Genomic DNA, 121,896 nt, shown 5'->3' with positions numbered 1-121,896 from the left:
GCATGTGGCCCAAGGGCCGTAGTTTGAGGACCCCTGGTCTATAGGGTCCAGTTCCTTTTTTATTATTAAACTAGAGGCCTGGCGTCGGCCTGTGGACTGAAGGGTCCCAGGTTCGATTCCGGTCAAGGGCATGTACCTGGGTTGCGGGCACATCCCCAGTAGGAGATGTGCAGGAGGCAGCTGATCGATGTTTCTCTCTCATCGATGTTTCTAACTCTCTATCTCTCTCCCTTCCTCTCTGTAAAAAATCAATAAAATATATTTAAAAAAAAAAAAAAAAAAAAAAAAAAAAAAAAAAAAAAAACCTAGAGGCCCAGTGCACAAAAATTTGTGCACTGGGGGGGTGTCCCTCAGCCCGCCTGTTCCCTCTTTCAGTCTGGGACCCCTCAGGGGATGACCACCTGCTGGCTTAGGCCCACTCCCTGGGGGATTGGGCCTAAGCTGGCAGTCAGACATCCCTCTGGCAGCCCAGGAGCCCTCGGGGGATCTCCACTTGCCAGCGGGGAGCAGGCCTAAGCTGTAGTTGGACATCCTTAGCGCTGCTGAGGAGGCGGGAGAGGCTCCCACCACCACCGCTGTATTGGCAGCAGTCAGCTTGGCTTGTGGCTGAGCAGAGCTCCCCCCCCTGTGGGAGTGCACTGACCACCAGGGGGGCAGCTCCTGCATTGCGCGTCTGCCCCCTGGTGGTCAGTGTGTGTCATAGTGACCAGTCATTCTGTCGTTCTGCTGTTAGGGTCAATTTGCATATTACCCTTTTATTATATGCCTGGTTCATGGGTGGGGGCTGGCTGGTTTGCCCTGAAGGGTGTCCCGGATCAGGGTGGGGGTCCCGCTGAGATGCCTGGCCAGCCTGGGTGAGGGGCTGAGGGCCGTTTTCAGACTGGTCACACCCCCTTCAGGGTGGGGGTCCCTGCTGGAGTGCCTGGCCAGCCTGGGTGAGGGACTGATGGCTGTTTGCAGTCTGGCCACAGCCCCTTCATGGTGGGGGTCCCTGCTGGGGTGCCTGGCCAGCCTGGGTGAGGTGCTGAGGGCTGTTTGCAGGCTGGTCAAGCCCCCCTTGCAGGGACCCTCACCCCTTGAGGGTGTGGCCAGCCTGGGTGAGGGGCTGATGGCTGTTTGCAGGCTGGCCACAGCCCCTTCAGGGTGGGGGTCCTGCTGGGGTGCCTGGACAGCCTGGGTGAGGGGCTAATGGCTGTTTGCAGGCTGGCCACGGCCCCCAGCCACCCAAGCTCCCAGTGGAGGCTGGCTGGAAACAGGTATTTGGGTTTTATTTATCTTCTATAATTTAAACTTTGTTGCCTGTAGTGGAGGCCACAGCCGGCCAGGGCAGGCGGGAAGCTTGGCGTCCTCCATCGCCTGGGCAACCAAGCCTCCTGCTTGCTCCAGCTCTGTGGCTACCGGCCGCCATCTTGGTTGGGTTAATTTGCATATAGTCGCTCTGATTAGCTGGTGGGCGTGGCTTGGGGCATAGCAAAGGTACAGTCAATTTGCATGTTTCTCTTTTATTATATTAGATATGTTTTTATTTATTTCAGAGAGGAAGGGAGAAGGAGAGAGAGATAGAAACATCAATGTTGAGAGAGAATAATTGATCGGCTGCCTCCTGCATGCCCCACACTGATGATCGAGTCTGCAACCTGGGCATGTGCCCTAACCAGAAATTGAACCACTATGACTTCCTGATTCATAGATCAATGCTCAACACTGAGCCATGCAGGTGGGACTATAGTTTCTATTGGATTAAAAATGGGCAACATCCATAGCTTATTTGATGTTTTAGGGGGAAAGGAGGAGATGGAGAGTGCTCCCTCACACATCCTCCTCCTGGACATTTGAATGAGGAGGCCCCTTGATTGGCTCGCCTTGGACTTCCCTTTATTTATGGCTGCTCCTGATCCTGAGCTGAACTTTAGCTCACAAGTCTAAGCCCAATTTCCAGAACCCTTTGCTTTACCTGGTGCTACTTATGGGAATGAGAGCTAGCCACTGTTAATTCTTTGATTCCTGAATTTCACATTTAAAAAATGAGCTCATCCTGCTAGTGTCTAAATTTCCCATGAACTATGTAGCATTTGTTGACTATTCCCAGAGCAGAAATTTGATTAAATCGATACCTCTTCTATTAAAATTACATTAGGATTATTTTGATTGCAATTAAAAAAAATCAAACTAATATTAGCTGAGCCAAAAAAAAAAGGAGAGGGTTTATTAATTTAAATAACAAGGATGCCAAATGATAGATCTGGATTTGCACACTGAATCTTGTTAATGGAGCATGAATGCCTCCAACAGCCCTGGATCACCTTGCCCTCAGGTGGTGATCTAAGCAGGAAGAGCATATTTTGCAGTAGGTCCAATAATATACCAGGGAGACCTTGGACTGACCAGCTTGAGCCATAAGCCCATTTCTGAACCAATCATTATAGCTAGGTAGTAGAAGTATTCTATGTAGACAGATTATATATTTATATCCAGAGTATTAAAGAATCTCCTATAAATTAATAATAAAAAGAAAAATGACCTAAGAGGAAACTAGATAAAGCCATAGAAGAGAAAAATTAATAACAATAAATATATAAAAAATTCTCATTACCAACAATATTCACTATAATAAACATAAATTAAAACAATGAAATACCAATTTTATTTTATTTAAAAGTAAAAATTCAAAAGTAAGTGTTGATGAAAGTGTGGGGAAATTGGGTCTCTCACTGCTGGGAAGTAGTTAAATATAGCATCATACATCCATGATTTAGAAGACAGCATAGCTAATAGAAATAATGAGGTAGTGCTGTATATATTAACATAGGAAAGTCTCCAAGACTTATTGTTCAATAGGAAAAGGTAATTCTCAAGTGGCAATTTGAAAAGCTATTGGAGATGCACCTTCGGAGAACCTGCAGCAAAGAGTGCAATTTGCTGACAGCCCACAGCTGCCAACTCAGTGGACTCATGAGGCCAAAGAATGAGGATGCCACTAGGGCAAGAGGAAACTCATCTTAAAGCAACGTAGTAAGTGCAATGATAGAGATGTGTACAATATATTATGGAGGCCCAGAGGAGGTAAACCTAACCCAACTTTGGGAAGATACATAATTCGGGGTCTGGGATGGCTCCCAGGAGGAGATGAAGATCAAGCTGAGCTAGGTGTTAACTGGGTGGAGAGGAGGGAAAAAGCATTCCAGAGACTGAAACTGCATGAGAAATTTATAGAGGCAAGAAAACTGTATATACAGGGATCCACCAGTGGGTTACTAAGTATTAAAATAAGAGGTAGGGATGGATTATAAAAGATGAGGAGGCTAACAAGGTAGGCAGTCTAGCAAAGCCTCCTACATAATATCAGGGAGATTTGAATATGTTTTTATGTGATGAGGAGCTACTAAAGGCTTTGAACAGGAGAGGCTATCTGAAAAGATTTTAGAGGATGGTAAGACACAAGGCAGAGGTAATAGGCAGGAGGCTATCACTGTCATTCAGAGAAGATGCATGTCTAAAAAAAGAGGCTGGAATAGCATGACACTAGTTGGAACCCTAGAAGGGGAAGAAATCAAGGAATACTGAGTTGGTACAATCTGTAGGTATTGGTAATGGGTTGGTGTGGGAGGTGGCGTGAGAGAGGGGGAGGAGTCACGATTAGATATACCCAGGGCTCTGGTGTGAGTTCAGGAGAGGTGGAGAGATGAATCAGAAGATCAGGCAAACTATACCTCAGAGAATACAGTGATGGTTGCAAATGGCATCTGGTATTGTCCTTCTGCCACTGTCTTAAAAGGGATTCTAAAGGGATTTTCTTTCCCTTGTTCCTCCAGCCCTACACTGGCATTGCTGGCCTAAGTGGATACTCACCAGCTGGCCGTGTCCATCATTACAGCCAAGTCTGAGAATTCCTGATTATACTTAGAGCCTGTGGAGCTGCTGACACAAACGGTCATTAGCAGATGACCCTTTTGTAACAAACTATGCTTTAAAATGTAAACTGTGGGGCATTCTCCTTGCATTGTCCAGAAGAAACTTTCTCCTGCCTGAGCCTGGATTAATCATGAGAGAGCTCGTCAACATTCCACTGGTACATATTCTTACCCTGGTTGCCTTCAGCGGGACTGAGAAACTTCCAAAAGGTTGGTGTGAAAACTCTTATCTTCTTGTTGCCTTGTCATAGTTCTAAACTGTCTGTCTGTGTGTGTGTGTGTGTGTGTGTGTGTGTGTACGCACACGCGCACGTGTGCTCTGATCACGACCGATTCATATTATGGTGGCTTAGGTTTTAGTTGGTAAAGTAGGAGTGGAGTGTGTGGAGAGCAGAAAGCTATTAAATAAGCAATTGATTGATGATCTCCTTTCCACCCCGTATCCTTCCCTGTCTTAAGGTCTGCAGTAAAAACGTTAGCCTGCAGAGCCCTCACTCGTAGAGGAAACATTAGCAGGTAGAAAGCTTAGACTGCACGTTATCAAGATCCGTTTTGTTTATGTTTATGTCAAACTTCAGGGTGGTCTAAATGGATGATGAAAACCTTTTAACTCTGGAATATAATCAACCCTACTCCCAGACATCCAGGGTGTTCACTTCTGAATGAAAAAAAATCATTTCCATTTTCACTTTTAATTTTACAAAACACTTCCTAAATATTTTAGTTACATAAAAAATCAGAATTAGAGAAAGATACACACAATTTGCCTACTTAATAAAAGCCTAAAGACAATGGATTCTCAATAACTTTGAGGCCAAGTCATGATTTGGCTTGGCAAGAGACTGTGAACGTTTTTTTCAGAGCCTTTGGAATGTACCGGAAATAACACCACCTCAGGGGAAAGGAAAGCAACTTAAGAAACTGACAAACACCTGTTGCAGTAGCAAGAATGTCCACAGTGATATGGGTTCTGGCCAGTGTATTATGAAACTGAGACTAGTGAATTTCAAATCAGGAAGAAAGACTGGAAAAATCTGTGATTTGCAAAGGGACTGAGGGCTGCACTGAAATCTTTTTATAAACACATGAGAAAACGGATTGAATGGTATCAATTAAAGATTTTTCAAATTACATGTATTACAGTGGCATAAAAAGACTTCTGTGTTTAATGACACTCTCAAATTAATTATTTTCCCTTTATATATCACTTTATCAAAGAATTGGATACGCTTGCATTGTGTAGATAAGTGAAGGTAGTATCTGTATGTAGATGGGAAATGTAGCTTTAGATTTTGTGGTTCACTAAAATTTCTGGAGCCACAATGTTAAGATCCACATGCTAATAAGATACAGCTTTTTTCATAGCCTGATTTCATATACTTGTTTTGTTTTCTATTTTACATAAGCAGAATGATACTTTCAAATGCATTTTAAATATTTACTTGCCAACTAATACGCTGAGGTATCTCCAGATAAAAGAGAACCTCGATCTTTTCAAATAGCTAATAATAGCCAGAAAGATTTAACATCGGCTGCAGATTATTTTAATACTTCCTGATCATACAACGGATGTTTGGTAAGACAGCACCTGGATGTTAGGACTTATGGATTATGTCTTATCTGTGCTATTCTAAACTCCAAAGTTATATAGAATGACATGGTGAAATGCTAAAATTTAGTAAAATTCATTATTATAAGAAGCAGGACAATTGATTTTGATGGTTCATATTAGAATTTGGTGCACACAAAAAAATCCCCAATCTCCTTATATGAGCAACTCCTAATTTATATTTTAGAAAGAAATGATTTTCAGTTTCCAAATTTTACAGGTAAAGCCCTTAGTTCACACTATCTCTATTTTGAAAACTTCAAAATATCAACCTTAGTCAAAAACACCAAGTCTAGCAGAGCAAAGATACATTAACTACATACCCTAGTTCTAAGAATAAACATTATCATGAAAACACAGCCCCTAAAATTATAAAAGTTGAAATGCATAGAATACGTTGGTACAAACAAAATACAATAATGTGCTATTATTTTAATATTATTTAACATAATAAAAATATTCTACATAAACTATTTCATAGTTGATACTTTTATTCTTGGCAGAAAGCAACTTTTAAGGAAGGGTTTTAGATTGAATCCATTTTTTCCTAAGCCCTTATCATGAATGAATCAGGGACTCTGCCCAATAGTATTTTACAAAATAGACTGACAGATTTAAAATAGTGCAAGGGCATTCAGTGGATTCTTTTCTGTCAGCATGCCATTTTCTCAATAAAATTAATAACCAGCTTTGTAGAATTAATAGCTTATTGTTTGGTTTCAGTTTAAGCAAGATTCCTAACATTCAAAGACAAGAAAAAAAGTCACTACCTTTCTGAATCATGTTGACTAGTGATACTTTCAATGATGAACTCAATATCATAACCCACAAGTAGGAGAACTTTACAAACCATCATGTATGAAAGTAGCCAATGTTTCACTGAATTGCTCACCTTACCCACATACTTCAAAAATATTTAATGCTTTCTCATGAAGTATTAAGTGCACAGCAGAATTTAAATGGTGGGAGTACAGGAATTCACGTAAGCAGCACTGAATTTGGGTAACATGCACAAAGAGCTCCTGTTTACACTCCGTTTTTAATATTACCCCATTGACTAGCATACCTAGAAATTTTTGAGTCTGGGTAGTTTGCTTTGCAGTGGTTCTCAACCTTCCTAATGCCGCGACCCTTTAATACAGTTCCTCAGGTTGTGGTGACCCCCAATTTCATTGTTACATATTGAACATAATTAAAGCATAGTGATTAATCACAAAAACAATATGTAATTATATATGTGTTTTCTGATGGTCTTAGGCGACCCCTGTGAAAGGGTCGTTTGACCCCCAGGTTGAGAACCACTGCTTTAGAGATATTTGAGTAACCTCCTCTTCTAAATCGAATGTATACAGGGATAGGATTCACAGATCCAACATATGACTAATTCAGAGTGGGCACAGCTGTCATTGAAATCCAGGACACTAAGTCCTGGATGAATGTTTAATAGTGACGTGCATTGTTCGAGTAACTCATTGCATGTTTGGGGAAACACAAGTTGCTTTACATATTACTGACCTCAAAGAACAGAAAGAAAAGCAGAAATGTCAAGATTTCTACCCTATTTCCAAAGGTGAAATAGGCAACTTCGCAATGAAACAGGACTTGGTGGTCATTGGGGGAAAGTGACAAGGGAGTAGAGGACCCAAAGGAAGTGGTTCCACTCAGGAAGATGATGGAGTGGACCAGAGAATGTAGGACTACCAGTACCATGCTGAGAATCCAGGTGAAGCTGGAGACAGCACCTTTATGTGGCTCTGATCTGCACCATGGTTTCACTTTATCTGACAATCAGATATGAACATAGGAGCTGCAAGGACAGCTGGCTGGATTAGCACACGGTTGGTGCTCCAAGATCAGTGCAACTAAACGACTATAAAGTAAGAGAGTTGCGATTCTATGGCAACACACCATGGAGTATAGGTTGAATAAGGACATGTAAGGCCTGGAGAAGTGCTCAACATATAATGTTAGGTACTATGCTAAGGATTGCCAGTGACTGTTAAAAGGGTCACTCCTGAGTACATGCACATTCTATATGGATCCCTATGAGATCAAGTCTTCACCCAAACGAAAGGCCTCAGGAGAAGCAACTTGAGAAATTCTAACGGGCTGAGCCAGAACTCTTACCTGCCTGTGTCCAATGTCATTCCTGAAGGACCAAGAGTGTATTCTGAGACAAAGAATTAATGATACAGCATTAATAAGTGATTGAGATTATCAATAAACTTTAGAAGTTCCAAAGCATCATAATAAAAAATAACTTATGGCCCTAACTGGTTTGGCTCAGTGGATAGAGCATCGGCCTGCAGACTGAAGGGTCCCAGGTTAGATTCCAGTCAAGGGCATGTACCTTGGTTGCGGGCACATCCTCAGTAGGGGGTGTGCAGGAGGCAGCTGATCGATATTTCTCTCTCATCGATGTTTCTAAACTCTCTATGCCTCTCCCTCCTCTCTGTAAAAAATCAATAAAATAAATTTTAAAAAAACTTATTACATCACCAGTAGAATAAGTGTTAGTTTCCAAGATATGCCAAATGATGAGCAATACTGCATACTCTCTTTCTTTGGGGGCTTTGGAAAATTTCCAATCCCAAAGCGTTTCCTCATACTGATAAAACAATACTGTATTCATGATGTTAGAAAAACCTGAATATTTTCCAAGTCTGAGCCCAAATTTTACTAAAACAGAAGGGAGCAAATACACCTGACTTCTTTGTTTTCTCAATCACTTGGTCACATTAATCAGCAACTATTCGGGCAGAAGTTTGTATGTCAGTGACTAATATGCTAGAGCCCATGAAAGGTTAACATTATGTCCTTCTCATCTAGCAGCTAGTATTCAAGTTAAGTTACTCTTTGGGTCCCGGAAAGGGTTGTATTCATTGTCATGTATTTGTTATTCATGTGGTCCTTGTATTGAGGGAAGAAATAGTGCTCTATTTTGAACAGGCTCTGGCTGAGATGAAAGCTGAATAGTAGAATGAAAGTAAACAAGAGTGTCTGCTGAGTCAACAAGTACCATTAAATACAACTATGTGATAGTGTCAGTAAAATTTTAAAAGCAGATTTGTTTAGATAATTTTGGAATATGGACAAAATGGACTTAACCAACTATATTCTGCTGAAAGAAATTGATACCGATGTAAATATTACAATCCCTTCCCAATCTCTAACTAGTACTATGCTGAAGACATGAAGACATAGTATGGTTTAGAACATCACACCAATTTTAACCTTGAAATTCACCTCTATCAATTTGCACTTTTGTTATGTTTAGACAATTAGACAAGTTATTTAACCATTCATAGCGTCCATTATTTCTCACCTGCAAATGAGAATGATAATTTTATATTTATATTATGATATATTTTATTCCATTTTTCTACATATCCTTTAAAATATGTATCATAATAAAATTGTTTATACACTTCTGCTTCCTGCCACTTTTACTAAACACTAGATCATGCACACATTCTATATTATCAATACTCCTCAAGATGCCATTTGCAGTGACTATAAGTAGCATTCTGGTTAGATAAGAGTTGCTGGTATATGTTAGATATCTGCTTCTCTAAAATAAAGGCCCTGATTTGCTGCATTTGTTGATTTCTGTAGTGTAAATATTCCAACCACAGTTAATTTCAAGCTACCAACACTGAATTGGTAAGAGATGTGCAAAAGCATGCCTTTACATACTACTTCTACCATACAGAAAGTTAGATGTAAATAACCTCAAGAACATAGATAATAGTAAAATAGTTAGGAAGTGATACATTTTGAGTATTATTACTTTGTTTTTAACATAATTCAATTATAAATTTATATGACATAGTGTTTAATAATGTCTGTATTTAACAATTATCTCATAATATTCAAGCCAGCTCCATCAGACCACAGTTAGAAGACAAAACCGTGTGTTTAACTCTTCTCCCACTTTTGTAAGGTTAGTAAGATTTAGTACAATTAATCTGTTTTGTGCAGTGAAAGTCATCTACGTACCTTTCTGTTTTGAGATTATTTTCTTGGGATAGTTTCCCAGAAATAAATATTAATGGTAAATCTGCATGTAATCCAGAGACCAGGAGAACAATTGAACAGTTCAGGTTGCTCTTTAAAAATTACAGAGTCAAATAATGCACAGGGTTTCATGTGGGCCAAGGACGATTTTAAGTGCTATACGTATATTCATTTATTTAATCCTCATGACAAGCCCATGTGGTGGTTTTATTATCATCTCCATCTGCAGCTGAAGAGGCACTAGTTAGGTGACTTGGTGGGGCAGGGAAGGATGCAGTGGGGATTTGAACTCAAACCCTGTGCTAGCCTGGTTGCTCAGTAGCCTTTCTCTTTAAATAATGAAAGCAGTCAATATTATCAATTAACCTTTGGGCCCATCATTACTTGCATTCCACAAACTTAATATAATATTTTTTGTTTTTCTCTCTTAATATCATGTGATCATACAAGCAATTAATTATTTCATTTATTGTCTGTTTAGAAATATATACTTTTTTTCTTAAGAGATTGACTTTTTCAAAATTTATCAATCACAAGTTTGCTTCCATTGCATTGGAAAATGAACACTTCTGTAGCATTCGGATTTATTATAACTTTTTGCTACAAAGATAATATGTATTCATTTGTAACACTGTAAGATACAGCAAACCAAAAATATAAAATTATACATAATGCTCACACCTAGAAGAAAATGCTTTTAACATTTTGGTATTCATTCTTCCATTCTCTCTCATATATACGTGTGTGTGTGTGTGTGTGTGTGTGTGTGTGTGTAATTTTCTTTAAAAATTTAGGAGCCTGTAAATTCATTTTGATGTTTGGCTTTGGCTTTATTTTAAGTCTTTATTTTTAAATAATTAAGCTTCATGATTGTTGTATCTTCCTGGCGAATTGTTCCTTTTTATGAGTAAGTAGTATTTCTCTTCATTTGGTAAATGTTTATCACTTTATATTCTATTTTTTCTTATATTAGTACTGTTTTATCACTTTGTTTTAAGTAGTATTTACTTTGCATATTTTCCTTCTTTGTTTTCAACATTTCTGTTTTAATTTATTTGAGTGTGCTTTTTGTGTTTTTAAATCCTGTATGACAATATCTACCTTTTCATAGGTCATTGTACCATTGGCATTTACTGTGGTTTCTGATATATTCAGGCATGTCTCTTCTACTTTATGTTGTGTCTTCTGTTAACTATGCCTTTCTTGGCTTACTTATCCTGGTTCATTCGTTGCCTCCCTCCCTCCCTCCCTCCCTCCCTCCCTCCCTCCCTCCCTCCCTCCCTACCTCCCTCTCTTCCTTCCTTCCCTCCTCCTCCTTTTTCTTTTGATTAAAACACTTTAGTCTTTCCTCTTCCCTTGCTGCTTTGGAAGTTTGGTTTTGCATCTATTTTTTTAGTGGTAACCATTAATTTTTGTACTATGTTCCCTGTGCTGTACTCACACCCCTGTGCTATTTTTATAACTGTACTTCTGTGCAATCTGTACTTCTTCATCCCTTTCACCATCTTGCCCATCCCCCCAACCCCTGTCATGTGGCTTCCATATGTACCTTATCTGGATCTAGGAGTTTGTTTCTTCAGTTATTTATTTATTTATTTATTTATTTTTTAGATATGGGTACCATATGATTACACTTACAAGTGAAATCAAAGAAACAAAATAAACAAACAAAACAGTGATAAAATTTTAACACATTTAACTATACAGTTTTCTCCCCATGTCTGTAGTTACTCAGTATTGCTGCCATCTTCCTCTTTATGGTAATGAGTTTAACATATTTTAACTATCCACTGAACTTCTTCCCTGATCTTTCATCTTATAATTGTTTATACATAATTTTAGTTTCATTCTTTTTTAAACATAAAAATTAGTGGTTTACTTTTCAAATATTCCATAGTGAATTAAAATTGGAATCATATTTTACTACCATCCTTGCTTACTATTGTCATCTCTCATCCCTTTTTTTTGGGGTACAAGTTATTTTTTACTGAGTTTATATACGTCACCAACTGTTTCACAGAAGGTCTGTGAGTGGTAAACAATTTTAGTATTTTCCTGTCTTTGTTTTGTCTTCATTTTACAATTATTATCTAAGTTGACTGTAGAATTCCAAGCTAATAGTTATTTTATCTCATCCCTTTAAAGGTATTAACCCATTGCATTTTTGGTATCAATTGTTGCTGAATAACCTCATGTCAGCCTAATTGGCATTTCTATTAAGGTGATTGATCTTTTCTTTCTAGGAGGGTTTAAGATTTTCTATCTTTAACTTTTTATAGATTGAATCCAACATATCTAGGGATGAATTTATTATTCTTTATCTGGCTTGACACTTGGTATAACTTTCCATCTGAATATTCATGCTTTCTTTTCAATTTTGAAAAATGATCAGGTATGTATCCCTTTACAAATTGCTTCTCGGCCATTCCCTCTGTTTTATTTTCCTGGAACTTCCATTAGAAGTGCCTGCCAATCTATATTTTATGTTTCTTAACTACTCTTTAATACATTTTATTTCTTTGTACTGTATTCTGTATATTTTAATGGTATTTCAATGAAAAATTGGAAAATAGTGGCCATAATACCTTTATATGTCATTTTTCCTAAAAATTCTGCTCTCTCGTTAGAGCTACTCTTTCAACCTTATAAAAATATATGCCTTTTATAAGGCCTCAGAAATATAGTCTGGTTCATTTAAATAATACATCAGTAAATGTGATAACCTTGGGAAGAGAAATCTCTAAGACATGGTCCCTGACCTAAAGCTCAAGGTTTTTATAATTGAGTGGAACAAAGACATAAACATATTATTTTAATAGTGTCCATGTGACAAGCCCTATAAGAGTGACATATACAGGATGAACTAAGGTTAAAGAAAAGGGCATTTGGCTCTAACAAATCAGGGAAATTGGGAGGACATGATGCTCAAACAGGATTTTAAGAAAAGAGTAATATTAACAAGAAAGATATGAGCTAAGTGAGACACTCCCAACTAACATTTTCCATTTTCCTTCACTCTCAGCCCATGAGTTTGCCTTTGAGTTTGAAAAAATAAGGTTATTTAGATAGAGTAGGTGTGTCGTTTATGGCCAATGTACCAGTTCTTGGTGTTTCCTGAAGCTGTCACCAACTACCCCACATGTTCACCCTGCTTACTGGGTTTTCATAGGCACCTTGTGTTTCAACTAAAATGACCATATAATTTATTGTCCTAACTCAGGTAATTTGGGAGTAAAGGGGGCATTATCGATAACTACATCAGGAGACCAGGTTTAACTGATTATTATAGCTGATCACCTTATGTATCTATCCTACCTTGTCATCTAGATTGTGGGTCCTTACAAGACACATCTTTTTGCTTCTAGTCATAATCCCTAGTCACTCCACCCTCTCCCTCAGTCCTAAGCAACCACAAATGTATTTTCTGGCTCTATAGATTTGTCTACTCTGGACATTTCATAGAAATGGAATTGTATAATATGTTGTCCTTGTGACTGGCTTTTTTCCCCACTTAGCTTATTGTTTCCAAGGTCTGTCTATGCTATAACATGTATCATACCTCATTTATTTTTATTGTTAAATGGTATTGAATAAATTACATCTTGTTTACCTGTTAATTTGCTGGCAGATACTTGGGTTGCTTCCACCTTTTGGTTATTGTGTGTAATGCTATTATTAAAATGAGTGTACAAAAATCTATTTGAGTCCCTGCTTTCAATTTTCTTTGGTGTGAAATTGCTGGGTCATAGAATAATTACATGTTTAATGTTTTGAGGAACCACCATACTGTTTTTCAGTGGTTGTACCATTTTATATTCCAACCAACAATATACAAATATTCTAATTTCTCCATGTCCTCACCAACATTTGTTGTTTATTTCTTTTTGAGTACAGCCATTCTATAGGGTGTGAAGTGATATCTTATTGTGGTTTGATTTGCATTTCCTTAATAGCTAATGATGATGAGCATCTTTTCATGCTATTATTGTCCATTTGTACACATTCTTTGGGAAAATGTCTATTAAGATCCTTTGCCCATTTTTAAAAATTTGTGTTATATATCTTGTATTATGGAGTTTTTCTAATCTAGTCATATGCAGATGTGAATTCCCTATAAATCAGATGAAGCTTAAACTTCAGAGTCTCTTATTCTCATGAGCCCCTTCTAAGATCCTCAGTGGACTCTAGGAATGTGTTCAGATAAAGATATTTTTTATAAAATGTGGAGAAAATTATTTTTAAACAATTGTTAACATTGCCATCTTTCCACTCTGACTTCCCTTTAGTCATACTTCCGTTCTAGTTGACTGATGTTGAAGTGGCCACAGACATTTTATATCCATAATTTGATATATTCTTCCTTAAAGAGGGCATCCAAATTATATACCTTTGAGCTTTATAAAACCTGGACATGTCCCTGTTCTCTTAAGAGCCTTCTTTTTTTGATTCTCAAATACCTAGTTTGGAAGTAGAAACAAAATTCTCTACATAAAATTTTCCTTCCTTTTGGCAAATTTCTGCTATGCAAAAATATAATTCTTATTTGGGTATGTGATGGTCTCTGACTGCTTACAGAGGTTAGTATACAGCTCTCACATTATTTCTCCTCTCCTGTTAGCTCCTGTCATCACCACTCCTCTTGAAACAGTGGATGCCTTAGTTGAAGAAGTGGCTACTTTCATGTGTGCAGTGGAATCTTATCCCCAGCCTGAAATTTCCTGGACTAGGAATAAAATTCTCATCAAGTAAGTATTCTGCCTTTTCTGGCAAGAATGCCAATACCGCCTTGCAATATATCTTGACATGAATGCAACCACAGCTCTTGGCAGTATTAAAGTTCACCTTCTATGATATGTAAAATGCAAATGTCCTCCTTTTATAAATGTAAGATCTGAACTTCAGTGAGGTTAAGGGAATTGCTCAAAGCAAAATAGTGATTTAATTGACATGGGGAAGTTGGGACTATTAGCTTCCTTGTATCCCAAAGAACTAGAACTATGCCTGGCACATGCTGAGCAGTCACCAAATATTCGCTTAATGAATGCATAAATACTCAGTTAATTTACTTATGTAAATATTTAACCCTTTCTGCTAGTTACATTTGTGTATTTGTGTGTGTGTGTGTATGTGAGTGTGTCTGTGTGTGTGTGTTTTCATCATCCAGCTGCTATTTCCCAGTAATTGTGGGAATGTGACTCTATATCTTTTTTTTGAAAATATATTTTATTAATTTTTCCACAGAGAGGGATAGAGAGTTAGAAACATCGATGAGAAAGAGACATCGATCAGCTGCCTCCTGCACACCCCCCACTGGGGATGTGCCCGCAACCACGGTACATGCCCTTGACCGGAATCGAACCTAGGACCCTTCAGTCCGCAGGCCAACGCTCTATCCACTGAGCCAAACCGGTCAGGGCATGACTCTATATCTTGGTAATAATATACTTTCCTGAATAAAATAAATTTTACCTTTCATCTTATCAGTAGACATCCCCATTTTTGAAGGACTCAATAGTGCTTTGATTATTGGAGCCCAGCAAAGATTAGAATATAATGTTAGCTTTATATTACTAAATAAGATTATTTTATTATTCAGAAGACACTCAAGTTTCCTCTGACCTTCAATCTACTTTCTCATTGACAAGTTATCTTTCTGATCAGTTCACCATAGCCCAAAAATCACAGGTGAGGCTCTAACCTGGCATTTTCCTCTGTGACCTGCAGGCTCTTCGACACCCGGTACAGCATTCGGGAGAACGGGCAGCTCCTCACCATCCTGAGTGTGGAAGATAGTGACGACGGCATTTACTGCTGCATCGCTGACAATGGCGTGGGAGGAGCTGCGGAGAGCTGCGGGGCTCTGCAAGTGAAGATGAGTGCGTGAGAAAGATAATCATCTATTGATTTAATTTTTAAAAATCTTTAATGTTTAAAGTATTACAGATGTCCCCTTTTTCTCCCATTGACCCCTCATAGCCTGCCCACACCCTCTGCCCCAGGCCTTCAGGATCCTATTGTCTGTGTCCATGGGTTATGCATATATGCATACAAGTTCTTTGGTTTCATCTACTGATTTTAACATTTGGAACAGGTGGTAAATAGAGCTTCCCATTCCTAGAGGTTCAGAAGTTAGACAAGTTCAAGTTCAAAACACAACCTTGAGACAGTTAATTCCACACCTCTTATTCCTGCCATCAAACACCACCCTAAAGCCAAGTCTCTTAGTCCCCGTACTCTCCATTTTCTTGCCTTGTTAATTTTGAATGTTTGTTTCCCTTTAGAGCCGAAAATAACTCGTCCTCCCATAAATGTAAAAATAATAGAAGGATTAAAGGCAGTTCTACCATGTACTACAATGGGCAATCCCAAACCATCGGTGTCATGGATTAAAGGAGATAGTGCTCTCAGGGTAAGTGATTATTATGTTAAAGCATGTATATAAACATATTTTCAAACACAACAATCCATAGCAAACTCCATTACAAACTTACAAACTTTGATAAGATTTTTTTCCACATACAACATTTTAACCAAACTTAAACATATCTGTTCCTTTATATGCAAATTTTAAGGCAATCCAGCTGGGGCTGGCTAGGGAAAAATGAGATGGGTACCTATAGTGTCAGGGAGGAAAAAGGAGGCAAAGCAGAAGCAAAGCTAAGGCTTTTTTGTTGGTTGGTTGAACATTTATTTTTCAACACTGGATCACAGAGACTTACAAAATAAAAAAAGTGGAACTAAAATCCAAGCTTTAGACCTGACAAACAGTTTCTGGGAGGAGAGAGAGAAATGAGGTTTGGAAGAAAAGGAATGAGAACACTCTGGAGTGGAGTTAGAGCATGAAGACTCAAGTCTGGTGAACAAGCAAACATCTTGACAAATACCCCAATCACAAAGAGTAGTCAAAAGTTATTAGTCAAAAGTTATTATTCGCATGCTTACTTGGTACTGCTTTTGTATCATATCTTATACCAACATAATAGAATATCCCATAGGGGATTCATATATATGTCAAATAATTCAATATCAAATTAATTAGCTTTTTTAGAATTTAAAATAAAACACAAAATGTTAAATATTTTATGGTAATCTATATATGCTCCTCTGGCTTTCCTTTTGCTATAAATACTGGTGCATTTCCAACAATAAAAGCAAGGTGTGGCTCTATATATGTTATTGAATTTAGAGTCCTAGAAGAGAAGATAAAGTAATATTTTAACTTCAAAAACCAATTTTTGCATTATTTGTAGAACTTACCATTTTTTTTCAAAGGACCTATATTCCCTTATGGATACTACATAGAATGTTCAGTAAATAAGGTAGTAAAAAGCAATGCTTTTAATCAAAAAGACTTGGATATGGTTTTTAGGAAATCAAATAAGCCTTGGTATAATTGTATGGTGAAAGAAAATAAAAATAAACTAATCTTATGGGATGGTTATAAGATTAATTTAGGTAATCTTATACTATCTCATTTACTATCAAATATTATACATTGTAAGTGCCAAATACAAATGTTCAAAATGATATTCATGATGATAACAATGATGAAAATAACTTGATGAAATGTGGCAAATGTGTCCTTGATAGAGCCATGGGCCTTTTAAAATTCATGTCCTTATCCCTGGCAGGAAAATTCCCGCATTGCAGTTCTTGAATCTGGGAGTTTAAGGATTCATAATGTGCAAAAGGAAGATGCAGGACATTATCGATGTGTGGCAAAAAACAGCCTCGGGACAGCATATTCCAAATTGGTGAAGCTGGAAGTTGAGGGTAAGGAGCTGCATTCCTTCCCCTGAGTGTTATCAAGAGGCCTCAAGTTCTGCTGTGAAGGCTCTATTGGATGTAGCTGGCAAAAGTAGAGGTGTAGGTAGTTCAGTTCCCTCAACTGTTCCAGATATTAGACTCTAAGATCAAGACTGTGAAAGGAATAACTAAAAAAAGAAAGAAAATTTCATTGGAATAATAGGTCATATTCCATCTATTGCCTACAATCACAGGTAATTTTGACCAAAACAAATTAAATTCACTATGATACTAAAACTAAAGGACACTGCTTTAGAATGTCTGACTGGCATGGACAAGTCTTCCTAGTTAATAAATTTGAAGACATTTGATCTTTTGCAGTATGTAGACATGACTTTGAAAATGTTACCAAAAGAAAATAATGTTTTTTTTCAAACTGTATTGTTACAAAGCATTGAAAAAAATACTCAGAATGTATAAGCAAAAATGTCCTACTTCTAGGAGATACACTGTTAAAGTATTTTTCCATATTTAAAATGTTCTATAATCAACTAATTCAACAACTCTCTGTGAAAGTTCTTCACTGAGAAATCAGAATTCACATAGGGCTAGATGTTTTACCCATTTGGTCGTTGGATCCTTCTTGACCTAAAATTACAGCACATGTTGCTTAAAAATAGAAGCCACCAGCACATCTGTGCTAGGTGAGCGAAGTGAATACAAAATCCGTCCCAGCTCTTCCTGTTACAAGCTATTGAATTGACCTCTCTGGTTCCCAGTTCTCTCATTTGTACAGTGGAGTTTGTTGTATTCAGTGAGGCGTTGATAGTATTTATCATGTGTGGCCTTTTGTAAACAGTAAATATTGACTAAGAATCATCACCTATTTTTCTGCTTTTTTCTTATCTGATTGATAGAGTAATTGAACTATCACATACTTGGTACAATTATATACCAGTTCAATTAGGGATGACGTTTAGGATTCCCCACAGCTTACTTTGATTTCATCCTACCCTTAATCCAAAATTTAATCATTCCTACATCTCCTCCTTCTCAATCATATAGTTTGCTATTATTAGCTCCTTTAAGATTTTTATTTCCCAGCTAGATCTTCCTCTCACAGCTCTAGTGATCTCACTTCCCACATTTACTTCTACTTGAGATAACATGTTTATTACGTTATCGCATCAACTGCTCATAAAATTTTTATGAATTCCTCATGAAAATAAATGCAGTTGTTGAGAATAGTGACTGTCAGATGTAAAAAAGGATGTATTTTCAGCCTAGTTGCTATAATTTAATATATTCTAAATCATCAATGCTAATAACTCAGTATGCAACAATCAGTTGATGTTAATTATACAGTGAAAAATAAGCATACAAACACATTCAGTTGCACACTTTGACACATTGAATATCTGCCTGGATTCAGTGTTTGCTTGAACTATATGTGTAATGATGCAGATTAATGTTACCAATTTGTATACACTATCATAAAGATTTTCCTCACCAATATATGAGCTTCTACATTATAATATACTAGAGGCCCAGTGCACGAATTCATGCACGGGTGGGGTCCGGCCAGCCTTCCCTGATAGGGGCCCATCAGGGCCAGGCCAGCTTAGGGGAGGGGCCTCAGGAGGTTGGCCGGAGGGTCCCACCCCCTATTGGGCCAGTTGGCTGGCTGCAGCGTGTGTCATAGCGACCATTCTGGTCATTCTGGTCGCTTGGCTTTTATATATATACATGATACTATTTTTTAGGTCACTGTCTTCATAGATATTGAAATGATTTACTTTGACTTTGGCTAGAGAAAATTATTAAAAATCTCAGTTATTGGAGTTCAATTACACCATTTAGTCCTACCTTGCCATTTAATTTTGTATCATGCTTATCAGTAAAACTAAATACTCTTTTCTTTCTTCCTAACATTTAAATGGTCATGCTCATTTCTTTAACAGTCAATATATGCTGGAGGTTTTCTTAAACTTGCTAGTATTGAGAGTTGATCACATTATTTAAAGTTACTCTAACAGTAGGCAAAATGATCATTTTATCACACATGTCTAATTTCTACTCCATCCTAGTCCCTATCCAAATAGCCGATATACATGAAAATTTGTGACATGCTTAGCAAAGTTGCTGGTACATAAGAAGCATTTATTAATGGCATTGACTATAATTAGAACATAAAAATTACAGCAAATCAGTTTTGGTTCTTGAAGATCTGAAAAGTTGGCTTCCACTTAAAGAAATAGTTGAGGCATTTCCACAAGATATAATGCAACATGACCTATTTAAAGGAAGGGCCAATTCAGCCAACTACTCAGAACAGGTGAAAATGCAACTGAGAAGAATCTCGAAAGTGCCTGCAAATACCTCCTAGGTTGGCAATGGTGAGGGCCGAAGATGAATCTGGGCCATGGTCAGTCAGGGCAGATAAGCATTTGCTACATGTTGTGTCATTAACTCTGAAAGTTAGTTCGAGCAAATTAGAAGAACTCCACAGTGCCATTGGATTCTGAGCTACACTTATTCCAAGTGAGTAGGAAAAGATAGGGCTTTGTTCACCATTGCTAGCTTCGAGGATATCCAGGCCAGGCCGTGGATTTGGTACAGTGTGTTCACTAGATCCTAGGTGCCGTAACAAAAAAAGTAACACCCTTCAACATAGAAGCAAAGCTCCCTTTCTGGACTGCCATCTTCAGTCGGTGTGTCTCTGGAATGGCAAGACCAAGATATTCTACCCTCCCGTCTTATCTTACAAGGTTCAGACGTGACATGCAAAATTACTGATGGAACTCTACCTCAAGCATGGTCAAACATGGATGTTTTTCTAAAAGGAGGGGCAATGGGATGTCTAGCACTTAAAAATACTAAATGCCTTATGTGGATTATTTTATTTAATCCACACTAATGGTCTGTGACAAAGGTTTATCGTTGTGCTATTTTAGGAAACTGAGGAACAGAGAGGATAACGAACTCAAGGCTGCACAGATAGAAGTGTCTAAGAAACTAAGTAATGCTGAATGCTGTCTGTTCCATTAAAGAACATCATAATCATGTGTGAGACTGTCCAGAATAGTGTCAGAAGGGGGATTACGGAAGAAGCTAGAATTCTGTAAATAATGGAGACTAGAAATTCTTTAAAAAGAGAGACAGTGGGTATAGATAACGTTTTCAATAAATTTAGCAGCAAAAAGGGCTGAGTCAAAAAATGAGCAGTAGCTGGAGGCATATAGTGTTGGTTTGCAAAATTTCTCTTTTTAAAAGATAAAAAATGTTAAACTATTAATGAGAAGGAGTCTAGAGAGAAGGAAATTTTGAACATACAAGAGAGAGGGAAGATTGAAAGGAATATTGGTGGTGCTTGAGAAGGCAAAAGGTATGGGGGACAAGTGATGTGATGAACTTTATACAGAGGGTGACCACATGTCCCAGTTTTCCCAGGACATTCTGGCTTACACCTGTTGTCCTGGAATAATTATTAATAGAGTCTCTCTATTACTTTCAAAAGTACCCAGGCTTCAACGATAAATTATATGATCACTGTGCTTAGACAGGAAGAGAAAGTTCCTTCCTTGTAATAGGAAGAAAGGAAAAAGCGGTGTATTCCAGCATAAATGAGTCAATGTGTTTGGTGGATAGAATTTGAGAACACTCTGTTCTGATGGTCTCTATTTCCTGTAGGAAGTAGAAAGTAAGTTTATCTTCTGAAAATACTTCTATAAAGGGGGGCAGAGGGATGAGGAGAGTAGAAGGATTTAAAATAGCTGTGGAGAATGGGAGAGATGACTCACAAGGGAAACTGGGATTCCTGGGCGACATTAAGTGGAGAATGGGACGTGAATATAGAGTGGGGGTTTTTATTGTTGGTTGGGGGTGTTTTGCCTAGTTGCAGGTTATTTCCTCAGCTTTGCTCAGCATTACAGGTATAAGTTCAGAAAAAGTAGAAAGCCAAATCCAGGGCAAGAATCAAGCATTGGAGTTTTGCCGGGAAGGAAATAAAATAGGGCAAAGGATTTGAGAATATTACAAGAGAATAATCAAAGCGATGAATCATGTAGTCTTTATGTACCAAATAACACAAACTTCGGATTAAACACTTACAGCTCCAGCAATTTGACAGACAAAATAATATGAAAATCTTATGACTATAAACACCCAGAAATTCTGAGTTAGTTGTACAACTCACAAGAATAAAATGTAAATCTTCAAAGGTCAGGAATGAGTAGAAATTTTTAAAACAGAGCCATACGCTCATGAGCTGGTTCTGCATTGTCCTGGAGGTAATGAGAGATGACGTGCCCATCTCTGCAACCTGCATTCAGACAAATCCTGTTTTGGGTACAAAAACTGGTGAAGTGTAGAGTACGTGTAATCCAAATTAAAATAGATGGATGTTGGAATGTCTTGGGTTCCTGTGGATTGCATTTTCTATTACAACCTTGTTTACCCTTGGAGCTTTAAGCCATTAAGACAAAAGAATTGGGCAAAGTTGAAGCTGGAACCAAGGGAGGGTTCTCAGTCAGCAATATTAGTGGGAAGAGGTGGCTTAAGATCAGTACAAAGCTGAGAGCCCCAGAAGCAGAACAAGAACAAGAACAGAGCCCTTCTAGGCAGAGGGTTATTGTAGGCTTTCCTGCCGCATAAACAACTTCTCAAAGCAGAACCCTGTGTCAACACTTGGGGGAGGCATTAATGGGGAGTGAGGATGGAAGGACAGCCATTTGGCAAATTTAAGTGCCTCAAAGCATGAGTGCCCATCACTTATCTGGGCACTTGAGTCTGTCCGTCTACTGCTGTGAAAGGCTTCACCACATACTCTTAGGGCTGACCAGTTCTATTGAAGGCATTTTTAAAAAGAATTTTTGCAAACATATGCAATGCATAAAACAATAAGTAGAGTTCCAAAAGACCAAAATAAATCATATATATATATATATATATCACACATATGTGAAAATGTCCATAAATATAACTATAAGAGATCAGGACTAATTTCAGAAATATTAGACTTTGGCTATCTTCTTTCCTAGAGATGGGATTTCCTTATTGCATCTAGAGAAGTGGAAGCAATCATGAAATGTTTACACATTTGATTTGCTTTTTCTTTGTTTATGCTGCAGCTCTTAATATGACAAATGCCACAGAGAGAGGTATTTAAAACCCCAGTGTGTGCTGTGCTCTCGGTGATTGCAATTTTAATAAAATTTGCAGTGGTCCTGTTCCCGGCATCGATTCTACTTTTTGATGCCACTAACAGGTTTGATTTGTTGTCATGAGTACCTTGTGTATTTAAAATCCAAACAAAGAAAAAAAGAAGCACAAACCTTTGATATCCCTGGGGGTTATCAAGGGGAAAATTAAATCTGCATGATTAATAGGGTGCATGCTCTAAAAGAAGAGTTTGACCCATGCATTCTGATTTCAGGGGGTATTATGTTGCATTCTCATCTAAGCAGTTCTCTAGTGCTTTTAAGAAACAGTGGTAAAGTGGTCCTTTGGTTGAAGAGTTGTTAGTAAAGGCCTCTAAGGAAAAAAAAGTTATATCATTATTTTAGGACTGAAAAGACAATAGTTCAAATTAAGGAAGAGTTAGGCCCTCTTTAATGCAGGTTTAAAGAAAAATGTGTTTCAAAAATTTGTCTTAAATTGTTTAAGGTAATTGAAATGTTTAATATAATGTTCACATGATATTATTTGAAATGAGAAACTATCTGAAATATGCATATTCTAATTAGGCAAGCTTTTATTTCCACTTTTTAGGTATTAAAATAAGATGCACAAGTGTAAACAGGCACCAAAGAGAAAGTGTTCTTTGTCTTTTTATGCATTAACTCATCCAACAAAGATTCATGGAGTGATTTTGCAGGAAGTGTGCAAGACAAAGAGGGCCAGGCCTTCGCCAGGCTTCATTTCAAAATGTAAACTATTTCAATCATGCAAAGATATCCCAGAAAGCTATTAGAACTCTATGGGAAAATGGAATTTGAGTAATATTGCATTCAGTTATTTACTTCAGAAATGACATGAATACAAGTTTTCCTGAATATATAAGGCATAATTTTTGGAGGAAGTATAATGTACTGGATAACATGGACTCTAAACTCTTAAGAACATTACCTGGGTTCCAGAGTCTAGAGTAAACTGTCTAAGTTCAAATCCTGGCTCCACTACTTACAACCTGTGTAACTTCAGGTAGTTTACTCAGTCTCTGTGCCTCAGTTTCCCCACATGTAAAAACGAGGTTAATAATTCTCTAACTCAAAGTTATGGAAGGATAAACTTATATATTTGAAGCTCTCATAAGAATTCTTGGCAGAGAATTATGATTCAAATAATAGTTATTCTCAATGTTAGTTCTATGGCTAATATAACTTCTGTGCAACAAAAGGAATATTTAAACACTTGTGAAGACAATTACAGTTCTTTAGTCTGTGTGTCAACTTTATCTTTGAGACAGAAGTATTATAAAGTTCAATGGCAAAGATAAAAATTTCATTTAAAGTAGAGTTAAGTCCAGCTGGAGTGGCTCAGTGGTTGAGCATTGACCTATGAGCCAGGAGGTCATGGTTTGATTTCCAGTCAGGGCACATGCCGGGGTTGCGAGCTCCATCCCCAGTGGGGAATGTGCAGGAGGCAGCCAATCAATGATTCTCTTTCATCATTGATGTTTTTCTCTCTCTCCCTTTCTTCCTCTCTGAAATCAATAAAAATGTACTAAAAAACATAAAGTAGCGTTGGTTTTTATTAACGTTGGTCCTGTCAGAAGAATAGCAGTAGACTTCAAATCTGGAATGGGCCCTAGACATCACATAATTCAATCCTTTACTTTGCAGATAGGAGACTTAAGACCAGAAATATCATTACTTTGCTCAAGTTACAAGGGGCTTGGATGTCCTGATTCCAATGCCAAGATATCTTCCATTAACCCATCCCCATCTTTCCTTTCTCTCTGTTTATGCTGTGCAGATCAGTATTCTGGAGCGTTCACATGCTTTAGCATCGGATAAACCTGGGTGTTAATCCTGTTTCTGCCACTTACTAGTTATTCGAGTTGGATAATTTACTTAACCTCTGCAAGTCTATTTCCTCATTTGTAAAATGGAGGCATATCACTTAGAGCATAGAGTTCTTAAACTATCCAGTGCCTACCTGGTAGCTCTTTGATACACATTGGCTGTTGTCAGTACTGTCATCTGTTGTGTACATTGTTTAAGAGCTGGAGGACTTCTACCCAGAGAATTTTGCTGGTTAGGCTTCTCAAATTTCATAAATAGAATGTGAACATTACCAACTGCACCTCTTGCTTCCAAAGAACATAAATCTACCCTCAAGCAGCAATGCTTTGTACCTGCATACTCGGTACTTGTTAGAGATTATAACTTTGCCTTGGCCCCACTGTGACAAGTGATCTAAGAAGCTGTGTGAAGATGTGCCTTTGCTGGAAAACTGCAAAGGGGCTGTTTAGAGCTAACCTGTCCAATAAACAAACAAACACACAAATAGTATAACAAAAAAGTGAAGGTGACCTTAGTGCACATCCTGAATTACATCATGTTACTTACCACATAAATAGCTATTTGGCAAAAATCTTGTTGAAAATATTGATCATTCCATCACTCATTGCTTTGAAGTAAATCTCTAGTGAGAATTTGCTTTTAAAAATTTAGTGCCTTGGGGCAGGGGGGAGCGGGGAAATGGTCTCTTTTGAGAAACCGGCATTTTACTTTACTTCCTGTAATGAGAACAGTTTATTTTCTTTTGCATCATTTTTTGCCTTAGCTGGCATGTACCTCAGAATCCAATTTGAAGCTTAGTCATAGTATGTTACAGTAAACCAACCAGAAGTCTCCTTTTCCCTGATGCTCATGTGTTCATTTCTTTTTGGTATACTCACTTCAAAACTTCTATGGAAAGAAGTGGAATTAACAAAGTTGATGGATTAATGGAACTTTTCCTTCAAGATAGTAGTTCTGAAACATCAGTGCAGATCTTCTTAGAAGGCATAGCTCCAGGATGCATTCCCCAGAGCTTCGGATCTGATAGGTCTATGTTAAATCCTTTTAACAATTTCCTAATATCCTTATGCAGGTAGCCTATGAACCACATTTTGAGAAACACTAATTTAAGGATTTCTACCTGAATGTCTTTATTCAGTTGGAGCTTAAAAATTTAAGGAGAAAATTAGCTTATCCATAATTAGTAAGATAAATGTTAGGATAGCTTCAAATTTATTCATTTGTTGAGTACCTACTATATTCCATGTAATGAGTTAATTCCTAAGGATATAGAGATAAATAATGGGTTATTTAGTAAGGAAGATAGACATGCAAGAAAGTAATTACAATAATTAAAGTTTAATATATTTGCAATGATATAAGTTTGTATAGGATACACACACAGGACAAGGGAGATAGTGATAGGTCAGGGGAAGCTTCAGAGATGTGAGGTGCAACAGGGCTTTGATTGATGAATCGCAACTAGCTCACGGTACAGAACCTATCACAATGAGGAGGGAAAATGCAGGTTTATCATGCAAGCACAGGCTAACACTGACTCATAACCAGGGAGTAAAAGGACTACAGAGTTTGGGAGAGGATCTATTAGTGGTGTTATAAAAACCAGAGTGAGTTGCAATTTGACTCACAGACTGACACTGAGATTATACTCTACTAGAGGCCCGATGTATGAAAATTCGTGCAAGAGTAAGCTTTCCTTCCCCCGACTGCCTGCACTGGCTTCCCTCTGGCACCTGGGACCCAGGCTGCTTCCCTCCTCCAGCTGCTCGCAGGCACCCGGGACCCACACTGGCTTCCCTCTGGCCCCGGTTTCGTCAGGTCCAGAAGATGTCGGGTCTAATTAGCATATTATCCTTTTATTATTATAGATGGTATCCTCTTTTGGATATAGTTTTTAAATGGGTATATAACTACTATCTCGTCAGCATGGGAGCCTTCAGTTTAGGTATCTAGAATCCCATCTCAAAGGTCACAGAAATGTTCCCAATTCAAGACACTTTGATAACCAGGATGCTATGGTGTCACTTAAGATTATGGCTCCTGCTTCTTCCCCCAGCTGAAATTTCTGGTTAGCTATAGTAATAGTAATAATAATTATTTATATATATAATAAATTTTGGTTTTTTAATAAATGTTAGCTTCTTTGACTGCTGTCACAGCTCAAGTATCTTCCATTTCATGAGAGCAAGAACAAAATGTTATTTGAAAATAAACTATGGCCCTGGCCGGTTTGGCTCAGTGGATAGAGCGTCAGCCTGGGGACTGAAGGGTCCCGGGTTCGATTCCAGTCAGGGGCATGTACCTTGGTTGCGGGCACATCCCCAGTGGGGGGTATGCGGGAGGCAGCTGGTCGATGTTTCTCTCTCATCGATGTTTCTAACTCTCTATCCCTCTCCCTTTCTCTCTGTAAAAAATCAATAAAATATATTAAAAAAATAAAATAAAATAAACTATGATTTTTTTGTTTGTCAATCCTCACCTGAGGACACTTTGTCCATTGGTTTTTAGAAAGAGTGAAAGGGAAGGAAGGAGGGGAAGAGAGAGAGAGAGAGAAAAAAAAAAACCACAACATTGATGTAAGAGAGACACATCGATTGGTTGCCTCCCACAAACACCCCAGCCAGGGTCAGGGATAGAACCTGTAACCCAGATATATGTATGGGATTCGAACCCAAGACCCATAGGTGTGCAGGAAGCTGCTCTAACCACTGAGAAACACCAGCCAGGGCAGAAAATAAACTATGACTTTGATAAATGTACCACGATTATATAAGATGTTAATATTTGAGGGAATTGAATGAAGGATACCTAGAAACTCTCTATAGTATCTTTGCTACTCTTCTGTAAATCTAAAGTTATTTCTAAATAAAAACCTTTCAAAAGGGTAAAATAAGAAAGGTTTCTGTCCTGGTAATTACACAAGTTAGCTTCTCCCATTAAAACCAGAAAAAAAAAATGATTCTTTTTAAAAAAATAAAAATAGTGAATCGGAACTGAAGTCCAACTTTTTATCAGCTTATGGTTAAACCACTAATATATTTTCAGAATTATTTTAACAAAAATACCCTTAATAGTTGGCCTATCTACGTCTGAGACTGAAGTAAAAAAAAAAAAAACACAAAAAAACACAAGTTAACTTCATGTGGCTCGTCTCTGAATTAGCTGGTAAACACTTGGTGCCTGTAGTCATTATTCATCACCGTATTTACAAGCTCGGAAAATGTTATTATGTCAAAGGCCACAGAGATGTTTCCAACCCAAGCCACTTTAGAGGATCGTGATGTCACAGAGACAGGCAAGCCTTCCTTTGAGAAGAGAGTCTCTGTCTGTGCGGTGCTGTGTATGTCTTCTAAGGGCCTTGCACTGGGACTCCTTCAGAGATGGAGCCACGTGAATAAACCTCCCCAAGCATAGCTCTGCTTCAAAGGGCACAGAAATGTAAACAGCGGGGCACACCAAGATCGGCTTTGTTTGCTTTAGCATCCAAGAAGTCAGGAAAAAAAGACCAGGTATTGACTTAGGTTTATTGTTATGTATATCAGATTTTCTTTTAATCGGAAAACAAAACAAGATTCAGTTCAGAAACCATGTACCACAGAGCCTCAATGTGATCACTTTTCAACCACCCCTGGGTCGATTTTTTTTTTTTTAGGTAAAAAAAAATAAAAACAATTCAAATGACCCTTTTTGTTCTTTGTGATCCTTGTCTTTTAACAGTAATCTCCAATGTTTAAAAGAGGATGCTAGATGAGACAAATGTAGCCTTTTATGAACTGATTCAAATAATACAGTATTGATTAGCATCCATGTTTTAATAACAGGGCCTGAGGAATGGATTTCTTTCTCTACAGCACATAGATTTGGTATAGAGAGAACAAGAAAACAATGAGGAATTCTGTGGTCTCGTGCTCTGGTGGTCTTGTATTCAGTGCCTGCAGTGGTGCCTTTAAGAGGCTTAGAAAAAGAGAATTACTCTGACATTGCAAAGGTATGTTATCCTAGATGCTTAAGAACAGTGGACAGGCTCACTTACGGTGAAGACTGACCTTTGCTAAGGAAGCTACAGGCCTGGGACGTGACTCCCCACCATGGCCTGCCAGTTGGGAATTTCTGATCAGACCATCCTACCTGGTTACTCCTGGTCACTGAGCTTGTCAGGGCTGCCATGTGAACCCCCCTGAGCATGTCAGGTTTATTACAGAAGTTTTTTTGTTCACAGAAATTTTAGGTAGTCTTTGCCCTTGCTACTAAAAAAATAAATAAGAACATGCCACTGATTTGGTTGGTGGAGGCAGGAAAAGTGCAGACAGAAAAAACTATAAATGGGACATTATGAGTTCACTTACATTTAAGAGGATTGGGTGTTAAGTGTAGAAATGAGGCCTTCTCACTATGATGCTACATACAATGCTAACAAATTTTGGCTCAGCACCTGCCGAAAATCTGTCTCAGATTCCTTGTCTGGAAAATGGGCTGAGTAACATCCATTATGTACGATCAGATGGATATGGTCAGGGTTAAGTGAGATAATATATAATGTGAACAAATATCCATAAACTGTGAAGAACTATGCAATGTATTTGCAGCATTAAAAGTAGTTAACAATAGTATTCTATTTTATAATTATAAACATATGTTGCAGTTAGCTGATCACTAATTTGAAGAAAGGTCTAAATTGACATGAGTAAACCTTCCCAGAAAGAAAAAATAGAGTTTCGTGCGGAATCTGTATCTGAAACGGTATATTAAACCTTTTAGAACAATTCATTGTCTCTTTTCTATAATTTTTAATGTAATAAATTCTCAATTCTGTATACCCAAGTTAGACATTTTTTACATTTTCTTTGTAGCTTGCTTCACCCGCAGTTTCCTAGCAGACAGTGAATTCATCCTCTGTGCTCTCTGCAGCCTCTGAGAGCTGAAACAGAGGGAATCTCTGCTGGTGACAGGCTCTGTTTTGCAGAAACCCCTAATCCTCTGTTTACCACAACATGAGTCTATTGCCATAGAAATGATAGCTGAGATCCCAGCTTCAACATCACTGACTTCACAGCAGGGCCTTGTAAGAGGAGAAGCCACGCTCACAGGAAGAAAAGCATTTTGTAAGAGCAGAGTAGGGAGTCTGTTACCTTGAAAGAGAAGGTAATTGTCAACATAAATAAAAATGCATGAGTGAGCTATGTTGTTGGTATGCTGTGGTTTACTTCCTGTGTAGTGCTGCCTGGCTAACAGCAGTCATTTGAAATTTTACATCATGTAGTAGTTAGCTCTGAAAAGGTCAGCCTTTCCCTGGATTGCATTTGTTTTTTATTGAAATAAGAAACAAGCAGATTCTAATTGCTCTTGTTGCACAACTGATATTCCCTTTTCATGATGTGTTGTTTTTGTTTGTTTTGTCTTATTTCTATTAATAGAAGAAACTGAACCTGAGCAAGATAATAAAGGTATTTTTTTTATTTCTGTACTGCTTCTTTTAAAATGTATGGTTCCATTCAATTGTTTATTTCTGCTGACCTCAGAAACAACTCTAAGTGCCTTATTTTGTAAGGAAATAACCAATGGTGTATGAGGAATATTAAGTCAGCATTTAACAGAGTGTTATTAGATGGGCTAATCTATTATATAATGTACTTAGTGACTATTTTATTAAGAAAAGATGGAGTCAACAGAAATTTTAAACTTGGTATTCCAAACTCTGAAAATGCAGACAAAGTGAAATGAGATAAATCAGCAGGAGACTATCAGTCTCACACAGGCTGGAATGAAAAGTAACCTTTTGACTGGGGAGGGGGAGGGTGTTAAAATTTTTGAAGCAATGTAGAAGTGTCAAGGTGCCCGCTGGAGTTTTTATTGTTATTATCATAAGAAGACAAGTATTATGCAATTGCTCCAAACCAATTAAACAAATTAATTTTCAATTTTATATAGTGCAAAATAGCTGAAAATCAAGTTTGTTTAGGAAAAAAAAACACCTATCCTAGAACAAGTTTTCCTATGACCAACATTAGGCTGGTATTATTTGAAATGGCACCTCCGTATCATAGTAACTCAAATATGGTATTTGAGCTGTGTCCCTATTTCTAAACATCAGGATGCTTACACCTAAATTTAGATAAAATCATTTCACCTGCTCCTGTGTAATTTTTTTCAGTTTAGTTTTATTTGTGTTTGCTTGCAATTTACTCCTATCAGCCACTTTTAATTTAAATCAAGTAACCTTAAAAACTTCTATAAGGGAAACTAGAAAATTATAAAGAACAAGAGGAAATAAAATCCATGAGAGCTCATTGTGTCCTCTGAAATAATTGCTCAAACAACATTTATATGGGACCACATCCCAGTAGTCTTATTCCCTTACCAGAAAAAGTGAGGTAATTCATCTCAAGCCAAACCGCTCATTAATTTCAGACTTTATTTGGATCCCCTTCCCATTGGGCTTTCCACCGCACCACAGTGCAGTTTCGAAGTGAATAATGGCTGAATCTCCTGATTACAAGTTCAGATTGTAACAGTGATAATCAATAATAAAACTCATGTATTTGAAAGTGCTTTGAAAAATGGAGAGACAGACAGACAAAGCGAGAGTAAAATGATACAGTTCTATTATAAAGGACTTTAATCACTGGCTACTTAAGCCCAATTTTGAATATGAGATTCTCAACTTGCAGTCAGCACCGTAAACTTAGCCAAGAGAAATTAAAGGCCCAAACTCATGACTACATATCATGAGAGAAAATGCAGGGATAAATATTGCCCATGTCTATTTCCCATATTGCCAATGAACAATAGGAAGGGAAGTGGGCAAGAGCTCACAGTGAATTGAAGAATGATGGACAACTCTATTGAAAGAAGACTGAATCATTTTCTTTCTTTAAAAATCCATATCAAAACAGTTGTAGACATGTTCCAAATTACTAAGTATTGTCATACCCCTTCTATTAAGCAGCTTCTATATGTAACAACACATTTTTATATTGTCTTTCATGCAAATAAAATACAAGTAGGAATAGTCAATGAATATTTTACTTGATATGAAACATATCACATTACTTTGAAAATAAATGACCTCAAATGTAATTTCAATTTGTGGCTACCACTAAAATAATGGGAGTTTATTATTACAGGTGTAATATTATCCAAGGAGGTTAGGCTGGCATTTATTTTTAATTGCAACTGGCTTTACTCTTTTCAGTGTTTGATAAATGTGGTGCAATTCCTTTTACCCAACTTTCACCTTTTGTGCTTAGGACAGATGGGTAATAAAAATATCGGTGTTATTGCTGATAAAACTGGATTGAAAAATAAAGCTTTCTATTCCTTCACCCAAGAATTAGACTAACATAACTTCTGTTTCTTCATCTTCCTCAGCTCTGCTCCACTCTCCCACCCTTCACCCTAAGTTGTAGGATGGAGAACCTCTGACCTGGGGAACTTACCTGCTGCACGTTAACCCCATACCTTCTTGTTTGCAGGGTAGCTGGTAGAATGATGGCCCAGAGAGGGCTGAGATACTCATAGAATGCACAATCCCTTTCCCCAGTCTCACCAATCTGAGGAGTAACTCATTCATTCAGTCATTCATTCATTTAACAAATATTTATGAGTGCCTACCATATACCATGCAGGATTCTGGATCATCTATCTATCTATCTATCTATCTATCTATCTATCTATCTATCTATCATATGTCTATCAATCAGCCTGTATAAATGAACAAAGCATGCTTTGCCCTTTGTGATGCCTACATTCCAGGGAAAGAGACAGCCAAAAAACAAACAAATCAATAGTTAAGGTATGATGATAAATGCTATGACAAACATAAACAAGGGTAAGGCAAATGATCCAGAAAGCATTATGATAAGGAGACATTTGAGTTGAAACCCAATAGACATTTGTAACCTTCTTTGAGGGAGGGAAACTGGTAGGAAGGATGGAAACTATCTTTCAATCCTGAAAAAAGGGAGCAAGTTTCTATTTTATCTTTGGCAAGAATGTGGGAGTGCAGAAGCAACCACCTTCCCTTTAATTCCTGATTTTTTTTCTCTTAACTCACTTGACTTAACAACCAAGTTCATGGTTCGCCAAGGGTATATCTACCCCCTTGGACAAGGAGACTCGCAGGTTGTCAGCACAGTCTCATATTCATGAAGCCACATGCAATGCCAGTAGCGATCCTTTGTGATCTTCTTGTGTCCCACTGGACCTCCCAGAAGGTTCTGATATGAGACAGAGCAGTATATTAATTAAGTTAACTCTAAGGCCACATTGAACTCCAGAATGATAATTGACTATTTTATTTACAATCTCACACTATGCTGAGCTGTGTTGTGTAATATGGATCATCAGAGGTTTTGCAATGAACCCCAATGATATTCCAAATAATGTAATACCAATCAAAAGAGAAAAAAGGAGCTGTAAATTACAACAAAATAAACACTCCCTTATTACTAAATTTCTAAGAAGAATTTAAAGTCCTCAAGTGAAAACTCTTGCCTTTATAAATTAAATAGAAAGTAATCTATATTTCATCCTACCCTAATTTCTTATCCTTCTCATTTTCAGCCCAAAGGCTCTGATTCAGGTTCAAGGGGACAGTCAGTAGTATTTGCTGCTGCTGTCACACTTTTATAGCACCTATGGGATTGAAGTAATCCCATTACAAGCTATTCAAAGAGCCTTCTTTTTTCAGATTCTCAGAGGCAATGGGACCCACAAAATGATCATTTCAGTAGTCTCGCACTCAAAAAATGTATGACACACAAGGATAGCCCCAACACCTACAAGAGTTACTTCAGCCAACTGATGAATGTGGACTCAAGTATGTTATATAGTCTAGGTCTCCATTATTGTTGCCAGAAAACAGAAAAAACAAGATTACCTGGGCTCACCCTTGCTAGGATGCCAGCCAGCCTATGGTAGTTGTCAAGGGCTCACAACTTGAGCTAAATTGGGAGAAATCTCCTATTAGGTGCTCAGATGAGGTATCATGTTAGTCACTCTGGAGGAAATACACCCTGCCTCCTGGCTGGCTTGTGTTCTTGAGAAACTTACAATGTCCAAGGGGGACAGCCTCTGTCATATAGTCCTGATTGATACTTCTTTGGACCCATGCAGCATAATTACAACCTTTTATTTACCATTTCACCTTTGAGCCTTGTTGTTCTGAAACTTCAATGGAGTTGCCACCTTCACGCCCTCTTTTTTTAATGTGTTTTATTGATTTCAGAGATAGGAAGGGAGGGGGGGGGCAGAAGCATCAATGATGAGAAAGAATCATTGATTGGCTGCCTCCTGCATTCTAAAGACCACTCCAGCTTGACCACTTCATATGGAAGAGGCACTCACCACTTCCTGTTTTCCTAACAGTTTTTGCCAGAATCCTGCGGACTCCTGAATCCCACAATGTCACCTTTGGCTCCTTTGTGACCCTGCGTTGTACGGCAACAGGCATCCCTGTCCCCACCATCACCTGGATTGAGAACGGAAATGCTGTGAGTGCCATCTGTGTGGGGACTTGTCTGGGGAAGTCTCACTGGTGGTGAATTTCAGTATATACTACATATAGGGGTTGGCAAAAGTAGGTTTCCAGTTGAGTACCTGAAACATGGTTTATTCTTGTATTATTATTAATTATCATATTATTTTCTATACACCAAAGTGTAGAGCTACTTTTATCTGTCCCTGTATTTGTAGTACCCTGATCTCTGTCATTGGTCTCACCTGCACCTCTCTTTTCAAAGCCTTCCAATATTTTCATGCTAGAAGTCACTGCCATAGAAATTGAACACCATGGGTTTACTTCTTTCCTTGTATCATGGGGTATAGTAGATAATCATATTCTTTCTTTATGCCTTTGTGTAAAAGGGAAGTATTAGCAATTCCTTCCCATACAACTAAAATAATTTTCACAAAACTCATCATTTAAGCCTGGCTGGTATGGCTCGGATGGTTGAGCATCAGCCTAGAGACCTGGAGGTCGCAGTTCGATTCCTGGTCAGGGCACATGCCCGGGTTGTGGGCTCCATCCCCAGGAGGGGGCATGCAGGAAGCAGTTGATCAATGATTCCCTCGCATCTTTGATGTTTCAATCTATTACTCCCTCTTCCTTCCTCTTTGAAATCAATAAAAATATATTTTTAAAAATTCATCACTTAGAATCACTTCACTGCTAGAATCTACCCATTCATTATTCCCCCATTTCCTAACTGCTATTTATGACTTGAACACATTTGGGGTAGGAAGAAGAGAGGAGCAGTCCTTAGAGTGGAAATTGTCTAATTTAACTAACTTTTAAGTTTGCTTTACAACTCTGTGCCGGACAAGTGTTTAAAACTGACTCTTCAGAAATCAGGGAATATTCAAGATGACGCCAGTGATGCATTTTCCTCAGGATCACTATCTCCCTCTTATCCCCCAATTTGTTAATTGATGGGGAGTCTCTCTGAAGAATTGAAAATAACTCTAACTCAGATCTTCTACAAACCTTTGCATGTACAAACTTGTGGGTCCAGACCATTGAACAGAGCTACTACCTCTTTGCTCCCTCCATTGAAGTTGCTAGGTAGCCTGACTCTGCCTCTTAGATTTTACAGATGGGAATTAGACACCTGTCTGCTCTGCCAAGAAACTGCAGGTGTGTCAGGGTCCCCAAGATCACCTTCAAGTTTGATGATTCACAAAAAGACAGAACCCAGATAAGCTGTTATACTTATGGTTCTAGTTTATTATAATGAAAGGAATCAAGCTAAAATCAGTAAATTAATTAGTTGTCCTCTCCCAGTGGAGCTTCATGGAGAGTGCTTAATGGTCCCAGCAATGATGTATGACAACATGTACAAATTATCATACTAGGGAAGCTCACTTAAACATTGGTGTCCAGAGTTTTTACTGAGGCTTAGTTTTCACGGAGGCGTGGAGGGCTCACAGGACTGATTTTAACTATCTCCAGCCCCTCCAAAGGTCGAACTGATAGAGCATGACCTAAGGTCCTTGGTGAACAATTTACATTGTTAACATGAACTATCTGGCTTGGCCCCAGGTCTCAGGTACACAAAAACATGCTTATCAGACAAGATATTCCAAGGGATAAGGTTATCTCTCAGGAGCCAGTCAAAGGCCAGTTTTTTCTTTCTATGGTGCAGGATTTGAGCATATCAAGCCCACTGATTAACCCTTTACTACACAGCAGGGGACATACAGTGGGGCCTTGACTTACAAGTTTAATTCGTTCCGTGACGGAGCTCGTAACTCAAATTAATCGTATGTCAAATCATAAAGTGAACGAGTGAGACACGTGATGCTGGGCTGATGTTGTGGCATTCACTGTGACGTTCGCTGCGCCAACTAGCGGTGGGGTATCTGAAGCTGGCTCGTAACCCGAATTTTAGCTCGCAACTCAAAGCAAAAAATTGGGCGAGAGACGGCTCATATCTCGAAAAACTCGTTAGTCGGGACACTCATAAGTCAAGGCCCCACTGTATATCAACTCTCTAGGTGGTCCTATTGAGGACCCTCTTTCATGACTCAAGGAGATGGAGTGAGGATGGCTCTCAATATAGCTTAACAACTCAAACCTTGATCACTCATCTAAAGGGTTCTCAGCTATTTTCATGTTCATGTTTTGAGGCATAGTTTCAGTCCAACTTTTTGGTATCTTGGTCACAGTGTCCATATATTATCATATTACAATATACTAATGATAGCATTTTAAAGCCAAAGGAATGTTCCAAATGGGGCGGGGGAGAGAGAAACAAAGGAGAGGAAAAAGAAGAAGTAGGCCACTAGATATGAAAAGAAAGAAGAGGAGGAGGAGGAGGAGGAGGAGGAGGAGGAGGAGGAGGAGGAGGAGGGGAAGGGGAGAGATGTGTGTGGAAAACAGTCTGTCAGTGAATGAAATTTGGGTGGATGTTGTAAATCAGGAAGAAGACACCACATTCTAAGGCCTCCCCATCTAATGAAGAATGTCATCGTGCCTATAGCACCCTCTAAAGCTTATAATTCATTTACTATTTTTATTTTCACTATTGTTTCTGCTGAAGGGCTATTTGTTCTTTTCTGATACTTGAAAAAACCCACCTTTCTCATAATTTGTTATTAAAATTGGTTCATCTTATCTAATTGTCTACCAAACATCTACCTCTTCACAATAAATTAATAAATGGATGTCATTTTATAAGCTTGTAACTTGAAGTATGCTGGAATAAGAACGAGGTGGGGAGTTAGAAGACCTAAGTTGTAAATGCTCCTCTCCAGTTAATGAAATTTTAGGGAGGTCCATTTACCTCTCAGAAATCGATTTGCCCATGTCTACAATGACAGAGATGTCAAGTGTCTGGAGAAGGTGATCTCCAATATGACATCAGAGCTAACAGTCTCTAATTGTGCTAAATTATAATAAAGTAACTAATAGTCCTGTTCTTCTTTAGCTTTCCAATGAAATCTTGCATCATTTAAAATTTGAATCTTATTTGGCAATATGTTTTGTGGCTTTTCCACAAGCTGTTATAGTTGTCTTAAGCGTCTCAAGTCACTAAAGATATGGTGGAAGAAAACTGGGGGGCTGACAACATGACTTGACTAATTTGTCTAACTCCCTGGAAACAAATAAAGAAAAGATATATGCTTTTAAAATAATCCAGTGTTTTCAAAAGGCTCTATTAGTTTAGAACTGGGCAACGTATGATTCTATCTGTTGGAGTTCAGAGTAATAAAAAAGTTGGGTGGTTTGAGTTAGTTTTGGTCTTATTGAGACCCCAACTTAACCCTTTAAGATGTGATTCACAAAAAGCAGAAGGCAAAATAGATCCATTGCCCCAGATTCTAAAACAGAAATAAAACAAACTTAACAGTGACTCTCTCCCAGGAAGATAGCAAAGTACATCTGTAGTTCTCAGGGTCAGAGAGAAGTGTTGCTCTTACAGCCAAACTTTGTTCTTGGTGATACGCTCCAAATCCAAATGGAAATCGAGATGACTGCCTGTGCTGATGCAAATCACAGGAAACGGAGACAATTTCAGGCATTAAATATGGTACAAGTAGCAAACCAGAAAGTCTGTTAAGGAGAACAGGAAAGAGCTCACAGCCCTGTTATCATTTTGGGTGGACTGAATGAAGATGAATGCAGACCTGGGAGCTATTAGGCATGGGATAAAGAAAACAGAGTTTGAACTGTGGCTCTTTCCTAACTACAAGCCAGTGAACTAACTGCGCTAACACACTACTACACGCTACTAAGTACAACGGGTCCTCTAAAAGATGTGGATGTTCCTTTACTCCCCCTCAGTGAACACACCAATAAACTAACACTCCGAACAGTTAGAGCCAAAGAACAAGAAAAAGGCAGCAACATGCCCCAAAGTGTTCATGAGTTATTTTGCTTCCTTCCTGTGGATACGGCACTTACTTTTCATGAAAATTTGTAGTCTTAGATGAACTGAAGAGTAAGCTGTAATATTCCTCTTGTTTTACAACATACAAATAGTACTTTGATGTGGAGGAGAGCTTTTCTAAAAGAAAATATCCTTGTATTGTGATAACGAGATTTATTTCAAGTTATACCTATAGTAATATCTATTATTTTGGCATTCAATAAAAAATGTAGAAAAATTGCATGCTGTCTTGCTTTGTTCAATAAATATAGTTCCTAAAATATTTTAAAAGTTGAACCATTTTAATTTATTAGAAGGTTATCAAACAAATAGCCAAATCATCTGCATCGAATTGTGTTTGTAAATTTTCTTAAAGAGAGGCTCACCTATATATTACACATATTTTTAAGAGGCAGAATGTTAGGTTCAGTGTACATGAGCTTTGAAGTCATCTTATCCTATTAGCTGTTTAAATAAAAATAACTATATATATCAATTTTTTGTGGAATATTTTAGCAGCCAGATTGAAAGAGGCCAATGTTTATGGCTATGCTGATCAGAAACAATATGGACATTTTCTCAGACTATTATTCCTTTTTCTGTAATAAATAGATAGGGATTATTACAAGTCCCTGAACCTGTATCCCCTGGATCACAATGAACAGCTCAGTGAGTTAATCCCAGCTAGCTGGAACTATTTGCAGGACAAGGCCAGTGAGGCCAGAATACCTTACAAAGGTCTTCCTATGCTAAATTCAAAGCATGATGAAGTTAGGAGATTATCCAGCACTGTGCATGGATTATCTCAAAACAACATTATTAACATATTAATGACATATTTAAAATATCCCACAGGTCTTCTAACCACCTTGCCACCTTCCAAAACGGGTGGGGAACATCCAGCCTGTGGGCCATACAAGGCCTGCGAAATCATTTCGTTTGGCCTTGCTAAGGCATTATGGGCAAGTTAATGAAATGTTTGAACAAATAGAGCAGGCTAATTTTTAAGTTGATAATTTTGTATGGCCCCAAAATGATGTTGTAAATATCCAAATGGACCTTGGCAGAAAAAAGGTTACCCACCCCTGTTCTAAAAGGTTTCTCAGGTGTGAACCACTATACCTTCTTAATAAAGCTTCCTGTTTGCCTTCTTTTGAGGTCACTATCTCAGAAAGCAAACACCACACACTGAGCAGAGAGCTGTTTATCCAGCTCCTTCAGGTTGGCGTGCCTGGGTGACTTGGAGAAAATAACGTATTTACTGTAAACACCAGACACAGTCACCTCAATGAAGGTCTTAGTTTTGCCCAGGCAAATCTTGGTCAACACTCACAGTAAAAATCTGAACTCATCCCTTTGATCTTTTAAACCTGAAGGGCAGAAAGATCAAAATGGAGGGCAGAGGGTTGTTTATATTTTTAGGTCATCAAAAATACTAAACTGTTGGTCAGGATGATCCATGAAGAAAGAAAAACAAATTCAAACTATGACTAACAAGGCCCGCTGTGCATGAGTCACAAACTGGATCAGCCGGGCCTCTGCAAACAGGAGGAAAAGCATTTAGGAGCTACATCATGATCAAGCAAGGAACCTCGTAACTCCGTTTATTCGCTGAACTATTTCAATACCTGGATGAAATCCAGAAGAGAGGTCAGGCAGTTTAAAAATCACTTATTTTCCCTACCAAGAATGTTTTCAGTGACCTTGAGATGTTAGAAATGACTTTCTTAGGTGTGAACATGAAAATAGTTGGAATTTAGGCAGCACGGGGGGCACGGGGGGGGGGCTACTCATTTCAGAGTTGTTTTCAAGGCATTGTACTTCTTGAAAGAAAAGACTAGTTTTGTAGAGGAAGGTACCTTTCCACAGATTTCACTTCTACAAACTATAAGGGATTATATTTACAGACAAGACATCCTTGTAGCATACCCCATGGTGATTGAGCACAGAGGTCTTCAGCTTTTTTCTCATTGTTGCTTTGTATTAAAATATAGGGAGTCTACCCCCGCCCCCACTTTTATAATTAAAAACAAAACAAAAATTTAGGGAGAGACCAAAAATGTATTTCAAGTTGTTCAGTCCTTTTGGTCTAAGTTGGACACTCAAATTCATAAGAAGTTACACTTCTGATAAATACAACAATGAATTTTATTTGAATTCCCAACTGAGTATATGTCTCTTAAAGATATTTTTCTCTCGCTGAACCGGTTTGGCTCAGTGGATAGAGCGTCGGCCTGCGGACTCAAGGGTCCCAGGTTCGATTCCGGTCAAGGGCATGTACCCTGGTTGCGGGCACATCCCCAGTGGGGGGCGTGCAGGAGGCAGCGGATCGATCTCTCTCATCGATGTTTCTGACTCTCTATCCCTCTCCCTTCTTCTCTGTAAAAAATCAATAAAATATATTAAAAAAAAAGATATTTTTCTCTCTACCTTGTTAATTTCTCATAGAGTCCAGTCTGCTTATCTGGGGAAAATGCCACAATACTTGATCTGGCCTGGGAAGTTTCCCCAGTTAAGGTAAATTGATGTTCACATAAATAGTTTTTATCATAAGGATGGACTCTAGTAATGCAAGCGGAGAATAAAAAGACAAAGAAATTAACAAGGCAAACTTCACTGCCTGATTGCTATAGAGCAGCAACCTGTGGGTCGAGACCCCTTTGGGGGGTCAAACGACCCTTTCACAGGGGTCGCCTAAGACCATGGGAAAACACATATATAATTACATATTGTTTTTGTGATTAATCGCTATGCTTTAATTATGTTCAATTTGTAACAATGAGATTGGGGGTCACCACAACATGAGGAACTGTATTAAAGGGTCGCGGCATTAGGAAGGTTGAGAACCACTGCTATAGAGAGTGCTTGGTTCCAGGGCCAGCCAGCCACCTAGCTGTAGAAGAAAGAAAGCTGGTTTCAACCCAGGGCTTCCATCCCCCTTGCTATAGTCTACAATCCTTCCTCAGGCAAAACAGTAAAATAACTGGCTCCAAATTTCTCATTCCCAGCCTCATTCCCTTCTACTGGGCAGAGAAGCCCACGGAACCCATCTCCACCCTCCAAGATAATGTCAAGGCAAACCAAAGCCTTAGTTGTCATTCCATTCAAATTTCCCTCAAACTGGCATTCCCCCTCACATAAACAGTGATAATTAAAAAAATAATTATTAAAAAGATGGCATAGAGCTGAAAAAAGGGGTAAATCACCATTTTTTAAAAAATGCCACCACCTTAACAATGATATTCAAGTCAGATATTCGTTTTATTCATGGTTAGCTGATCTGTGGAGATCACTGCTGTTACTGTTCTTGTTTTCTAATGACTCATTTGTTCTCACTTGGAGGACTAGGGAAGGCACTGTAAGAGTGAGGAAAAGCACAGGATTTTGGGTCAAACTAGGGTACAAATTCTAACTCTGCAACATAATAGAAAGCACTGGGCAGTGACAACCACAGATTTGGAATGATGATGACTAATAAATAAGTACTTATGTATATTAACCTGTCAACTATGTGCTAATACTGCATTGATAGCCTGCCTCTTCCAAGACATTTGATTTTCTGATTTAAGTAGTATGGCATGATGTATGTCATGCCTCAGAAACAGAATCAGCTGCACAAACATTCTTCTGGGTAACCATCCAGCTATCCAGTGTATATGTGTGGGGAACTGAACAGGAGTTATGAAAATAAGACCAAAAGTATTCAACCTCTCATTCTTAATTATCTCTTATCTTCAAAAGATAGATAGTGTATCTTGGGGAATCCACGCCATATATCTTTCCTTCATTACATTAGTTATCTATTGCTGTATCACAACCATCCAAAGCTCAGTGGCTTAAAACAATAACCATTCGTTAATGCTCAGGAGTCTGTGAGTCAACTAGGTAGTTTTGTTCATTTGGATCAGGACTGCTTGATCTTGATCTAGAATGGCTTTATCATATATTAGGGGGTTATTGTTGGCTCCAAGCTGGAACAGTGGGAATAACTGGGCCATATGTACCTCATCCTCTAGCAGGCTAGCTCTGGCTTGTTCACAGAAGGTCACAGGTTCCAAGAGCAACAAGATAGCAAGCCACAATGTGCAAGAACTTTATAAATCTCTGTGTCTTTTTAAATCATGTCACAAGGCCAATCTATACTCAAAGATGCTTTCTTTTGAGGGAAAAGCCACAAAGTCACATTACAAGGTCATGGACATACAGACAGAAAAGGCTGTATTTTTGCAATCTACTACATGCCATTTGATCATAATCCCAATCTATTTTCTTTTATGTCTACTGATACAGGAAGTTAGGAAATCTTTTACCTAATTCTATGTGGTTTTTTTCTCCTTACTCCATCAGGTTTCTTCTGGGTCCATTCAAGAAAGTGTGAAAGACCGAGTGATTGACTCAAGACTGCAGCTGTTTATCACCAAGCCTGGACTCTACACATGCATAGCTACTAATAAGCATGGAGAGAAATTCACTACTTCAAAGGCTGCAGCCACTGTCAGTATAGGAGGTAAGGTGGGTTTTCGCAATTGCTTGCTCCAGGAGGGGAGAAGAGTTGGCTCCATTCCACAAATATTTCATACTGGGAAAAATCTTTTTTTTAATACATTTTACTCCAGTCACTTTTGGCTTATTTTTATCCTCCATGTGAACACTCCATAATTGTTAATTTTGCTGATGTATTGCCTCAAAAACTATCCTCAGATACCTACTCAAGTGATGGGTAACAGCTTTCAAAAGCTTCCTTCCTTCGTTTCTTCATCCTTCCTTCCCTCCTTCCTTCCTTCTTCTTTTCCTCTTTTTGTCCCTTTCTTCCTCCCTTCTTCCCTTCTTTCCTCCTTTTCTTTTTTCCTTTCATTCTTTTTATCTTTCCTTTTCCATCTTTTCTTTCCTTTCCGTTCTCTCTCCTTTTCCCTTTCTCCTCTTTCTTTCTTTTGGGTTTATCAAACTTTCCAAGGCTCTCAAAGAGTAAGTTGGCAAGTATTTACCATGGTTGTGACAATGTCTTCATGGCTATTTCTTGAGGGCATTTTTGCTTAGGAGTATGTGACCTACCTTGTGGTCTTTCCCTTTCCTGTTTCATGCAAGTGATAGCAGGACTTACAGGTGTTTCAAGGAAAAGGGCTGATACATAGAGTTCTTGGATACTTGTGTTGGGTTTTGAAGGTTTATTTTTAAAATGTAAATGTCCCAAAGGCTTCTGAGAACATTTGTGGAATCCCTAGAGATGAAAATAATCCCTGTATCAGGAAATGCCCAGCATGTTATATTCATAGTATGTTCACTACACAAGCGTCAGCAGAAAGATGCTTGTGTACATGTAATTCAAGCATTGGTAGAACCAGTGCCAGGTTTCCAGAGCCTGGCATTTCTTACTACAGTGCCACTTCTTTCATCTGCCCTGCTGGGGAAATTTCTAGTAATGTTTGTGATGTTTAATATCAGGTGAACAGAGACCATGGAAAAATATATAGGGAGCATTGGTCAAAGCTGGACCTCTGAGGCATGCCCATGAAAGTAAGAGAAGATTCTAAAACTAAGGTCTTCTCCAGGAATATATGTGCCTATGTTGTCTTGAGACATCATATCAGTTATTCTAAAATTTCCACTGAAGGGAAAACATTTCTCCCAGAGAAAATGGGTGAGAATCCTAAAAGTAAATTCAATTCAACAAATAATAAAATGATTACTGGTTACACAGCACTTTGTTGTTTATAAAGTACTTTTACATGCATTTATTACATACACTGATTCAGGCCGTTGTGTTAGGTAAAGGATATAAACTTAATTAACAAATGGGATAATTAACAAGGAAGTCCCTGACTTTCAGGGACTTTAAATCTAGAAAGGAAGTCAATCAGCCATATATATATGATGGCAGAGACTATGTTCTATGGCAGATGCATAAACAGTGTACAGCAGAAAAAGAAAGGCTGTGCTTAAAGGAATGGAGCAGGAGTAATGAGTATGAGATGAAAAAGTGGAAGTGTATTCAGAAAACAGCAAGTCTAGAGCATGATGGGAACTGGGAGTGATGGGAAGAGTGAAAAAAAGTTTGAAATGTGGGCTCCAGCTGGGTTATGAAGAGTCTAAGTAGGTTGAATGTAGCCTTCAATCAATGGAAGTCATTTAATTATTTTAGAGGGGAAAAGTGTTATGGTCATATATATCCTTTATCAAATTAATAAATGTTGGGCCCTAGATGGTTTGGCTCAGTGGAAGAGTATCAGCCTGCGGACTGAAGGGTCCAGGGTTCAATTATGGACAAAGGCACATGCCCGATTGCAGGCTTGATCCCCAGTAGGGGGCATGCAGGAGGCAGCCGATCAATGATTCTCTCTCATCATTGATGTTTCTCTTTCTCTCACCCTTCCTCTCTGAAATCAATAAAAATATTTAAAAAATATATGTTGGTTGTCAGAAGTTTGGCAGGCATGGCAAGAAGTAAGGAGGCTATTCTAGGAGTCTAGAAAACTCATAAATGTCTGAACAACAATAGCCATTGGTACAGAGAGAAGAGAAGAGATGCATGGGACCAAGCAGAATAGAAATGATGGGATTTATTCGAATACTAGAGGCCTGTTGCACGAAAAGATTCGTGCAACACACCTTCCCTCCCCCTGGCTGCTGGCACCAGTTTTCCTCCGGCACCTGGGACCCAGGCCTTCGTTCTGGTCAGAGCCGCCTTCCAGCCCGCCAGCCCTGGGCCCCCCACGGGAGGGCCGGATGAGGGCGGGGTGGGTGGCGGGGATCGCCGCGGTCCCGCCCGCCAGCCACAGGTTGGGTCGCACACGGGACGCCCGCCGCCCCCGGTCACAGGTAGCAGGCCTGGATGGCGGTGGGGCAGGCGGAATGACGCTGTCCGCTGTGCCTACAGTATGCAAATTATCCGCCATCTTTATTGGCCATTAATTTGCATATCGTGCTGATTAGCCAATGGGAGGCGTAGCGAAGGTAGGGTCAATTACCATGTTTGTCTATTATTAGATTAGATAAAGTGTTTGAATATGACAATGTGGTAGAGGAATGAGTTAAGATGTGTCTGAGATTTTGAGGAAGGTATTTAGACAAATAATGATAGATAAAAACAAAACAAAACATAAGAACGTGAGAAGGTTCAGGAGATTAAATAATTAAAATTTTGATGCCTTTTAATTACTTGAGATTATTTTAGTTTCATTATGTTATGTTTTATATTTGATCAAGATCCAATGTTAAAAAAATCTCTCTCTTTCTCTCTGTGTGTGTGTGTGTAGAGTGAGAGAGAGAAAAAATGAACTGATCTAATCTAGTTAAATTTACACCTCCTCTGGGCAGAAAAGAAGAAATAATATTGTTAATCTTAAGAGAGTCTCAGTTCAGGAAATTATTAAGTCATTCAAAGGTTGATTCCCTGCCAGGATTCTTCCTGCCTTTCCTCTTCCCATCCCTTCCCTAGATGGCATGGGAGAAGGGGACTTAAATTTATGTACTGGTATCCTCTGGGCCCCCCCTGGTCTCCAGGGAAGTCTACAGCCAGAGCACTTATGATCTCATTTCTGGGCTTGGTTAGAATCCAGAGGACCTCCCCGGCTGGCTCAGCCCCTTTGAGGTTCCTCCTGTAGCAGCACAGCCCTCTGCATCTCAGTCAAATTCTTCAAGCCCCTCTCTAGAGGCTCTGCAAGTAGGTCACCCTGTCTCTCACTACTATGGAAGGCCTGTTGAATTCCAACCCAGCCCTTCTGATCCCTCATGGGGCCTGATGCAACTTCTGAATCACTTGCAAGTAACACAAAATCCAAGAGCGATTCAGACCTACCAACTTAGCCCTGCTCTCTACCCAACCATGTCATGTTACCATTTTTACACTAATGTGACCATCCCATGTCAGGGTAAGAGACCTTTATAAGATTTTCTGTTTCTAGCTTGCCAAATAAAACGGAGGAAAAATTCCCTATGCTTTTGGCTTTTTCCTTAATTTATCAATATACATCTCTTCTAGGATATTGGTCCAGAAAAAAGAAATCTATAAAATGTGTATCTGAATTCTAAATTTCCTTATTTCCCTCCTTTTCACAATATACCAAGCTGGAGGGACTTGTCACAAACTCCCCCTTTAGTGTAGCAACCTTCAGAGCTTACCCATAATAAGTACACAGAAGGTAGTGGCATGGCCAATAAGAAGAACCTAATAAAATGGGTATATTTGCCCGGAAAAGGCAGATTCATCACGTGGACATGATTTCTTGATGATGAAAGAACATGGTTGTCATCATATCATCTACAGCAACATTTCCCCTTCATCCCTATCCCAGCCCAAATGAGAACCTGATTCAATTCCATTAATAAATAGAATATACCAGCAGAGGAAGCTGTAATCTCCCTCTTCCTACCCCTACATCCCCCCACACTAAAAAAGAAAATCGTATTTTCTGACGGTAGAAAGAGCCCTAAGGTGTGGACAAGCAGCATAGAAAGGCAATGTCCCAGGGTTCAGGGAAGAGTGGTCAATGTTGAGACTAGACCAGAGAGAGGATGGGGGCAATCAGCAACAGCAGCCTAGGAAAAATAGCACTAGAATATGTGTGGTAAATGAATGGTGGGAGCAACTCATGGATTGGCACATAGCAGCAGAGAGGGCTTGAAATATGCTGCAGCAGCAAAGTTGAATGCTGGTGAGGAGCAGTGACCTCAGTAGGGGCAATGGAACCAGCAATGACTTGACTTTAGTCAATGAGCCTGAAAATGCATGTTGAGCAAGTGTTAGGTACTATACTTGAATCAATAAATTTTAATCCTTCTGCACATGGGAGAAAAAAGTTACCAAGACGAGGAAAGAGGAACTCCCTCCATTTGCTAAGTCATAAAAATATATAAGGCCCTTTGTTCAGCCTCTGATCTGTTTTCCCTGTGGATCTCACTGACTATGAGGAGATTTTAAGCTCCTCTACTTTGCCGAACATTTCCCCAGGAAGATCCAGTGAGGGTGTCTCAATGGTACAATGGAATAAGACCTCTGAACACCATGAGACATCTGCCATTTTCTCTTCATCACTTTGACTTTTTCTTTTAGTTAAACTTGCTAGATGTTTCATGAAGGTCCCTCTGCCATCACCGAGGAAATTACCTTCTAACTCTGCGGTGCTCCCTGGACCAATGTTCTACAGAAGTGAGGCCACTGTGGTGAAAGGAATCCGTTGAGTCACTCTAATTCAGAATCATTTCAAAGAAGCATGGTCTTATGCTCCCCCGATCTTCCATAGCTTGGCTGTGGCACCTGCTTTCTCTATTTCTTCTTCAGGTCACTCTCTCCTTTTGGCCTCTGGTGGGGCTGGCCAGAGGACCAGAGCTTGGAGTCAGATATGGTGCCTCCCTTTGACATTCTGGCAATGCTTCCTTACCTCAGACTCTTCTTTCTCTTATTTTTTCAACCCCATCCTCCCTTAGTGTTCTGTAGTCAACAGCCCCTTTGTCATATTCTTTGTGTCTCACTTAGAAGTTTTTGCTCCATGTGTTTATTTACTCATCCTGGCGGGGAAAACTGGAAATGGAAAAATCTGGTCTAGTGCTTAGGATTAAGTTTAATGATACTTATACTGTTTAAGGACAAGACAAGAAAAGAAAAAAAAAGATCAGCATTCATTTTCCCCAAACTCTTCCATGTGCTTGCCCAAATCCTTATGCATTGTTTAAGAAATATGATATACTCCTTTCTGACTCATTTACATTTGTTGTTAGTCATCAAAAGGAGTCAGAAAAACTTTTGGAACCTCTCCTTATGAACCAGGAAGTTGCATTTCCCCTCCAGTCACAACTCCAAAAGGTTCAAATCACAGGATAGTTGGCAAGATGCCTTCTCTTTGTCATCAGAAACCTGGGCCCTGTGGCAGAGTCCCAAACTCATTTTACTAGGCCAGCATTACTCTGATATCAAAGCCAGATAAGGACACTACAAGAAAAGAAAACTTCAGACCACTGCCCCCGATAAATACAGATGCAAAGTTTCTAAACAAAATATTAGTAAACTGAATAGCACATTAAAAGGAACATACACCAGGATCAAGTGAGATTTATCCCAGTGATGCAAATCAATAAATGTGATATACCACATTAAAAGAATGAGAGATAAAAATTATATGATTATCTCAATAGATGCAGAAAATGCATTCAACAAAATACAATATGTTATTATGATAAAAATTCTCAACAAATTGGGTATAGAAGGATCATACCTCAACACAATATGGGCCATATATGACAAACCCACAACCAACATTATACTCAACAATGAAAGATTGAAAGCTTTTCCTCTAGGATCAGGACAAAAAAGCCAATATAAGTAGCAACCTCATTGACATTGTTTTCTTCCACAATTTTTAAGAATATGACACCAAAAGCACAAGCAACAAAAGCAAAATAAATAAGTCCACTATTTTAAAATAACAAGCTTTTGCACAGCAAAGAAACCATCAACAAAATAAAAAGACAATATATGGAATGGGGAAAATACTTGCAAATCATGTATCTGGTAAGGAATTAATATCCAAAATATGTTTTAAAAAACCCTCATTCAACTTTAAAAAGGTAAAATCACAAACAACATGATTTAAAAAATGGATAGAGGATCTGAATATTTTTTGAAAGAAACAATGAAATATCACCTCATACCCACTAGAATGCTATCATCAAAAAGATAAGCATTAAAAAGTGTTGGCAAGGATGTGAGGAAAAGAGGACTTCTTGAGCACTGTTGGTAGGAATGCAAATTGATTCACCACTATGAAAAATAGTATAGAGATTCCTCAAGAAATTAAAAATAAACTGCTATATAACACAGCAATCCCACTTCTGTATTTATATCTAGGGAAACAAAAGACAATGAAAACAGGATATTGAAGAGATACTTGCACTCTCATGTTCTTTGCAGCATTATTCACAACAGCCAAGATATGAAAACAGCCTAAGTGTCCATCAACAAACAAATGGAAAAAGAAGATGTGGTGAATATACACAATGGAATATTATTCCGGCATTTCATGGTGGCTTTATAAGTTTTCTGTTTTTTTTTTTTCTTTTTTTAAAAATATATTTTATTGATTTTTTACAGAGAGGAAGGGAGAGGGATAGAGAGTTAGAAACATTGATGAGAGAGAAACATCGATCAGCTGCCTCCTGCACACCTCCCACTGAGGATGTGCCCGCAACCAAGGTACATGCCCTTGACCGGAATCGAACCTGGGACCCTTCAGTCCGCAGGCCGACGCTCCATCCACTGAGCAAAACCGGTTAGGGCCTGTTTTTTTCTTAAATTTTACTTTTCAATTACAGTTTGCATTCAATATTATTTTGTACTAGTTTCAGGTATACAGCAGAGTGATTAGACAATCATACTTTACTAAGTGTTTTCCCTAATATTTTCAGTACTCACCTGGCTATCTGATTTCATATTGATTAAAGGTATTTTGTTTTTGTCTTTAATAAAGGGGGAAAGGAAGAAGGAGTAACAGCCAGGAGCCACAATGATTGCTACCAGCTGTTCTGCAGTTAGGCATAAGAGCTAAGCACTCTTTATAATCAGGCAGCTTGCTTACATTAGAGTCGCTGTATGTTTTAGAAGAGAGCCAAATTTTTACTGACTTTCCCAGATAATTTAAAAAATACTACAAATATTGATGACTTTGGGGGATTTTAAAATACCTTGTTTTGAGATAAAAGCACTTGTTTATGATTGCAAGGTTCTTGGACCCCTTCCCCATCCTCCCTCCAAAGAAAATATGACTGGAGAAATTTCAGTAAGAAATGCATGGAACCCAGAATATGAGGGCATCCTCCGATTTTCTTCATATTCTTGAGACAACAATGCACCCTTAATTAATTATATTTTTCCTTCCTACTTGTCCTTGAGATAGAAACATATCTAAGCTTATTATATCCTCCCAAGTACTATGCCTGGATTCTCCTTGGCATTGGCACATATCCATGGTATTGAGTCCTCCTTTTACATCTTAAATTAAGGGCTCTTTCATATACATAACCTTGGCCTCCTCAAGTTTCAACAGGTTTCCCTGCTCAGCTGCCCTCAGAATCTGCCTTTACCTCTCTAAATTACATACCATTTCTCTGGAAGAATTTCCTGATGTCTCCTTCCACCTGTTCTATCTGTACAGTGGCAGAATTGGCATGAGGTTTGGGTTTCTGAGGTAGGTTGGTTTCTGAGCCTCATCATCAGACTCATTTAATAAAAAGCCCATAAAGACAAGTGTGGGAAACTGATATAGGGTTAAGCCTTGGACTGACCTACTGGCAAAGTCACAAACAAATCCTAGCTTAAAGGGCACAGTCCTCTTAGCATAATTAGGCTTGACCTTATAACACTCCCTAGATCTTATCTGGGAAAGCTAATGGGATGAGGAAGTGCAGGAAGTGTAACCATGGTCAAAACAAGTGAAACTCACAAGAACTGTGTAACTATGGTAACCACTACCTTGTTTACCCCTCACTATAAAAAGCTTGGTGAGGCCTGAGCACAGTGGAAGTCCTTCCTCTTGAGTTGGACTTGCTCGCCTGGTCCCCCAATATTTCCAAATTATCTTGTGTCTTTTCTATTTCATTTGTGTGCGGCTCCACTTCCAGACCCGAACCCTGAACCACGCAGGACGTGGAGGGAAACACTTACGACAGACAAGACTTACACACTCAAGGTTACAAAAACTTCATAGTCACCAACCCTCACAAATGCCAAACAGATGATTAGAAAGACAAACCTCTGAGTTTACAAGGTTTTTCAAGAAGATAGACTTCTCAGAGGAATTCATTTTATTTTTTTAATATATTTTTATTGATTTCAGAGAGGAAGAGAGAGGGAGAGCAAGAGAAACATCAATGATAAGAGAGATTCATTGATCGGCTGACTCCTGCATGCCCCCTACTGGGGATTGAGCCCACATCCCCCGCATGTGCCCTGACAGGGAATCCAACCGTGACCTCTTGGTTCATAGGTCGATGCTCAACCACTAAGCCACACCAACTGGGCAGGAATTCCTTTTAGAATCCTTGAAACTCAGCAAAAGAAGAACACCCAAATGGACCTGAAAACTTAAAAAGGAGTTAGACATTCTGTTAAGGCAAATGGGATTTAGTCAAAGCATATGTTTTACTTCTTACTTTTATGATGGGAATTGGGGGACAGGAAGACATAGATCAAGTATTTGGTAAAGAGTGCGAAGTTTTAGATTTCCTATACAAAAAGAGATGAAATCATTCAGAGATGCTGGTAAATTACACCCTTGCAAGGGTCTTCCTGCCTTGGGAAAGTCCAAGTTGGGTCCATTTCTGCCACTAGCTCCATAACTCACTTGAGGAGAGGGGCCCTTTTCTCAGTGCCCTGAGCTTTCACACTGTGGGCATAAGTTATGGGCCCTGTGTGAAATGAAAATGCAGGGTCTCTTGTTAAAAAATGAAGTATTTCAAGAAGGTGACAACAGTGCGGTAAACTAAGCATATAGTCCTTCTGAGCGCAGGACGCTGTGTGGCTGCACAGGTCACATGGCTGTGAGGCTAGTGTGTCTGTGGAAATAACAGTTTTCTCATCTCTTCTTCTCTCCTCTACACCTCCCTGTCACCTCTTCCCACTTAACCTCCATATCTTACTTTCTGGATGAAAAGTCCCTGGGTAGCTAATGGAGGTATATTCAGAGCTACAACACTGACTGCACTGATGGCTCCCATGGTTGCTTTGACTTGAATTCAGTTCCTGGAGACACTCAATATTTTCTTAATCTTCTCCAAATCTGCCTGTTAACATGGTATCTGGCCTCCTAGCAGAAGCAGAGAACGTTCCAGAAATTTAAGAAATTAGAGTTATCAAAGCTCTCTCTTGCAACCATAAAATGAAAATGCACTAATTTTTGCTTCTTTTCCCCTTTAATTTGATTTCCTGTGGGAACTTCCTTTCCTGTTATAAGAATGGAGGTAAGACATTGTTATTATATCAATGTTTTGTTTTGTTGATTTTTAATTTTTGTTTGACATGCCATCTATTGTCTATTTGCTGAGCACTGTAATCTTTCAGAAACTTTCTAATTTCAAATCCTTTTAATACTCTTACAAGGTGATGATGAAAATGGAGATGATAACATCTATTGAATAACATCTATGGTGTATCAAGCACTGTTTTTGGGGTTTTATATGCATTACTTAAAGTTATCCTCAGGAAATCCCTATGAAATAGGTACTATTATTATCCCTATTGTACAGAAAAGAAACTAAGAGAGTTTCTTTGAACTGGAGAGTTCCAGTGACTTACAGAGCTAGTAAATTATAGGCTTGGAAAGAGAACCCAGAACTGATTCCCAAACTCTCCCTCATTGCTTTATCCTGTAGATAAGAAAGTATCACCTTGTAATATAATATTTGGCAATTTATAGTGTTTTATTTGCAGTAAAATTGACTTTCATAAAAACTAAATTTACAAATGATGAAACTGATATTAAGAATAATTAATAATAGTAATAGCGATAATAGCAGCTAAGTTTTGTGGTATATTTATGATTGCCACCTTTCTCATATCAACATTTCAGCAATTTTATGGGGCAAGCACTATTATCACTATATTTTTATATGCGGAACTTGTTGCACCAAGAATTGTCACAACTGCATAGCAAACTACAAAGCCTCAATCTGATCTCAGGTAGACAGATGCAAGAACTTAGATTGGTAACGACTATACTAACCCAGTTAGCACAGTAACTGAGCAGGATCTAAACCACCAATCACTCTTCCTAATTACATGGAATGAAAGAACACATTCCATACAAAAATTTGGTTCATTATCTTGTCCCAATTCATATAGATTTAACCTACTCATTTATCACAGTTCTAAGAGACAGAGTTCTGATCCTTAAGAATTCTACAGTGAAGCTGAATAAGCTACTGAGGGGACATACAACATAAACATGATAAGCATGGTAAAAGTTAAATTAAAATGCAGGCCACCAACAGACCCTTAGCACACCTGTTCTCTCTATGCATTTTTAAACCACTCACTCTATTCCTGGCACTATATAAGAAAGTAATGAATCAAAACAATTCAACATATTAATGGAAGCACATACAAATTCCAAGGTCTCAAGAACAGAAGTAGATCATTCACATGCACATAAGTGCAAATGAAAAATTTTACACTCATTAGTAGTCAAATAATGCTCATTAAATAAAATTCCATACCATTATTCACTTGTGATAACACAAGCACTCTCAAACTCTGTTGGTAGGAAGAAAATTACAATAACCTTTCTAGAGAGCATTTGGCAATTTTTATTAAGAAACTTAAAATGGTTGTATCTATTCATTGGATAAATCCACTTTTAATAATTTATGTTAGGGAAATAATAAGTGTATGAACAATAAAATCCAAAACAATTTTTTTCTTTTATTTATTAGTGAAATGTATGAGCAATTTCAATATCTACCAATAAGATAAATTGATGTGATTTTAGAATGTTTTTGAATAACATAATGGCATAGGCAAATGTTTACATCATGCTAAGTAAAAATGCACTATATAAAACATTTATAAAATAATTCTAATTGTAATTATGTACACCATGTATACTACCTATAGTATATATAAAACTGTATATATTACTCTCATGTATATACGGATTATAACTGATATATGTACAAATATTCAAAGTGTATATATTTGGCTAATGTAATAAATTTTCAAAATTTTTTAATTTTAATTTTGTCTTTACATCACTCTCTGTTCTACAAAATAAATAGATAGTAATTTTAGTCAGAAGAAACACAAGAGGTATTTTTCAGAGGAGGCCATGTGCTTCTTACTTGAGGACACTGGGTCTGGCATTTCAGAAAAATGACATTTGATCTATGTTTTAGAGCAGGGGTTGGCAAACTTCTGCAAAGGGCCGGATATTAAATATATTTGGCTTTGTGGGGCCTATGGTCTCTATTGTCACTGCTCAATTCTGCTGTTTCAGGGTAAAAACAGTATGACCACTCATAAATGATTGAACGTAGCTCTGCTCCAATCAAACTTAACTTATGGAACTGGCATTGGAGTTTCATATAATTTTGACTTCTTTTGTGTGTGTTTTTCAACCATTTAAAAATATAAACACCATTCTTAGCTCATAGGAAGTATAAAAACGGGGAGCAGGTTGAATGTGACCTGTGGGTTGTATTTGTTGACTGCCTTAGAGAATGAATCATGTACAAAGTCACTAGGCATGAAAGAATAAAATATTCCAGTTTGCTTTGGAGACTGGAAGTGGCATAGAACCCTGCTCATAACATTGTCGGGTAAGTGCAATGGGAGACCAGACAGTGGGGATAGAGGGAAAGGAGATTTTTCCACATCAAAGGAGGTACAGGTGGGCCACCCTTAAGGAGGCCAGTAGAAGGTGTGGATTTTCACTGGAGTAGTGGGGTTGCCTTATCTCAAACAAACCACAGCTAGTCCTCTGCATGGACAAGGCATTGTGTTCAAAGGGAATGGAGGTCTCCCTCATAGAAACTCTACAGTCACTTTTAAAAATGTGACATACATTTTAAAGCAGAGAGAATAAGAGTAAATGGTGTAGTGAGACTCCTTTAAGTACTCCATTTGACCAAGGAAAATTGTGTGTAATAAAAGAAGTTAACGGGGGACTTGAGATCAAATATCCAAAGAGAGAAACTTTACAGAAAGGAAGATCAGCCAGGTTTAGTTTGTCAGGAGAGAGAGAGGACTGGCTACATGAGAAATATTAACTAGCATTTTTGGAGACAGTCCGGCAGATCATTCCAAAATAACTAACATTCTGCGAACAGATCCCTGTGACCTCTGCCCCACTGTTCAAATGAACAACAGGACCAGCTGCTTCTGGTGTTGCTCCAAGGGCCTTCCTAAGAACTGCTTGCGGACAGGGTGGGGTCTCCTCACTTGCAAAAGACAACAGGAGACAACAATGGAAGTTATTTGCATTTATCTTGTCCCCTAAAGTGCTGGTGTGAGCTCCTTTTAAATTTTGTTTGATAGGGTTAGGAGGTTGAGTAACAAAATGGCCCAATATGCCTTTGTGTTTTGCCTCTAAAACTTAATAACTACATAAAATTTGAGGTTTATAAAGTCTGCAAAAGAAGAGAGAAAAAAGAAAAGTTGTTTCAACTCTGAAACTATGACTGGGCAGTCTCTGTCTCTCTCCACTTATAATGTATATGTACATATATCATATGTATAAAATGTGTGTATTTGATCCTGTATATTATTTCTTACATTGTAGAGCTAATCCTAGTAAGTCTTTAATGCTTCCAGAAATATTACAAAGACAAAGAAAATTAATATGAACCATATACTTTGTATTTTACGGTTTTCCCCAGCATGCAAAGGGTTTGCACAGGCTAATTTACTTCAAGCTGATAGAAAAGCCAAAACTGCAACCAAAGTTTCATTTCTATTAAAGACTTATTCTGTTTTTTTCTTTTGATTTTTATTTATTTTTTGCATTATGTAGCTAATATTCAAAAAGAAATGAAGACTCAATACTATCAAGTCAACTGAAGTTGTTAAAAAAAATGTAGGGCTTTTTAGGAGACGCAGCAGAAAATCAGAATGAGAGATTATTTAGTAACTGACTTAATAATCCTTATCTCTGAGGCTATTTTCACTTATTTTTCTTTTCTTCTTTTTTTTCAGTTTCCAATGTTTTCTTAAAAATGTTTTTTTGTTTGTGTGATTAAAGAAAAAATTATGAGTGCTTTTAATTTAAAAAATACAGAAAAAATAAAGAACAGTTATTCAATAGTTAACGTGTGACAGCAAAGCATGCATAAACCCTTCTCAGCTCAGAGACAGTGGGGGAAATATTGAACTTTTACATTACAGTTTTTTCCTGTTAAGTGAAGAGTCATACCTTCACTTATCCACCCTCCCTTTTACCAAGATATTATATTAATATATGAGACCATTTTGTAAACCTGTTTGAGCTACTTCTGGTTATTAGGTATTATTATTCAGTTTCTTAAAAGCACCACATTGTGCTTCTCTTAAACTTTCTTAGTGTTATCTTAGACCGAGTTCCTTCCCTAAGAGGTGGGGTTTTCGCTATTTCTCTGGGTGTCTTCCCAACCTTACCTGGCCCAAGTTTTCATGGGAGTTTTGTATTTTCTTATTCAAGGCCTTTATTTTAAAAACCTGTAACATGCTAGAAGTAACACAGTCAAATTCATGTAGACCAATTAGGAAAAGGCAAGTATGGATTAGAGGAAAATTTTATATTACAAAACATTATAAGTATATTGTTTCTTGGAAGTTCATTGTTTTACCTGATTGAGTTGTATCTCATTTAATAGATTTGCTTTTAAAAAGCCAATAGTGGTTTCTAATTAAAGTATCAATTTTTCAAATTCAAATGGGTTTTCTTAACACTTTAAAAATTTGGCACAAATTCTAATTTGCTTAATTTTCTTGTCTTAGAATCCTTTATATAAAGATAATAAAATGCTAACTTCCAACAGTTATACAAATTAAATGAGAATACAACTTAAGAATTGTATGTCATTATTAAAGATAGAAATCTGATGAAAGGCATAAGGATGTATTGAAACCATCATAGTGCCTACACACAAGTGCTCAATAAGTATTTGTCAAGTGAGTATAGGAATTAATATAATTCCCAACACTCCATTAAGGAGGCAGTGAATATGTGAAGGAAATACCAGCAGCGTTGCCTATTTGCCCTATTATTCTCTTCAATTGCTATAGCGGATAAGCTTTTAACCTTATTTTTGTGCTAGCACTATAGAACTTAGTTTTTCTCCACATAAATTTATCCATTAATGCACAATAATCTAAGTTCAGAATAACTATTTACATCACTCTACAGATTAGGATATTGGGACTCTGAGTGTCTGTATGACTTTCCCCAAGACAGATGATGAGAAAGTAGCAAAGCTAAAGATGCTCTTCACTCCTCTGAGAGCCATATCCTATGCTTTCTCTCCACTTATGCGGCTTTCTTTATATTCTTTAACTAGAGGCCCAGTGCACAAATTTGTGCACGGGTGGGGTCTGGCCAGCCCTGCCCCGATTGGGCCGGCTGGGGGGAGGGGCTGTAGGAGGTTGGCCAGCGGGCCCCACCCCCGATCGGGAAGGGGGGGTGGATGGGGGCCAGGGCTGGCTGAGGGGAGGGGCCACAGCCAGCCCTGCCCCCCACAGTGCATGTCATAGCGACTGGTCGTTCGGTCATTCTGGTAGCTTAGCGTTTTATATATACAGATGGAATGCTGGGAAGATGGGTGAGTGAGAGAATCTGAGTATGGAAAGTGTCTCAAAGTTGTATGTATGCTACAAAATCCAAGTATTTAACTATCCTAACACAGATAAACTGTAAAGCTTTGGATCAGAGTATTTATTATGCTAGATTATTTTTTAATCATCATGATGAATATGTTTTTTTATGTATTTGTTTGCCTATGTCAGCTTATTTGTAAGAAGAATCTCAGATTGCTTAACTAAGAGCATTCAAATTCTATGTATAAAGATCCCCACAGTTTCCAAAGCTTCCCACATCCATTATCACATCTGATCCTCATTATAGCCCTCTGGAGTAAGCCAGAGGTGACATAATTGCAGGTGGAAATGTGAAGACAGTATTCACATGGAGCATTTCAACCAATTTGCTAGTGCAATTTTCTCCTATTTCTGTAATGTAGATGTGGAAACTGGAGAAAAAAAAAAGCAGACTGAATGCTAAGAAAAAGCATGTGATTGGGAACACTGTTCACTGCTTCTTTCAGTAAACCACAGAAAGATAACAAAGGCTACTGCGCCCAGTACAGAGGGGAGGTGTGTAACACTGTCCTGGCAAACGGTGCTCTTGTTTTCTTCAACAACTCCTACGCGGACCCTGAGGAGGCCCAAGAACTACTCGTGCACACCGCCTGGAGTGAACTGAGAGCAGTGAGCCCGTTCTGCCGGCCAGCTGCGGAGGCTTTGCTGTGTAACCACATTTTCCAAGAATGCAACCCTGGGGTTCTACCTACTCCTATACCCATTTGCAGGTAAAATTAAAAGTAAATAAATGGGTGAATGTATTTGACTGTCTCCAAACAGGAAGAGTTTTCAAAAGTGGAAGCTGTCTTGTGCATTAGTAAAGGCAAAAACTGGCTTTTGTCCAAAATAGAAGGCAATTAATTGGATAAAACTCCTACCATGTAAATCACTGATGATACCTTATAATACGAGGGTCCTGAACTTCTAGAAAACGTTGTAAAGGTATAATATTCTGTTGCCCTTGTTATTGTTCACATTATCATATTCTTAAATATCCTTGCTTTCTATGAAATTAAAAAAAATCTAAACTAATATGGATCTTATTAGTAAGCCAAGAGAGAAAAGGGAAAATAAAACTACATTACAAGTGTTTCAGCATTATTTGCCAATAAATATGAGATTAAGATGAGCATTTCAGAATATTACTTTATATTATGTGTAAATATATATATATATATATTTTTAAATATATTTTTAATGATTTTAAAGAGGAAGGGAGAGAAAGATAGAAACATCAATGATGAGAGAGAATCACTGATAGGCTGCCTCCTGCATGCCTCACACTGGGGATCAAGCCCACAACCCAGGCATGTGCCCTGACTGGAAATCAAACCTTGACCTCCTATTTCATAGGTCAATACTTAACCACTAAGCCACACTGGCTGGCTGTATATATTTTAAAATACATTCCACCCACTATTTTAATTTAAGTACTGACACTCTTGTCTCATATGGGAGCAGGAGGAGAAGCAGGGAAGCACACAGCAAGGGACAGGCCTCAGCTTTTCCGGAGCGGGGGCTGGGTAAGGACTCCCAGGCCCTCCTGTAGCCTGCCAGGAAAGTTGTGCGGTTCTGTTTTGAAAGACAAGCATGCAGAGTGAGGACTGTGTTTCTCAGGCCCTGCCCATTAGCCCCGAGATTAGAGGAAAATTTCCCAGGATGGAAGCTGACTGACAATGATCCATGACTTTAGTGTGTGTGTTTTTAAAACTCTGTATACCTTGTTTCGGCACCTTTGTAACTACTATAAAGCTGAGAGGAGACAGTTTATAGATTCCTAATCTAATACCTTTTGAAATTGAAAGCTGGTATTTTTTCCAAGAAAACTGTACTTCACATGTCATCTTACTTTTAAAAGTAGCATTAATTATGTCTTACAAACAAAATGAGACACCATTTCATCTGACAGGATAATATATTCCATAAAGCCTCATATTATTTACAATAAAACAGTCCTTTCAAAAACCCTCTTGTGAGAACAATGTGCTAGGATGATGTTTTGAAAATAAAGAATTTAGGCACTGCCACAAATTTGGCGCTAACATGCCATGACTCATCAAGTGTTGCTCTTCATCAACTGTTTTAGAGAATACTGCCTGGGGGTGAAGGAGCTCTTCTGTGCAAAAGAATGGCTGGCTCTGGAAGAGAAGACCCACAGGGGACTCTACAGACCTGGGCTGCATCTGCTCTCGGTGCTCGACTGCAGCAAGCTCCCCAGCATGCACTGGGACCCGCGGGCCTGCACCAGACTGCCATATTTAGGTAACAGAGTCCTCGCAAGACTTTGGAGGTTAAGAGACAGTTACTGGTATTGAAGAAACTAAGGTGTGCACTTCAATCTCCTAATATTTCTAGGCATTTCAATTTTTTTTTTGAGTTCTGCCTCCCGTGGATACCTAATAACAGAATCCTAATTGCACAGGCTAGTATAAGGATTTACTTCATTTGTTCTAAGAGAAATTAAAGAGCACTTCTAACTGCTGCTTGAGAGCTTACCTTATTTCAGAAGGGGATCTTAGGAGAGCTTGTACTATTTTCTGGAATGTGCAGAGAAATGGCTAAGGAACTGAATAAAAGAATAAAGTCCTCTTTCTTAGCCAGTGCAGCAGATTTTTAAGCATGCAAAAATAAGCCACATGTTTGAAAGTGCTGACCTCCCAAAACAAAGCTGGATCCCTGCATGCTGCTTTAATGAACTTTGTGAGGAACTCTAACAGCTGGCTTAATTTCCAAGACGCAATCCTTTCACATTTAACACAAAGAATGTTTTCCAGTTGCATATCAAAGAGCTGAAAGAGAACTTGCTGTTCTTAGCACTCTCACAGAATATATGAGATATCTGGATGCTCACTTAAAACAGATTTTTATCCTTTCCCCCTCAGATTTTAAAAAAGAAAACCTAACAAGTAAGTAATTTTGTTTGTGCCCTTGAAACCTTCTGTGTATGTAAGTAGAGTCGTGCATGCGTATTCACACTCATACTTCATAATGTCCAGAACAAAATCTACAGATCCTTTTCAAGGTAGTCACCCAAGGTAGAGCATGAAGAAAAACCATTGGTCTCAGCTTGCAGCTTCTAATTAGGCCATGGAGAGCAGCATATTTAGTGAATGATACAAATGATATCTCCTACCTCAAGATTATTAGCTTGCTTGATCCCTTACTACAGCGGTTCTCAACCTGTGGGTCGCGACCCCTTTGGCGGTCGAGCGACCCTTTCACAGGGGTCGCCTAAGACCATCCTGCATATCAGATATTTACATTACGATTCAGTAGCAACATTACAGTTATGAAGTAGCAACGAAAATAATTTTATGGTTGGGTCACAACATGAGGAACTGTATTTAAAGGGCCAGAAGGTTGAGAACCACTGCCTTACTAGTACATGGCTATAAAATACACCAAATTGAAAATGTCACTTTTGACTTTGCTTTCATGATTTTTGTATCAGCTAATTATCTAGAGTGAAAACAAATATCTTTTTCTTCATTGAGCCAATTCACGATCTTTACCTGTGATAACAGATCCCTCTTTTGGAAGATAGGTGTTGTTTTTAAGACAGCTAATTTCCAATAAAAAGTTTACAGGGACAAATCAAATAATTTTAAAATGGCTGTCTCAAAATTCCTGGGAAAGAATTCAAAAAGTTTGCTTGAAAAGGGATGTCCTAGAAACTAACTTGTATCGGAGAGTGCTTTAACCTACAAAAATGCAGAAATCTTCAGAATGATACTAGAAAAGTTTTTCATGTCAGTCAGCTTCCTCTGATTTGAGTGTTCTGAGACTTAAATCATAATTAGTTCCTGTGATACATATTCCAAACCTAATCACCTCTGCATTTGGCTAAGTGCCAGCACTTGATTTTACTGGCTTACTTAAAGGACTAAGACTTAAAATATTTAAAAAAAAAATGCTACTGGCTGCAACTGAATGCCTCAGAGTTTTTAAACAAGAGCAGTTAGGGAAAACCAAGAACAAAAAAATCTATTATTCTGAAAGCCTGTCAAATTGTTATTCCCAAATTGAAGGAATGAAAAAGAAATGTTTCTAGTCTGTGTCCTAAGCAGTCGAAGTTTACTTTGATTGGACTTTTAATTGTTGACTGAGGTCTATGTTATCCTTCAACTGTTTACTCTTTCATCCATTTAAGCAGTTCACTGAAGGTTTATTGTGTGGAAGGGACTGACCTTTAATCCTAGATTAGATAGGAATAACACGCACAAAAAGCACCCATATTTCTGCCTTTTACGCCAATTATAAAGATATAAGTATGAATTACCTAAAAACTCATTTTCTATTCTTAAAAAATCAGTTTTACAAATTAATGAGACAAAAAAACAAACAACAGTGGTAGTTACTAAAAGAAAAGGGGGTTGGGGTGAGGTCATAAAGGGTAAAGGGGGTCCAATATATGGTGACGGTGGTAAAAACACAATGCAATATACAGGTGATTTATTATAGAATTTTACATTTGATATCTAGCCTTACCTATAGACACTCCCCAACTCAACAATAAAACTTTTACTAGTAGATGTACTTTTAGAAAGGCACCACAACTGTTTGGTTTGGGCCCTGATACATGTTATTCCTTTTTTAGAGAATACTATCTCTCCACCGCCATACACAGACAGACACCTTCAACTGGTATTGCCTGTTCACTCTTTATATTTAACTTTGTTACTTACCTAGAAAATGTATCCTGTATGCCTAGACCAGGAATGGGCTGCCCCTGGATGTTCACAAGCATCCTGTTCTTAACATTCTTGTATCACTTTTTACACTTTATTATAATTACCTGTTTACTAACTTTTCCAAGTTAAATACATTTTAAATATATTTTTATTTATTTCAGAGAAGAAGGGAGAGATAGAAACATCAATGATGAGAGAGAATCATTGATAGGCTGCCTCCTGCATGCCCCCTACTGGGGATCAAGCCCACAACATGGGCATGTGCCCTTGACCGGAATAGAACCTGGGACCCTTTAGTGCAGTGGTTGCCAACCTTTCAAACCACGGGCCACTGGTTGGTGACCGCTGCTAGTCCACAGGCTGATGCTCTATCCACTGAGCCAAACCAGCTAGGGCCCAGTTAAATACTTTAACACTAAGATGTGTCATGTTCACTACAGTATTCTTGATACCTAAGAATCAATATTAATTTAGGGGATACATTAATGTATGAATGAATGAGTGAATAAAATTCCCCTGAAGTTCAGAGGAAAAGGATCAAGAGATAAAATCATGATGAGAAGATGCCCGGTAGTGTGGTTCTGTGGTTGTGTGTCAACCCATGAAGGGGTCATAGTTGGATTCCCAGTTAGGGTACATGCCCAGGTTGTGGGCTCAATCCCCAGTAGAAGCATGCAGGAGACAGCTGATCAATGATTCTCATCATTGATGCTTCTATCCTTCTCTCACTCTCTCTTCCTCTCTCTGAAATAAATAAAAACATTTTTTAACAATCATGTTGAGGAGAGAAACTTTAAATCCAAATTGATTATTTCAATCCAAAGATACAACTAATGTCACTCTAGGGAAGACCAGAGCAATAGATCAGAAACAATAATCAAGGAAAAGCAAAACAAAACTATCCCTAAAGGAAGAAGTAATTAAACCCATAAAACAAAACTATTGTTTAAACTATGTCAATTCTTGCATTTAGAAAATAAATCATCCTAAATTATCATGGATTATCCTCTTAATATGCCACTGAATTCTATTTTCTGATATTTTTTTAGGAAAAACTACCCTTATATTTATTAATGAAATTACACTACAAACTTTATGAATTACATTACATTTCCTTGCATGTTAAATATGGTATGAACTGCTCGGTAAAATACAGATACAAAAATAGTCACTTCTCCCTGTCTTTTAATGACTGCCCCATCTTTATTATTAGCAGCTCTCCAGTTTAGCGCCCCCCCTTTTTAATTAAATTCAAAATATCGTGGCAGTTAACTGGTTAAATTTCCTAGTTATAGCTATATTCAGATTTTCTAATTCTTCAAATTTAATAATAGCATTTCCCTTAAGATTTAAAAAATGTAATTATTTTATTTTCATTGACCTTTGAATCTATTGTCTAATTCCTTCAACATTCCTAATTCGTATGTTTGTGCCTTTCCTATGTTTTTAAAATTAAAATTCCATTGATTAGGCTACTTAATATTTATAAGACCAACTATTCACCTATTTTAAATTCTATCATTTGTGGTATATGTATTCTAACTTATTAATTTCTCCTTGTACATGACTGTTACTTTATCTTCTATTTTCCTTTGTTTTCTGTAGTTTTTGTTTCCTTTCCAAAGTCTGGGGATAAATGTTTAGTTCTTTCTTTTTTTTATCTAATGGAAAGAGATAATGCTATGAGTTTATCATTTAGCACAGTTTTGGCCAAATTCCATACCTCCTATTAGTAAGTCATTTTCTAATTGGTATCTATGGCTACTTTTTACTCTATGATGGAAAAGATACTGAATATATTTTCTTTTTTTAGATGTCCTATTGGATTTTATTTAATCTATTTAATTGCATTTTGGTCAAATAAGGGATCTGCATAATTTCTGCTTTTTTATTTTATTGAGATTTTCCTTGGTGGCCTGACAAAAAGATCATGTCTGTCACTTTTCCACAAATATTTCAAAATAAGGTTTATTCTCTCTTTTTAGGGTATAAATTTCATTCTTTACTAGTAAAACTTTCCTGTTAATTATATTATTAAAATACTCTGTATCCATGTTCTTGTCTTTACTTAATCAATTAAAAGGACTTAAAATATAATTAATATGATTGTTTTATAGATATCTAATGTACTTTGCACTCGACTGAGTGATATGCATATGGCATCTTTTGGTTTCTAGCAGTAATGCAGATTTCACCTCATTTTTATATTGCATAGACCTTTTGAATGGGAGTTTGACAGTGGCCAATTTTTAGATGAACTAACTGCTGCTCATTTGTGTCCCAATTTTTCATCTTCTTCCATTAATTTTATTCTGTTTGTAAAACAACAGTATAAAGCTCAGCTTTAGACAACCCTGACTTCAAGTATAATTTCATTAAAAGACTTTATTTAATAACAAATTCCACAATTGCTGTCAGGTCGCAAACAACATGATGCATTGGAAAGAGCACTAGTCCAGGATCTGTTGTTTGTTTTTTTATGGACAACTATTTGTTCTGCTTTTATTTGTTATTTTTCATATTATTGCTAGTATTACAGATATCTACCCCCCCCCCCACTCCCCTCATCCTCAGACTCCCCCAGGTCTATATTTTTTGGTCGTGACCAAAAAAGTTTTTTTTCTCTAAGTCTCATTTTTTAAATTTTATGCTCCTGTAAGCTGGATTTACTTTCAATTGGACCTCACTGGAGCCTTAAAATTAGACTTTATAGATATATATCCAGGGAGAATCTGATATATAAAAACATATTCTTAAAATTAAATTTAGTTTACTGATTGCTTGAATACAAAAGTTGCAATTTAAAAGTTTAAGGCTGAATGACAAGCATTATTATTTACTTTCAGCATTCCCATCAATGACATCCTCAAAGCCGAGTGTGGACATTCCAAATTTGCCTTCCTCCTCCTCCTCCTCCTTTTCTGTCTCACCTGCATATTCCATGACTGTAATCATCTCTATCATGTCCAGCTTTGCAGTATTTGCGCTTCTTACCATAACCACTCTTTATTGCTGCCGAAGGCGAAAACAATGGAAAAATAAGAAAAGGTGAGGTTCTAGTTTAATCTAACCACATGCAGTAATGTTTTAAAACCTACATATTTAATATTGGAATAGGGGGTGGGAGGTGGAATACATATTACTGCCATGCCAGTCTTTTTATGACATCCATGACATTGCTTTAAAATTAAGCACCCCACCATGATCTTTAAAATATCAGTAACTTTTTGCATAGGATCACATGTCCTCAGGTTGACATTTTCAGCACATAGAAGCTAAACAATAATTTGCTCCCATCTTCCCCCTCATCTCCATTGCCACTGCTAGACTGGACAGTGACAAAACTCCTGAGAAAATGTGACATTTGACTCTAGACCAGGGGTGGGCAAACTTTTTGACTCGAGGGCCACAATGGGTTCTTAAACTGGACCGGAGGGCCGGAACAAAAGCATGGATGGAGTGTTTGTGTGAACTAATATAAATTCAAAGTAAACATCATTACATAAAAGGGTACGGTCTTTTTTTTTTAGTTTTATTCATTTCAAACGGGCCGTAGTTTGCCCACGGCAGCTCTAGACCAAACCAAATACTTCATTGCTCTAAAACTGAACGATCTTTGGCTGTCTTAGTATTATTTGTTTCCTACTAAATGCCAAATCTCTTTAGAACATAAGTCTGAGTATAAAGATTTCACCTGAGTCTGAGCTCCTTACTGATCTTATCTTATCCTGCAGAGAATCAGCAGCAGTGACCCTCACTACTCTTCCGTCTGAGCTCCTGCTGGACAGACTGCATCCTAACCCCATGTACCAGAGGATGCCACTCCTTCTGAATCCCAAATTGCTCAGCCTGGAGTATCCAAGGAATAATATTGAATATGTGAGGGATATTGGAGAAGGAGCATTTGGAAGGGTCTTTCAAGCAAGGTAAAAAAATGTAAATAAATCTCTTCACTAAAATACGTTGTGTCTGAAAAGTTACCAGGCCAGTATGTATAATAGTTATTATCAAAGCAGTTAATTCTTCATGCCATCAACCTTACTTGTATTGAGAACTGTACTTTGAATCTAAGTAATTTCCCTCTCTGCTCGAAAGGAGGGTGTGTATATAGGGAGAATCTTCATTTGTATAGTGTTCAAATTATAAGTAATCAGCAAAGTTTAATCATCTTTCCCTTTTAGAAAATAATTTTAAATACTTTTTTGCAATATTCTTAGTAAATAATTCTCAAATATACTTCTCTTCAATTTTCAATATCTAGTTTTTCTATTTAACCACTCAGGGCCTGACCTTTATAGATACTAAATAGATGCTCTTAGAATAGAAAAACAGAAAAAGAAAAAATAATGCAAAAATGTCAGAAAACAACAAGCTTGAGAAACAAGTATGCAGTAGGCCAGTGGTAGGCAAACTCATTAGTCAACAGAGCCAAATATCAACAGTACAACGATTGAAATTTCTTTTGAGAGCCAAATTTTTTAAACTTAAACTATATAGGTAGATACATTGTTATTAACTTAATTAGGGTACTCCTAAACTGGCGTTTGCTAAAAACGTCCTCAATCTGAGGGGTCGACCTCAGCAAACATACCCCCACTTCTTCTAACACCACTTCTTCAAAATAGACTCGCCCAGGCCGAAAACCGACTCCTGAACATGGACCATGAAGTTTCAATCGCACTGTACGTGCGCGGCCGCACGTGGTATTTTGTGGAAGAGCCACACTTAAGGGGCCAAAGAGCCACATGTGGCTCGCGAACCGCGGTTTGCCGACCACTGCACTAGGCCCAATGCCAGCCCTTTGTGTGAACTGGAATAAAAGATCCTCTCTGCATGATGCAGCTCCTCAGAACTGATGGGCCAGAGAATGTGGACACCAATTATCTCTTTGATCTGGTGCTCTTGGGTGGGACACAACTTTATATCCACTCAAGGTGGCCTTGGGAGGAAGTTTACATGTTTAATGAAAATCTCACACAAATACTTATTAAAAACCAAAAATATGCAATGTATCATTGTAGGGGCTTTGGGGACATAGAGATGAATAAGTCATCGTCCCTACCCTCCCAGAATTTAGGTTCTCGCCAGAGATTAAGGGATTAGGATGGTAATGATAATCCCATTGAGTCTGTGGGGTTGTAAAAATTCCTATAATTTATGAATACTGAACTTTTCAAACTTAATCTATATTGAAAATAGCCCCAGTGATTTTTATTAATTGAAGTCAAGGAATTTTAAGTACAATCTACTTATTGGCATCTTTCTTTGATTCTGAGGCTCTGGAAAAGGCTGCATAAATGGGGGGATGTAAATGAATATGCAGACATGTGACTATGAATACGATTCTTGATCTTTGATTTCTTTCTAAATAAATGAACCTCCCAGGGCTCCAGGCTTACTCCCCCATGAACCGTCCACCATGGTGGCAGTGAAGATGCTCAAAGAAGAGGCTTCAGCTGACATGCAAGCCGACTTTCAACGGGAGGCGGCCCTCATGGCGGAATTTGACAATCCTAACATTGTGAAACTCTTAGGTATGAGCATATGAGTGAAGACATTTATTGTATCAGAAAACAGAGGCTTTGCCAGTTTTTCCTCCTTCATACCTCACTTGTGCTTTCTTCCTTCATGCCTTGACCAGAGAAATGTCTCTGTTCCTTCTTATATACTAGATTCTGTATCAGGGAGTGGAACATCTCATTAATTCACCTCAGTTTTTAAAAACTGGCTTTTTAAAATTTTACAGAGTACAATGTTGTCATTTCTTTTATTTTCTTCCTAGTACATAGAAATATACTGTTTGCTAACATCCCTGGAATTAAAAAGTAACCCTACAATAAATAAGCCAAGATAATAGTGTTTTTATTTCTCTTCCTTTTTGAATGGAGACTTTTAATTATTGCCTAAAATAAGTAGATCTAATAATCTATTTTTATGGTGATGTAAAATTGTGCCCAAATGATCTAATATTCCAAGTTGCCCAGTTTCCCTCTCAAATGTAGCAAGATTTTAAGATATAAAAATGTCCTCCTGATACTAATTCTAAGACTCTTTATATTAACATTTTTCCTTTCTAGCATGAATATTGTAAAACCTAAATTTCAGAATGTTTTATGGCAGCAACCTGAAAACTTCATCTAAGATCTTGGGATTGTTTTTGCTATTCTTCCCAAATTTCATGCGACACTTCCTTACTATCCTTCTTCAGAGAAGTAGCAGAAACACAGAGGAATTACTTACATACTCAAACATCCATTCATAAACTCCTTCACCAAACACTGAGTACCTGGTCTACCGAAGTGGTCAGTTTGCAGAATTTAAAAAAGACTTAATCTCTACTTTCAAAATGTTGGGGAGGAAAATTTCAAATAAATGGATGCTTATGACATAGGATAAGTACTGTGTTAAAGGATGATAGAAGGAAACACTGGAAGAGTCAGGAGCTAAGGCACCCTAGGAGGAATGATAGATACCTGCATCTTATTAGGTAAATAGATGTTTACACAAAGAGACGGGGTCCATATTTGACTATGAAGCTGTCAACAAAAAGCCAGGGCCCCATATTCTGATCTGGTCACTTGCTTTTAGTGCTTTTCCCAGTGTGTCGCTTTGGAAACCCAACCTAACAAAGGATGCTATTTGGTTCCAGGTGTGTGTGCCGTGGGGAAACCCATGTGCCTGCTCTTTGAATACATGGCCTATGGCGACCTCAATGAGTTCCTCCGCAGCATGTCGCCTCACACAGCGCGCAGCCTCAGTCACAGCGACCTGTCCCCGAGGGCACACATCTCCAGCCCTGGGCCCCCGCCCCTCTCCTGCGCTGAGCAGCTTTGCATAGCCAGGCAGGTAGCAGCTGGCATGGCTTACCTCTCAGAGCGCAAGTTTGTCCACCGGGATTTAGCCACCAGGAACTGCCTGGTGGGTGAGAACATGGTGGTGAAAATTGCCGATTTTGGCCTCTCCAGGAACATCTATTCAGCAGACTACTACAAAGCTAATGAGAACGATGCGATCCCTATCCGGTGGATGCCACCTGAGTCCATTTTCTTCAACCGTTACACCACCGAGTCTGACGTGTGGGCCTACGGTGTGGTCCTGTGGGAGATCTTCTCCTATGGCTTGCAGCCCTACTATGGGATGGCCCATGAGGAGGTCATTTACTACGTGCGAGATGGCAACATCCTCTCCTGCCCTGAGAATTGCCCCTTGGAGCTGTACAATCTAATGCGTCTGTGTTGGAGCAAGCTGCCTGCCGACAGACCCAGCTTCGCCAGTATTCACCGAATTCTGGAACGCATGTGTGAGAGGGCAGATGGAACTGTGAGTGTCTAAGGTGGAAGATGTGCAAATAAAACACTGCCGTTTCCTCTCAGACTGGGAGCCAGAGGAACACAGTGCCAGAGGCCCAACAAGACCTAGGTAGAAAGAACAATAGTAGACATGAGTAGCATGTCATTTGTTTCTTGGGAAAAACAAAAACTGCGCAGAACTCAGATAGGAGGTCAATCTATTGAAAGTTAATGATTGGAAACACAGGCTAGGAATATGTCAGATAACCAGAGATAACTACTCTTCCTCATGGGGAAAGTTTGTATTACATATTGTACAGGAAAGAATGTCATCTGCTCTGTTCCTGAATTAGCTGGCAGCAGAGTATTACACTTTAATACTCTGCTGTATCACATTTTAATATGAAATGTGATACAGAGCTTCATTTTTAGTAGAGCTAATTCCTGTCCATTCTGGGAGTAGTGTAGCTTCATGTATGATATTTAAATAAAACACAGAAAACTAAAAAGAAAAACACATTCATTGTCTCCCCACCCAAAGATGGATGTTTGGTTTTTTTGAATTTCTTTCTTGCACTTAATGCATACTTTTATATTTGTCTGTGACCTACAGAGCTATGGTTTACTTTATTGATAGGGGGTTTGTAAGGAATAAAATGAGCAGTCAGCAAGGCTTCATTCTGTGATTTTTAGTTCCTTTTTCTGTCTTTGTGCTTCTCCTTCAGATGTTTTTCCTTTGTATGCACTTGTCATAAATTTAATCTACTTATTTTGTTCCTAACATTTTTCTGAAAAAAAAATGTTTTTGAGTTTTATAAGTTTATCTTTTTCTTTGAAATTTTTATTGGTATCTTTTCTTTTGCTTTCATCTTTATTTCTTCCTCTTTCCAGGACTTTCTGTCCTTTTTCAGTTATTTAGCTATTTTTTTCCTTTTATTATCTTAAAAGGAAATATCTTTTAAGGTATCTTCAATATCTTTTCTTATATAAAGATAAGCACTCTGGCTGAAATAACTTTCTAAATAACATTGTGGACTGATATTATATACCTTTTGCAAAATATTCCCATTTGATTTTGTGTTTACTTTTGAAGCCACATATTTCAAATCTGTCATTCATTAATTTTGCCACAGTCTATTAAAGATCTTAAACCATAGTTTATAATATGGGATTTCACAAAATGATGTTATGGCTTTGGGTTATTTTAGACCTGATGTTTTTGTGCCTTTTGACATTTTTTCCTTTTAGAAACCAACTTAATAGGCAGTAGAATTAATATAGTGTTGCTTACCAACTTTCTGCATGATAACCTATCTTTTTACATTTTATGATTCTTTTAGAAATACTCTGGGACTCAGATTCCTGTGGCGCTAGATTTTTCAGTGGAGCTCCACACAATGTGTCTTTATTTAAGACCAACATGAATGATCTGAGCATGAACCTATATTCTCCCGAGAAGCAAATAAACAGGGAAGAGGAAATAGCAGTCTACACTATACCTGCTTACTTTAATTTAAACTAATTGGTAGTTAGGCAATGGAGAAATGGTTAGAATTCTTGAAAGCAGATTTTCCACTGTCTGCCGGAAGGCTCCACCTGCAACCTCCAAATCCACCTTCATGCAACTTGTCATCTTTGCTGGAAAACTTCCCATTTCTTATTCATAGTCACTCCAGGCAACCAAGACAAGCACATAGAAATTACCCAAGACTTTGTCCTATCCTTCACCCCTGATGTTCTATCAGTATTACTTTCTAAAATCCTCCTGCTCACATTCCCTCCCCTTCAATTTGATTGCATGATACTCAAGCTCTATCACTGCCTACCTGCCTATTATCTAATCTTCCTCCCTTTTTAGGCCAGAGCAGATTCCATGGGCTATAACAATGTAAGGACCTGCCTATTCATAGTTCTGATTCATAAATAGGGAAGGAGGAAGTAGGATTGAGACCTAAGTAGGGAGGTGCTTTACATAAAAGTCCTGATTATAAGTTCAAATTGAGTCAGGTACCCAAAGGGCTCGATGAAGAATAAGGCTGCAGCATGAGTTCAAAACAGAAAGCCAAGAGGCCAAACAAAGCAGAGAAATTGGAGAGGGCCACTGCAAGTCGAGAGCTTTCATGTAGATACCCTAGTCATATTTTAAATGGTTCACATGTGTATCACATATGCTCTGCAAACTTCAAAGGTGTCTTCCGGTTTCATCAGCTGAGAAAGCCTTATTATAAAAGAAAGACATGGAAGTCAAGCCAATCAGAAAAACTACCCACAGAAAAGCAGGTCAATACAGTTACTAGAGTACCCACCATGTGGCTTGTACTGCGGGTGTCATGATGGCCCTCAGAGCCAGGTTTCCATAGCCTCGGTTCTATTGTGTGCCACTTTGAGCTAGTCTCTGCTTTCCTCCCTTCTGCTCAATGAGTTCCCCGACTTCCCTGTCTCTTTCTCATGGCTTCCACAGGCTCCCAGGTTCTCGGTCTGTGTGTGTTTTAGGTTCTGATATTCAAGAAACCAAAGCCAAAAATGTTATAGAAATATAGGTAAATACAGTGAGTGAGGGAGCAAGCAAGTAAATATTATGGAACCATTCAACTTCATTAAAAATGATTGACATCTAAAAATAACAAGTACAACTCCCACTACAGTAATAGGTATAATAAAAATAACACTATCTGACAGCATTTATTGAATGCTTACCATGTATATTCTGAGGACTCTGAATATATTAATTTAAACCGCACAGCATCTCTGTGTCATTGGTACTATCATCATGCCCACATTTTAGGTGAGCAAACAGGCACAGTGAGCCTGTGTAACTGGCCCAAGCACACAGAGCAACAGAGCCTAGTGTATGATCAAAGAGGCCGAGCTCTCAACCACCATACTGTGGTGCTTCAGTTTACAGAGAGGGAACCTCTGTGACTGTAAGGAGGTGATTTGTAATTTGCATGTACTATACCCCTTTTATTATTAACTTCATATCCAAGTCTTCATTGAATAGCAAAAAAGTATATTGTAGCATTGTCAATTTAATCAGAAAGTCAAGTAGATAGCATGTTTCTTTTTGTTACCTCTAAATGTATTTCCAATTTAGGTTAAGATCACTGTTATTTCCTTAATGCTTATCCCAAGGTTCTGTATTGAGGAACATGGACCCATTACTTACCAGTATTGTTTTCTTTTTTAAATAAATTTCCCATTGTAAAATCATTGTACAAACTCAGAAAGAGAGATGAGAGAGAAAGATACTCATCATGCCATTGTTAACAAGTGTCAGAACAGTGTGAGACACCAAGTCATCTTAAGTGGCCAACTATCAAGCATGGCAAGAGTACCAGAGTATATCACATAACACCAAAAAAATAAAAATAAAAAAATAAAAAACTGACAATTTTGGGGGGATTGTAATGGAGCAGAAAAAGAACACTTCTCACTTTGTAGTGTATTATGAACCTATTCCATGTCACAAAATAACCTTTAAAATGTCCATTTGATTTCTGATATTCCATTTTATGGCTATACCATAATTTAGTTTAGTTTTTTCTTATTCTTTAACATTTAAATTTTTCTAATTTTCACTATTATAAACAATATTGTAATGACCATCCTTATTTCGACATGGAAATTCTGAGGAAGATAATGTTTGGGCAGATGGCATGCACAATAATAAGGCTTTTGTTATGTATTGTCACATTCCCTAGAAATAGGGTTCTCATCTCTGCATTGCACAAGAGATCTCACAGCCCTAATCACTTGCTGTCAGAGAATTAATTCTCTATTTTTAAGAAATCTTTAGTTTATCTGGTTATAGAAAAATATCTCATTTTAATTTTGTTTTAATTACTAGTGAAGTTGAATTTTTCTTGTTCCTAGGTCATTTATAGTTTTTATTTGGGGAATCACCTATGATTCCCCATTTTTCTATTGTGTTATTCATTTTCTAATTGATTTATAAGACTCATTTTATAAACTGGTGTTATACTTTACACAAGGAAAAAAAAGTATTTATACTTTCACCTTAAAATAACGTTTATAGAAGACCTTTGAACAACACGGGATTGAACTGCACAAGTCCACTTATACACGGATTTTTTTTTCAATAAGTATCTATACTGTTTACTATGCAGAGGGCTGACTGCATGCATTGATTATACATCCTATAGGATATCTGAGCATCCACACAGTTTAGGTTCCGCAGGGGGTACCACACCCAGTGGCCTCATGGATACTGAGGAACAACCTAGGTATTAGGGAAGTCAGAAGTTATACATAGATTTTTAACTGGTGTGTGTGTAAGGGGAGGGTGTTGTCCGTGCCCCTAACCCGCTCATTGTTCAAGGGTCAACTGTACATTTTTATTATAAAAGCGATATTTGTTTACTTTTTAAAAGAAAAAACAATAAGCAATAATATATAATAATAATATATACAATGTATAATAATAAAGAAAATAAAAAATAGCAATCAGTGGTAACTAACATTAACATCAAGGTAAGTATTCTTTCAGCCTTTTTCAGATAAGTAAATAGATTGGTAGGTAGATAGATGATTGGTAGATAATTTTTAAACAAAAGCAAGATCATATCATTGTATTGTTTCAAGCTTTGCTTTAATCACTAAATATATCATTAATATCTTCCATGTCAACAAGTATTAAATGGCTAACGAGTATTCTATTATATGGACTTAATTAATATAACTATTATTTTATTGTTGGACATTTGGTTTATTTCTATCTTTCATTATAAAATATAATGTTTTGGTAATTAATCCTGTTGCTAAATTTTGTGAGCATCTATCTTAAACTGTGATTGTTTTTAGATGTAACTCCTAGAAATGGAATTTTTAGACTAAAAGGTCTATACAATATTAAAGCTTTTTAATATGAGAAATTATCTTCCATTATTTTATCAATGTTATACATCTTTCAGTCAAATACTAGTAAGTACATTCTTTCAAAGTCACCAAAATTGAGCATTAGCATTTTAATCATTGCCAATATAGCTTAAAATTTTTATTTTATGGTATATGCTTTATTTCTTTAAATAAGATAAGGTTGCACATTTTTTCAATGTTTTGGAGACAATTTATTTACTCTTTGATTTGCCTCCTACTGTTGTTATTCTTTCTATTGGATGTATTTTTTTCTTGTTGCCCTAGAAAAGCACTTTATATATTAAGTAGCAAAATTTTGTCATACATGTTTCACCTACTTTTATCATGTTAAAAATATATACTTCTACTTATCTTTCATTATTAAGATTTTGTTAATCAGGAAAGAATGCTAAATTTTCAGTCTGTTGAGATGATTGTGGCTTTTTCCTTAATTAATCTGTTAATATGCAGAAATGTATGAATTGATTTCCTAAAAAATATCTTTGTGGGAATAATCTCTCTTAACCAAATCTGATTTGTTAAAATTTATTTGCACCAATATTTATAAATTTATAAAATTAAAAGTTTATTATGTCTTCTCTATTAGAGTTTGGTGTCGGCATTATGATAGTTTCAAAACTTAAGAGTTTCTCTATAATCTTGATTACTTTATCTATCTATCTATCTATCTATCTATATATATATATATATAAAAGGCTAAACGACTGGCTGACCGGCTGACCAGCCAGTAGGTATGATGCACACTGACCACCAGGGGGAAGACGCTCAATGCAGGAGCTGCCAAGGGACAGCAACTTTGAAGGCTGCCCTCTCGTACTACGGGACCCCTCTGGGGATGTCGGACTGCCAGTTTCGGCCCAATCCCCACAGGCCAGGCTGAAGGACCCCATCTGCCAGAGGGACCCTGCTCACTCTGCAGACGCCCTTCGAGCCCCAGCACTGCCCCAGGTGTGGCTGGATGGGAGGGACTGTTGGAGGTTGGCTCCAGGGCATGGCCAGCCCATCTCACACAGTCCTGCCCCACCGGCCACCTTCTAATTAATTTCCTTTCAATGTGCATGGTTTCATGCACCAGACCTCTAGTTTTTAAATAATTGTTATGTATTTGTAAAAGCAATACATACATATGGTTCATAAAAAAACAAATTTGGAAGAAGGGTACAAATAAAAAAATATAAAATTTCTCTTCCTATTCATTTCTGGTCCCACTTCATCCATTTCTGGTTTCAGTTCTTTGATGATTACTACTGCAATTCTAACAAACAGGTTTGAGTCTTTTTCTTAACTGATCAATTTAAAAGGGTATGTAATATCTCCCTTCCTAACAGGTGGGTATTTTACAACACTTTTACTCAAACCCCCTCTCTACTTCCTGAGATTTGTTAAATTCTTATTATCACTTATATTGTTTGTCATAACTTTAAAAGATTTTACTTAAATAAAGGTTACCCATTTATTCTGACTAGGTAAGATACAGTTAGAGCTCTCACACTTCCTTTCACCACTTTTTCCCTTCTCCTACACTCTACATCAGTTAGCAATACACCTGTTTTGGTGCTGTCAGTACCTATAATATTTGCATTTTGTTCTTCAAAAATTTAAGACTTGGGTATTAACTATAGGTTGATCCTAATTATGAAAAAGGGATGCAGAATAGCTACAATTGTGTAACTATGTAAATATTTATGCATTGCCAAGTAAATAATGACATTCAGTTATCTTAATATGGTAATGTTGTTGAATCTCCCTTAAATTTTTATTTCCCCTATTTCATGGATGGAATAGCACTTAAAATATCACAGAATTTTTATTCTCTGTTCTGTTTTTTATATTTTTTTCTCTCTCCTCTTTCTGCCTCTTTATTTCCTGCTTTTGTTCTGCATAAATGCCTGTTGATCTTTGATTTACCATATGATTACAAATTAGAGTTGTTTGGATTCATATTGGTGGCAGGAGTGGGGCTCCTTTGCAGTTTTGTTGCTTGTTTATGTATCAGGGCTTCTCTCTTCAGTGGGATGGCTCCCTGGGATCTTTGCACATGTGGTTTGTGGGAAGGGTATAGGCAAGACTGACTTAGAACCCCCCAAATTGCCAAGATAATGAAAGACTCTAAGGACACAGTACTTCAGTATATTTCACTTCTGGAAAGAACTGTTATTCCTTCATCCTTTCCATCCCCTGTGAAAGTCTAACATTCTCCTCATATTCTACTCGACCTCCCTGCTTAGGTTCATGGCTCACCTCAAGGGCCCTTCCCAGGCAAATCTTCCAATCTATTCAGAAAGCATTTGGGTGCCAGAGCTGGTGGTGGAACCTTGTGGTCCATGGTGTTTTATATACAAGTGTCTCATTGGCCACTCTGACTGACCACTCACAGGCCATCCCTGCTCTCTGTTGATTCACAGCCTGTTGTCTTTATTCATGTGAAATCACTTCTTACCTCCCCTGACAGCTGGCTCATGTGTACTGCAGGAAGCAGTTTACATTTTCTGTGTCCTGCATTATCTCTCTATATAAAAACCTAATATGTAAATTGTCCCCACAGGAGTTTGACCAGGAGACCGATCGCTTGCTATGACATGCGCTGACCACCAGGGGGCGGTGCAGAACAAAGGAAGGCTCCAGCTGGCAGCAGGCAGCCAGGGAAGGAAGGCCCTAATTGGCCCTGATCGCCAGCCAGGCCTAGGGACCCTACCCATGCACGGATTTTGTGCACCGGGCCTCTAGTTCATGAATAAGAACACTAAGAGACTTTCTGCTTTCCAAATATTTGTCAAACTCCTGGCACTTAGATTGGCTCCAGCAGGTACATAGATTTATTCTTTCTTATTCATATACATTCACTGTCACATCAGTGAATTCTTAGAGGAAAGGAAAGGGTTCGGTCTACCATTTTGATCAAGAATAGCTAAAATAGCTTGGGAATTATCTGCCCATTCATCCTTAATCTCCTTTGTTGGTTCTTTGTTTCCTCCCTCTTCCTGCCAGCATCTTAATATTGGAACATGCCACACACAGCTTAGTCCTTGGGCAGCATCTCTCTTTATCTATACACACCCTTAGTCATCTCCTCCAGTTGCAGGGCTGTAAGTACTACCTATGTGTTTATCTTTAGATCAAACCTCTCTTCCCAGCTTCATACTCACATTTCGAACTACCTATTATAGACAAAACTTCAAATTCTCCTCCCCAGAGCCTGGTTCTCTGCTCTACTTATTTCTATGTGTGATCTAGGAGCAAAGCTGAAAAGATGCCTCACAGAGTGGTGTTGCCTTTCAGGTCAGGGAGGAGTCGCAGAGCCTCTCCAGGATGAGTGCCCACTTCGTGTACTGGTCTGCTGGCTTAGATACGCTTCTCAAGCGTGCATTTTGTGTCCATTTTAACAGCTTCCAATACCCTCTCCCGTTCCCTTTACAGCTGGCTAATATTTACCAATTTTTCTCATGCGCCTGCTAGCCATTCCTGATTGGTGGCACTGATATGGATATTTCCTCTTTAACATGACCTATGTGTTACTCCAGGAGAACCTGAGAGGGGAGAACTCATTGCTGTGCTCATTCCTTATTGTGGGGAGGGTGTTGCCCTGTCCATGTGGGTTCAAATCTTTACAACAGACCCATTTCAGGTCACCACTCTTTTACTTGCTTTACGTCTATTTAAGTAGCACAGTCACCAAGATACAAACACTTATAAGTCTGTACTGTGGTCCAGATCGCCATAAAAACAATGGCACCTCACTCTCCCAGTGACTTTCAGTGCTGTGGGTCATTCCATATGCTGAAGGGCCAGAAACTTCATCGGCAGCAAACAGTCACAGGCATGAGGGTCTGATTAAACAACAGAAATCTTGGCCAGTGCAGTTTTTATAATTACAAACAAAGCTACACATGTGACTAGATATTTGCCTTGCCTTCTAAAAGATCATGTCATCTGCGCATAAAGCATAATAAAGGTGAAGGAGAATAATTACACGACTTGTAAGCCTTTACACGTCTTCCTTCCTGGGTCCCTCTTAATTAAAAACTTTTAGGAGATTCAAAAGGGATGTTTTTTTCTTATAAGCTTTGTCATCATACCTGTAATTACACAAGTAGCCATCATGACTCTCCTTTCAAACCACAGCCTCTGAAAAGTATGCACCATATTTAGAATTTTGCCCATAAGAGGAGAAACCACCTGCACTAAGGTTATGTCAGAGAGATGGTAACCACAAAAAACACCAGACTTAGATATACACTATCATTTTCTGGGTGTGCGCTTAACTATTTAGAGCTGTGATTAAAATTAGAAGAGTTGGCCTGACACTGCTTTCTGACTTGCTTTTTTAGCAATGTTAGCACCGTGGTGGTTAGTATAATACTCCTTGTTATTTCAAGTGATGCTTTACTCAGCATGGACTAAACATATGATTTAATGTCAACTCCAGTTTTGCTATCTTGTTCTTTTAATTATTGGAACGCATTCTATTTAAGGATTTAAGGAAAGTCCATTGAGTGCCATGGCTTCACTCATTTTATCTTCGCTCATTTAAGTCACCTTCCCACTCAGAGCTCACCTTCTCAGGAAACTGTCAAAACCACCTTGGCCCACATCACTCTCTCAGGCCACGTTATTTATGGCAGTCTGAACAAGGAGCCACTCTGATTTCAGTCATTCCCCAAAGTGCTCTCAGAAGTGACAGGCAGTGAGCAATACAATGAGGAAGAGAGAAAAACTTAGAGAATAGTGTTACTGAGAGAGCGAAAAAACCACAGGTAAATTTAATTTCTAAGAAGGCAGAAAAGAAGACCAGGAAATGCTTGAGGAGTCACAATTTTTAACATAACTTTTAATAATAAGCCTCTTTCCTTTTTTTTCCCCCAAAAATCATATTAATCACCATTGTGGGATATTGTTTCGGACAAAACCAGTTTCCAATTACAAGATCAGTTTTGCAAGGTTTTTATGAGAACAGTTTTTAATTTTTAAACATGAAAATTTTGGGAGGAAATATGCAATTTCATCCAATTTTTGAGAAATTTGGAGAAAATTCACGTTTGTTTTTTTATGAAAGATTTCTTTTCTTATTGCAGTAAATGTGAATTTTTCTGGCACTTGCCTAGAATTTACCATTCCCGGGTAAATCATTATATCTACAGCACAATCAGCAAGATGCTTCCAAGACACCATAGCTCTAAAGGAAAAACTATTAATCTTTTTTTTGTTTGTTTTTTTAAATATATTTTATTGATTTTTTTTACAGAGAGGAAGGGAGAAGGATAGAGAGCCAGAAACATCGATGAGAGAGAAACATTGATCAGCTGCCTCCTGCACACCTCCTACCGGGGATGTGCCCGCAACCAAGGTACATGCCCTTGACTGGAATTGAACCCGGGACCCTTCAGTCCGCAGGCCAACGCTCTATCCACTGAGCCAAACCGGTCAGGGCAACCATTAATCTTTTGACATGAACCTTTTATATTTAGATCCTATACTTTAAAAATCTACACTTGGATTTTCCCCCCCAAGATTGCCTTGTATTATTTAGTAACCTGCCAGTTTTGCATTAACAATAAATTTTGAAGGTAATCTTTATATTTTAAAAATAAACATTTACAACATTATTTTAATGGTTCTATACTAAACCATGATATGTTGCATAAGTGTTATCTAGACACTCAGCAGATAGAGTGGTAAAGGCATGGACTCAGGAACTGACTGAGTCCCAGCAATTTACTTAATGCCTAATTTTCCTCATTTATAAAATAACTAGAGGCCCGATGCACAAAATTCATGCAAGGGGATTGGCCCTCACAGCTGCGGCAGCTGCCTCGGCCCTCACAACCCTGGCTTCGTCCGGAAGGTTGTCCAGCTCTCCCATTTAATTAGCATATTATGCTTTTATTATTATAGATAATAATAACTCCTAGTTAATAGGTTGTTGGAAGGATTAAATAGGTTAATATGTGGACAATGTTAAGGAAACTGCCTGATATATAGTAAATACTACAAAGGGCTTTGCTAATATAACTGCATCTAATTTTTGCTATGATATAGAAAGATGCCACCTCTATCCTTAGGAAATAGTAAAAAGATACATGCAAGAATATAGTAATAGAACTAAAATAATTGGGTCAGACTCAATAAAAAAATTTAGGACTTTTAATGTATGTTGCAAAATCACATTCCAGAAATCTTTCAACACTTACACAACCAATAGCAATTTATGAAAGTACCTGTTTCTCATATTCTGGTTAACTTAGAATGCCATCTAATTTTTATTTTTAGCTGGTATGATAAGGGAGGAACTTTATCTTTTTTTTTAATTTGTTTTTATTCCTGGATACATTGCGGATTTTCTTCACATATTTTTATAAACTTTTTTTGTTCTGTTTTTGTTTTTAAATCCTCACCCGAGGATATTTTCCCATTGATTTTTAGAGAGAGTGGAGAGAGGGAAAGATAGAGAAATATTAAGAGAAACATTGATTGGTTGCCTCCTGCACAAGCCCCAATCAGGGCCCCGGGCTGGGGAGAAACCTGCAACCGAGGTATGTGCCCTTGAACCTGGGACCCTTTGGTCCTCAGGCCGATATTCTATCCACTGAGTCAAACTGGCTAGGGCAGTTCTTTTTTTGAATTGTCAAGTTTGTTCTACTTCTTTCCTACTGATTGTCCTTCATCTGCTTAGTTTTAGTTTTTTTGGAGCTAGACTCCCTTTAATAATCATTATCTTTACTTTCATTGTAACAACTTCAGATTACTTTTCTCTGTGATAGGGTAAATGTCTTAATCTGATTTTCTAATTCATTACATCTTTTATCTAAAGGCTCCAATCCAAGTTTTACTGTTTCTATTGCATTATTTTAATTTTCATTTATTTTTAATAGGTAATATATTCCCTTGAGTTAACACCTAAAGGTAATATAAATCTATACTGCAGACTTCTATTTCCATGAAGATGAAGAAGTACTTTTCCCTATTCCTACCACTAAATACAACCAAAACCCCTGAACACCATATATAGATCCAATATAAAAAGACTGTGAAGGATGGATAGCAGAGGGCAGGTCAGCTAGGAAGAAGACAGACCCAAGGAATGACACAGTGGTGAGTTCCCTGGATTTTTCTTTTGCCTCAAATATCTCAGACTTGGCACTGAAGGACCTGGCAATTCAGAAACACCAATGGATATATGCCCAAAAAAAGCTCTAACTAAAGCCTGCTCTCTTTAGCCAAAGGACTAGGAAAAGGGCAGCTTAGCAACACAGAAAACTTTTAGACAATAATTACTTTTCTCCAGCCAAACACCATAGAGAAAACTGACCTCCACCCCACCCAGGCCAGCAAAGGCCAAATGGGGGCCTAGATTTCCACCCTCACCCGTTTATAAAAGGTGTTCAAACTCCTTCAGGAGTGTATCAGAAAAGACCAAGTTGAGTCAGGAGCTAAGACTTTCACGCCCACTGGGTTCTAAATGTGTGTAGAGGGAGAATTTAAAGCAATTATATAAAAGTTTCTATACTTCCTTTGAACTCGTAGGATGTTGACGCCAATAGACCATAAATTACATATACATATATATATATATATATATATATATATATATATATATATATGAGCTAGCCAGGCGCGGTAAGATAATACCTACATTAAGCATAAAAAAACTATACCAAGAGATATACTTAAAAACACTTGATAAAATAAAATTATAAAAAAATGTTTAAGTAGCCCTAGTTGGCTTGGCTCAGTGGATAGAGTGTCAGCCTGCGGACTGAAGGGTCCTGGTCAAGGGCACATGCCAGGGTTGCAGGCTCGGCCCTCAGTAGGGGGCATGCAGGAGGCAGGCAATCAATGATTCTCTTTCATCATTGATGTTTCCATCTCTTCCTCTCCCTTCCTCTCTGAAATCAATAAAAATATGTTTTTAAGTCTAACCAATGGACACAGACACCAGGGGGGTGAGGGCATGAGTGTGTGGGGGGGGGCAATGGGGGGGTAAGGACACATATGTAATACCTTAATCAATAACGAAAAAAAATAAAATAAAAATATATTTTAAAAAAATGTTTAAGTAACCCATAGGAAGTCAGGAAAAAGAAAATAGGGAAACCAAACAGAAAGCAACAAATAAAACAGCAGACTTAAGCCCTAACAAATTAATCATTACATTAGTTGTGGGATTGTAATATTTGGATGGGCTTCCAGTTCCAGATGGGAGAGGATGCATATGTTTGTCTGATCACCTAGGGTCTCAGTGGGCTATATATTTTGATACATTTCTAGAAGATAGAAAGAAGATGAAGCCATGCTGGCAGAAGACAGAACACAGAAAACGAAAGGATGAGAGGGAGAAATCATTCTTCTTTGCTAAACCTTAGAGAGGCTAAATAGAGACTAGTTTTACTAACCAAAGTCTTATCCCTGGTAAAAGGGGGAACTCAGGCCCACAGGTGGTGATCTTTCTGTTGTCAGTGCCTGGGCCATATCAGTAAATATTTTTATTACCACACCTAATAACAAATCTTTTTAGTCATTCCTTCCTCCAAACCATCCATTATTTTTTTATACATTCATTTTACAAATCATTACTGAATAGCTACTAAGTGCTAGGCACTGCTGTAAGTGCTGGGGAAACATGGCTGAACAAGATGGACAAGGTCTTGGATGTGGTGTTTCCATTCTAGTGGAGAACAAACAATAAATGTGAAAACAAGGATATAAACAAGATAATTACATATACAGTGAGTGCTATAAAGGCAGAGACATTGCACAAACTAGTGTGTTTCTTCCACACACTCACCACAAATAAATGTATCAGCAACTGCTTCGCTACAGCATGCGAAGGGCCCTCAATATTCCACCTACCCCGTGTAATAGTGCCTGCCACATAGTAGCTCTACTCTTGTCTGAATTATGTGACTCCAGAATCCGTCCTTATAGCATGCTTCCTGGAACCACTCCTGAGTCACTGCTTTAGGCCAGGTTCCGTAGAAGTCAAGCCTAAAATGATGATTCCTGTGCCAGTGACGTACTGAGGGAGTATTCTCAGGGGAAATCCTTAGGGAGGGAGGGAAGCAGAATTGAGCAGCAAACAAGATGTGCAAAGGGGTGATTTCAGCTGAAGGATGGCTCATCTTGACCTCACAGGGAACACTGGAGCATAAATTGTACCACAGAGGTTGTCCTACCCGGAGGTAAGGGAGACTGAACTGTTATGCCTGTACTTTGGTCACCTTTGTGCTAGGAACTGTCCCTGGAGAGTGGGTGGTGGTGGTGGCAGGTAACCGACCACTCAGATATTGCCACATGAGACAGCTCCTATCATTGGAGGGCAATTCTCAGAGAAAGATGTTGGTATAGTAACTGGGGATGAGTTTCCAAATGAAGGGGATCTGGGTGGGGCACTAAAGCACCAGCTATACCACTGTTGTTTTCAGCACTGCCATTCTAGGTTACAGAATTAAAGAAAATTCTGCTGGATGAAGGTCTTTTCCATGTACTTCCTAGCCAGTCTTCCTTCATGGATCGTCAACCATATTCACCTACTTGCAAAAAGAATTCTTAAAGTTTCTGACTTATAGATAACACCCTTCCCTAGTTTCTTTTTTTGTTTGTTTTACATATATCTTTTATTGATTTCAGAGAGGAAGGGAGAGGGAGAGATAGAAACATCAATAATGAGAATCATTGATTGGCTGCCTCCTGTACACCCCCTACTGGGGGCCGAGCCTGCAACCCAGGCATGTGCCCAGACAGGGAATCGAACTGTGACCTCCTGGTTCATAAGTTAACATTCAACCACTGAGCCATGCAGGCTGGGCCCTTCCCTAGTTTCCATTGCTAATACTAGTACAATAGTCTATCTCGTGGATTTTTTTGTTTGACTCAATCAAAATTTAGAATGAAGAAGGCATTAACACGTTAAGCCCCATGTCAGTCACCAGTGACTGACACTATACTTTCTGTCCGGAAGACAAAACAGGCTGGGAGCTTAACGTGTTAAAATCACTATCTGAAATTCAACATCTGTTTTTCTTGACTTCCTGAATTGTCAATTTGGAACTATTCCTTATTACCGGGTTTATTTTTATGTATACAATCATCTTGTTAAAGAATCATGACACAGTGTTTTATGTTGAATGCCTCCCTTAATACTGCTAGTAAATATGGCATAAATCATGGTAACAAAATCAATCTTTTAGGTTGGTCTAGGATCCTGCCTTCTGTTCTTATTGAAGCAGCAGCTGAACTTTGGGGGGCGGGGGTGAGATGAGGGTAAATTCTCCAAATTCAGCCGTCACTGGCTACAAAAAGAATGAGATGGAAATGGCCTCTTCCACTGTTTGTCTACACAGTACGAACAACACACTTTCAGCCCATTAGTTAAGTCTTCTTCTCTACAGGAAAGCTACTACTGATGACTAGTCATGGGAAATGTGCATTCTCCCAGGCTTCTGGAGTCCTCAAAGTGTCACAAATGCCAGGAAGAAGAAAAGAAAGAAGGAGAAGCAGAGAAACAACTTCTATCCTCTTTATTATTTACAACCCATAGCACATCCCTGCCTTCTGTCATGGATGCAATCTTGGCTCTCCGCATTTTAGAAGAAATGGAGGTTTTTCTATTGATTTGATGAAGAATATTCCTGGAGGTCTATGCCTCTACGTGACAAAAATGCAAAAGGGGACATGTCCCAGTTAAAGTTTGGTAAACCATAACTCTTCCTGTTGTCAAGGATTTCACATCTTTTCTCACCCTTGAGAAAGCTCTCAAAGCAGACTTGACAATGTTTCACAAAGACCACAAAAGGACATGCTCAGCAAGGAAAATTCCAAGTTTGGCACCAAACAATGTAATCCATCCCCTGGCACCAGTGAGTCTCACTCAGAATGAATAATCCACAGCACAGCCCAGTACCAACCTCAGATCTAGGCAAGAGGGGGCCCTGACTTGGGTCCCACAATTTAGAGGGCATCACTCTGGTCCTTCTCCAGCTGTGACCTTCCTCATGGAGTAAAAGGAACCAAGGAGACATACTTACCTAGAGCCTATATCCCTCATTTCACACTATTTTCTAGGTATCAGATCCCCAGAATTTCAGTGATGGTACAGGCCCTTTCCTGAGTCCCTCCACCCAGAGTGGACAGTTCTTCTGGTGTGCACACCTCCTTGCTGGGGGGGGTGGCGGGGGGGGGGGGGGACTAGCCAAGGAAAGTTGTTATGAAAAGAATTAACACAAATGTGTGCACAATATCCTTCATGTATTGGGCAGACCCAGGAATAGAACAAGGACGACGGTCCAGGGCCCAGCTCTTCCCACACCAGCACATTCCAGCTGAAGGCTCTGAAAACTATATATAATAGTACTTAATTCAGACAATAGTAGAGCTACTATGTGACAGGCACTGCCTGGCCTGTGGGGATCAGGCCAAAACCTGGCCTGTGGGGATCCCCTGAGGGGCCCCAGATTGCGAGAGGGTGCAGGCCAGGCCGAGGGACCTCAACGATGCACGAATCCATGCACCGAGCCTCTAGTATGCATGTAAGATCTTTGGTTAATCTCTTCCCGTCCTCCCTCTTTCCCCCTCCCGCCTTCCCTCTGAGATTCATCAGTCTGTTCCATGTTACCATGCCTGTGGTTTCCACTCCTACGTTAAGCCCCCTGGTGGTCAGTGCACATCATAGCTGTCGGTCGGCCAAACAGTCGGCCGGTTAGCTGGTCACTTAGGCTTTTATATATATAGATATATATAGATATATATCTATATATAGATATATATTTATTCACTTAACCCTCACACTGACCCGAAGGGATATATGCTTACAGAGAGATTCAATAACCTGTAACAGGTCACACAGTAAATGGTGGGCCCAAGATCTGAACCCATGCAACTTGGTTCCATAATCTATTCTCCTAATCATTTCACCATTCCAGCACAGTGTTTTATCCCTCTGTGAGTTTCCAGCTTGAGTAAATTTGACATGCATCAGAATTTTCTATGGAATTTTAAAAAATCAGATTTTACTGAAGATAGTAACTTGCTTAATGATAACATCAGGGTGTATCAGGAACTATAGAGCAGTTTTCTATAAGAGAACTTGACCCAAGCCATGGAGTTAGGGAGGGTTTCCTGAGGAAGATGATTCCTGAAGCAATTAAAGGATAGGTCCAAGATAGGCAAGCAAATGAGATGAGAGCAGGATAGTCTCTTCTGGCCACCCGTTGAAGAATAAGCAAAAGTAGAAAATAGGGCTTTCTACCTACAAGCAAATCATAGCAAGACACTCTCAAGGTAGGGGTGGGGGGCCCCAAGTCATTATTACAGACCAAAAATAAATAAATAAAAGTAAAAACTAAAATTGTTTAATTGGAAATAGTTCAAATGTTGGGAGATATTTAGGGTACAAAACATTGCAAGCGTAGTGTGCATATAGTGTGCATATAAGAGTCAAATTGGTTTAATATACGTTCTTTTCTTCCTCATTCCAAAACAAGCCAAGACGTTTTCTGTTTAAGATCTAGGGATTATAATTACACGCCTTTCATGATTCAATGGTCACAGAAAATTCCAGTCAGAGATAAGTTTTCCAGTGTTCTGAAAAAAAGGGCAAGCTATTATGAGTGTGCTTAGAACCATTTATGATGACATTGTGTATATATAGTCAAGATTTTCTTTTTATTTCCCCAAATCAGGCCAAAGGGAGAAGCCTCCCACTGAAACTTCAAGGCCAAGGGATGAAAGAATTGCTCACCCTCCCTAAATCTTAAACCTCAAAGCTGGGGGCAACTAAGCCAGGGCTTTGTGCTGTTGGACAGCCCCTGGCTGCTGACCAGCAGAGCAGGGTGGGCAATTTGCCCAAAGCACTTGTGAGGTTGGAATCTCTTGGGCAGAATCATTGGTTTGAGAACAGTTTATCTCCAGGAAATGTCTTTGCTGGGGTCAAGCTGGGGGTGGGTAGGCAGAAAAATCTACTTTACTTAATTTTTTTTCCCCAGCAGAGACATTTCAAAACAATCCTTATTCATGTCTAAACGTGTCTTTCCAGATAGATTAAAGAAGCTTCTAGGAGGTGTCACAACAGTTTTAAAGGAAAAGACTGTTAGGCTATTCTTGTAATTGCTATGGGCAATTTGCTCCAGGAATAACTAGCACCAAAAGGCAACCAAGACTGGATTTTATGGGTTTGTGCCTTTTGACAGGAAATCTTTAAAATTATTATTTTTTTTGTTACCAAAAATTGAATGAAAATGTTCCATACATGATATAAAATGGACACTGTTAATATAAATCAATTTATTTTATATTCCTTAATTTGAGGATTTAAGGTTTAACTATCTTAATTTGGTAGGTGTTTATTGGGGGTTTTAAATCTTCCGATGAGCTTCCAGTTCAAGATGGAAGAGGAAACACATGGGTTTGTCTCACCATTTGGGGCCTCAGTAGACTACAGATTTGGTAAATGTCTGGAAGCTGGAAAGCAGATGAGGTCATACTGACAGATAACAGAGCACAGGAAACAAGAGAACAGTTCAGTGAAGGTAGAAACCATTCTTCTCTGCTAAACCCTTGAGAAGCTCTTGATTGGGAGAGGCAGGTACAGAGAGGGAAAAGGGAGGGATTTAGAAACCCCTTTCTGCCAATGGGACAGCTGCCCTCTCAGCCATTTGCTCCTTCCCCAGCCCCTGACCATGTAGAGTGATGGGTGATACCAGCATTTAATCCAAGAAAAACTACAGGCTATTCTCTAAAATATCCATATCAAAATATAGATGGAAGTAAGGTTCCCATGTGGATACTGGTGCCTCAGAGTAAAATGATCCTCATTTTGGTCATTTGCCTGCTTGCTCATGACTTTTACTCTCCAAATTAAAGCCCAAGTATATCACGCTTGCAGCCAGCCCTCTCCATTCAGGAAAGTCTTGACCTGGAGAGAAGATCTACAGAAAAATTCGGACCTTATGTTGATCAACCCAGCCTTTCACAAAAGGGAACACAGACGCAAGCACCCGCAGACATCTGAGACAAACCATAGGACCAGTGGCAGGGACCAAGAGGAGCAAATTACAAAAAGTAATGATGCTGCCTGAGGAAAAAGCCATTTCTCACAGATTGAGAAGAGCTAAAAAAAAGAAAAATATTCTAATTAGTATTCTCAGAGAAATTTGAGAAGATACTGAGATACTGCATCCAAAACTATAACAACCGTTGGCTACAGAAAAAGAGAAAAACAATAAGGTTTTACCATTTTTAATATTTTAGCTGAAAGAGTAGTCAAGTTGATTTCATTAACAATCCATTTCTTCCCCCCTCCCTTTATCCACACCCCTCTCGATTTAACATTGTGGTCCCTTCCGTATATGTTGCTGGGTTTGTCCAGGTGACTTCTCTTAGCCAATGAAGCTAGCAAATGTGATAAAGGTAGAATCTGGAAAAACATGCTCCCTCTCTTACATTTCTGCAGCTGCCATAGAAATGCCTAAGCGAGGCTTCTGGTCATATGTGAGAGACATGTGGAGTGGAGCTCCAGTAGGCAGCTGTGGAGCCAGCAAGTCTCAGCTAACTGCTCAATCTCAGCTAACACTACCCCTCAGGAAGGCTTTCCATGGCCCCTCCGCCTAACAAACACCTCCTTGGATACTGTCTCATTAGCTTTATACCACCTCATACCACCCATCACTACGGAAATGACCTTCTCATATCTTTATATTCATGTTTATTGTTTGTTCTCTCTACTCAAAATAAAAATGCCACAGGATTAGGGACCTTGTCCATCTTATTCACCAGTGTTTCTTTAGCATCAACAACAATGCCTTGCATTGAGTAGATCATCAGTAGTATATTTGTTGAATAAACAAATAAAAAATGAACAAATGGGTTGGCAGAGGGAATAACTGAAAAGAAGACTGGTTATTAGGAGTGACAGTCATATTTGCCAACTAATATGACCCGGACATGGACAGATATGAAAGGTCACCAGCCATAAGAGGCCTGAAGGTCCCCTCCTGCCAGATGAATAACACTTCCATTTTAGGATCTAGGAAGGTTCAGAGGATCCCTAACTATTTCAAAATGTTAACTACTAGGCTGCCAGTGCATACCAGGTGAAGACCACTCTGCTGGTTATGTGATGTATGATAGTAATAACGTCCCATATCTTGACAAATGCATCTAATGACTCATTTTTAAGTGCTCAGGAGTATCATCTTAGCATCCCCAAGTCATATATTGCTATTGTTGGATCCCTTATCAGTGTTTCCATGGCTATGTAAAAAACATGACTGATGAGCTTGAATATCAAGCTATCAGGGCCCCCTCTTGCATTATGGGATTGAAGTCATTAAAAAAAAAATGAGATCACTTACACTTCTCAAAAACTGCAGGACTCTCTGAGCTTCCCACTTCTCCCACTCACATTTCTCTTAAGTCAGTGAGACACTACTTCTGCTTGGCAACAAAATCTGCCCTCTCTTATTTCCCAATGCCCCTCTTCTTTGCCAAGATAATCTTTCCCAGACAGGGGCATTCAGGAGAAATAGAAGTCTCCAGAAACTGGAGGGAGGTGGGGGGAATCCCACAGAAAAGGCCCTGGCAGTGCTTCCTTAAATGAATTCCACATTTGGATAGGAACCAGCAGCTGACACACACATGAGAAGATTAGGAGAGAATGTGTATTGAATAGTTCAGCGATACCAAAAAAAATAGAACATAACAATTTTTAGGCTATGAAGAATAATGCTAGTTGAAAGAATAAAGCAATTAATTTTCCATACAAAATATCTGTTAACTGCAAATGGCAAGTTAACTGCTAACCAAAATAATTAACATTATAAAACTTTACTTGTTTGGTTAAAAAAAGAAGAATGCCTGGTAATTAGAGCCAATTTTTGAAGAGAAGGCTGATTTATTTCTCTAAATGCTCTTTTAGTGAACAAACAAGAGTAACTACGAACAGCCCTTTGGAAAATCTATCAAGAATGAATCAGAAACATTTTAATGACTTCAAATTGTTATATCCAATTGCTTCTTGATGCATAAAATATATTATTATCACTGTATTAAGTATCGTGTCTTGTTTCTTAGAATTGTATTTCCTTATACGTGTTATCATGTAAGACAGCAGTCCATGGAGTGATACAATGAGTAAAGCCATAAATAGGTTGGACGTTAATGATTTTTTCCACTTTTAGAAAAATAGTAGCATTATCCCAGAAAGGCTACAAGCACGCAGCTCTTAACCCTTCCTCCTGCTGCCAAGGGGCTGTTAAATATTTGTAAATAGAAATCAACCACAGAAAGAAGGCTGTCTGATTAATGGAGCAAGCCTTTCAGGAAACACCCAATTTGAAAGATAAAGCCAGAGAAGTCTCTAGATGCTCTTCCACCATAGCTTCAGGAGTTTTTAGATGTTATTTTTCCTCCCCAGAACCATTAACATCATACAACAGAATTCGAGCAGTCCTACATGTCATAGATAGCAAAAAGAGCCAAAGTAATGAAACCAAAAATGGAAGAAATCACATAGTCACAGCAGAAATTACCTTAAAGACTAAACTTGGTCTGTTGATCTGCTACAAACTTTGGTCTGTGAAATCGTATTTTCCTCATCTAAAACCAAGAAGTCACTAATATGGTATATCCATGTGACATGGTGTCCAGGGAAGACCAGCCTAGTAGTGATCACTCCAGGCTCAGAGTTTAACCAGTAACCTAATAAAAATTAGTAGCTAACAATAGAAACATATTGTAGATATGCATATGCATATGCAGAGAAAGGAGGATGGGCACAGTAGGCTGTGATGATTAAGGTTGTTAAATAAGAGCGCTATACTTTATCCCATAGTTTGGGATGACTCATTTTATAAAACCCCAAGCTGAGTCACTTTATTATAAGCCAAGAAAGATGAGATGAGAGACCCAGCTGGCTTGTGTCCTTACTATCCTGGGGCAGAGACTAGGATCCCCAAACCAGAATGATGCCTGAATAGGTCCTGTTTCTCTTTCAAGTAGACCCCACATCAAAACCCATATAAAATGTCTGTTCTGACACTTACCCTAATTACAGAGAGGGCCAGTAGTTTATTTTGAGAATCAATGTGCAATAGAAAAAAAAGTTATAAAAATCACTATCTCCACGTTGAAGTAGTAGTTTTAGCTACTTTAGTGATAAAGTGCCAGATATGGCTTATTGCTAAGCCAGTTGGAACAAAGCTTGAAATCAAGGTCAGACAACTGGAAGAAGGTAGGACAGTAAAATATAAACAGTGAGCAAAAACTGAAGTAAAAAATTAAGAGCTCAGAACACCAAGTGGTCATATAGCAGTGGTTCTCAACCTTCATTTCTGGCCTCAGGATTTTAAAAAGATTCTTAGGTGATTCTAATGTGCAGCCAAGGTTGAGAAACACTGTCATATAGGAAAGCCTAAATATTATGGTCAAAGGGGCACATTAAAGGTCAAGGACATAGAACTCAAAGAGGGGTGTATGCCCCAAGCCATGCACAGTGCGTCTGAAAACCAAACTCCATACCAAGAATAACAGACAAGTACAGATAAAAGAAACAGATGCATAGATCATGAGACTCAAGAGCTGAGCTCTTAACACCTCTCAGATCCTTGTTCTAACACTTGTTTTAAAGCCCAACTGCAACTCTGCCTTTGAATTGCCTGTGATACTTCTGTATTTTGATAAATCCCTGACCCCTTTTATTTATATCAATACAAGTTGCTTCCTGTTACTTGCAACCAAAGAATTTTAATTAACATAGCATGTGCACATTATAAAGATCTTGAAGCATATTACCAAGATGTTCTCCAGAAAGTTCATAGGGATTCATTTGCTTAACAACAGGGTCCTGTTTTTCTCCACTCTTATTAATTCTGGTTATCTCCATTCATTCACATCTTTACAAATTCTCCTTTATATTCTAATGGCTGACATACTCAGAAATAGCTTTTGCACACTATGGCTTTGCCACAGAAACACAGAAGGAATGAATATCAGGAAGAGATTCTGGACACAGAGAACAAACACTCCTATTGATATAAATGTGTGTTATCTTCCATTGGGAAAATGATGACATCATTTGTGGCTAAATACAGGATAGTAAGATCAAGCTAAGTGAGGGAATCTTGGAATGAATGGACACAGGATGAGTGTGTAATGCATCATAACCTAGGAAGAATGGGACACAGTAGACACCTCTTGAGTCTAAAGGAAACTGCCCAACCCATAAGGATTTTTTTCTCAGATACCACTGAAGTTCAAAGCTAATTCATCAAAAGGATACCTACTTCAACATACTGCATTAATTCTAGCTTTAAACAATAAGGTAAGAGGAGGTGTAAGTATTAGAAAGGAGAAAACACTGCCATTTTACAGATAAGACTGAAGACTCTGAAAAGTATAAGAATTTATGAAAGAGTTCAAGGAGATTGATAGCTAAAAATAAACATGCACAAATAAACATATTCTAGATAAAACTGGTTAAAATATGCAATACAGATTATTTCACTCTCAATCACAAAAAATATAAAATATCCTGGAACTGGCATGAAAATGAATCTGTAAGATCTGAAACAGCAACAACAAAAAACTAAACGGTGTGTGGGGAAAATAAAAGACTGCTTCAATTGAGAGATGCATTATGAGATGGAACTATTTAATGTTATCAGATGTAAGTTATCTCCTTTCACCAATTAAAATTCAATGAAGATATATTTAGAACTTGATGAAATATTCATCTGGAAGAAAAGCCCATGAGGTTTATAAAACTTTAAACTAATAGGGGGCACTTATCCAAATACATATTAAAGATTACCATAAAGCCGTCATCAAAAAAGTATGGTATTGGCAGTAGAATAAACAATAACAAAAATTCAATTCAATTAAAAGAACAATGGAGGACAAAGACACATGTGGCTTGCCCCAGCCCTTGGTCTCCTAGAACCCTGCTATACCCAGAGATCAATAAAGAGGGAAAGTGGGGAGGCGGGGGAACAGACAAAAATATATGTAAGTATTTGACATAGACTGAAGATTACATTTCAAATCAATGGAAAGAGAATGGATGTGTTAACAAACAATATTTGAGAAAAATAAAGTTCAAACCCTAATACCTCTATCACATTCAGTTGCAAAAACCCTGTATCTTCTCTAAGTCATTTAAGCAGAAAGGAATTTATTACATGGTTCTAAGTGGCTTACAAGATCATTTAAAGGAATGTAAAAGAAAACAAAACCAGACTATAGGTTATACTTCCAGGAATGACTCCCAAAGCCACATAGCTGGTCTGGGTTCAGAGAGCTGGTGCCAAATTGCTAAGTTGCTTCTACAGCTGTGGGATCTGAAACCATGCTGCCTTTGCTAGTTTCTATATCATTGAAATAGGTGTCCTGTTCACCCCCTTTATCCCAATTCAACTCATTTGCAAATCAAGTCTCACACAAGTATGTTCAATTCACAAAACCTAAATCACATCAGAAACATACTTGCACAGATGCGTGAGAACGGCTGGTTTAGCTTTCCAACATGTGCAATGCAAGAAGGTGCTTTAGACTAATTCACACAAACCAAAATAACTCTCAGATGATTTACATATGAAGAACCAAATTATAGAGTAGAACAAAATGTAGAGATATTAATTTTAAGTAAACTAATTTTTAATAATCTAAATAGGAATATGCTATATATTTCAATGTGTTATACAATTATATAAATTGGAAACATCCTATAATTATCAGTAGGAAATTTCTTAAGGAAATTGTGGTACATTACATGGACTGTCATGCATCTATTAAAAGAATCAGAAGATACTTTACAATATGAAAAGATGTTTATAATGTATCACTGAATTTTAAAGTTAGGTAATAAAACAGTAGCAGTATAATCTCATTTTGTGAATTATTCCTATTAATGGTGTTATTTGCATTAGATGTATTAAATATATTACAAGTAATATACATGTTCAATTTATAATATATAATGTGCACACATATCTATCTGGAAAGAGAGAATGAGAAGGCTACATGCCAAAATGATAAGAATGACTATCTCAGAACAATAGGTTTGTGGATTCATTTCCTTTCTCTTTTCTTACTTATAATTTCTTAAATGGATATATAATAAGATAATATCTCCTTTATTACCAGAGAAAGTAGTTCTAAAAAAAAGGGGGGGGCAACGAATCAATATAATTTCAAATAAAGATCTTTAAAATCCTAAGTAAAATATTAGCTAACAATTTTAATAATAGTTAACATTTACTGGGAATTTACTCTTTGGCAGACACTAACTAGTCTTAGTGCTTTAAATATATTTTTATTGCTTTCAGAGAGGAAGGGAGAGGGAGAGATGGAAACATCAATGATGAGAGAGAATCAAACCATGACCTCCTGGTTCATAGGTTGACGCTCAACCACTGAGCCATACAGGCTGGGCTATTCTTAGTGCTTTAAATGTATTTACATATTTATTCTTTATAACAACCCAAGTGGTACATACTATTATTATTTTCATTTTACACTAAGGGAACCTAACACACATAAAGACTAAGTAACTTGCCTGAGGTGACACGACCAGGAAAGGGTGGAGCTGGGCTAGGCAATCCGATTACAGAACCCAAGCTCTCAATTACAACACTAAATAGTGTTATCAATATTAATATTGTTAGCTAACTTTTCCCAGGCATCAACATGCAATGCAATTCAGACATTTAAAGTGTAAAAATCAATGGATTTTAGTATATTCATGGAAGTGTGCATCCATTGCCACAATTAATTTTGGAATATTTTCATTACCGTACAGATAAACACCCCCCCCCCATCACCCTAGGCTTCATACCAATACTTGACTAGTATAATTTATTGTATCCTTGCAACAGCCCTATATGGTAGGGGCTAATATATCCCCCATACAGATGAGGAAACTGAGGCACAGAGGGGTTAAGAAATGCCAAAATTTACACAACTAGCCAGCAATGGAACTGAGATTTAAATTAGGAAGTCTGACTTCACAACACTTTTTTCAACTATTATGTCACCACATTATATTACAAAATTTGAAACTTATGAACAAGTAGAAAGTATTCCAAGAATATACGAATGGTTTGACTTGAATAAAGCTAGTAATTAGATATATCATATCAATAAGTGCAATAAAAAAGCATATGCCAAAATGCATTTGATAATATTCAATATCTATTTCAAGTAAAAGAAATCAAAAAGCAGATGCAAAATATGCTATACAAGAGTAGAAGTGGGTTTACACACCTATCTCAAATAGCCGAAATATATAATAGTGACACAATGAAGCCATACATATAATAAAGAATAAAATATGTCCATTTTCATTACCCTAACTTCAATTTATTCTAGAAGTTTCAACCAATGCAGTAAAAAGGAAAAATATGAGGTTTATCTTGGAAAAAAAAAAAAGGCAAAAAAATATTTCCAGATAATAAATTACATAAATAGAAAAATCCTAGAAAACCAACTTCAAAATCATTTTCAGCAACACGACATTCCAGTAATCTAAGGAACTGAACGGAGGATTGTGAAAAATTACACAAGGTAAATGTGGGTGGGAGTGGCTGAGGGAGTGGGGATTAGGGTTCAAATCTGTTTTGTAGGTGGCACAGTCCCCATAAACTGGAAATCATTCCGTCCTGCTTCACCTCCCAAGAACACATGCCAGTTAAGATTCTTTACATTCTTTTCCCCTGCCTATTTTGCCTGGAAGAATACTTGAAACCACAATGTTGGATGGATAGTTTATTTTTGTGTGTCAGTATTTTAACTGGAAGAGGAGAGGATTTTTCCTGGATCTTTAGATTACAGTGATTTGACATTTTATTAGTTACAGGATTTGTTGCCCACATGGAAAAAGGAAGAACTTTGGCAAAGGGAGTGTGGAAAAGCTAAGGACCAATATTTGTAATGCCTTTCTTTTGGACCTACTACTAGCCAAAACCTCCAGTTGTATGGAGTAAAAAGAAAGGAACTCTGAGTCCTTTGATGTCCATATGAATGCGAGGAAATTAGAGTGACAGCATCATGAAGTGTCTTGCAGACTGCTGGAGTCCCCAGGAATCCAGGCTAAAGGGAATCCTCAGCTCTGCATATCCAGGAGCCCAAATGTATCTGCTTAACTAGGGGCGATCAGTATACCCAAGAGTTTAACCTAATGAACCTACCAGATACTTTTATAAACCATTCATTTATGCATCCTCCCTCCCACAAAGCCTCTGGTGGCAAGAAGTCAATATGTTAATCTACCTTTAGAAATAGATCAGTAGCTGATATGTACCGAATTTGTAGGGAGCAACTATAGGGTTAAGCCTCTGAACTGACCTGTTGGCAAAGCCACAAACAAGTCCCAGCTTAGAGGGCACAGCCCTCTTAGCATAATTAGGCTTGACCTTATGACCCTCCCTAGATCTTATCTGGGTAGCTAATGGGCTGTGGGAGATGCAGCAAGTGCTGCCAAAACAAGTGAAACTCACAAGAACATTGTAACTATGGTGACTATTACCTTGTTTACCTCTGGCTATAAAATAAAGGCTCAGCTTGCTGTCTGGATCTCTCTCTGTGGCCTCAGCCAGGCACAGGAGATCCACCCTAGACCCAGCTTATTCTCTTGGTGTCTTTTCTACATCCTTCGCCGCCCCTCCTCAGGCTCACCGAACCCTTGGCTGTGCTGGCACAGCACAGAATGAAAACTGACTTGGAGTCAGAACTTTGGTCTGAATCCCAAATTATTCATTTGAATATTGTGTGTGACCCTGGCTGAGCCACTTAACCCATTATTTGCCTAAAATTAGCCTCATCAAGGTCACCTTTAACCCACTGGTTTCAAAGTTCAATAGATCCTTTTACTAAAATCTCACTTAACATCTCTCTATACCTTTGAACCTTGCTGATCACCTTTCCTCCCTCTGCTTTTATAACATCACCTTTCTGGTTTTTCTCTTACCAGTCAGATGATTCCTCTTATTCTTTAGCTCTCTCCTTACATCTAGGATCTGACTTCTGTACTGTTATTTGGAACTTCAGATGGGTTTGTATCACTTTCCATGGGTAGCCTCATCCGAATCCACAGATTCAAGATTCAAACCTTTATCCTGATCCAGAATGACAGACTGGACATCTCCCCTAGAACCAAACATGGAGACCTAAACACAGTTGGCCTCAAACTGAGCTAATAAACATCTACCCCTATGCCTCCCACACTGTCTAAATCACAAAATGAGCTCTTCATGTGATGTTGATGCTACTCATCTGTGGATGTCCCTTTCAGAAGCAAGGCTTCTGAATTAATCCCTGCCATAATTCAAGGTTTTATGACATCTCCTCAGTAGCCTCTCTACTTGCTCTACTGATCTCCCTGACACTTTTCTGGACTATGTCAATTTCTCCTACATATTTCTCCCTAAATGACGTTCATCGAAGGCAAATCTGAAACTCTTCAATGGCTTTCCCTGGCTCTAATATTATTTCAGCTCCTTTGTTTTATACGTAAGGCCCTTCAAGGTCTGACCTCATCCTATCTCTATACCTTCCTCTTCAATCACGTTCTCACATGCCTTGAACTTCAATCAATCACTTCTAGTCTCCCCAAAATATCATATAGTTCCACGTACATTTGCCTTCCTACTCTCCCTTCCTTTTGTTGGGATGCCATTCCAAACCCCTAAGCTTACTCTTTTCTCATCCTGTTAAGATCAGTTCATTTGTCCCTTTCATGGGAAGTCTTCTCTTATCCCCAGTGTAATAGTTTGCATTAGTGGCCACAATTCCTTGCCATTCTCTACATTTACAGTTTTGCCATAGCCTTAACATGAGCAAAGTATAGTTCCCCACACTTCAACTTTGAGGTTGGCTTTGTGCCTTGCTTTAGCCAATAATACAGAAGCAGAGATGATAGTGCCAGTTCAAAGTCCCTTTAAAAAGCTCTGACATCAGTATGAGAAGAACATGTATGGACCTGTCCCAATAGAAGCATGGAGAAACTCATGGAGCACAACTTCTCTGTAAGCTGACCCAAGTCCAGCTTTGATCGGCTGACCCTCAGAGGACTCATAGACATGGGAGATACATGCTTATTATATGCAACTGACATTCTATGGTTGCTTGTTAGGTGCTATATCATAACAATAGATTAACTGATACAGTCAAGGGAGTTTATTTGTCTCTTCTCTATCTTCTCATAGCATCCTTGCATGTCCAGTTTATCTCTAAGACAAATGAGAAATCAAACTGGCATACTGCCTTCCTGCCATTACTACTAAGCTCATCACAAACTTCAGCCAGAGTGGAAAAAAACTGTTTATATTCTGATTAGGTTTAAAAAAAAGAAAGGCAAGAACACCCTGCCTAGCATTATTCTCCCCAAATAAAGCCTTCAGTCCTTTCCCTTAAGTTCTTAATTCTCTAATCAAAACAATTTTACCCTTGACTTTTTACAAGACTGATGCCTACACATCTGTGCGAGCCTTTATTTCTAGATGGCAATCGTGTGCATAAACATGTTTTTCTGCCATGAAAAAATTAACTTTAACCTCTGTTATTTGGGGAGCCTAGCTCTCTTGAAGTGTGGAGTAACGTGTTGGGCATTGGGCTCCACTGAGGGCTCCAAAAGCCTGTGTTTTGCAAGGGGGATGGTAGGTCAGAGAGCTTTGTCAGTGACAACAGAAATCTGAAAGGCACTGTCTTGGGAAGATGCTAAATCAAGAAGACTGGCCCACCATTCAAACTCATCACCAAACCGAGATGAACAGGCAGGCAGAGAGTCCCACTGTGAGTTTGGAGATAAGAACTCGGGTACCCAATTCTTAGACTCATGAAAAGGTGCCCTGCACTTGTTTAGGGAGCTATGCAGCGTCAGGCTCAGGTGAGTCATGCTGGCACATACAAGCTCTATTTTCACATGGTGGCACAGAAATTTTATATTTAATTATTTTGTGTCATATATACAGACAAGCCTTGGGATGCTTGTGGAGCTATATTAAAAATGATTACCAGTTTGAATATGATTGAGCTGTATGAGATTTGCTTCTGATAGAATGTTAAATGGGGAGGGGGGAGGGACAGAAAAAATGGCTTGCATACTATTATTATAAGACATAGTCCTAGAAAATAGACTGGAAGAAAATACATGCCAATTGTGATTCTTAGCTAAGTGAAATTAAGAGTGATTTTTAAAATGTTTCTGTTTTTTAAAATATGCACTGTAAAGCTATCTTTATAACGAAGATAATAAATGCCTCACATCAAATATCATCTACAAACATTCAAAGAAAGAAAAAACCTCAAAGGTTTCCCCGTGAGCACTGAACCGGAATGAAGCCATGTGAAAACCTCCCTAGAGTCTCCTCATAGAGATAGTCCTATCTCATTCCAGGCAGGGCAGCCCCTTCTCCAAACTGGGTTGGAGATAAATGACTCACTCTTTGACTCTAGGTTTCTAGACTCCACACAGGCTACCATCCTCCCAACACATTACAATTGAAACAGTTACTGTGTACTTCAATTATATACTCATATACATTCATGAAAGGTTTTCTTGATTAAACATGGACTTACCTTGTTTTTTTGCAAAAGGCTGTGGAATACTTCATCAGCAAAAGTAGTCGGCTTTTTTGTTAAGTGTTTCTATGCATAGAAGGCTCATTTCATTTCATTTTCTGAGGATGAATTTTCAGACCTCATCTGCACAGCCAGGCTTGCTTTATTTGGTAGCCCCCGTGCTCTACCTCCAGCCTGTTCAGCTTTTAACAAGTACGAATAAAAGCAGCTGTTCCCAATCCTTGATGTTAAAATTGTCTGTGAGCTTTAATAATTCAAATGAACTCACCTGCTCTGTTTGGCTTTACCACTGAGACTCTGTTATTCAGGGAAGGGGAAGTGAACATTTTCTGGATACCTGTGCATATCTCCCCATTGGTTAAATGGAAGATATCTAAAAGGAATACACTGTATTGGTGCAAGTGTCCCCAGCATTGCATGTATAAAGCATACTGTACAATGGGGTGGGGAAAGGAAGCAAGAAATGCCACAAAAAAAATCAATTTCTTCCATAGGATATATATCACACACACACACACACACACACACACGATGGCATGCAATGAATACAATCTATATGCTAATAGAAATCTTTTCCAAATAACAGATTAGAAATGATCTGTTTATGGAGCCACTAGTTTATAATACCAAAGAGATTAGTATAAAATTCCTATAGGAATAATCAAATGTCAGGTGTGCTATTCAGAAAAGATTTTGTTTGAGAACTAGTGCAAGGGAACACATAGCTTCACAAAACAATGGAACAGGAGCACACTTCTTGCTCTGCAGAGCTGACAACTATTTGAACAGGAACCCTGGGAGTGGAATGTCGGAAGAGGGGATTAGGGACTGGGTTTGTCAACAAGAGTTTAGAGATGGGCCAAGTTGATAAAATGAGGAGTCAAAGGTCAGGTTAACCTCTTCCTGTGATGGAAGCAGAGCAATCAGAGTCAGATGTTCATGAGTTGAGGCTTGAAGAGCCATTTTAGGAAAAAGCCAGAATTCTGAACTCTGGTTAAGAATAAGCAGCAGTGGGGATATGGCAGCAAGAACAGAAACTGTGATCCTTATGAATCTTGGACACAAGTGGACCTGGCTCCTGGATGATGTCACATTCAAAGAACAACAAGAAGAATTCCAAAATAGTAATTATTAATATACTAGTGACCCGTCGTGTGAAATTGCGTGAGACCCGGGCCCTCCCCCCACCCTCCCTCGCGCCATGGGCCCACCCTGAGTCCCGGAGTCCCACCCCACGTGGCCAGCACTCCACCGGACGGCCCCGAGTCCTGGAGTGCCACCCCGCTGCCCCGCCCCCACTGGGCACGCAGCCATCTTGTGACAGTGGTACAGCATGAGGGTCAATCTGCATATCACCTCTTTATTATATAGGAGGATATTTTTTTAAATTTCAATCTTAAATATGCAACTCAAAAACAAACAGAAAGTGGTACCCAATTAAAAACCCTTGTCTTCCCTCTGATTTACTGTGGAGATCAACTTCCTGTCTCTTCCTGAGTTGTTTTCCCCTCTTTATGTTCTCATCTCCAATTAGGGCTTTCTCTGCCCTTTCACTGTTTCCAGGAACTGGTGAGACAGAGAAAAATGCTCCTCAGAGAGTAGTGGAGAGGGACTAGCCAAGGTGGGAAAAGAGCTTTCTCTTGGGGAAGGTCAGATGCTAAAATGATTTACATAGATTAATAATTCTGAGTATGTCTCCCTGTCCCTCTGGTCAAAATCACACCACCACCACCACCGTCTAGCTTCCCATCCCTCTTCTACTGAGGGCATCTGAAATCATCCTTGTAATATGCTTCTAGATGTCTTCCAGGTGGACAATCACAGCCACCCTCAGCCCTTAGTAAACTTGATGCCTTGCTCAGATGGGCAAATTCTTGAGAAGCACACACACTCAACTCAATATTTCATCAGATGTCAGGACAGGACCTCTGTCCCAGATTTTTGGCACTGAAGCTTTATCTCCAGTAACAATCCTCCTGGAAGCAGACTACCACTAGATGTCCCTCCTCCCCTCAACCTAAACAAATGAGGCTCCATCCCACCTTAGGGCCTGTGACCAGAAGGGGGGGAAAGGATATCTGTGTGGGTAGAGCCCCTCAGTGAAGAACTGGAAATGCAAATCAAAGTCAGAACTGGCCTGCCCTGGAGAATCCCACTGGCACCTCTCTTTCAGGTGCTCTGTTTTTAATGAGCGGAGGTGTGCCTGCGCACTCTATCCTGGCACTAATTTCTCAATTTCATTAAGAAATCCCATGCCCCAAAGCTTTAAATGTTGACATCTTTTTCTCCTTACTTCTATTCTTCTTAAACCATAGCGAGCCTTTAAGGATCTTCAGAGTAGCAGTGAAATTCAATACTGTTAAGAACTGCTGATTGTAAATCAATACTGCATAAATTCTATAATCTCCATCCATTAACTATACCCAAAGAAAAGCATGTTTTCAGATTCCTCCAGTCAGTAGCTAGCTGGTCAGGTTAAGCCATAGTGGGGGCATCAAAAAGTGACATATTCAATTGCTGAAAGGGCTCAGATCAGCTCCAATACTAGTCAAGTTTATCCTTCATTGATAAAAAGATATTCTAGGGTAGTGCCAAAGCTCCTCTCACAGAAGTAGAGTCAATAGCAAAAAACAAACAAACAAAAAAAAACAACAACTTTTTAGAAATCACATTGTGCATTTTCAGTGTAATTTGGTAGACTACAGGGGCACATCAAACTAATGTAGGGTGCTATGGAAAAGGACTAATCAGAGAATAAGAATGAGTTTCTAGGGGGGATAAAGATGATTTATACAGTTAAAAAATAACTAGAGGCCAGAAATAGTAAAATAAATAGTCCCTGGACTGCTGAAAATAAATTAGAGCAAGCACACCAATAATTCACTCGTTTATTCAATAAATATTATTTAAGTGTCTCCTCTGTTGTCCCTTCTGGTTCACATGCAGACACCAGGGACACATGAAGCAAATAGCCCCTGATCTCATGGAGTTTTCATTGTAGTGGAAATTATGACTGAATTTATAGCAAAAGGAGACACTAATGTAAATGTAAGAGAAATGGTCAGTAATATGAATAATAAGGTCAGGATGGTCCAACATCTACATAATTAGGTCTTTCAGAATGACTAGAGAGCACATGAAAGAAATAATAAAATAAAAATTCTCTGAGCTGATTTAAGTTTACATAAAAAGACTCACTGAATCCTGAGGAGAAGCAGTAAAGAAATATTCAATTATATGAAGACCAAATTTTAAAACATTTATGTTAAAAATCACTATTGATATAACAAGGACCACTCCATAATGATAGAAGATTTAATTTACTAGGAAGATTGTTTTAAACATGAACACTTCTAATAGCCTCAGAACACAAAAAGTAGAAATTCATAGATCCCCAAAGAAAAAATGGCAAATGCACCATCAAAGTAGTTTCAATTTGTCTTTCTGAGTTGTTGACAGGAAAAGCAGAACACAACAAAAGAGCAAAAATTTTATAACATAATCTATATATTCTATGTAATAAAAACATATAAAATTTTACTTCTAACCATTAGAGAATATTCTTCTCAAGTCTACAAGAGACATTTTGAAAAAAAGATAGATACTAAGATAGAAACTCCTGTTTTCTGAATTCCAAAATAAAGATTAAATCCTGCACTATAATAATGTATCAGACTGACATCATTTATCATTCCCAAAACATTCAATGCTAGAGACAATTGAGCAACATTAAAAAATTCCTTAAGAAAGAGATTATTACCCAAGAATTATAAACTCAGCCAAAAAATGTTCATGTGAGAGGAAAAATGAAATATATTTCCACACATACGAAGTATGCTTTCTGGAAGAAAAAATTCATGGAAGCCAAAAGAAAAATGATTCAGCATAGAGAGGTAAAGAAAGAGGAAGATGTGGTGTAAAGAAAACTAACAAGCTAGATAACCAACAAAATAGAATTATCTAAGGACTTGCTGGCATATGTTAGCAAAGATCCTTCCAAGAGAAACGGCATTTTTTTGGGGGGGAAAGGATATGAAAATAAATATGCAGATTTTTTAATATATGAAAAAGGGTAGGAAGGAAGTAAAACTGGAAAAAGGGGAACATTATTTTTATTGATAAAGGTTAAAATGTTTTTGAAAAACACTTCTAAATGTATAATGTCAGAGAAACTAGAAAAGTAATTTCAAAATGGCAACTTAGAACAAAGAAAAATAAACATATACAAAAGCTTAATAAAGAGAAAAAAGAAGCAACTTTTAATTAATCTTATTGTATAAAGCCTCATGGAATGAATAATAAAGCAAAATCAAGCTTTTTGTTGTTTATAAGCTACATGCCCAAAACAAAATAATGTAGAATTGGAAAATGAATTTAAAAAGAAAATAGAAGTCTTGGAAATACTAACACTTGTAGAAGTATAAATTTAAACAAATAAAGAATTTTATTGCATCAAGTGAATAAAAAAAAAATGTTCAACCATGTCATCTAAGCCATAAGCATTGAGTTTGGTCAAATTCACAATGAGAGACTATGGCAAAACTATTTTAACTTGATACCTAAAGCAGAAAAATATAAATTATGACATATGCCAATCACGAACTTTATTAGAAAGAAAACAAACCTGTAAATCTAGCAAAGAACTCTCATACTTAACAAATCTGGGGGCGGGGGTGTGAGACTTGACACGTTAATTCTAAATTATAAATAGAACAAATGCATGAGAATACTTACAAAAATATTGACTCAAAGGAATAAAGAGTATGGGTAAGTTTCCATATAATATATTAAAACATTTAACACTGCAATAATTAAAATAAATACTGTTATTGAAATGAATATTAAGTTATAATATATGAATTATTAAACTAAAAGTTGAAATCAACAGAATACCTTGTGTCTTTCTTATCCTTTATCTTTCCCCATGGGCACATACATTTATAACACATGTGTACATTCATGAATAATTCCATAATTGGTGCTAGAAAAGTTGACTTTTTTCTTGGGAAAAATAAAGGCACATCTCCACTTCTTACCATACACTTAAATAAATTTCAGTGATATTGAATATTTAACCACTAAAAATAATAGAAGCACGAAATAAATGGAGTAAGAAATAGCTAAATACATTTATAAAATGGGAGAGGACAAAGCATTTCTAGTACATAAATTCAGAAAACATAAATGAAAATAATATACAATTGATTAAGGGAAAATGAAACACTTTTATGTAGCCAAAGATATTATATCAAAGCTAGGAAAAACAGTTACCTTATATAAGGTTAGTAAAACAAATAAATCCTAAATTAAAATGGCCAATAACTCATAAAAAATAGAAAAGGAATATGCAAAGAAAAATAATAAACTTATGAAAAAACCTTCAATCTCACCAATAAACAAAAAACTAAAAGCAAGAAATTGATAAATACGTACCAATTTGGCTAAGAATCAAAAGATTACTCAAGATCAGTATTGATGAAGGCATGGGGAAATGAGCTCTCTAATAACTGGAAACCTTCAAGGACATCCAGTAAGTAGCATCAAAAATTGAATAGACATATTTAATTGTTGTATCAGCAATTTCACTTCTAGAAAATTAGCTTAGGGCAGTAATCAGACAAGTTCACAAAGATATATAAGATTCTTATCCCAGCATTTTTATGAAGGAAAATTTATAAAAACTTAAATGTTCACCAAACAGTATTTTAATTATAATATATGCACACAATGGAATATCATGCAGCAATTTAAAGGGTGAGATACATGTGTATGCAATTGCCTGAATGATATCCATAGAGGGGAAAGATTACAATGCAACATAAATGTCATGATCCCCTTTATGCATAATGTGGTTAAATGTATAGTTTCACCTTGGAGGTGAAAAAGTGTTACTTTATTTCTTTATACTGAATTCAATCTTCTGAAGTCCTATTTCAAAAGAAAAAATCAATCTCACTTATGCAGGGTAACTTGGAAAATTATTCTAAAACTTAGTTTATTGAAGCTTAACCCAGTTTTCTCTGGGAAACTTTTCTCCTCACCATTTTCTCCTTGAGGCATCTGGGTAGCAGAAGCTCATGGATATCATGGCATTGGAAAGAGGAGCTGTGGCCTATCTCTGAGACGCCCACGGATTCCAGGCTTGTTCCAGCTGGTGTCCAGGATTGGACACCTGCTTCTGCCCAGGTGTAACAGGCCCTGCCTTGCTTTGGTGTTTGCACCGTGCACTCTTGCTGTCTACAGTTCCTGACATGTCCTCAGGCTATGAATTCATGCACATTCTAACCTTCCCCATTCCAGACCCTCAGCCTCTTGCCACCTTTTTTTTTTTTTTGGGGGGGGGGGGTTGATAGTGCTAAGTGGTTATTTTTTTAAAGAAATAAAACCATGACTCTCCTACAAAAATTATATGAATACATGGCAAAGATGTTATTTAGCTCATTAATTAGTGAGGGAACCAGTAAGATGTTACAATCCAGTTCAAGAATTGAAAGTACAGAATCTAGAATTCTTCCCATCAATATTAAGCTCCAGCAGGGCAACTGCCACCAGGAGGCTCCAAACTACAATAGGGAGGGGATAGTTTGGGCCCACACAGCCAACCCCAGGACATCTCAGTAGGCTCGCTGCTTGCCATTTGCCTTAGCCATTTCATTGGCCTTTAAATAATGTGACCCTGTATTTAATGTAATTAAATTTGGTGGACTTCACTAATTGTGTTACTGGTGGGAGTTACTATATTTGGTTAAATAATGTCTCTCTGAAATCTAAACTGAACTCAACATATGTATACAAACATCTAACTACCTCATTATTTCCTCTACTGTAGTATGTGTGTTTTTCTGAGCATTCATGTATTGAAATATCATTTTATTTTAAACTAGAGGCCCAGTGCACAACATTCGTGCACTTGGGGGAGGGGGTCCCCTCAGCCTGGCCTGCTCCCTCTCGCAGTCTGGGAGCCCTCAGGGGATATCCTAAGCCTGCAGTTGGGCATCCTTAGCACTGCTGCGGAGGCAGGAGAGGCTCCCATCACCACTGCTGCACTAGCCAGCCATGAGCCTGGCTCAGGGATTCTGGCTGAGGGGCGCTCCCCCTGTGGGAGTGCACTGACCACCAGGGGGCAGCTCCTGCATTGAGCATCTGCCCCCTGGTGGTCAGTGAGCGTCATAGTGACTGGTGGTTCTGCCATTCAGTCAATTTGCATATTAGCCTGTTATTATATAGGAAGGATTAGTTTCTTTTCATTTGTTCCACTGTATGATAGAGAATTAGATATTTTTTAAATTATGAACTAGGTAGATTATATTATCTAAGAATCTTATTTCAGAATAATAATTTTTAAAACACAAAATTGTTAATAAAGGTAGACACTGGTTTTGATAGAGTTGAAAGCCACTGAATTACACCATTCTGCCTCTTCTAGAGACCTGTGCTCTGGTCATTAAGGAGAGAAAATATCTCTAGTACAGACAGTGACACTGAGCTTTTGTTAGGTTTGCCTTCCCAAAATGGTGAGTCCTGAAACTTCCTATTAAATGGCCTGGGTGGGGCCAATGTCTCATTAATATATAGATGACACTTGAAGTCTATTTTGCCATTTCTCCTCCAATATACTTGTATAAATTAATGCAGTGAACAATTAGAGTACTTAATGATTATTATTTTCATGCCACTTCCAAGAATAAAGTATGCTCACTGAATGTATCCATGTGAAATGTTCATATTAGGCAAACTTATACAGACAGAAAACAGATTGATGGTTCCTTATGATTAGGGGGGAGGAAGAGAAGGTTGGGAGAAAAAGGGGAGTGACTGATAAAAGGTATAGGTTTTTTTTGGGGGGGTGATTAAAATGTTCTTAAGTTGTGGTGATGGTTGTACAATTTTGTGACTATACTAAATGTCATTGACCTGTTCACATTAAATTAGTCAATTACATGTAAACTATATTCCAATAAAGCTGTTACAAAAGGATTGTTGAAAGTAAATAAATAAATAACAAAAACAAATAAAAGAGTGGCAGAAAGTTTAGTAACACTGACACCTACATTAACATAGAAAGTAGAAAATGTACCTATGAATTTGGTGATTTAACTAGATTTCCAGGTGTGGTTTTGAGGTTTTGCCTGGGTTTTTTGGGGGGTTTTTTGTATGTGGGTGGGTGGGGGTTTTTGCCATTTATGATAAAACTAGAGGCCTGGTGCATGAAATTCATGCACCGGGGGAGGGGGGTTGTCCCTCAGCCCAGCCTGCACCCTCTCCAATCTCGGACCCCTTGAGGGATCGAGCCTAAACGGGCAGTCGGACATTCCTCTCACAATCCAGGACTGCTGGCTCCAAACCGCTCACCTGCCTGCCTACCTGATTGCCCCTAACTGCTTCTGCCTGCCAGCTTGATTGATGCCTAACTGTTCCCCTGCCGGCCCGATTGCCCCTAACTGCCCTCCCCTGCCAGCCTGCTCACCCCTAACTGTCCTCCCCTGCCAGCCCGATTGCCCCTAACCTCCCTCCCCTGAAGGCCTGGTCACCATAACTGTCCTCCACTGCAGGCCTGGTTCCCTGCAACTGTCCTCCCCTGCAGGCCTTGTCACCCCCAACTGCCCTCCTCTGCTGGCCTGGTCACCCCTAACTGCCCTCCCCTGCAGGCCTGATTGCTCCCAACTGCCCTCCCTTGCAGGCCTGGTCCCTCCCAACTGCCCTCCCCTGCAGGCCATCTTGTGGTGGCCATCTTGTGTCCACATGGGGGCGGCTATCTTTGACCACATGGGGGCGGCCATCTTGTGTGTTGGAGTGATGGTCAATTTGCATATTACTCTTTTATTAGATAGGATGCATCACAAGAGAAATGAGCTGGAAAAAAAAAGACTGCTAAGTATAAAGGATCCAGGAATTGTTTGATTTGAAAGCTGTCAATTTCTAAAAATGGCAAATGATGCTAAGTAAAACAAAACAACACACACACACACACACACACACAACACACACACAGATTCAGGCAAAGGACAAATTGAAGGCACTGTCAGGAAAATATGCTCTAAAGATGAAGCTAAGTTTCTGACTGTAAAATATTTCCTTCAGATTTCAGAGAGATCTAAGTTGGTATCTTCAAGAACCATCCAAACATCAGGGCTTCTAAAGAACTAAAAAGTACTGTCCCTGCTATAAACAACCATATGCAGATTTTTGTGTGGAGATAAGTTTTCAACACCTTTGAGTAAAATACTAAAGAGCGCAATTGCAGGATCGTGTGGTAAAAGGATAGTTTTATAAGAAAATGCAACTATGTCTTCCGAAATGCTATATACCATTTGCATTCCCATCAGCAATAAATGAGAGTTCCAATTGTTCCATATCCTTGCCAGCATTTGATGTTGTCAGTGTTTTGGATTTTTGCCATTCTAATAGGTGTATAGTGGCACCTCCACTGTTCTTTTAATTTGTAATTTTTTAAGAACATATGATGTTGAGTATCTTTCTATATGTTTATTTAACATCTATATATCTCCTTTGGTGAGGTGCCAGTTCAGGTCTTTGCTCATTTTTTAAATGGCATTGTTTACTGTTATGTTTTAAGAGTTCTTTGTCTATTTTGGATAATAGGCCTTGATCAGATATGTATTTTGCTAATATTTTCTCCCAGTCTCTTGCTTGTCTTTTTTGAACATACGTTTCACAGAGCATATGTTTTAAATTTTAATGAATCTAGTGTATCATTGGATCTGTTTTAGCTAAAAAGTCATTGCCAACCCCAAGGTCATCAAGATTTTCTCTTAAGTTAACTTCTAGTTTTGTAGCTTTGCATTTACATGTGGGCCTCATTTTGAGTTAATTTTTGTGAAGGCTGTAAGATCTGTGCCTAGATTCATATTTTTCCATGTGGATATTCAGTTGTTTCAGAACCATTTGTTGAAAAGACTATCTTTGTTCCATTGTATTGCCTTTGTTCCTTTGTCAAAGATCAGTTGATTATGTTTGTGTGGGTCTATTTCTAAGTTCTGATTCTGTTCCATTTATCTATTTGTCTAGTCTTTCACCAATAGCAGACTGTCTTGATGACTGTAGTTTTATAGTAAACTAGTGGCCTGGTGCACAGATTCATGCACATTGAAAGGAAATTAATTGTGCAATAGTTGTGCCAATAGTTGGTCTTCAGATACATTCTGTCAAAGACGCTGGCTTCTTTCAACTTCAGAGGTACACTGTGCCAATAGTTGGTCTTCAGATACATTCTGTCGAAGACGCCGGCTTCTTTCAACTTCAGAGGTACACTGTGCCAATAGTTGGTCTTCAGACATATTCTGTCGACAATCGGTTTCTTTCAGCTTCAGAATGTCAACAAAAACAACCAAATTCACAATAGACAATGACAGATGGAAACACAAGCGTGCGATTGGCACTGGCGGGAGCTTTATATGTATTGCGCATGCACAAGTCAATGTTATTGCCAGTGTGCGTCATATGTACCAGACAGTTGGATGGACGGTCGGTCACTTAACCTTTTATATATATAGATCTTGAGGTGGGAGAGTCCAACTTTGTTCTCCTTCAATATTGTGTTGGCTATTCTGGGTCTTTTGCCTCTTCATATACACTTTAGAGTCAGTTTGTCAATATGTACAAAATACCGTGCTGGAATCTGGGCTAGGATTGCATTGAATCTATAGACCAATTTGGGAAAAACTGACATCATGATGATATCGAGTAACGACTATACACAAACATGAACTATTTCTCCACTTATTTAGTTCTTTGATTTCTTTCATCAGAGTTTTATAGTTTTCCTCATTAAATCTTGTAAATGTTTTGTTAGATTTATATTGAAGAACTTAATTTTCTTTGGTGCTACTATACATGATACTGTGCTTTTAACTTCAAATTCCACCTGTTCATTGCTGACATATGGGGAAATGACCGATTTTGCACATTAATCTTGTATCATACAACCTTGCAATAACAACTTATTAGTTCCACTTGCTGTTTGTTCTGATTTTCTACATCAACAATCATGACACCTGTGAACAAAGACAGTTTTATTTCTTTTTTCCTAATCTATACACCTTTTATTTCCTTTTCTTATCTCAGTACATTAACTATAATTTTCAGTGTGATGTTGCAAAGGAGTGGTGAAAGGACACATCTTTACCTTGTACCTGCTCTTAGTGAGATACTTAAGTTTCTCAACATTAAGTATGATGTTAGAGCAGCATTTTTGTAGATATTCTTTACTAAGTAGAGGAAAACCCCTCTATTTCTAGTTTACTGAGGGTTATTTATCATTAATGGGTTCTGGATTTTCTTAAATGCTTTTCTGGATCTATTGATATGTGTGATTTTTCTTTTTGAGGGGGACCTGTTGATATGATGGATTACACTAATTGTGGTTTTGGGTTTTTTTAATGTTTAACAAACCTTTCATACCTGAAATAAATTCTACTTGGTCATGGTATGCAATTCTTTCTATACATGGTTAGATTCAAATTGCTAATATTTTACTGAAGATTTTTCTATGTTCATGAAAAATATTGGCCTCTAGTTTTCTTTTCTTATAATGGCTTTGTATGGTTTTACTATTAGGGTAATGCTGTTCTCATAGAATGAGTATCTGTTTCTATTTTCTAAAAGATTGTAGAGAAATTACATAAGTTCTTCCTTAAGTAGAATTCACCAGTGAAAAAAATCTGAACCAGAGGCTCTGTAAGGTTATTGATCATTGATTCAATTTCTTTAATATCTCTTGCCAGTTTGGCTCAGTGGATAGAGCATCAGCCTGCAGACCAAAGGGTCCTGGGTTTGACTCTAGTCAAGGGTGGACCAAAGGGTCCCAGGTTCCATTCCAGTCAAGGGCATGTACCTAGGTTGCAGGCTCCTCCTTGGCCCGGGCCCTGGTTGGGCCTTGTGTAGGAGGCAACTAATCTATGTTTCTCTCACATTGATATTTCAGTCTTTCCCTCTCTTCCTATCTCTCTAAAAATCAATGGAAAAATATCCTCTGTTGAGGATTAAAATATTTTTTAATAGTTATACACCTATTCAAATTGTCTGTTTCTTCTTGTGTGAGTTTTGGCAGATTGTCTTTCAAGTAACTGGTCCATTTCACTTAGGTTATCAATTTGTGAGCATTCGCCGAAACCGGTTTGGCTCAGTGGATAGAGCGTCAGCCTGCGGACTGAAAGGTCCCAGGTTCGATTCTGGTCAAGGGCATGTACCTGGGTTGCAGGCACATCCCCAGTAGGAGGTGTGCAGGAGGCAGCTGATCAATGTTTCTAACTCTCTATCTCTCTCCCTTCCTCTCTGTAAAAAATCAACAAAATATATTTTTTAAAAAAATTTGTGAGCATAGGGTTGTTTATAGTATGCCTCCATTATCCTTTAATGTCCGTGAGATCTACAGTGATATCTTTTTTTCATTTTTGATATTAGTAATTTGTGTCCTTTTTTTCTTGGTCTGGTTAGAGGCTCATCAATTTTATTGATCTTTTCAAAGAACCAGCTTTAGTTTTCATTGATCTTCTCTAATGATATTGTTTGTTTTTCAATTTTGTTGATTTTTGCTTACTTCAGTTTCATTGCTTTTCTTTTTCTAGTTTCATAAGGTAAAAGCTTAGATTATTGAGTTTAGATCTTCTTTTTAATATGTACATCTACTGGTATAAATTTTCCTGTAATCACTACTTTCACTGCATCCCAAAAATCTTGATAAGTTATATATTCACCTTTATTTAGTTAACAATATTTTTAAATTTCTCTTGAGATTTCTTCTTTTAACCCATATGTTACTTAGAAGTGCTTAATATCCAAAGTATTTTGGGATTTTGCATCCAAACTCTCTTTTAACTAAAGGAACTTCAAAGAGTAATAGCATCCAGTTATGGTGAAGATATAGATAAAAGATGTTGTCATACATCATGTTTCTATAAACTGGTACAATATTTTTGGAATGTATTTTGGTATTCTCTACCAAAGTTAACATTTTACATGTATAGCCTGGCTGGGTTGCTCAGTGGTTGAGCATCAATCTAGGAACTAGGTCACGGTTCAATTCCCCATCAGGGCGTATGCCCAGGTTGCGGGCTCCTCCCCAATCGGGCAGAAGGCAGCTGATTATTGATTTTCTCTCATCGTTGATGTTTCTATCTCTCTCTCCCTCTCCCTTCCTCTCTGAAATCAATAAAGATATTTTTAAAAATTTTAAATGTATATACATATTAGCATAACCAATGGACACGAACACTGGGGAGGTGGGGTTTGTCCTGGGGGGTGGGAGTGGCCGGGGAGGGGTCAATCGGGGGAAAAGGAGACATATGTAATATTTTAAACAATAATAAGTAAATAAATAAATAGGAGAGAGAAGGGGGAAACCGATAAGACTCACTAATCATGTAATGTTAAGTGAACCTAGAAATGATAGTCTTACTATACAGAAAAAGGAAATACAGTAATCCTCTCTATGCTTGGGAATGCGCTCCAAGTCCCCCCGGGGGTGCCCGAAGCCACAGAAGGCACCGAACCCTGTATGCACCGTGTTTCCTTTCACATGCCTGCCCGTGATAAAGTTTACTTTATAAATTAGGAACAGTAAGAGATTGACAACTAATAATAAAACAGAGCAGTTCTAACAATATACTGTAATAAAAGTTACGTGAATGTGGTCTCTCTCTCTCAAAATATCGTATATCGTCCTTACGGTAGATCTTCGTAACCTCAGCATACCACCTTTTTCTTACCTTATTAAGTCGAAAGCTTTCACCTTTTCACTTGAAGCACATTACGGCTTCCCTTCGGCATATCCACAGCATCGCTACTCTTGTGCTTGGGAGCCATTAAAAAGGAAAATAAAGGGAGCGCGAACACCATCACCATAAAACTGCGACCATCTCTGCGATCGCCAAGATGGCCGCTGAGTGAGTGACAAGGAGCAGAGCGCACCTCCTCGCCCAACACAGGGAGGATGCACGTCCCTCGCGAGAGGAAGCGGGTCTCGCGAGAGGAAGCGGGTCTTGCGAGATTTCGTCCCGCTACTCAGAACAGCGTGCAATTGTAAAACTTCGGAATTATTTCTGGATTTTTCCATTTCATATTTTCAGACCGTGGTTGACCACAGGGAACTGAAACCATGGAGAGCGAAACTATGGATAAGAGGGGATGACTATCTGTGAGCGGTGGCTAATTTGGGAAGAAGAGGTCTAAGATATTTGATTTCTAAAAATCTGACATCCACCTGAATTTAAAGGTACAGAATTCGCTTCCAAGTACTCACTGAGACATTCATTTGAATAAACATGTTATCTTTCTCCAACCTCTTAGCAATGTGTTGAAAAGAATATCATTACAAGTAACTGGAAGATACTTATCATTTTTATCTTGTTAGTTACTAAATCTATAAGTATAAAGACCACTGTGACTTTGTAAACTCCTGGGAGAGTTTTCCATAAGCCATCATAAAGGCCTGATAAAATCAGAGTACAGTTGCATTGTCCTGAGATGTTATCCCTCCTTTGATGCAACATAAACCACCATCTCTCGGACACGGGAAAGACTTATTCCTCAGGTTGAAAAAAGCAGTTCTGAGCTGGGGAAGCATATGGTGGTGGCTTCCCCTCAGAATTCAGGAGCCCTGTGGCCGGGAAATGAAGGAGGTCACAAGCAGAAAGGCACCGTGCAATGCAAACCGCAGACTTGGACAAGAGAAACAGCACTGACCAGAACAGCAAACACTGATAGAGAATGATTTATTAAGGTCCAATTAGTACGTTCTCAATTTCAAATAGTCCATAGCTCCTTCAGAATACATGCGCATGAGTGAAAGTCCAAGTTCATTTATTTCACTTCCAATATAAAACGCTCTGTGTATTGTATAAAGTACACGCAAACACCTTTCTGCTAACTGGTTCCCCGTTATTCTTTTTACTTTGGGCACTTTACACGTCAGCCCTCTGCTCAAATGGTGAGCATGCACTGACTTCCTTCTCCTAGACAACCGTCTTGTGGACATCTTTCTCTTAAACATACTCCCCACTTCCCCACACCTGCTTCATGACTGTGACTTTATTGGTTACTTATTACAACAAACAGGTGAGATTAAACAGGTATCACCTAACATGGCAGCAGTCCCTCTGGGGTGATTCTCAGAGAACACACAGTATCCAGTCACATGCTGACACTCAACCAATTTGCTACGGAAGGGTCCCAAGATATTTAATAGGAAGATCCTTCATTCACTTGACGCGTTTGACTTCTTTGCGTTGTCTTGAATGCTACATTACAGTTGTGGCTACCGAGAGCTGAATAATTGGTGCCTCAAATAAAATTTGGAATTGCTAGACATATGAATTAGGGTATCCTGGTTATTTGTGACAGTTGACTGTTTCTAGTCCATCCTACTATATAAAAAAGTCACCCTAAACTAACCACTGAACTTCCTTTGTAAAAAGGTAATTTAACTGGCTTTCCTCACAATTGTCACCCATGAGGTGCAAAGCAGGAAATCCCTTTTTATAAAAGGTATGAGCATAAAAAGACAATTCACATTTTTTAAAAAAAAATCCTTCATGGGAACATATCCTAAGTAAATAATCAATTATATGAAAAAAGTCTTATGTACACAAACTTTTTGCAACATCATTTATAATAATGAAAATTAGAAATAACCTAAGTAGTCAACAATATGGAAATGGTTAAATAAACTGAGTTGCATCCATTAAATGGAATATTATATAGCCATAAAAATTATGTTTTTGTAAAATTTTTAATGCCATAGGAAAATGTGGCAATTCTGTAGTGGAAAAAAAATGACTATAAAATTGTTTACAGTATGATCCCAATTATATAAAAAGTTATATAATATACATATAGGCATACACAGGGGGGAAAGCTGTTAATGGTGGTTACTTCTGGATTGTGATATTTATTATCAGTAATTATTTTTTCTGTTTTATACATTTTCTGCATTTTTCAAGTTTCCTATAATGACTATGTATTATTTCATAATACAGAAAAACACAGGCTATTCAAAAATCCTTCTGATGTACTAATAAGTAGAATGTACTTGGGTATTATAAATATGTGGGAACAATATTACTGAGCTTCATCTTCTAGGACATTTTTAGAATACATATTATTTCAGTAACAAACTTACAACCCATTTTTTTAATATGTGTTACAACACTTTAATAAAAAGGTAATGTGATTAGAGCATTGTTTGTTTCATAACCTAAACAAATACTGGCTTTGACATCTAGGTTCTCCTATTTCCTAGAAGATTTAGAATTAATACCCTTTTATCTTTTTAAGTAAGACATACTGCATACATATATTACATGCATGCTTTCTAAAAAAAATAAGTCTAATTTACAGTTTTCCTACATGTGGAAAAAAATGAAGTTACGGTAGTTTAAAAAGTCTATAGTCTTATCCATCACAAGCATACTGATAGGCATAAACATGTTTATTAAATGAAATGTATCCTTTAAAAATAAAAAAGGGAAGCCTGCATGTAAATGAAGTTGTGGATTCCATTAGTCAGCATTTATTCTGACTTGCACCAAACCACACAAAATCTTTTGAAGTCTAGTTAGTGTCGTCTCTCTAAAGAAACACTCCAGAGTCTATTTACGAATTCCATTATAAGAGCTCCACTGTCTACTTTCAAAGGGAATGGGGATCCAGATGAGGGTTGTCACATAAGCTAATTTTCAACATATATCAAGTCTTGTTGGGTCTAGGAACAAATACTGCCGTTGGTTAGTGTTTAAGTACATGAGTTTGTTTTTCCCCTTTCTCTCTCTCTCTCTCTCACACCCTACACCTTGCCCTGGCATTTGGGTAGGGGGAGGCTCTTCATCCCTCAATAGATGATGCTGGCTTCTCCTCTTCATTTCCTTTCTAAACCACAGAGTGTCATTGCTGTGAACTCCAGCCAAGATGGTGTGGTTGAGGGAGGAAGCTGAGCGGTCGGAGCCTTCCGTGGGGCGCTGGTGTTCTCACTGCGCTGGCAGCAGAGGATCTGTCTGAAGGTGGCGCTCATCTCCTTGTCGCGGTAGGAGTAGATGATGGGGTTCATGGCAGAGTTGAACTCAGCAAGCAGGAGGAAGAATTTCTCATAGGCCAGAACGTCACACTGTGGACAGCACACATCGAGAAGTAACAAGACCAGTCCAGGGGTCCAGCAGATGATAAAGGCACCTACAAGGACAGGGAGAGGGGTGGGGAGGATTTAAAAAAGAGAGGACAAATATAATTATGAAGCCAGCAACCACAAGGTGAAATAATTCCCGTTCAATATAAAAATACTGAGATTCAAAACCACCAGATCACCATTTGAAATAAAATGTTCATATTGTGAAATAATCAGAAAAGAATTTGATGATGATCAAATAATCAATTTAATAAAACCTCATTAATTCAGACCTTACTAAGATTGAGTATTTATGAGGCATCGATGATGAATACTTTGAACAAAACATAGAGTTGCTAAGCAACTGAGACATGAAAAACTTCATTCAGGATACACACTTTGATGCTTATAGAGATATGGATTTTAATAGCATAAGATTGTTTTCAGGCAAAAGATAAACACTATGACAAATGTCCTTTAATATTTAGTTAAGGCACAGTTTCTGAATTCAGGTTGATTGGGCTCAAATCCTTGTTTTGTTGTTTTATAAACTGGGTAAACTTAGGCAAATTACTTTTCATACCTAAGTTTTCTCATCTGAAAAAAATAAATGGTTATATTTTCCTCATTAAGTTTGGTCGTTTGTTGTAAAGAGTAAATGGGTGCTAAGAAAACAATCACTCAGTGTATTTTAGCAGTAACAACAATAACAATACCATTGTTAGTATCTGCTCAGTAGCCTGAGCCTCTGGATATAGCCACTTCCAACAACCAGAAGATGTTTATTTGCTTTTTTTTTGTGGTTAATCCTCACCATTGATATTTTCCATTGATTTTTAGGGAGAGTGGAAGAGAGAGGGAAAGACAGAGAGAAATATGGATGTGAGAGAAACACATTGATTGGTTGCCTCCTGCACAAGCCATGACTAGAGTCCAGGCAGGGGAGGAGCCTCCAACTGAGGTATGTGCCCTTGACGGGAATCAAACCCGGGACCCTTTGGTCCACAGGCTGACACTCTACCCACTGAGCCAAATAGGCTAAGGCTGTTTGATTTTATTTTTATTCAACAGCCACTTAAATGATGCTTTTCCATATGCTTTATAAAATTACCTTATTTAATCTGCACAATAGCCATATGAGATAGCAGTTATTCTCCCATCATGCAGATGAAAAAACTGAGACCCAGAAAGTTAAGTAACTTGCTCAAGGCCATGGTATTAGAAAGTGGCAGACAGGAAATAGATACCAGAGTTTCTGCTTTTAGAGGCTGGATCCAGAGTCCACACTCCAGAAAATATGGTTGCACTCCCACTTCTTGAAATTAATCAAATTAAATATTTTAAACCAAATGTTAGGCTTTAGACGTCTTACAAATTTAGATCAATGATGTTTTCTTTCTTCCCCAACTATTCTGAATCATTAAGATTTTACAATAAAAGGAAGAATGGAAATATAGATTATATTATTAATTCCAGGTTATTTAGTTCCTGAAATCACTCATTTGGCTCTCAGGAAAAATAAAGGTGGTGAAATAGCATTAAAATCTACCACTGTGTTACCCCAGGATGATCTAGGATCCTCAGCTAGGAGAACATGAGCCAATAGAACCAGTGGGTACTGTCATGTCCCATTACATCTCACCCCATATGCATCAGGCCATACAATGTATAGACAGCAAATAGAGATGATCCCAGATGAGCTTTTGAATCTTTCGAGTTAAATGGTACTGGCTCAGTGGTCGGCAAACTCATTAGTCAACAGAGCCAAATATCAACAGTACAACGTGTTGGGGGCCAGATGTAAGCTGGCAAGGTCCTTGCACCTGAAGGGGCTAGCAAAGCTGGGACCCTTACCCACACAGTTTTCCCAGACTTGTTTGGATGGTGTTTATCAGTAGAATGAGAGCAACATTTGTAGAATGAAAACAGCCTTTCATAGCTTACCAAGAAGTCTGTAACTATTTACTGAGATATGCTGTACTGCGAACTTGTCCTTCTGCTGTGTCCTTCCCTTAGAGATTAAGAGGAACAAAGAATACATTCCTCTCGACAGACCTCCTATTCAGTGTGTTGTGTATAAATAGTATTGTGTGGCTAATAAAGTTGCTTCAGTTCATCAAGAGAACTGGGGTCCTCCCGATCCCGCTTTCCTGTCTTTCTTTCTTTTCTCAATTCCCACCTCCCTGCCTCAGCCCGGCTCAACCCTGTCAGGCTGGCCCTGACAGATCTGGCGCCCGAACAGGGACTGAGGAACTGGGAAAAAGACGGTGAGGAACTCCGTCGGGCTTGGAGAGACGACGGTGAGGAACTCCTCCAGATAAAGAGTGCACTCATTAAGGTAAGGGAGGAGCAATTTTTTGGTAATCGGGAGTAAAGCATGGGGCAATTAGAATCTAGAGAAAATGCTCTTTATGGGCAAATGTTAAAGTTTATGCTCAATAGTAAAGGAACTAAGGTTAATGACAAGCAAGTAGAAAATTTTTTAAAATTCATTCAGGAGGTCTGCATTTCCTTATCGAATTTAATACGGGATTATTTAGATCCCAGGCATGACCATAATCAACCGTCTCTTAAGCCAGAAAAAAAGGAGAAACAGCGTGATAGCACAAAACAGGGGTCTAAAAAAGACAGTATATTAAAAAGAAATAATGTAACTTTTAAAGACAATTTAACTCCTCAAGATGAGGAGGATTTTGAGGAAGCTGCTGCTCTTTGTCATGATGATAATACAGGTATTGTTCAGGCAAAAGAGGAGGAAAAATGTTTTTCTGCTGGAACTGAAGAGGGCAGTGATATAGAGGATGTGTTGGAATGCTTTTTAGAAAAATTAAAGCTTCTTGGCAAGAAAAAGAGAAGCCGCGGGGGCCGTTCCCGCAGCTCTCCGCTGCCTTGTGCAGCACCAGTTCCACTCTCCCCTCTCCAGATGGCTTTGCAGGAGGCACGAAAGTGTGGTGAGGAATTGGGCATTCACGCCTTCCCTGTTATGGAACAGGTGAACCCTCACACGGGACAGCGTGAGCGTGCTTATGACCCGCTTCCTTTTAAAACCTTAAAAGAGTTAAAAACAGCCTGTGCTCAGTATGGGCCCACTTCCCCTTATACTTTAACCATCTTGGAAACTATAGCCTCAGAGGCTCTCCCACCCAATGATTGGAGAGCTATTGCCAAGGCTTGTTTATCAGGAGGGGACTATCTCTTGTGGAAATCAGAATATGATGAAAAGGCTAAGGAACAAGCTGCTCGTAATCGAGCTGCCCAGATTAATATTTCTTATGAAATGCTGGTAGGTGAAGGAGTCTATGCTGATACCCATAATCAAATTCAATACCCCCAGGAAGCTTATGGACAGATTAATGGAGCTGGGATTAGAGCCTGGAAAAAGCTGCCCACCTCTGGTCAGAAAACAGAGGAGCTCTCAAAAATTATTCAAGGGCCAGATGAAAAGTATCAGGATTTTGTCTCTCGGCTATTACAGGCTGTTGGCCGAGTAGTGGTGGATGGAGAGGCTGGCATGTTAATAGTTAAACAGTTGGCATATGAAAACGCCAACACTGCCTGTCAAGCTGCACTGCGGCCCTATCAAAGACAGGGGACTCTCTCAGATTATATCCGCATTTGCGCAGATATTGGTCCCTCATATATACAAGGAGTTGCCATTGCGGCTGCATTAAAGGGAACCACCATTGAAGGAATTCTTCAGCAACAATTTAGCACAGGGAAAAGTCCAACATACAAGTGTTACACTTGTGGAGGAACAGGACACATAGCAAAACAGTGTCCTTCTAATAAAGGGATTAATAAAGGAAATGGCAGAGGTCCCAAACAACCTGGACTGTGCCCTAAATGTAAAAAAGGAAAACATTGGGCAAATGAGTGTAAATCTAAGACAGATATCCAGGGAAATTCTTTGCCTCAACACCAGTCGGGAAACTACCAAAAGGGGCCAGCCCAGCCATGGCAAATAACAGGGGCATTGTCTATTTACCCTCCTGTCTCTATGCCATCTCAAGGCCAGCAGGCTGCACAGTATCCAGCCTGCCACAGAAAACAAAATAGATACAAGAGCTATTCCGAGCAACCCCCAGAAGTACCGGGCTGGACCTTGGATCCATAGGAATAAGACATTCTGTCTGCCCTGGGTGCTGCCCTTGCCTACTGAAATAAACAAAATATCATTAGATTTAAAACCTCCCACATAGAGAAGAAATGATGATTTCCTTGCATTTCCAATACAGCTATAGCAAATGCCACAGGATCTGAAATTTAAAAATACGTCTGGGATTTCTGTACACGTGTAAAGAGAAAACTAGCTTGGAACTAAGGCGCCCATTGTCCGATTTTGGACATTTAGATAGAGTTCTAAGCTGAAATCTCTTTACAAATGTACAAAATAAAACCCAAGACTGATTATTTCCTAAGAAAAATGGAAAATTTGACCCAAAGGAAAAAAGATGCTGGCTAAATTCTAGCAGCAGGATTGGCATTTCCATAACAAAGAACAGTTTTTAAATACTAATAAAGAATATTAAAAAGTTAACTTCAAGGCTGAAAAGGAAATTCAGTAAAATTGTCTCTGTTACAAAAATTTGCTAAAGAATATGCCTTAAAATAATAAATTAGATTTAAATCTTAAGAATTATTGAAATATATTAATTAAAAAATCTAAGTAGCCCAGGTAAAAGACGGCTACACCCTTTAATTAAGGCTGGCTTCCCAAAGCAATTTCTAATAGAGGAAGGGCTAGCCCCAACAGAGCAGGTAGGCCAAAAATTTTCTGCCAGTGACAACTTTTAAAGAGAGGTTTGCTTCTCAGTTTCCCATCCTTAGTAGAAAGAATATAACTAATTTGCATGTTAATGGTTACCTGTTTCCAGTCAATGGCAGCCCAAGGCTTTGAGAGTTTACTAAATTAAATTAGATATTCTGAAATAACAAAATGCTAAAATATTAATCTAAATTTCCCTCACGAAAAATCTAAAGGACAGAATTAAATCTATTGATTATGTCATGTATTTTTAAAGTTTATTCTTAAAAATGTTACTGATTGAGAAATGCTAAATATTTAACTTGCCAGCTAAGAGTTTATAGTTCTAGTTAAATAAACTAGGAGAAATCATATAATTATAATAAAATTTCAACATTTGTCTAATTGAAAAAAGAGGATAAATTCTATGATCCCAATCAAAATTTTTATATACAAAGATCAGTTTTAACTTAATTGATATCTTTTAATAATTATAAACGGTATATAATATTTAAATTATATATACACATATATATTTAATAGTCTTTTAAGTTAGATTTCAAAACTATAATCAAGGAATGACTTTAGGACATTTTATGGGCCCTGAAAT

The 121,896-nt window shown here is 38.2% G+C and overlaps 2 protein-coding genes across 7 annotated transcripts in view; one reads left to right on the top strand and one right to left on the bottom strand.

The window, feature by feature from the left end:
• The first annotated feature begins 3,909 nt into the window (after positions 1 to 3,909).
• MUSK (muscle associated receptor tyrosine kinase) lies at positions 3,910 to 69,019 on the top strand. 6 transcript variants are annotated; one of them, XM_023753216.1, is made up of 16 exons: positions 4,043 to 4,121; positions 14,156 to 14,282; positions 15,262 to 15,413; positions 15,819 to 15,946; positions 17,169 to 17,310; positions 29,723 to 29,752; positions 33,675 to 33,799; positions 42,023 to 42,182; positions 51,616 to 51,622; positions 57,452 to 57,715; positions 59,074 to 59,249; positions 59,870 to 59,893; positions 64,525 to 64,726; positions 65,413 to 65,604; positions 67,064 to 67,212; positions 68,328 to 69,010. In XM_023753216.1, the coding sequence occupies exons 1-16, from the start codon at positions 4,043 to 4,045 to the stop codon at positions 69,008 to 69,010; spliced, it is 2,640 nt and encodes an 879-aa protein (XP_023608984.1). The 6 variants fall into 6 exon arrangements, with proteins under 6 accessions (XP_006088096.1, XP_023608987.1, XP_023608988.1 ...); XM_006088034.3 differs by lacking the exon at positions 29,723 to 29,752 and having other exon boundaries at positions 3,910 to 4,121; positions 68,328 to 69,019; XM_023753217.1 differs by lacking the exon at positions 59,870 to 59,893.
• Positions 69,020 to 114,141: 45,122 nt separating this feature from the next.
• Positions 114,142 to 121,896, bottom strand: part of LPAR1 (lysophosphatidic acid receptor 1) — a 124,727-nt gene continuing 116,972 nt past the window's right edge. Inside the window, 2 exon segments of the mRNA XM_023753288.1 lie at positions 114,142 to 116,398; positions 116,401 to 116,610. Coding sequence (XP_023609056.1) covers positions 116,121 to 116,398; positions 116,401 to 116,610 — 488 coding nt within the window. The 3' untranslated portion in view covers positions 114,142 to 116,120.

Source organism: Myotis lucifugus, unplaced genomic scaffold (genome assembly GCF_000147115.1).
Source record: "Myotis lucifugus unplaced genomic scaffold, Myoluc2.0 scaffold_43, whole genome shotgun sequence".
Lineage (NCBI taxonomy): Eukaryota > Metazoa > Chordata > Mammalia > Chiroptera > Vespertilionidae > Myotis > Myotis lucifugus.
This window is presented reverse-complemented; position numbering and strand designations above follow the sequence as displayed.

Bases quoted from the DNA above. Each gene is read 5' to 3' on its own strand.
- MUSK (XM_023753216.1), top strand. From the start codon at position 4,043: ATGAGAGAGCTCGTCAACATTCCACTGGTACATATTCTTACCCTGGTT. The intron at 4,122-14,155 runs GTTGGTGTGAAA...CTCTCCTGTTAG, and splicing joins GACTGAGAAACTTCCAAAAG to CTCCTGTCATCACCACTCCT. The intron at 15,947-17,168 runs GTAAGTGATTAT...TATCCCTGGCAG, and splicing joins AAGGAGATAGTGCTCTCAGG to GAAAATTCCCGCATTGCAGT.